The 116445-nt window shown below is 35.5% G+C and overlaps 10 protein-coding genes across 16 annotated transcripts; 5 read left to right on the plus strand and 5 right to left on the minus strand.

The window, feature by feature from the left end:
• The first annotated feature begins 3188 nt into the window (after positions 1 to 3188).
• LOC110789647 (signal peptide peptidase-like 4) lies at positions 3189 to 12294 on the plus strand. Its single transcript, XM_021994349.2, has 14 exons — positions 3189 to 3555; positions 4363 to 4521; positions 5159 to 5270; positions 6339 to 6455; positions 6576 to 6727; positions 6820 to 7002; positions 8354 to 8388; positions 8619 to 8781; positions 9290 to 9343; positions 10170 to 10262; positions 10356 to 10498; positions 10704 to 10774; positions 10984 to 11067; positions 11641 to 12294. The coding sequence occupies exons 1-14, from the start codon at positions 3421 to 3423 to the stop codon at positions 11745 to 11747; spliced, it is 1608 nt and encodes a 535-aa protein (XP_021850041.2). The 5' UTR covers positions 3189 to 3420; the 3' UTR covers positions 11748 to 12294.
• Positions 12295 to 15746: 3452 nt separating this feature from the next.
• LOC110789653 (SKP1-like protein 20) lies at positions 15747 to 26709 on the plus strand. Of its 2 annotated transcripts, none has more exons than XM_021994361.2 (10): positions 15747 to 16003; positions 17407 to 17627; positions 18772 to 19018; positions 19484 to 19675; positions 19760 to 19870; positions 19960 to 20038; positions 21726 to 21826; positions 21915 to 22066; positions 26104 to 26231; positions 26356 to 26709. In XM_021994361.2, exons 2-9 carry the CDS (start codon positions 17593 to 17595, stop codon positions 26204 to 26206), a joined length of 1020 nt encoding a protein of 339 aa, XP_021850053.2. In that variant the 5' UTR covers positions 15747 to 16003; positions 17407 to 17592; the 3' UTR covers positions 26207 to 26231; positions 26356 to 26709. The 2 variants fall into 2 exon arrangements, with proteins under 2 accessions (XP_021850053.2, XP_021850059.2); XM_021994367.2 differs by having other exon boundaries at positions 17410 to 17627.
• An 8542-nt stretch (positions 26710 to 35251) lies between these two features.
• LOC110789668 (aquaporin PIP1-3) lies at positions 35252 to 38433 on the plus strand. The gene is made up of 4 exons (XM_021994371.2): positions 35252 to 35806; positions 36172 to 36467; positions 37893 to 38033; positions 38139 to 38433. Exons 1-4 carry the CDS (start codon positions 35482 to 35484, stop codon positions 38232 to 38234), a joined length of 858 nt encoding a protein of 285 aa, XP_021850063.1. The 5' UTR covers positions 35252 to 35481; the 3' UTR covers positions 38235 to 38433.
• Positions 38434 to 39771: 1338 nt separating this feature from the next.
• Positions 39772 to 48612, minus strand: LOC110789674 (probable RNA exonuclease C9B6.11c). Of its 5 annotated transcripts, none has more exons than XM_056837598.1 (9): positions 48355 to 48612; positions 48164 to 48245; positions 46017 to 46189; positions 45837 to 45878; positions 43266 to 43348; positions 42979 to 43081; positions 42690 to 42903; positions 40362 to 40456; positions 39772 to 40265 (listed from the first exon to the last, which is right to left on the minus strand). In XM_056837598.1, exons 3-9 carry the CDS (start codon positions 46156 to 46158, stop codon positions 40012 to 40014), a joined length of 933 nt encoding a protein of 310 aa, XP_056693576.1. In that variant the 5' UTR covers positions 46159 to 46189; positions 48164 to 48245; positions 48355 to 48612; the 3' UTR covers positions 39772 to 40011. The 5 variants fall into 5 exon arrangements, with proteins under 5 accessions (XP_056693576.1, XP_056693575.1, XP_056693578.1 ...); XM_056837597.1 differs by lacking the exon at positions 48164 to 48245 and adding an exon at positions 46575 to 46650 and having other exon boundaries at positions 48355 to 48611; XM_056837600.1 differs by lacking the exon at positions 48164 to 48245 and having other exon boundaries at positions 46017 to 46159.
• A 9726-nt stretch (positions 48613 to 58338) lies between these two features.
• LOC110789697 (glycerol-3-phosphate 2-O-acyltransferase 4) lies at positions 58339 to 62581 on the plus strand. The gene is made up of 3 exons (XM_021994405.2): positions 58339 to 59173; positions 60692 to 61254; positions 62094 to 62581. The coding sequence occupies exons 1-3, from the start codon at positions 58565 to 58567 to the stop codon at positions 62413 to 62415; spliced, it is 1494 nt and encodes a 497-aa protein (XP_021850097.1). The 5' UTR covers positions 58339 to 58564; the 3' UTR covers positions 62416 to 62581.
• Positions 62582 to 65341: 2760 nt separating this feature from the next.
• On the minus strand, positions 65342 to 68932 carry LOC110789708 (uncharacterized). 2 transcript variants are annotated; one of them, XM_021994423.2, is made up of 5 exons: positions 68742 to 68932; positions 68501 to 68564; positions 67350 to 67421; positions 66812 to 67255; positions 65342 to 65664 (listed from the first exon to the last, which is right to left on the minus strand). In XM_021994423.2, the coding sequence occupies exons 3-4, from the start codon at positions 67381 to 67383 to the stop codon at positions 66819 to 66821; spliced, it is 471 nt and encodes a 156-aa protein (XP_021850115.1). In that variant the 5' UTR covers positions 67384 to 67421; positions 68501 to 68564; positions 68742 to 68932; the 3' UTR covers positions 65342 to 65664; positions 66812 to 66818. The 2 variants fall into 2 exon arrangements, with proteins under 2 accessions (XP_021850115.1, XP_021850108.1); XM_021994416.2 differs by having other exon boundaries at positions 66790 to 67255; positions 68742 to 68929.
• Positions 68933 to 73951: 5019 nt separating this feature from the next.
• Positions 73952 to 83122, plus strand: LOC110789722 (ascorbate transporter, chloroplastic). Its single transcript, XM_021994435.2, has 11 exons — positions 73952 to 74293; positions 75617 to 76176; positions 76301 to 76408; positions 77308 to 77463; positions 78230 to 78445; positions 79984 to 80193; positions 80658 to 80795; positions 81483 to 81584; positions 81858 to 81923; positions 82408 to 82492; positions 82585 to 83122. The coding sequence occupies exons 1-11, from the start codon at positions 74239 to 74241 to the stop codon at positions 82680 to 82682; spliced, it is 1794 nt and encodes a 597-aa protein (XP_021850127.1). The 5' UTR covers positions 73952 to 74238; the 3' UTR covers positions 82683 to 83122.
• Positions 83123 to 83651: 529 nt separating this feature from the next.
• LOC110789731 (cytochrome P450 86A8) lies at positions 83652 to 87065 on the minus strand. The gene is made up of 2 exons (XM_021994446.2): positions 86427 to 87065; positions 83652 to 85755 (listed from the first exon to the last, which is right to left on the minus strand). The coding sequence occupies exon 2, from the start codon at positions 85561 to 85563 to the stop codon at positions 83980 to 83982; it is 1584 nt and encodes a 527-aa protein (XP_021850138.1). The 5' UTR covers positions 85564 to 85755; positions 86427 to 87065; the 3' UTR covers positions 83652 to 83979.
• Positions 87066 to 90590: 3525 nt separating this feature from the next.
• Positions 90591 to 93606, minus strand: LOC110789742 (origin of replication complex subunit 5). Its single transcript, XM_021994450.2, has 5 exons — positions 93438 to 93606; positions 92373 to 93225; positions 91841 to 92269; positions 91249 to 91576; positions 90591 to 91154 (listed from the first exon to the last, which is right to left on the minus strand). The coding sequence occupies exons 2-5, from the start codon at positions 93212 to 93214 to the stop codon at positions 91104 to 91106; spliced, it is 1650 nt and encodes a 549-aa protein (XP_021850142.1). The 5' UTR covers positions 93215 to 93225; positions 93438 to 93606; the 3' UTR covers positions 90591 to 91103.
• Positions 93607 to 96061: 2455 nt separating this feature from the next.
• LOC110789748 (ATG8-interacting protein 1) lies at positions 96062 to 102070 on the minus strand. The gene is made up of 3 exons (XM_021994457.2): positions 101913 to 102070; positions 99970 to 100891; positions 96062 to 96515 (listed from the first exon to the last, which is right to left on the minus strand). Exons 2-3 carry the CDS (start codon positions 100876 to 100878, stop codon positions 96426 to 96428), a joined length of 999 nt encoding a protein of 332 aa, XP_021850149.1. The 5' UTR covers positions 100879 to 100891; positions 101913 to 102070; the 3' UTR covers positions 96062 to 96425.
• Positions 102071 to 116445: the final 14375 nt, after the last annotated feature.

Below are 116445 nucleotides of genomic sequence, written 5' to 3' on the forward strand. Positions count from 1 at the left end.
CGGAACCGGAACCTGTTGCAACAGGTTCCGATTCAGGGTACCCTGTAATTTTGAAAATTTAAGTAAAATATTTATATTTTATTGAAAAACTATCTACTTTATGGTTTGGGTTTTGATTGTTTTATAGTTTGGGCTTAAGTTGTAATTCTATATTTATTTTCCAAAAATTAGCTTGGATTGTTTTATATTTTGGGCATATGAAGCATTTTCATATGGTCCAGTTCCTTATTTTGGGTACTCCACGTTAAAATTAGTGTGTACAGGGTACCCAACAGGGTACCAGTTCTAAAAATTTGTTACCCGGAACCGGAACCTGTTGCAACAGGTTCCCAAATTTGTTACCCGGAACCGCAGGTTCCTAACAGGTTCCGGTTCCGATTCAGGGTACCCTGACTTTTTGCTCACCCCTAGATCATACTATGAAGAAGCAGATCGGGCTAGACCAGAACTAGAAAAATCTGACTAGATCGACTATACCAGAAACTAGAAAATCAGATTAGACTAGGTAAAGTTAGCAAAGCCTTAGAGCAACAATAAGGGGAGACTCTTATTTAGGGGGCTCTTAATCTATTTCTTATGACACTTAAACACCAACTCCAAATAAGAGTCTCCTCTTGAAAATTGTGAAAATGGACCAACGCTTAACACTATCTCTTATAATCTCTTGCTCTCTTTATTTTATTTTATTTTTATACCAAAACATTGATGTGGCACTAGCTCTTATTTATATGAGCTAGCTCTTATTTCAGAAATTTCTCTTACACTACAAGAATTTGTATCTTTAACGACAACCTAATTACGAAGGGTCAAAAATCCCGTCGCAAAAGCCTATTGCGACGGGGCAAACAACCAAATAATGACGGGAATAACCGTCGCAAATGTCTTTTACGACGGGTTTACGACGGGATTTCTATTAACGACGGCCCCCTTTTATGACGGGTTCGCGACAGGAAATCCCGTCGTTAATCAACGATTATTGGCCTTTCGCGACGGGATTTCCCGTCGTTAATAGTACAATTTCTTGTAGTGTTACAATCTCCAAATAAGAGACTCCCGTTACACACTTAAGAGCTAACTCTTATTTTTTCTCTCTCATTAAGAGTCACCTAAGAGACTCCCCTTATTCATGCTCTTATCAACCCAAATGATTAAAGTTAATGATCACCGTTACTTTGTAGAGTACTAATAATAGAAATTAAAGATAATAGAAGCAATATTGTCAAATATGCCCTTTATTTCTTAACTAATTAGTCCCTACTTAATTATACTCCGTACCCAATTGATATAAATTAATAGTGTGGTACTACATCACTATTGTACGAAACGTAGTTGGGACTTGGGAGTGATGGATTGGTAGGGGCGTAGATAAGACCATACACATGAATGAGATTGAAAACCCAACCCCCCATCATTAATTAGTACGGATGTTTCCTTTCATTAGAGTACTAGTTGAGTAGTTGTTATCTAAACTACTACTCCCTCCGTCCCGGAATACTTGACCTGTTTTCCTTATCGGGTCGTCCCTTAATACTTGACCTGTTTCTAAAAATGGAAATATTCTAACAATATTATATTATTTCTCACTCCACCCCTATTAACCCACCTACGGCCTACCCCCTACTTCATACAAAAAATAATTAAAAATTCAACCTCTACTCTTCCCCAACCCCACCTCTTAACCCACCTCCCACTAACTACATTAAAATAATACCCCACTATCAACTACTACCTATTAAATTAAATAAGTCAATTCAAGTCCCTTAAACTCTGTGCCGGTCAAACCGGGTCGAGTATTCCGGGACGGAGGGAGTATTATCAACTAATATTAGACGGAGTGTTATACAATTACAACCAACTCCGTTTCCTTTTATACATGTCGTACGCAATACTAAAAATAAGATAAGTGTAGCTAGTTTAGCAGTAAAAGTTATAACTTTTAATTTTAAGGCCGAATTTTAAATACTATTTCATTAACTTGTGTTAGGTTCCGACATAATAAAACTCTTCTTCTTATGTAAGGAGTATTTAAAATTGTCCTGAATGAACTATACTTGGTATTTGTCTATGGAAAGAATAGATCAAAGGAATAATATAATTACTATCTTGTGGATACGAGGAACAATCAGATACAGAAGTATTTCTTTTCCCTCACCATGTGCACAAATTTTGCCAATTCAATTTTTGTTTGGTAAAAAAGCCGATGTAAATGTAACTAATTTTACTTATTCATCACTAAGAAAACGATAAATTGTTAGAGATTACAACTAGCTAATATGTCCATTTTTTTTATATAAAAAAACAATATAATAAGTCCAATTTTATTTGGTAACACTACCAAGTTACATAATCAGTCCACATTTTTATTTCAGATTGGCGCAAAATTTATGGGAGAATTCAAAATGGGAGAAAGTTATGCTCGTTTAGGGAAAGTCGTAGCAATAGTTCCGGTGAAATAAAAATATGAAATTATTTATAACTTGATTCCAAAGCAAACTGAACTTATAAAAAAAGTTTTGTTAAAAGAAACTAGACAAATTAGATAGTTATTTACTAATGTTAAAACTTACTCAGTCTAAGATAATTTTCCGTACTAAAAGCATTAGATTTAAAAAATTCTCTCAACGAGTAGAAAAACAAAAACTAAAAAAAAAAAAAAAAAAACAAGTAGGAGTAGAAAGTAAGTCTAGTCAAAATGTTCTGATGAAACAAGTTGACTATTTATCTTAAAATTATCAAATATCCTAAACAAAAAAAAAACTAACATGAAACTCATTAATGTGAAAAATGTCAGTCACTTCCTTTTCTTTTTCTTCCACCTTTTTGACTTTTAATAATTTCCCAATAAATAAATAAAATAAATAACACCTGATAAATTATCACTCTTCTCGTTTCATTTTACTCCTCTCTCTCAATCCTTTTGCTGTCTTATCTGTACGGTTCAATACGGAAATATAATATCTCAGATAAAATTACCGATGCAAACGGTGACCGGTAAACATCACCCTCAACTAAATCACCGTCAAAAACAAATCATTCTGTACGGATGCCACGTGCCCTAAACTCCGGCGCTTTTATTGGCCCGTGAATTCCACTCGCTAGTTTAACACGTGGCGTGTAATCATCCTCAGTTGCAAAAATCAACGGCTATAAATAAAAATACATTTTTTTTTTAAAAAAAAGGAAGAAAAAAGCAATTGTTTCATGACTTACCTCCTTGACATTTTCTTCTTCTCTCTCTAACTCCGACCTTCTTTCTTGCTTCTGTTGTGTTTCACTCTTTTGCTTAAATTAATGTAAACTAAACCCCCTTTTTATACTTATTTGATGGTATTTGAAGAAACCAATAAATTTGAAGAAAAAAACCCTAGAAAAGACAGAGAAAGATTTTATTTTTGAGGGTGGAAAAGTTGAAGAAATTCTATGAAGTATTGGAGTATTTTGTTAATTTTTTGTTTTTTTGTGGGGTGGTTTTCAAGTGGGGTTTATGGCGGTGACATAGTTCATGAAGATGATAAAGCTCCCAAGAAGCCTGGCTGTGAAAACAGTTTTGTTTTGGTATTTTTTTTTGTTTAATTTGTGATTTTTATTTCATTTTTAATGATTCCGAGCTGTTTATTATTGTTGATTGGTTGGTTAGTTTGATTTGATTAGATTAGATTAATTTCTGAAATTAGAGCTGAAATTGGTACTGTTTTATTTTTGTGGGTGTTCTTCAGTTATGAGTTTGTTTGTTTTGGGAGCCTTTGACTTTTTTTTTTGTTTGTGGGATGTTTTCGTATAATATTCAGTTCAATCAATTTTGTTGGTTCTTGTGATTTTGATTTTTGATTCAGAGATTTGGGGTTGGGTATAGTAAAATAGCCGTACTCACTCCAAATCTAATGTGGTCAGCTTTACTTTGATCATTCGTTGGGAGTGTTCCTTTCTAATTGGGACTTGACTCGGCTCCAATCCGGATTGGTCGGAGTCTAATAATCATTACTGTTATATTCATTATAGTTGTTGTTTGTATAGGTGTTTGTCTTTATTTGGATTTATATATTAATAGTGATGGAATTATATGTTGTTCAAGCTAATAATCTTGTGCTTGTGAGATACAGATGGACAGAACATTTGATTTTTTTAAAACTGGTTTGATCAAATAGTGCTTGAAGCCTAGCGCTGAGCTGAAAATTGATTTCTGAGTATAGCGTGTCTTGACAATAATTTTGTGATTTGGCTGTGTATATATTTCGTATAATAGTTCATTTTATTTTGACTTTTGGGTACTAGTTGGCAGTAAATCTTGTACTCAAAAGACTGATTTTTATTCTTTGGACATATGTAATAATGTTTCTGAAACAATTCTTATAATTTTAATAGGTTAAAGTGCCAACATGGGTTGATGGATTTCAAGACAATGAGTATGTGGGAGTCGGTGCTCGTTTTGGTCCTACACTAGAGGCAAAGGAGCAACATGCCAATCGAACAAGAATCGCTCTGGCAGACCCTCCAGATTGCTGCACTCCTCCCAGAAATAAGGTTCATATCCTTGTTTTCACCTATGTCCTTCAGTGTGTTATACTAGATAAAGTTTACCCCTTGAATAAACTTAATCTTTTTAACATAGAGTGAGTATCTACGAAAGCGGCACTTCTCCTATGGTTATAGACTTATAGTATAGCAACTTTTTTTATTTGACCTGACATGGCCATTGAGGGTTACCTAATTCCTCAGTTTAATTTAAGCAATGCTAATATCTACACCTTGGAGGTGCACTGTTATCTACAAGTTCAAAGTCTAACCAAGAACCTGATAAAAAAAGTTCTGACCAAAGAATCCTACATCAAGTATCATACAAGTAAAGAAATCAGCTGAGAGAGGAAGGGCGGAAACATTGCCCCCCTCCTAATGTGTATTGTAAGCCTACAATAGTATTTTGAGTATTTCATATTCTCTACTGAAGTAATTCTTATCCCCCTTCCCAAATAACATGGAATGGATTTCTATGCCCGAGAAAGTGTGTTAATAATATTCAATTTCTAATTGAAAGATTCTCCACGAGGGTTTGCAACCTGAACATTTCATGAATTAGGTTACTGTGCCTTTTTCATACATCAAGCGTTTATCCATCTATTCCTCCTTTAACAGCTATGCCTTTTTTTCATTTTATGGGTAGCTTACTGGTGAAGCTATTCTGGTATACCGTGGCAATTGCAGTTTTACTACAAAGACAAATATTGCAGAAGATGCTGGTGCGTCAGCTATTCTTATTGTGAACAATAGCACCGGTATTTGCCCTATCTCTTCTCTGTTATGGATTCTGCTAGTTCATAGGTGATGCCTTGATGTGCCCCTTTAAGGTGGAGTGTGTTGCATTATTCCTAGTTCCACTTTGTATATGGTGGCACTTCTGTGGTATCCTTCTGTTTCATTAAAGTATTTTCTTTGCTAATGCTGCGTCCTAATTTTTGTGTAAGGATATCTTGCTGGCGATTGTTTCAAGTCCTCTATTTCTTTTATGGCATGCTAACATAAGTTCATAAATGATAATACACATCTTGGTGACGGCCTAGTCAGATCTTGTGTCATTGGTTTTTAGTCAACTCGGCCACATCAATTTTCTTCCCTGGAGAAGCTATGTAGTGGCTGTTCCACTATGGCCTCAGATGGACTGCTTTTCTAGGCTTTCGTACCTCACAGTTTGTTTTAGCTGGCTAATTTGATAAAGTGGTCTTGCATTCTAATGCCACCATCTTTTAAAAGCTTTCACATCATAAATTGTCTCAACTCTCAAGTGGTTGACAGCTTTTTGCTGGCTTAGAGATGGTCAATGTCTTGTTACTGAAGTCTGTAAAACCGCTGCAAGTCATCATCCCATATTGCGGCCTTATTGTGTTCGCAACTGTATGCTAGATTTACAACCCTTCTAGATATACAGGTTATGGGTGGCACAACATGATTTTTTTTGTAAGATCCTAAAAGTAGAACAGAGTACGTATTTTGGCACACATATATGAAGTTTGTGCAACCAGATCTGCTATTAATACCAAAACTGAAATCAGAGTATTTGTGGTGTATTTGTCCGGTCCTCTCTACTCTATAGACCCTATATTACAAGTCCATTGTGCACTCCTGTGTTTCTCTACCCTTGATATAATAGAAATCTTGGTTAAATAGCAACGAGATGATGGTTATATGTTCTCTTGGGAGAAATTTATTATTTTCCTCGTGGGATGGATTCTTTATAGCTTGTAGAGTGGGTCCTTGAACAAATGGAGAACTGCAACCTGATATTTGTCTTGTGAAATCTCTATTACAGCTAGAGAGCATAACTATTCATTGGGTCTTTCATACAGAACTCTTCAAAATGGTCTGCGAGGAGGACGCTGATACAAACATTCGCATTCCTGCTGTCATGTTACCAATATATGCTGGTGAAACTTTGGAAGATTTATTGTACAACAATTCTAGGGGTAAGATATACTTCCTTTAACTGAAAAGTATTGGTAACCATGTATGGCTTAATCAGCCTTTTTTTTTGTTGGCATGGGTTTTCATTTTCTATGACTATTTACAGGATTCCATTTCTTCAGTTTATGTGCAGCTGTACTCCCCTAGGCGTCCAGCCGTTGATGTCGCGGAAGTTTTTCTATGGCTCATGGCTGTTGGTACTATTTTATGCGCGTCTTATTGGTCTGCATGGAATGCAAGGGTGGCAGCTATTGAACATGAAAAGATGTTAAAGGTTCTGCCTTGCAATCTTTATATGGTTGCATATTTTCTTGTTGGAAGATGAATATGGGTTGTTAAGATGATTTATTTGATTTCGCTCTGCAGGATGGGTCAGACGAGGTTGAAATTTCTGAAGGAACTGGTTCATCTGGTTTTGTAGATATCAGTACCAGATCAGCATTTCTTTTCGTTGTGATTGCTTCGTGCTTTTTGGTTATGCTGTACAAACTTATGTCAGTCTGGTTTATCGATGTTCTGGTGGTTCTCTTTTGCATTGGTGGTGCGGAGGTGAGCTCAGTCCATAAGTTGAACAACTGCAGCTAAATTCAGTTTTAATCTCCCGAAACAATTCTCAATTATCCTGTTTTTTTACAGTTAATCAGAGAGGCATCTCAACCATAAGTACTCCGTAATAAATTATTGATATGTTCAACTATAATAGCTTTTAGAGCCATGGATTATCTGATTACTTATCCCAAACTGGTCATGAACACTTTTGAGGGATTTAAATAGAAATGTAAGAGAACAAAAAGGAACAATAAGGATAACATCTACTCCGTACTAAAATAGGAGGAAATAGTGATTATATCTTGCTGAATTTATGTGATGTTGCACATCTGATTCAATTGTATAGTTGCTCCATCAATAGTAGTTCCATTACGACTGGAGGTCATTGATGGTTTTGTGTAAATGGCTTCCCCACTCAGCAATTAATTTAGTACTAGATTAGATCCCGTGCATGCACGGTTATTTAAAAGTTATTAATTGATTATCTTTTTTAACTGAAATATTTATCCCTTAAATCTATTGCGTAATTAATAAATCTCGAACGTACTCATTTTATTATATAACAATATACAATTTTCGTTCTATTACGTATTATATATTTTATATATTTAATATGATGATTTGACCAAATTAAATATTTGATATGCTTAATATGAACAAAATATGGAGTAAGAATGTTTTCTATTATTGATATGGCGATCTGACTAAATATTACCAAAATTGTCTAATAATGTCATATCTAATAATCATATAATTTATTCTATTTATAAATATTTATACAAAAGGAAATAAAATAAAAATAGAATAAAGTAGATATATATTTTTTTAGAAAGGGGTTTTTGGCGGGAAAAAATTGCACCAGAAATTGACACGTGTCATTCCTGGTGTCTCTTTTAGTATATAGTAATAGATAATAGATGGAGGATATAATGAAATGTGAGTTTTTTCTCCCAACATGATTTATTGTGATTGGAAAGAACCGTGTGATTTTTGAGGCCGTGACAGTTTTCTCTTTTTTTTTTCTTTGGCATTGCTTCATAAATGGAATATGCTGAGAAGCATGAGGTAGAACATTGGAGAAACACACATATCTAGATTGTATAAGTAGAAGGTGATTAATTAGGATGTGTTTCATGAAATAATTTTGAGAGATCCAGGCAAAAGATGATGTTTTTCCTATTCTCCTACCCCTGTCCCATTGGGTCTTAATACTGAAGGCTGTTCATAGTTTCTTTCATATGTTTTCTAATATCCCTTGGTTTTGATGTTTGATTGAATACAGTATTAGCTAAAAATGTTTACTTGTTCTGTAAGAAATTGTTCTGATCTTGAGTTCTATGATCTTGTACAGGGTTTGCAAACTTGCTTGGTAGCGTTGCTATCAAGGTATGCTTACAAAACACATCATGTTCCCTTATGTCATATTGCTGGACTCGATATCTAAAAAAGAATTTGAAACTGCAATAGTTAGATGGTCTAAAAAAGTGCATGTTGTAACTTGTCTGTAACATGATATCCAGTAATAAAATGTGTTCGCCAATTCTATGTGATATCGTACGTGTATTTTTGTTTAGATTGCAGAGGCCAGAGGTAAACTGACATGCCAGCAAATGTAGTTTCAGGTGGTTTAAACATGCCGCTGAAACATTTGTTAAAGTGCCCATCTTTGGAGCAGTCTCGTATCTGGCAATGGCTGTTTCTCCATTCTGCATACTTTGTGCTGTTCTTTGGGGTGTTTACCGCCGTGATCCCTTTGCTTGGATTGGTCAAGACATCCTTGTATGTATAGATCTCTATCTATTTTCCTTACTCTATCCTTTTCCCCTCTTATTAATAAATATCTGTGTTGGTCTGCTTGGCTGGCATCTTTCCTGCTTCTGTTAGATGCATTTATGTTGTACTAGCTTTCGGTTAAATGTTGGAATGGGCTTAATGTGCAAAGGAAGACTTAGCTTAGGCCCAATTTCCGAAGGAGTAAACTTCGATTAACATACTTTAACTTAGAGGGGAAAAGGAATTGTTGTTCAGACCACTTTTTTATGGTTCACATTCTTTTTGTTGTGCAATACTGGGGAATGTTAGCATAAAATTTTCTTTGACCTAAGTTACTTTTAGTTGGGAGAGAGAAAAACGAGAAACATCAGAAATCTTAGTAAGTGAATGGCTAGTTTTCCAATTTTCAGGGGAAGTCATGCAGGGATGATCTTATATTATATCATTATATGCCTATTTTTGTTATAGCTGATTGTTGAAAAACTACAACTAACTAAATTTTTTATCTGGTCAGGGTATTGCATTAATTCTCACTGTACTTCAGATTGTACGTGTACCGAATCTCAAGGTAAGCTTCAAATTCACTCAATTTCTTTGCTGGGTTATCTGTTCGGTGCATGGGTCTGACATTGAATGTAATGTACTAAGCGATCGGATTAAATTCCCTTATGCACTCCCCCCTGATGTCACCACCTATCCAAGAACCAAAATCCCTGACATATGCTCTCCGAAAATATTCAGAAAACTTGATGTACTTCGCTCTTCAAGTCTTCATTCTCTACCAAATCCTTCTAGTCAATCCAAGACTACAGCCTTTCTATCGTTATACCACTTGAAGAAGAGAACTTATAAACGTTAGGGCTGTGAATATAATCTTACCAGTGATGAACATTGGCTTCATTATTTAGGGTCTCAATTAACAAAGAACGTGTATGTTATAAAATCCAGGAAGTTCTAACTCCAGGAATTCGTGAATAGTTGCTGAGATTTGACAAGAGATATTTTTTTGAGAAAAGTTTTCCCTAATAAAGTTTTCCTTTTTTTTTTTGAGAAAAGTTTTCCCTAGTATGTTGAGTATTATGGAAAGTAGAAGTTTGCAGCTTAGGAAAGTTCTATTCCTCTCGAAAGATAAGCAAGGCTGTAATTGGTGATTAGTCACTTGATTAGCATTAATACAGTCATCTCCTTACTTGTTCTCCACTAATCGTCCTTCTTCCTCCCTTAATTTCTCTTTTCTGCCATTAATCTACTTTTTTTGGTCTGTTATCTGTGCTAATTCACAGCAACTTGTTAATTCTGACAGGTTGGCACAGTTCTTCTCAGTTGTATACTTGTATCTACTTTTTTTGGTCTGTTATCTGTGCTAATTCACAGCAACTTGTTAATTCTGACAGGTTGGCACAATTCTTCTCAGTTGTGCGTTCTTTTATGATATATTTTGGGTCTTTGCTTCCAAATGGTTCTTCCATGAGAGTGTTATGATCGTGGTGAGTTGTGTTATTATCTGATCTTGTTTATAAGTGAAGGTGGTTGTTTTTCAATGTATGAGATGTATAAGTTGTTATCTGATCTGTACATAGGTTGCACGTGGTGATAATAGTGGGGAAGATGGGATTCCAATGCTGCTGAAGATACCAAGGATGTTTGACCCTTGGGGTGGTTACAGTGTCATTGGATTTGGGGATATCATCTTGCCAGGACTAGTAATAGCCTTCTCTTTAAGGTACCTGACCTATGTGGCTATGCTACTCAAATACTTCATTTCACGTTGGCTACTCCAACGCTTGAACTCTTAGTATGGAATGGATATCGCTTTCTATTTTGAACTTGTTCGTCTTTCTTAAATGGCAGTATGAATTTTATGTGTTTGCTCGTGTTAGGGATGATTCTGGTTGATGTTCTTTTAAGTTAACTGGTTGACTATGCAGATATGACTGGATGGGGAACAAGAAGATTGGAGCTGGATACTTTGTGTGGGGAATGACTGCTTATGGTTTAGGTATGAGATGTTGTTTGTTAAAAATTATTGTGTTAAATGGGACCGTTTTCACTTAGTTTGGTTTCATTTAGTAATGCAAATGGATTCTTCTACCACTGAACCCTCTATTGGTCTTCCATAGAAATGCAATGTCTCTATAATATCGATGCTGGCTAGTTTGTTTTGGAGTTTAGAGATTGACCTTTGATTCTTATAACCTTCTGCTGCAGGTCTCCTCATAACGTATGTGGCTTTGAACTTGATGGATGGACATGGCCAACCGGCTCTCCTCTACATCGTCCCTTCCACGCTTGGTAAGTAGTATATCCATGTATTTTATGTACGGATCAATTTCTATGAGGGCTATAACCAATGTTAATCCTGCAACCACCACTCCTTCCTTGACAAAGTCACTCGAAACCACGCCTTTTTATAGACACCAGTTGTGATTATACCTGGTTATTGGACAGGGTAGCCCGATGAGTATAAGGTTTAGGTCATGTTAATAGGGTTCTTATCGGGTAGCGCTCTTATTAGACAGAGCCTTTAGTCCTTCATTGGACAGTTTCAATATAGGGCCAAACTTATAACTCAATATGTTTTAAAACTAAAATAGTTATGATATAAAAGAAAATTATATGGATAGCTTTGTATTCGCATACAACTCTTTTTTTTATTCACTTTTCCTTGTTCGTTTATTGACCTGCGACCCGCTTTGACCCGCCCATTATGGACCTGCTAAAATTGACCATTTCATTACCCGATCCGGTTTTGACCCACCGACCCCGACCCGACCAATAACCAGGTCTAGCTCGTCTAGTCAGAACAAGCCCACTTCACTGATGCTTGCAAAATGAATTGAATTTATTGATCTATAATCTGTGCAGGCACATTCTTGACACTTGCAAGAAAAAGAGGTGATCTAAAGAATTTATGGACAAGGGGAGAACCCGATAGACCTTGTCCGCATGTGCGACTTCAGTCATCTCAATAACGTGTGTTATTTAGGGTGTAACATCAACTATCAGAGTATCGATCGATTCAGGACTGTTAGAGGGGTTTTAAATCCCTGTGTAAGTTGTAGGAGATGTAACATAATGTTTGGTATAGTTTTGATACTTTACCACTTTCCCAGGGTTATGTAGTTACCCAGTTATAGAAGAGAAAACATCCTTTTTTTTTTGGTTGGTTGGTTATGTTTTATTCATGGGCGATGCTATCTGCACGCCTCCGAAGCCTTCATGCACTCCAATACTGTGCGCGCGCAATGTACTAAACAACGCTCTTTACATAAATGGAGTAGAAGAAGACTTTTCTGGGGTGCAGATACAAGTTCCATCATTCATATGTTTGATTCTTTTCTCGGTACTTTTGTAATACCAGCAACTGAGTAGGGTTGATGTTTGAGAAGCGTTTCATGTATTGGCACATTCTTTTTCTTTATAGAAGAGTAGTGAATATTGCTTAAGCCCTCAAACGGTAATAATGTCAATTACAATGAAGTGAATATTACGAAGAAGTACTGTTTTTTGTGTTGATAATGCCATCTTGGTTGATTTAGCTGTGTGTTGAGCTTTACTCATACAGAACAAAGTATTCCAAGGTCATGTGGATGTCAATCAGATACTTCGTATGATTTAATCCGATATCTGAAAATCACCTGACTCGAGTTACCACTTTACCCTAAAAAGCCACTTGAGATAGAAGAAACATAGATGATTTGACCTAAATATTATTCAGTTTACTTGTTATTAATCTGACTCAAGTTAATCGAATTGGACTCCTAATTACGTACAAAACGTATTCGCATCTTCAAAAAGCAATGGTCCACCTCCTATAAACATTAATAAAGAAAAATATCTCACTACCAAGTAGTATCAACTACTCCTAACTCTGTCAAAGTTGACCCAATCCAAAATCGACCCAAAAAATGGGTCTTAAACAAGATATTTGTGACTTGTAATCCGATTTTATCCGAACCCGTATAATCCAAAAAGTAACGGGTCACAACCTGATCAGACACATTTTGACCCGACCGATTGAAAATTATTGTATTTATAGTAATAAATGAAAATATGAGGAATTTTAATCACAATAACATATGTTGTTGTTACTATGGTTGGGTGTAACATGATTTTGTTTTTTTTTTTTATTATAAGCCATTTTATTATTGAATTTGACTAAATATAAACTTGTGTATGAAGCTATGTTAATTTGTGCACATACTTTGTATACAAGTGATATTACCCGTATTAATGAAAATATAATACGCGTTTTAAAATCTCTCAACATGTTAGGTCAACCCGAATCCAAAAGTTATGGGTTTTGAACAAGCATTTGTAAACTCGAACCGAAAGTCACCGACCCGAATTAAAACCCATAAGTGATTTTTTTTATAACCCGACCTGTTACTCATAATAAATATAAAGTCAATTTATTTGCAAAATCAGTTTCGATCAAAGTGATGCGAGTATTTTTGGACGAAAGGAGTATGTGCTTAAAGATGACATTGAGTCAGGGGGCAGGCACGACAAAACACGGCCTAGACACGAAAAAAAGCACGGCTTGACACGGGCAAGTAAAAAACACGGCCTGCACCGAGCACAAAGTCATGGATTGGACTCGGGGCGTGTCTTTTGGGAAAAGCACGACAAGGCAGGCACGACCCCGTCCGACGCATGTTAAATTGAGTGAAACTATGCTTAGGCACGATTCCCGACCCGATCTGTAACGTTTGGGCTTTGTGTGGGCAACACTTTTGAAAGTGTCGGCGCGGTCCGTTACAAGCGGGCTTTGTGTAGGCGGTAGGCCGAACTTGTTCAGGTCCAAGACACGTGGTTCGCCTCAAAACATGGCCCAACCCACAACCAACTCTATATGAACGTATATTAAAATTTCAAGATTGAATGATATCGTGTATTCGTGTTCAATGATTATAAGGTTTAATGTTGTGGTAATTTATATCATAACTTATTATTAATATGTTTGCAACAAAAAGTATCTATACTAATATATTAAAAGGCATTGAGAATAAAGTTTATATGCCACGTAGGACTCTCATGTTTATGCCAGATCATCTACTCACCAAGGTTATGTGATGTTATTGACAACCAAAAATCAATACAATAATGTTCAAACACAAGGCCTCAAGTTTGGAGAATAACTCTCATTACCATCTTAACCAACCACTAATTGTTGTTTATCCATGCACATTAATTTATAAACACATGTTAACATGAAGTCTAAAACAATCAAATTTTTATGTTACCTTTTATTTCTTTTGGACTATATTGGAATAAAAATAACAACTACAGCAATACGAAAACCACGAACTAAACATGATATCATAATTCTCTTAAGCATCACCTACATGTATTTTGATCAAATATATAATAAGATGAAAAATAATCTCGAATTTTAATTATTCAAAATAGCAACAAGGCATCGCCCGAGCCACACACTAGTTATTAATTTGTAAAGCGTTTCTAAAGAATTTTACGTGACACGTGGCGTTTTGCTTACTAGTCATTCACTTTATGCGATTTTCACATACATGGAAAAAATGGGAAATATGGTTTGCATAAGGTTTGATCCCCAACCTTGTGTTTAAACAATAAATACTTTACCACTATGACATGACATGTTTCATGTTATCATTGCAAAAATAAAAATAAATAAATGCAAATGTTATTATGTAGTAACCCGGGACATCGCCCGGGCTCAAAAACTAGTTGATTGATTATAAGGATGTCAGATTGTCATTGAAGGGTTTTTTCTAGGGAGAAGCCCGACCCATCCCCAAGTGGGGATGGAGGAAAGCCTGGTACTGGCTGATGATGATAGAATGATAGATAATGTATCTGTGTGGGTGACGGGGGGAGGATGAATTTTAGGTTGGACCTGCCCACCTCACTACTTCATCTATTGATTATGAATATCAACATTTTTTTTTACTACTAACCTACATATTATAATTTTTTGTTTATTTTAATTTACTCAATTGTCCTAATCACACAACCGAATTGTCAAATATTCTAGAATAATAGAGTTTGAAATTCAAAACTCTCAAACAAAAAAATGTTGGGACTAGGGGTTGGTTTTAGGCATTGTTTCAATACCTGTATCGGTAATGGAGGGGGAAGACTATCATCCGCAAGTCCGCAACCGTTCCACCCCGCTTTGAAGTCATCTCTAGAAGAATAAATTATATGGTGGAGGTTAGGTGTTAAGTGATGCGGTAAATGGTTGGACAAGTATTAGGTGGGTATAACTATCGAATTAAAGTATGTTGATGGATGAAAATAACTTTAAGTTTGACGGGGGTAATGGACGGAGATGAAAATATTTTTATCTATGTGTACCTTTTTTTGTTTTAACTGTTAATAAAGAAGCCACTAAAAGGGCAACAACAGGTCTATCATATTAAATATAAATAGAAGAATATCTTAAGATATGATTACTCTTACGTGGACCTGATCCCAATAACATTAGTGTGGACCCAAAATCATTAATTTTTTCCAGCATCCTTTTTATGTATATAAAGACTTTTATTGTTAATATAATGACTATACACCAAATTTTCTTAGATATAGTATCCATTTTTTGAATCATAGTAACCTATGTTTGAAAAGTGAATTGTGACTTAAAATGAACATTATTCAAGCACATGTATCGACGACACCACTTTGCTATTTTTTTCTCATAATAATTCTAATAAACATGCCAAAATAAATTAGGAACAAGTGGTTGAACTTCTTTTAGGAATGGTCCAAAATAAATTTAGTGTGAACCAAGTCCATTTAAGAATATTGCCTTAAGATATACTTCGTACTTCGTAGTTAGATGATATTTATATATAACTAAAGTTTAAGTTTCATGCTCATTTACTCCGTAATATTTAAATTATAAACCGTATATCACACGAATATTTTACTAGTTGTAATAAAATAATGTAATTCCGACTAGAAAAAAGATTACAGAGTTGAAAAAAATAAAAATAAAAAATTAGGAAGAGCAGCCTGAGAGAGAAGAAGAGAGAGAAAGTTACCAAAAAAAAACCCTGACGACGAAAGATAAGCAGCCGATTATTGGTGGTTTTTTTGTATGTATCCTCACCTTACCTCACCTTTCTCTTCTCTTCATCCTCTCGCCGGCGTTCCGCCCTCCATTTTCTCTCTCCTCCATTTCCGCCGCCCTTTTCCTCTCTCTTCTTTGCTGCGCTGCCACCACCTCCTCTGTATTCTCCGGCAGGTATCAACCATTTCGCCCGTCTCTATATTTATCGTACTTTATGTTGTTTATTTCATTCTTTTTATTGATTTGGTTATTATGTTATTTGAATTTGATTTGTTGTATTTTGTGGTCGAATTGTTTTAATTTTGTGTAAATTGTAATGTCAGGTATTGTTTTAGTGCTTGATTGATTTTTAATTTATCAATTTTAGATTTTGATGTTCATTTCTTTTTAGGTTTGATGAAAAATGGCTTGTTTACATGTACATACTATAGTTTGCAATCCTTTAGGTTAATCTTTATTGATTGAAGTTGATCTTGTATTTTGAAACTTTGAAACTATTTAATTTATGTCAAATCTTTTACTATGAGTTATTTGTATCAGTTTATTGAATTAGATTCTATGTTATGATTGATTTCCCTCCCTGTATTATCATTGTTGTCATTAATATTTTATTATTTTTATTTTGAGTCCCCAAAATTAGTTCTTTAGGTTAATTTCTTTTCTTGTCAACACAGTTTTGCCATATAATGTGAAAACAAACGAAATTTATTGTGATTGTACCAATCATCCTAATTCTTGGAACCACAGATATGTCTACTCTGGCTGACCGAAATGGGTGTTTGTGATGCAACGAAACCAGTTTTAAAACTGAACTGGGACACATTCCTTATATAACTGGGCACGTGCATTCGACCAGTAAATAGTGTCGAGAGAAGTGATTGATGATTTGGTTTGTTATGTTCTCGAGAAGGGAATGCGATTTATCACATGTTTAGGGAGTAAACAGAATTGTTTCATTAGCTATGATTTAGAATTGTGAGACAGAGATAACTCTGAACTTATTTCTGAATCTATAGTCAAAATCATGAACCCAGACATTATTCTGGTTTTCGATTCTGAACAGAGAAATTAGTCTGAAATTATCAGCTGACCCACCACTTATCGTCTAGTTTGCTTGCGCACACAACCTGGCATGAATAAACATGACTTAAAAACCTTGCTTGAAGGCCTTGAACCTTCACAAAAATTAAGTTTTTGTTTTAACACAACATTGGGACCTGACGAGTCACGCTAAATATTTGAAAATGGATTGGTTTGAAGATCAACCCATGCAAACCGGAAGCTGTCCACCACAACTATCCATTTTTGACAGGTCTACTTGCATAGCTTGCTGTGCTGTTTGCATTTAATGCTGACGTTATGTGTTTTTTCTAACTTTTCATCTTGAAACTTAATTGCAGTTTGTTGTTGTTTAACTTTTAATGGTGTAGTGGATGGATATTGTGCACCCATATTGTTATGTAGGTTTTTGTGTATCCCTTCTAAAGCTGTAGTGATGTTTGTCATTTTTCCTTTCTTTTTATATAATAGGTTGTTTGATATTCTGACTCGGAACTGTGTCATTTAATATTTTACAGCAGTATCGTTCAGACTACCCCAGTTGAGCTGTCTGCATATTCCCTGTGATTGGGAACATTGGATTTTTTTTGCGGTTATTGTCTTTCAGAGGAAAGAAATTTATTTACCAATTTCAAAGTTAAGTTGGAAGTGATAAAGCGGTCAGGGTGCAGATCTTCATCTGTAGTCTTGAAGAGAAGATTCAAATGTCTGAACTGGATGTGGTGGAATCTAAACCGAGGTATGTTCTTTCCTACTTTTTCGAATCTGAAAGTTTACAAGCCATTGCAGAACAACTTATTTTGCCAAACCATGTACAAGATTTAGTCATCAACCCTGGACTTTAGCCTTGACGAAATTCTATTATTTTGAGTGATTTGACGAGTTATATGAGACGTTAAGGGCAAATTTCTCTTTTTTTAGCAAGCGTAAAATGGCCGTGAGCCAGTGGCCATGGTGAACTGGAACTCTGGAAGTTAAACTTTGTTATATCTTCATACAAAAGTTTTCTTTACTGTCTTAATTTTAAAATTGTTGGTGGTTAGAAGTTCGGGTGATTTTGTGAGTTCATTTATCCTGTTCTAGTTTTCTACATTCTAGCTGAATTTTGAATTATGAATGGTGTACTTAAGAGTTGGGTAAAAAGTACCCATGGCTGTGAAGAGGAAGAACAACCTTTCTATAGAGGTCTCCCCTCTCTCTAGAAACTCTATCCCCCCAAAAAGGAAAACACCCCAGATCTAAACAAAAAGCTCCTTCTCCTTGTGATAAGCAAGTTTCCTCCCGATATCCATCTTTATAGCCTATTCCTCAGATATCATTGCCATCATCTTCCCAATTTGAGATTTTGGTTCATAGCCTGTTTCCTTAGATACCATTGCCATCATCTTCCCAAATTAAGATTTTGGTTCTTAGCCTATTCTTTAAATATAAGGCAGATCTAGCATTCGCCTTTTTCTCTCAAGGGAAAAGTCTTCTTTTAATGGATTCTTTACCCCTGTTGTTCCACTTGACAATCTCTTTGTACTCTCCGATCTTATTCTTATAATTCATTTGGTGAGGATGATTCACGTAGCTTGCCTGGTTTTCTTTTCTCATCAAAAAAACATATATCTTCCTTTTATGGCAAATGAGTATTTCAAGAACAATGGTTGTGTGATGCTGTTTAAAGTTTTGATAAATGAAATGTGCTTGATATAATTTATTGCCCCAGTGATACATAGAAATGTTTCATATTTTCTGCGAGTCACCGACTTCTTATTTTTGAACATGAAATGTGCTTGATATAATTTATTCCCCCAGTGATAAATAGAAATGTTTCATATTTTCTGCGAGTCACTGACTTCTTGTTCTTGAACATGATGAATTTCATGGAATCTTGACAGCTTACCTTCTGAAACATATGCTCAGAGGATGAAGAGCTACATCTGGCTCCAGACAGCTGATGGTTCTATTCAACAAGTTGAACAAGATGTAGCAGTGTTTTGCCCAATCATATGTCATGAAATCCATGCAGGAAAGGGCATATCCAAAAACCATGCTATTTGTCTTCCACAAAGAGTCAATCCTGCCATGTTGAGTCTGATTCTTGATTATTGTCGCTTCCATCAAGTTCCAGGACATTCTAATAAGGTCTTCCCTACAACTTAAATTACTGTGGTCCTTTCCCCCTCCGAATAATACTTCGTCTTTTAAAGCTTGTAATAGTTTGGCTTTCACGTATGTCAACACATAACTTTGACCATATATATCAATAAGTATCTTTTAATACATACTATACTTATGGTTGATATTTTGAGAATATACATTGAGACTAATCACACAACATCTTTTTTATATCTTTGTAAAAAATGTGGTCAAAGTTAGTATATGAATGTGCAAAAGTCAAAGTGGTGCAAGCTTTAAAGAATTGACGAAATATTTGTTTTTAAGCTGCTTCTGGCATTATATTGGAAAACAAGGAGTGATGATTTATGATTGGTCCTTACAGCCAGAGAGTGACTTCTTCTTTATTGTATGAAGATTTCTCCTTTACCAGGCTAATTAATTTCACATTAAGCAAATCCAGAACCTCACATGTGGTTTTTATTTCCTTAGGAACGGAAATCCTTTGATGAGAAGTTCATTCGAATGGATACAAAAAGGCTCTGCGAGCTGGCATCTGCTGCTGATAGCCTGCAGTTGAAGCCCTTGGTTGAACTAACAAGCCGTGCACTTGCACGAATGATTGAAGGCAAAACTCCTGAGGAGATACGTGAGATATTCTGTTTGCCTGATGATCTTACAGAGGTTTCTGATGCTTACAGTGTTGTGTGTGCTTGACATGTCCTCTTTATCTTGTCTATTATGTTAATGCAGATTTGATTGTTTTAGGAGGAGAAGTTGGAGCCGTTGCGAAACATGACTGATGATCCTCGAATCAGACTTTTAAACCGTCTGTATGCAAAACGGAGGAAAGAGCTCAGAGAGAAAGAGAAACTGAAGGTATTATCATAGAGACTTTCTTATTCCTGTTATTCTTAACCCATAACTAATAAATTCTAGTTGATGGCATGTTGGCTTCCTTTCTTCAGACTGCTGAAGCTGAAGAAATGCATGTAGATAATCGCTCGGTTGATGATTTATTGTCATTTATAAATGGAGGTGATGAAGGTAAATTGATTTTTTTTCATCTTACCATTCAGTTTTGGGGTATGGCTAAAAGAGTTTTGCAATTATACTGGTAACTATTGAACACTGCATTGGTATTTGACAATTGACCCCCCTCCTTCTCTCCCCTAATTTTCCTTGCACTGGAATGCAGCCTCCTTAATAAGGGTCTATATGAGTTGCCGATATTTTAATAAGTAATGAAGGATATGTTCTGGTCTCATTATAGCTTGCTAATTACTATATAGGACTGTCAAGGGGAACTGATTGTGCTCTTTTTAGTCAAGTTAGTTTCTTGGACGATGAAGGTGATGATGGATATGATCTGGCCTGAGTGTAGCTTGCTAGTTGTTATATAGACTTGTAAAAGGGAACTGACGCCATTGAGTTCAGCTGTCCCCACTCAACAGTTCAGGAATACCCATAATTGAATTGAAGAAACCCTAAATTTTTAGTTTGGATGTTGAGCCGTACACTACAATCTGTTCAAATTCTGAATAGTCCTGTATTCGTAACTTTCTAGAGTTTTCTGTTTTCACTAGAGTTCGCGGAAGGGTGATCGGTTTATTGGTAAAGAAATTTGTGTCCACGCTGTGTCTTTCCTTTTCTATGTGGTAGGTTTCCACAAGTTTAAAATGTTTCTGAATGTGTTTCGGGGAGCTTCGAATTGTGAAACGTATTGGAAACTATTCAACCCACCCAAATTCATGTTTTCTTTGAGGTGGAATAACCTTCCAAGGTGATCTCTTTTGGTGGGTCATAATTTTGGAGATCCATCATATTCAGTCCTACCCTCTGCTGAAAATTTTGAGGAAAGAAAATTATTGTGTCATTTTAGCCTACATCTTGAGAAAATGAACGTAATTGAAGTCTATTTAAAATTCTCCTTGTCCCCCCAGTTATTTTGCTGGGGACATCTTGTCACTCCCACAGAGCCCCGTGTACTTGCTAATAAAGTTTATTACACTTTTTTTTCGTATCTTATTAGTACAAAGTCATGTAGGCATGTATAGATGGCTAGATGCCTACTTTTACCTTCGTCCTCTGTCCTTTTCCGTGTAGGGAGTTTAGACTTCCCCATCCCCTCACAGCATGTTTCATCGTAACTACGCTAGTTACATATAGTTAATATAAATTCTTCTTCTTTCACATGGCTACGAGGTTGTCTCTTGACTCTCTTCCCAGGCTGAAATATAGCACTCCCTCCATCCCCCAAAAAGGGAGTAACATTGTTTATACTATTGTCAGTCATGGTTTTCAGAAACTGGACTAACTTCTTCCATGGGGAAAGTAGTATATTTCATCCTTTTATTATGCTCTCTGGTAACTGTACTGTGAATTTGTCATGTGTATTTCTTTCCAATAAATTTGAGCCAGTGAAATATTCCAGGGTGAATTCTTTGAGGTTTCTACTTTCTAGTATTTGCTTTGTAGTGTATTATTAGCAGTAAATATAATTTTCCTTCAAAACAATGCAGTAAATATAACTCTTCTTGAATTTCAAGGGCACATATTACTTTTAATTTTTGTAATTTTGATCATGGTGTTAGTTTGTATGGAGTGTTTGGGTACGACAATTAAATTTGCATAAGCTTTCATTACTCATTTTATCCCCCCCCCCCCCTCCCAATATGATTCAACTCTATGTTTGAGATTAGTCAATCACTAACTAGTTTTTTTTGTTATTCAGATAATAAAGCTGTCAAAACATCTAAGAACAAAAAAAAACATCGAAGGAGGAAGGACCTGTCAAAAAGTTCTCCTTTTATTAATGGCATTGAGAACCACAAGGTTTGTCTGGCTGTGTATATCTTCGTTTCTCTGTTCTTTTTCTTGATATCAGAAATGAAATTCCATGGATGTTTTTCATATACTGTAGGCCAAGGACAATGGTTCTCAAGTTTCTACCATTGGGCCTAGCCCTAGTGAAAGAAAAGAGTTATCCAATTTAGATTATTGCTTTTCTGGTGAAGAAAACTTGGACGACGGGGATGATGACATCGATCCAGCAATAAAGGAACAAATTGATAGGTTTGTCTTTGAAACCCATCCTTAATGAATTATGAATGAAAACAAATGAAGTTGCTATCTTGTAACTTGCAAGGTTACCTAATAATTTTAGTTTTCTGTTTTATTGTGTTTCGAATGTGTGTCCTGACCATGGTGTAAAAACTAGCCCGAGTTAACTCGTATCGCCCGAGTTAACAAGGTTTTGGAGGCTGGCGATACGAGATATCCCGAGTTGTAAAGGTGTTTTTAAAAACGGCGAGATCTCGGCCGGTACAACCGATCCGAACGAATTTTGTCCGCATTAAACATTATAAACCTCACATCTACTCGGTTTTCAGCCGAATTCCCCATGTTTTCGACAAAAAGAAAGGGAAAAAGGAAAGAAATGGAGAAACTCCATTGAAATAGAGTAGAGAACTCCATTTTCAAATCTAAAACAAGAGAGGAGAGAGAAGGTAGACAAAGGAATTCATTTTAATTATGTCACGTGTATGGTTTAGGGGAAGGGAACTAGGGTAGGTAGTGAATGGGGCTGACATGGGGCTTCTTTCTAAATTTCAAATTCCTACGCGACAACCGCGACACGGTCCGCGACTAACGCATCATTTCCGTTACCGAGACTCCGCGACCGATCCCGCGACCGTGACCGATACCGCATTTTTTATCTATGGTCCTGACTCCTGAGTGTGGTAGGTTATGTTACGTTGGCCATCCCAAATACGTAGTCTATGTTATAATCTTGGATATGTGGGATGAGTTTTAACCTCGGGGGTTCTCATGAGATTCAAGACGGAATTTGAGCCCCTTAACGGAGGATTTTTTCATTTATTGCCTAAAATTTGTCTGTGATCTATTCTATCGTCGGCTGATTTATTGAGGGATTTAAGTCTCTAGCAAGTGCGTAAATCCAAATGGTCTGGATACTGATTATTTGCTCCCCAGGTTTGGCAAATTGTGATGGTTATCCTTTCTTCTTCTTGGTTTGGAGTATGTTAAATGAGATTTCACCACATTGAAATATTAGCTTTGCCAATGTGCTCCTTAATGATTCTACAAGCCCGAAACAATGGGAGACCAAGTACAGGCTTCCATCTATTTAACGCTGATTTGACTCAACTGGTGAATATACTAGTTGATAAAAGTTGTGTTTAGTCAAGCAGCTAAGGCTAGTGAATATACTTGTGGATTCGTCAAATGTAATTTTGATGCATAATGTTATTGGCAACGGGTAGGAAATAGGAATTTATGAGAATGATTACTCTAAAATTTGTGGAAAAGGTGGCAAGTGAAGGTATTTTGGCCGGGGATATGGATTTGGATATAGACTCATTATAGACAAGAATGGAGCACACCATAAAGGGAGTGGCGAAAGAGGTCCTAGGGGAATCTAAAGGAATCATGCCACCAAGTAAGGACACATCTTGGTGGAACGAAGTTGTGCAACAAGCTATAAAGAGCAAACGAGAATGCTATGAGTTGGGAAAATGTAGAAGTGATGAGAACTACGAGAAGTACAAGGAGGCTAAAAGGGAAGCAAAGAAGGCCGTAAGAGAGGCTAGAGCAAAGGTGAATCAGGATCTTTGCGCAAGATTGGATACAAAAGAAGGGGAAAAAGACATCTATAGACTTGCTCGAATGAGAGATAGAAAGACGCGAGACATCAGGAGGATTAAATGTGTGAAAGATGTTGATCAAAAGGTTTTGGTGGGAGATAAGGAAATCAAGGATAGATGTAGGTTTTACTTTGATAACTTGTTCAACGGGGATCAAGGGCGCGATATTGGGGATACAAATATCCCTCGGGATATGGTTAACCTAGACTTTATGCGAAGAATTTAAAAGAGAGAAGTCGAAATGGCACTGAAAAAGATGGGACGCAAGAGGGCAGTGGGGCCTGATGGTATACCTATCGAAGTCTGGAGATGTTTGGGAGAGAGAGGGGTTGTATGGTTAACAACTCTTTTCAACAAGATTTGGGGAAGTAATAGGATGCCAGTAGAGTGGAGGAAAAGTATTATCATACCATTGTACAAGAATAAGGGTGATGTCTGGATTGTGCCAACTATCGAGGAATCAAACTAATGAGTCATACTATGAAACTTTGTGAGCGGATTATTGAGCAAAGACTAAGGAGAACTGTGAAAATTTCGGAGAACCAGTTTGGATTTATGCCTGGGAGATCGACTATGGAGGCCATTCATCTTATAAGGCAACTAATGGAGAATTATCGGGATAAAAAGAAAGATTTACATATGGTTTTCATTGACTTGGAGAAGGCGTATGATAAGGTACCAAGGGAAATTCTTTGGTGGGCATTAAGTAATAAAGGAATTCCGAGGAAGTATATTGATATCATCAAGGACATGTATGAGGGAGTTAGCACTAGTGTTGGTAAGACCGAAGAATTCCCCATTACGATTGGAGTGCATCAAGGTTCTGCACTTAGCCCGTTTCTTTTTGCTATAGTCATGGATGAATTGACGAGGTCAATCCAAGATGGTATACCCTGGTGCATGATGTTTGCAGATGATATTGTGTTGATTGATGAAACAAAAGGAGTGGAAAGTAAGTTGGAGTTATGGAGACAAACTTTGGAATTTCTGGGTTTTAGGCTGAGTAGAAACAAGACGGAATATATGGAGTGTAAGTTTAGTGGAGTCCAAGATAGAGAGACAGGGGGGATTGCCTTAGATGGGAAAAATTGTCCAATGCTCTGAAATGTTCCGTTATTTAGGATCTATTATCCAAAAGGATGGAGAATTGGATGGCGATGTGGCCCATAGAATCAAAGCAGGTTGGTTGAAGCGGAGAGGTGCCACAGGGTTCTTATGTTATTCAGGCACGCCCCAAAGATTGAAGGGAAAATTTTACCGCACGACAATTCGACCGGCTTTGTTATACGGCACGGAATGCTGGGCAGTGAAACATTGTCACGTGCACAAGATGAATGTGGCGGAGATGCGCATGTTACGTTGGATGTGTGGGCATACAAGAAAGGATCGTTTGAGGAATGAGATTATTAGGAAGAAAGTATGGGTTGCACCGATTGAGTTTAAGATGATGGAAAATCGTTTAAGATGGTTTGGACATGTAAGTAGGAGATCAAGTGATGCCCCGGTTAGGAGGATAGAAGGGTGGCAAAATGATAGAATTGCAAGGGGTAGAGGAAAACCTAAGAGCACGATATATATTGATGACTTCATTTGACTTATACAACTTTCATGTTTCTGTTTTTTTCCTTCTATTTTTTAATTTATTTTTATCCCTATTTTTATTTTTTATTTTTTATTTTATTTTTAAAATTCTTTTGAATTTTTTTATTTTTACCTGCTGTTTTGAAATGTATTTATTTTACTTAGTCATTTATTTTAAACTTTACTTATTTTTTATTATCTCTTACAAAATTTCTTCTATAATATATATACATTTTTCTCTTATCTTACTTTCATTAATTTCACTTCTCTTCCTTGCTTTTTTCTTTTTACTTCCTGCTCCTTTCTGGTTTGATTGGTGACAATGGCGATCTTCTACCACGATTCATGTTAGCCGACCCCAAATCATTTTGGGACTAAGAGCTTTGTTGTTGTTGTATTATTTTAAGGGAATAACTTCATCTAACCTGGTAGAGCAACCTGTTGGTCACATTATTTTGTTTATGAAGTTCACAAAATGAAATTAGTAGGTGGCTTTTTAAAAAAAAAAGCTAGAGGCTGTTCATTCAGAATTTATGCATTTGGTGATTATTTGGGGAAGTAATTTTTTAATTTATTTATTGAATAATCCTGTCATTCTGACATCTGTGTGGGTGATGAGGAGGGTGAATCTGGCATCATTACGGTTTTTTGAATTTTTCTTCATGTAAATTGACAGCTACTCCACCATGTATATATTGACTTTTCCTGGGAATGAATTATATTGGGATAAACAGAGGGTGCTCTTTTTTTTGCTGTCTGCATAAGGGGATTTGAAATTCGTGCTTTACCTTATTCATGTTACTGAAGGATATATGGAAGTGCTATTCTGGTGTAATATTTAACGTATTTTTCTTATTTATTCAGGGAGGTAGAGGATTTTAGTCGGAGGCTGAATTTAAACTGGTCCGAGAGAATGCATGAGGTTCTGTATGGATCTAGAACAGAAGTCAGTAGCTTCATTCATTAATAACAATGATCCGACTGGCAGATATGTAAGTTGAAAATGTTGTTATATTCCCACTTATTTTAGGGTCTTATTTACTTTCTGAAGGAAAATTTCGATGATAAATGGAAAGAGATTATCAGTCAGATTCTCAGTTAATTTATATTGTACAGGAAGAAAACAAGGACGGTAAACTCCGTGGAAGCGGATGGGATACCTTTCTAATTATGGATGATGGTAGGATGAATTTGTCCTGTGTAAATTAAGCTGATGATTCTTGCTGCATAAATGAGGCGGGTAATAAGGTTGGATACCGATGATTCTTGCTGCATGAAAATAGAGCAATAAGTTGGCCGCAGGGCAACATCTATGAGTTTGTGTCCTTTTTCTACTCGGTTTTCTTTTAAAAATTCTCCCGTTTTTCCCATTCTTTAATAGTTGGTAGATTATAAATTTTGTCGAGGAAATTTTGTTGTAATTTTAGCTGAAATTCAATAAAAGAACAGGAATTTTTTGAGTTTTCTTTAGTTTCTTTTCCCTTGTGATTTGCTTGCTCGGAAAAACATCCCATTATTTTTTGTTTACAGGATGGAGGGAACTTAGACTAATTCACAGGATATGGATTTCCCATATCATTACAATTTTATCTTCAAAAGAAAATACAACATATGGGCCAACATAGGGCCCTTCGCAGGGCCATGTTTTCTTCTTCGTTATAATTATGCAGAGGTTGTCAAAAACTGATTCGATCCAACCGATTTCTGACTAAAATTAAGGTGACTCGATATTTTTTTAAAAATATTTAATCTACATAAGCACAATGATCTTGTACAATTACATTATCTGAGTATACCCGATCTGATTACATCCGACCCGTAACCAACTAATAATCCGATTTAACAGCCTATTTATGCTATGCGAATCAGAAACCATGCTTTTGAGTTTTGACGGGGAAATAGTTTTTCCCATGGTTTCTTGTTACCATGATTGGATAAGGATTAAGGGCCTTAAGTTTACATATTGTGTATGACTGTTAGTGCGGGTCCCTGTTGTCAACAGCCCAATAGGAAATGACATCCATTTAGCTGTTGCCCTCTTACCCAAATGGGTCTTTTTAAAATTTTGTCTATTTATTTTATTTACTATTATTTCAATTACGATATCTATTGTGGTCTAAATTTAAAATATTTCACGTGTTATGAAATATAATATGGATGCCCATTATACCCCCATTAGTATTTCCGGAATATTCTAGGGTTCAGTCAAACCCTAACTATTGTATCCTATATATACCCAGTATTATATGGAATAATGGACACAACCCTATTCTCTCTCTTATTCTCTCCTGTTTATTCACAACACGTTATCAGCACCAAACCCTAGCCGACTGAGCGAACGAGAAGGAAACAGAGAAAATAACCGTCATTGAGGTAAGTACAATTTATCAATCACATTAATTAAATTTGATCTTTATATAATAGATCGACACATGATTTATTGTTTGTGTATTTCAAGATTAAACTTGTTAAGTATTGTGACGTAGAGATTTATTATTCGATATTTTTGTTTCATATTTGATAATACAGTGCGTGTATCGGTACTGTTGTTTCATGCCGCAATTAATTTATCAATGAGTTGATTCAAGTGCGTATCGGTGAATTGTTAAGTTTCCATTCATTTATTTACAATTGCATATGGCGAGCTGTAAATTGCTGCACCTTACAAATCCTAAGCCTTTCTATTCATGATTACTTTTATTGTGATATGCATACTTTATTTATTAGGCTTCCGTGTCAAATCATGATTACCCAAGGATTAAGTAATTTTATTTTTCTTTTGTATTTGCCGAAATTATTAGTTTCGGTGGATTAGAATTTTTTGAGGCATTAATCATGATTCATGATTCATGATGGATTAATTGAGTTCATGCTTGAATTGCGTCAATTCATGAACAAGTATACTTCCCTATTACATGAATTGTAACGTGTGTACATTATTTGAACTACGACATTGAATTCCATTTTTTTTATGAATATGTTTATTATCTAATAAGCCCTAATTTGCAATATTCAATTGTAGTGTGAACTATGTCGAATCTTACAAAACTTGAATTTGGGGCCCTTGATATTACTGGAAAGAATTATTTGTCTTGGGTATTAGATACTGAAATTCATCTAGATGCAAAAGACCTTGGTGAAACAATCAAAGAAGGAAATAAAGCAACAAGTCAAAACAAGGCTAAGGCTATAATATTTCTTCGCCATCACCTCCATGAGGGTCTTAAGATTGAGTATTTGGCCGTAAAAGATACACAAATCTTTTGAGTAATCTAAAGGAAAGACATGACCACCAGAAAATTGTCATATTACCCAAAACTAGTTATGATTGATTATATTTAACACTACAAGACTTTAAGTTTGTATGTGAAGAATATAACCCAGCTATGTTCAGAACTAATTCACACTTGAAATTATGTGGAAAGAAAATCATTGGTGTAGAAATGTTGGAGAAAACACATTCTAACTTTCTCGCAAATAATGTTGTCCTGCAGACACAATACCGTGAAAAGAGATTTAAGAAATATTCTGAACTTATATCTTGTCCCCTTGTGGGAGCGAAATAACGAGGTATTGATGAAAAATCATGAATCACGCCCAACTGGTTCTACTCTATTCCCTGAAGCGAATGCGACATCCCATTATGGAAAAGAAAAATATCATGCCAACAGTAGTAGTCGAGGACGTAGGCGTTGATATGAATATGGTCAAGGTGGTCCTCTTAATAACTCATATTCCTACCAGAAGTGGGACAAAGATGATAACAAACAAAAGAAAGATAAAATGAGAATGTGGCCAATGTATGTTACCGCTGTGGAGGAAAAGGACATTGGTCTATGGAAACAAGGGAAAAATTAATAATAATTTACTATATAATGTTGAAAACATAAATTAGTGGGTCTTGCTCTTCTTTGAAGATAATTATAATCAAAGCTATTATAAATTGAGATGCAAATATATAGCCTTCTTTTTAGTTCACGGCTTAAGTCTGGACATTTGACTATTAGAAGCCTGTAAATCCTTTTGGAGATGTACAAGAAAATATGACCTAGAATACTATAATAGTTTCTGAATCTTGTTGTCAAGATACCCTTTATATCTTTCATGAAACTAGTGTGGTCCTGCAGACACGATAATTGTGAGAAATATTCAATAGAGTTTTTAATTAGTTCATATATTGTCTTTTGGGTGAATGAACAAAATAAAGAAATCCTGAATACTATGATCATGTTCAACTAGGTAAATCATTCCCAGAAGTGAATGAGAAATTGTATGACTAGAAATAATAAAGATAATGTCAATAGTCATGATCGAGAATGTGAAAGTAGAATAAATTATACTCATGGAGGAATAAATGAGTATGAATGTAATTTCGAAATACACATAATGGTGTATGAAGATAATCAAAACATATGTCTAGTAGACATTGTAGCGTGCTCTCCGAACCAAATTTATAAATAAATACATGCACGTATTAGGGGGAGATAGCTCTCAACATAACAAAATTAGTAGTATATGATCAAGATTATAATACAACGATAATGAATTTGGTACAAATATGTGTTCATATCTTATGGACTCGCTTTATAAGCATGAGTACAAGATTACATTATGTAGATGTATACTTTTGCGATATGTACCAAAGTTGTAATGGATACTCTTGAAGAGTACAAGCTATCTTCCAAAAGTTTTGTTTAGATTGTCTTGCCGTTATAATTGAGACACCAGTTTGTGTCGTTATATCACATCATAATATGTTCAAATTATAGTATTCTATAATTACAGTGATCACTTTGAGAAGATAACCAGCAGTTATCGAATGAAATATTTTATATGATATTATATAGGCATGATGTGATAATCCAGGCCATCCGGGTTTAAGAACACCCGTTATGAGAATTTGAAAATTCTTATCAAATAAAATTTTATGTGCTGACACTCCCTCATATGTTGTATATATTCAAAGGCATGACAAAATGATGAGGTTGAGTTGTATTTGAATCGAATTATAATGAATCGATTGAGAAAATAAATACAAGAGATATTAATGATTTTGAAAAATTGTATAATGATAGGTGATTTGAAGTTTACCGTGATAGTAAGTGGCCTGAAGTTCACCAGAATGGTAGTAGGTGACTTGAAGATCACTAATAAGTTTACAAGTATTTTGTGATTGATTTAAGTATCATAAACAAACATCATAAATCTCTTGATCGGGGCAATCATACGTCAGTACGAAAAGAGAAAATATGAAGAAAAAACAACTGCATATTATATCTACTCCCCATAATCAATGTTGATCTCCAGAAGAGAACAAAAGTATGTAATATTTATCAAAATACACGTTGAAAAGTGTATTATTTAGTTGGTGAAATTTTTTATGCCCCATAACATATTGAAAATATTTTCCCAACTTAGGGGGAGACGAGCAAGAATAAGTTGGCAAAATTGAAAGATAATAAATTGATCCCCATATGAGTAAGTGTACATGTCAGCTTTATGTTCTCGAAGTATGTTTGGACATAAATATCTATGACTTGATTGTGTTAAATTGTTACATGTTCAAAGGCATAAAGGTGTATGATAGTCATAGTGCTCGATGTTACATATAGTAAGTGTTGAGAAATATATATCTTGCCAATATTTATTTAAATCTCTACACCTGAAGTGTAGATTATATATATGGTTCCAACATAGTGATTATATGAAAATGATGGCAAGATAATGCAGTTGATGATGTTATTGAAAAGAAAGAAAACACTAATATATAGTGTATGAAATACCCTTGAAGTGGTATAGATATCTGAACTATAATAGATGGCCCATGAGAAAAGATGAATGGTACCTATTGAATAAGTATTCAGATATCATTGATGAATAGCATGCGAAGTATATGTTGAATAATTTTGATGATACCGGTAGATGATGGAACCGAATATAATGCATATGCGAGAAATAATGGGTTTTGAACAGGGGATCGTAAATCTATGTCTGTTTCGACGTAGTCATAACTATAATGATTAAATGAGCTCATGGACCTGAAGTCCAACAAGATATGGATTCGAATATCCACACTGTACAGTGTTTTGCATTTTGAGTCTTACATTCATATACATCTGTAGTTAATATGTAAATGCATCATTCATCATACATTTAGTTTGTTTTGTGTTTTATCATGATTGATTTCATTTATCAAGTTATATATGTTTCAAAATTATTATGATGTCATATATTAATATGCACCCAAAGAATGGTAAGACGGATTTGCAACTTTATGAATATTATAAGAGGAGTTTCTTACTCCAATGGGCGAATAGTTGCGAAAGAAGTATATATATAATATTGATTTAATAGCATGTTATGAATCATGCAATAAGAAGAGTTCCTGAAGAACTTATACATGATGTTCTTACACATCTAGCCCTTTAAGTTTTACATATGAATGTCATAACATTGATCAAATATTATCTAAACTCTTGAAGAGTGTTTTTGAACTGTCGTCTCAACCAGTAGTTTGAGTACTTGAGAATTATGAAATATACATATTTATTTACGGAAAAATTCTTGTACAAATATGAGTTGATTCAAAATTTTAAGATAAGAGTATGTAATGTCCTTACATTGAGTTTATTTTATGGTCCAGAAGAACCATAAATTACATTATACCCTTAGTTGGACAGTGATATAATTATTTATCATGTATAATCATGAAAGTATGACTAGAGAAATTTTGATCAACATTGATGATTACTACTACTTATAACCTCCAGAAGAAGGTTTATATATGTCCAATATTTAAGGATACATTTGTAATATTATGTACAAGAAAATATATTTATTTCAGGTATTATTGTCAAAAGTCTGGTGATATAAATACTCACCTAGTGCATACAAGTGAACGTTTCAAAATACAGGATATGTTTTTACATGTGGTGGTACTGCCATTTCTTGGCGTTCCATGAAGCAAACTATTGCAGATACTTCTTCTAATCATGCAGAAATTTTAGCTATCCACGAAACTAGTCGTGAATGTGTATGGTTAAGGTCTGTAATTCAACATATACGAGAAGATTGTGGCATATCCACAGGGAAAGAAGCTCAAACAGTTATGTATGAAGATAATGCAACATGCATTGCACAACTCAAGGATGGATACATCAAAGGTGATAGAACAAAGCACATTTTACCAAAATTCTTCTTCACCCATGATCTGCAGAAGAATGGTGATGTACAGGTTCTGCAGATTCGTTCAAGTGAAACTTTGGCAAACCTATTTACCAAGGCGCTTCCAACTGCTACTTTCAAGAAATTAGTTTGCCAGATTGGATTGTCTCGTATCAAAGATCTCAAGTTATGTAATCATGAGGGGGAGTAGATGCGCGCTGCACTCTTTTTCCCTTAACCATGGTTTTTTCCCACTGGGTTTTCCTGGTAAGGTTTTTAATGAGGCAGCATCGTTCGCGCATTAGGAAATATTTTATTTTAAGAGAGAAATTTTATTGTTGTATAATGGACATCCAAGGGGGAGTGTTATGAAATATAATATGGATGCCCATTATACCCCCCATTAGTATTTCCGGAATATTCTAGGGTTCAGTCAAACCCTAACTATTGTATCCTATATATACCCAGTATTATATGGAATAATGGACACAACCCTATTCTCTCTCTTATTCTCTCCTGTTTATTCACAACACGTTATCAGCACCAAACCCTAGCCGACTGAGCGAACGAGAAGGAAACAGAGAAAATAACCGTCATTGAGGTAAGTACAATTTATCAATCACATTAATTAAATTTGATCTTTATATAATAGATCGACACATGATTTATTGTTTGTGTATTTCAAGATTAAACTTGTTAAGTATTGTGACGTAGAGATTTATTATTCGATATTTTTGTTTCATATTTGATAATACAGTGCGTGTATCGGTACTGTTGTTTCATGCCGCAATTAATTTATCAATGAGTTGATTCAAGTGCGTATCGGTGAATTGTTAAGTTTCCATTCATTACCTGAGTATACCCGATCTGATTACATCCGACCCGTAACCAACTAATAATCCGATTTAACAGCCTATTTATGCTATGCGAATCAGAAACCATGCTTTTGAGTTTTGACGGGGAAATAGTTTTTCCCATGGTTTCTTGTTACCATGATTGGATAAGGATTAAGGGCCTTAAGTTTACATATTGTGTATGACTGTTAGTGCGGGTCCCTGTTGTCAACAGCCCAATAGGAAATGACATCCATTTAGCTGTTGCCCTCTTACCCAAATGGGTCTTTTTAAAATTTTGTCTATTTATTTTATTTACTATTATTTCAATTACGATATCTATTGTGGTCTAAATTTAAAATATTTCACGGATGTTATTAGGACTTTGGAATTTTTGGGACTTCATTCATATACTTCCTTATTTTATTTTATTTTTGAGGGAAATGTTCGTTATTTTTCACATCATCATCACGTGCATTAAAATTTGTTTAGTTATCTCATCCTAACTTATCTACTTAGTTCAGATTTTATTACTCCCTCTGTATTTATTTAAGGGATACACTTGCCTTTTTCGGCCGTATTTATTTAAGAGATACACTTGTCATTTTTAGTAACTTATCAACTCAACCATCAAATTAAATAATCTATCTACATCCCATCTCCACCTCCCACCCCCTAAAATGATATGGTCCCCACTTATTTTACTTACTAAAATATCTACCCAATCCCACTTGTTTTATTACTTTATTTCATTCAATTCTTTTTCTTAATACTCGTGCCCGGCCAAGTGTATCTCTTAAATAAATACGGAGGGAGTACAACACATTATAATTGTGAATTGATTGAAGTTTGAGTACTTTTTATTAATCCTCGGATTAAATGATTTATTTTCTAAAATAGTCATACGAAACATTATGTGTTGAAAAAATGAATAGCTGAATTGGAGATTGGTACCAACATAGAGTTGGCTCATGTGGTAAGCAACTTGATGCCCCTTAAGGGAGGTCTCGGGTTCGAGCCTCGCCATATGCAGAAATTCTTGTTGGAAGACTTACTCACCATAAGCAAGGTGTGCGACCCGAGTCAGATTCAGATATAGTCGGAGCTTAGCTCCGGACTGGGGGTGTGCTATGTGTAAGAATTGGAGATTGGTTGTGGACTTGTGGCTAATTGGGTTGTTGCTTGACCCACCATCCTAACGGTACTCTAAACTTTATTCTAGACCATCCCACTTTTTTTTGACAGTATCTTTTTTCATACTTGCCCTTGCTACTTTGCCACTACCTTTTTTTTCCTCTACCAAACTCTAATTTTTTACAGTGGCAGTAACAGGACGGGGTAAAATTCAATCAAACTAGAAGTACAAAAACAAAAGAGGGGAGAGAGAAAGTGGGTGGGGCCATGGAGAAAGAAAGAGATGCAGCAGCGTCTTGAGTGGCTATTGGAAAACAATGGTGACAGAGACATTTTGCCATTTTCTGGAAACATCCTTCTCTAATCCCTTTTTTAATACCCTCTTAATATTCTTCTATATTCCTAATCTTGGTAAATTATTCTTTCGTTTAGCTAATTTTGCTAATGTTAGTGTTATGTGCTTGGCAATTGCTATCCACATTCTTCATCAACTCACTATAAATATCAATCATTTCACTATGAATCATTTCACTACTCCGTAATAGCTTCTCGAGAATAGAATTTGACCGTGTTAGAATTTGTATCACCGTAGCCAATTCATATTTTAGACGTGTGTCAAAACCTTCCTCGACTTTAATTAAATTAAGAACTTTTCTAAAATAGTTTTCCTGTTTTCCTATTTTCCTAATTTCCTATTTTCCTAGAATGAAGTACATCATAGAACAATTTTAACCCTTCAATTCACTTTCTATCAAATTCAAGTTCCTACAATCCCACTTTAAAATACTACCGATGAATAGAATAACATGACATTTGTATGAGATACTTCGTAGTTCTTCTGTATGATAAAAGTAACACCTTTCAATAATTAAACATAATTAACATTTAAGTAAACAAAAAAAAGTTCCTTTTTTTTTGTCAAAAACACACAAACTAGCCGGTACTCAGTACTCAGTACTCATACACTCCCTCCCATAAAGCTTTCATCTTTCCCTACAAAACCCACTCCCCTCATTCCTTCTCTCTCAAAAACACCTCACTCACGCTCAATCATTTCACCATTTTCTAGACCAATTCAGAGTTTTCTAGAGAGAGAAACTAGGGAGAGAAAATGGAGGGGAAAGAAGAGGATGTAAGACTAGGAGCAAACAAGTACTCAGAAAGGCAACCATTGGGAACATCAGCACAGTCAAAAGACTACAAAGAGGCACCACCAGCACCATTGTTTGAGCCAGGAGAGCTGCAATCATGGTCTTTTTGGAGGGCTGGAATTGCTGAGTTTATGGCAACTTTCTTGTTCCTTTACATAACTATTTTAACTGTCATGGGTGTTAAAAGAGCTCCCAATATGTGTGCTTCTGTTGGTATTCAAGGCATTGCTTGGGCTTTTGGTGGTATGATCTTTGCTCTTGTTTACTGCACTGCTGGTATTTCAGGTCACTTCTCTTTCTCTTCTGTTTTTTTTTCTATTTTTTGCTGCTTTTTTTTTTTTTTTGTTTTCTGCTTTTTTTGGAGTTGTTTTTGTTCTTATATCTTGCAGTTACTTCTGGGTTTTTCTGAATTTAGGTTTTAAGAATGTCGTTCTAAGAAAAATTCAATCTTTTTAAAGAATGAAGACCTGTTTTGTCCTATTCCTTTTGGGTTTATTTCTTGGCTTCTTGCATTTGAGCTTCTAGCTTTAGAACATTTTCTGGGCTTAATTTTCTGTATTTAGGGTTTGTTTTCCTGTTAACTGTAAGTAATCAAGTAAATGTTCAAATCTTGGTTACTATAATACTAATGTTTAGCTGAATCTGAACAGGTGGTCACATAAATCCAGCAGTAACATTTGGACTGTTATTAGCAAGGAAACTGTCCTTAACAAGGGCAATGTTTTACATGATAATGCAATGTTTAGGAGCCATATGTGGTGCTGGTGTGGTAAAAGGTTTCCAACCAAACATATATGAAATGCAAGGTGGTGGTGCCAATGTGGTTAACCATGGTTACACCAAAGGTGATGGTCTTGGTGCTGAGATTATTGGTACCTTTGTCCTTGTCTACACTGTTTTCTCTGCTACTGATGCTAAGAGGAGTGCTAGAGACTCCCATGTTCCTGTAAGCTACTCTTTCTCTCTCTTCCATATCATTCCCATTATTTTCTAGTTACTCCCTTAGTTTATGCATACATTTGATGTGTTTTTAGTGATTTTGTCTAGATTTGGTTATTAACCATGGTTAACCAACTAATTTGATGTGTTTTAGTGTTTACCTTATTCCTTGAAGAGTTACTTATAATTAAAAGCATGATTAAATGTGATAGTTATCTTATTAAGTATGTGTACATGATTGAAGTGTTGTCGATCTGCTTAATCCCTAAATGATGCACTTTGTAATGTGCATTGTGCAATGAAGATTCTTGGGAACGATGATTTTTTTAGGATAAAAATATAGTCAAGTGAGATCTTGTTAGATTCATCCCAACGCGTGTTTTTAACATATCAACTTTTTATATTTTTTGCTTAAATAGAATTGAAGATACAAAATGATCAAAGTTGTGTATCGGCATGCATGAAAGTGACCAATGTTGCGAGTAAAAATAAACGAAAAGAGTATTTCTCATATTTTGATGGGCTTGTAATACGGTAGCACATCTAGTGCCAAGGTGGTAGACTAGTGTCAAGTGATAATGTATACTCCCTCTGTCCCTTAATACTCGACCTGTTTTGACCAGACACGTTTGCCAATGCACAACTTTGACCACCAATTTCTTTAACTACATATTATAAAAACTTATAAAAATATTAATATTTTGAAGATATATACTCCCTCCGTCCCGGAATACTCGCAACGATTTGGCTTGACACGCTTGTCGATGTACAACTTTGACCATCAATATCTTCAATTATATATTATAAAAACTCATAAAATATTAATATTTTGAAAATATATATTAAGATGAAGCCAACAATATAAATAAAATAGGGTCAAAGTGGATTATATGAATAGTGCAAAAAGTCAAACCGTTGCGAGTATTCCGGGACGGAGGGAGTATTAAGATGAAGCCAACAATATATTATATACTAACATTTGTTTTCACATACTAGAAATAAAATAGGGTCAAAGTAAATTATGTGAATAGTGCAAAAAGTCCAAACGGATCGAGTATTAAGGGACGGAGGGAGTAACATATACTTCTTATGATATATGCCTTGGTTTTTTCCCGCAAAGCTTAATCACTTTGGCAGGAATTGATTTCCATTAAAAAAAAAAATCCCACTCTATAGAAAAAAAAAAAAAAAATTGCAGATTCCAGTGGTATACATTGGATTTCTAGGGTAAATCGAGTTGTTACTTGTTAGTTGAGATGAGATTGCAGTGATATAAATTGGATATGATCATGTTTGCTGTACAACCTGAATTTATATCAGGGGTAGAAAATTAAATGTGAACATCAGGGTCCTGAATTGTTCTGACTAATTCTTTTTCCTACAACAAAATAATGGTAACTTATAGTACTCTTGTTGACTGTTATAAATGCAGATATTGGCGCCACTGCCTATCGGATTTGCGGTGTTCCTGGTTCACTTGGCCACCATCCCCATCACAGGTACCGGAATCAACCCAGCCAGGAGTCTGGGTGCTGCTATTATCTTCAACAAGGACCATGCTTGGGATCATCATGTATGTCTTATACAGTTATACTCTTATAGTCTTATGTCTTGATCATTCTATTGCATGCATTACTCTAAACGACCTTGTTGTTTGTTTGTTTGTTTGTTTGTGCAGTGGATTTTCTGGGTTGGACCTTTCATTGGAGCTGCTTTAGCTGCATTATACCACCAGACTGTGATCAGGGCTATTCCATTCAAGTCTCGATCTTAAAAGACCCATGTTTCCAGACTGTCTGATGCTGTTTATGCTTGTGTTTTAAGTCTGAAGTATTATTTAAGTTTTAAGTTCTGATGTTTTGTAGTGAAGTTTGTATGAGGATTGAGGATGTGCATATGTTAACTTGATTTATTATGCTTAGCTTCTAAATATGGAATTCGACATAACCTTCGGGCGTGCTTTCGTCCATGTATGATCTATCTTTAGACAAAGTTCTGATCCTATTCACATCATGAGTTAAATTAGTGATCCTTATTTTAAGAACCATAATTAGCATATGCAAATCCCAGAATTTACATCACCCATTAAACATCAACAACCAACACCTAGTTACAACAAACCAGCAAACAACTCTCTGTGCTTATAGCTTACTTTCTTTCCTATATTCTTTTTTATTCTATTTTTTACACAAATTTGAATATTTTGTACAATTTTTTGAATGGTGGGAACCGTCAATGGCCAAATATCTTTTTAGTGGTTAACAACTTCATCAAATGTATGCCCACGGTGATTTTCTTTAGGGTGATCTTGGGGAGGAAGTATACATGAAACTTCCTCTCGGCTTTGAGTGCTTATCCAAACGTGGTATGTAAGGGACTAGTTTTTTCAAATTCAGACATTTCTAGCTGTTGCATCATACGGGTATTTGGTGCGAAAGGTTTCAACAACTTAACAACCTAACAAGGACTTAACTTCCGTTAACCTTGAGGGTATTTTTTAATATTTCCTTCGTCCCAGGTTAGTTGTTACACTTACCTTTGCACAAAGTTTTAGGTGATAAATGGTTGTTTGGTTATCAATTGTTATTTTATTGAAAAACTAGATGTGATAGGGGTTAGTGGGTATTTTTTTAATTGAATGAGAGAGGGTATAAAGACAAAAAAAAAAAAAAAAATTAGTGGAAAGAGAGAGACAATATAATAATTGTGAGGTCATTCCTAATTTAAAAGTGTAACAACTAATCTGGAACGGACGAAAAAGGAAATTGTAACAAATAATCTGGGACAGAGGAAATATTATTTTAAACCTCTGGGGTATTTGGTGCATTCGAAAAAAACATGAAGGCATTTTGTGCATTTTGTTAAACCTCATGGGCATTTCGTGAAAAAATCATATAAATAGCTCATGATGTAGTAATTTTTTTTTTTTTTTTTTTTTTTTGACATAGGCTTTATTTTACATACATAAAACGGTTTTACAAACTAAATACAAAGCATTAAGATCCTTATAATGAAATAATGAAACATTGTTTACACCCCAAACAAAGTGTTGTAGTGCCAAGATCAATCGTGGCTGTGATTTTTGAAGTTGATTTTTAGGGTGCTTTGTCTCTGTGGTTATCTCTAGAGGTTCTCTAAATATCTGTACAACATGAGAATTGAAACAACGAAAGTAGCGGAGGAGAAACTTGCCTGCAACGCAGAACATCAGAGGAAACAATATGACAGAAGGGTGAACAAAAAAAAAAGATTTGGAATATTAGATTTATTTGACTGCTATGCAGAACAAAATGCATTTCACGAAAAAGCCGTTAATAAAATGCCTACTCATCTTTCCCCAAAAATGCTCTCTCAAACCAATAATATCAATGCCTGAACGGCGTAAATAGTGATTGCATATTATTGTCTGTGCGTTTTTATGTTACAAGCACGCACAACATGCATAGAAAACTAGAACACTATATCTTAAGTCTTCGTGGTAATCGTGTGTTCAATAAAAAAATAAATTGAAAAAAAAGAGAGAATGATAGAGTTCAAACAATACTGCTTGCTCAGCTCTCATTGCGGGATGGAGTTTCAGTCAATCTAACAGAACGAGGGAGCATAAATTCAGCAAACATTGGATAGTGGGAGGACGGGTAACACCCATCAATATTATCATTCACAACTTCACATAGTACTGGTATCAAAGATCTTCCTCTGAACAAAATCCAATCCACATGGAGATCCTGAGTTTGACGATCCCAACAGAGACAAAGCGCCCTAAAAATCAACTTCAAAAATTCCACAGCTCCTTGTTTATTACCTAGCACAACGCGCAAAAGCATGTTATAGGTTATATGTAAGTTTCCATCATATTCACCAGAAAAGAAAGAAAGAAAAAACTACAGAGGCTTCAAACCTTTGAATCCATGATAAGTGCGGATTAAGGATCCATTTTTTCTCACCCGTGCATTTGGCCACGTGTCTCTCATATCACCTACTACACCGTGCTCTCTGTAAACATTACAAAAGGGTCCAAGTCCATTACTCAATCCTCAACATGGTATCTCCCATTAATCTAAAGTCCCTATCCAATAAACAGCAACCACTAGCCAATACATGTCACATGAAGCAAACAAAAGATGCTATGGCAACGACGTTAAATAAGCATCTTGATATGAAAATATGCAATCCCACTTTTTCTTTTGCATACCACCCCCGTCTCCCTTGCACAATCACTTCAACTAATCAACTATGTTTTATTAAGAGGGAAACCTTATCCAACTACTTTCCAATTTTTCTGCTATTTAGGGGTGAAATAATTTTCTTGAGTTGAAAGTAGTTTTCCAATAGGTGCAAAAGATTTTCTTTATTTTAGGAAGGAATGTTACATTATCCTTCCCACCCCTTTCCTTTCTCTTTCTCTCCCCCCTCCATCATTTATTCCTCTTCATTCTAGTTAGGAACCAACAATTTAGAAGCTGATTTCCATTGAAATAAAAGTCTCCTAAAAATAACTTTCAATTCAAAATGTTTACCTCCAAATTGAACGAGTGAACGCAGTCTGCATAAAGTGGGTTGGCAAGTTTAAAAGGTTAGCAGTAACAGTTGTTTGATATGATGTGAAACTCTTACATACTAGATTCTGTTAAGGGAGTACTTGAATTTAGGACATTTAGCAGTAATGTTGTCTAAAATATTTCCCAAAAGATTCTGTCATAGGAAAGGGATACATAGACGGACAACAACATGACACGATCACAAAAGAAAATCATAAAAATAATCCACATACCCCTCATCTAGATGAGGGCCATTCACAAGGACTCAAATGCTAGATTTTGGGGGCTGCCAAAAGTTCTCTTCAAAATGGAAACTACTTCGAAGTTTTTCAAATGTGTAAAAATAGGATTCTTCTGTGTGAGAGTAAATTGAGTGTAATCCGTGCTGTTAAAAATAAAAAATAAATAAAGAAAAAGGAAAATTTGATGACAACAGTCCCAACCATGGGTGATCTTCTTTAAATGGCCCCAACTTTAGATTAATTACGCACTGGCCTAACAAATGAATGTATCCTCCCAAAAAAGGTCCTCAACCTGAATCAACCTGCTAAGTGGGGTAAATAGGCCATGGGGCTGATTATCATTGGTCTCTATTTAAAAAAAAAGTTCAATCTTTCTCTTTCCTATCTCTCTCCACTGATTTAGTGATCTAAACTTAGCTTCCTACTTCTACCCCATCAATCCCAGCCAAGCACCACCCAAGCGAGCAACACCGACAAAGAAGACGGTGCCGCCATTGTTTCCCGACAACTCTGCTCCAACAAAAACCCAATGTCACTCTGTCAGCCAACATCCATACCTCCCCTTCCGATACTATTGCCGCTATCCTTGGGCAGCCAACCATCAGCCCGAGCCCAACCAAACTCATTTCCGCTCCCGTAAGCCATCTCCATCACTCTCACAACATTCAACTAGGGCCTACGCCCAATACTTCGCCACACTTGAACCCACCCATGTCTATTTGCATTTTGACATACCAATGACACCACCAATTAAAAGTAAAACAAAGCCCTGAATCTTTGCTAATTATACTACTGCAAATGCGATGTTGCACTTTGGTTCCCAATTAAACCAAAGATTGTAATCTAAACAATATCAAATTAAATAATCACCAGAAGTTAGTAAGTAGCTTTGCTTGAAAAAAAGAAAAAAAGAAAAAAAGAACTTGACCAACATTAACTGCAAACAAACAAATGACATGATAGATTTTCACACCTCACTACGACTGTAAACATGAACTTCCTAGTTAACATAATATTCCTTAACATATTACCTTTTAATTGTGAATATTATAGATATATGGATTAAAAAAAAGAAAAAGAAAAAGAAAAAAAAAAAGGGAAGTAGGGAAGCAAGTTCCAAAATGTGTAGAGTGGTCGGAGAAGGCGGTGGTCGGATTGAAGGGGAAAGTGGCAAGGCGATGGTTGAGAAGGGGCAATAGGAGAAGGGTGGTTATGGGCAGAACCGCAGAAGGGAGGGGGAGAAAAGAGAAATAAAATATTTATAAAAAAAACACCTGTTCAAAAGGTTATAAGCCGTAGGGGACTGATTTGGTAAAACATACCTCAACGTTGGGACTATTCTCAGCTAATCAATACTACGTAGTTGGGACCATTTAAAGAAGATGTCACATAGTTGGGACTTTTATTGTCAATTTTTCCAAAAAAGGAATCTAGTTGATACTCTACCTTGATCTCCCAAGAAGGAAACGTCCTGTAGTTGATTCCTTTTTTGTATTAAACCCTCCACAGTAAAGTACTGGCAAGCTGGGAGGTAATGATGCAATATGCTGCCATGTGAGTAAAGCACCTCTTCGGCGCGCACGAGGACTGAACTCATCCATGTTTGTGTTTACAATCTGGAAGGAAAAACCAGGAGGCTCAACCCCCTTAAGCTGAAATGTGTGGGTGTCACGTCAAAGAAACACATTGCTAAACAATGACTGAGAGGACAAGGAAAAAGGCAATATTAAGGATATCACCCAAGTCGCAATGCAGGGAGCTACTGCTTTCCATGATATACTTCCCGGGATAGAAGGTGAATCTGATAACCAAAAGGTTCCGCCTTCTACCAGCTCTACCTTCAAAAATGAATGAATATATGAACAAAGCAACCAAAACAGAACATTAATTAACCCAGAGCAAGGTATGTAAGCCCTTGCATACATAGAGAAGCTTTTCCATAGAGGATAGAATGAAAAAGTTAAAGAAAAAAAAAAAATCAGCAGCTGCAGAAAATATGAAATGAACCAAGTCATTGCGTACCTTCTCCTTGTCGAAAAAGACAGCACAATGCTCATCTGAAGTGTCTTCAACTCCCTTTCTAGATATGCCAAAATGACCGTAACCTGGGTGTTTCAAACAATGGAAAGAAAGGCTTTCAACTTTAGGACTAAAAACAATAAAGACTTAAAAACGCACAAAGGTGGTAACAGAAATGAACAATTGGCCACTACAGTTGTGAATCGAAAATCATACACATAAACATCTATTTACCATGTGAACAACAAGGAATTAGTGAAAACTTTAATGTACATTAACAAGTTGATATTCCTAATCATGAATACACTCATGTAGAGAGTGCAATTAAAAGGTATAATAAGCTTCATGTCATGCAGAATGAGTAGGGGAGTAGTTGCATCAGTCTTGTAATGCAGATTTTAAAAGTACTACATATTTACTGGAGAGGCAAGTGATCCTTCAGTACAGTAATCGTAAATAGTCAATAAAACAACTTTATCATTTTGTTACTGGCAACTGGGTACCCTATTTCAATATCATCACATGAAAACCTTGGAAGTCTTTATACGGCGTTCCCGGTAGCTTAAGTTTGACAATATCATCTTTTGATGACCTGCCTAGTTGCAGAAATTTTCTCTGAAGGATATTCTTGCACAATGTTAATCACAGGATAGCAAGTCTTGGTAATTGACATGAAAAGAAACTGTAAAAGCTAGTCCTGGCCACCAAACAATGGATCCTCCATAGAACTTGAAGAAAGTTTCGCAACCTTGTCATGTAGCTCAGAAAGCCACTTGCATAGCAAGAAAAGAAGACAGATCATAACTAATGGACACAAAGTAAAAAAAAAAAGCCCTTACGCTAGGGTTAAGAGCTGAGATGCTCGGACTCGCCCCCACACCCCGCCGTACCGGTGTCGACACGACACGACACGAAGCGGGTGGTTTCCGGTGTGGAAAATGTTATTTCAGGTAGTGTTGTTGGGTCTGGGTGGTGGATCGACGGTGGGGTGTTCGGGGTGGTGGATCGACGGCGAGGTGATTTTGGGGTGGTGGTCGACAGTGGCTAGGGTGGTGAGTTCTGCAGTGAAGGTGGTTCAAATTGTCGCCTGATGTTACAAGTTGGTCAATGGTGATCAACATATTTTTTGGTTGTTAGAAAGAAAGAGAATGGAAAACCGGGAGGGGAGGGGGTTGTCAATCTAGAAGACTTCAGGGAGGAGTGAAAAGGAAAAGAGGGTAAAGAGAATGACAAATAATGCCCAACAAACAACAACATATTTGGATTGAATGGGAGAGTGTGGGAACCTAACTTTTTGTACTGGAAAAGAGAGGTAATAAAATATTATTAAATCTGCAGCTACTTCAAAAAAAACTTCCTATTATGGCTAAAATGTTAGGACCTGAAGATCTCTGCTTGGGTTCTACTACTGATTCGTGGAAAGGGTTGTTAGCTGGTCCAGTTCAATATGAGATTGAACCCAAACAAATGTGCATTTGGCGCGCTGCAGATCTGATCTATAAAGAATTACCCTCATTCTATCTCAGATAGGATGAATACAAAGGAAGTCTTTTTCATTTTTACGATGCATACCCCTTCGAGATAATTATAAGTTATTAAAGAAAGTGTGAAACTAAAATTGCGATCAACAGTGTTTGGTTGAAATTCAATATAATTATAAGTTATTAAAGAAAGTGTGACACTTAAATTGCGATAGAGGGAGTAATACAAAAACAACAATACCGAAGTCATCCCAAAAAGATAGGGTCAGCTACATAAACCAAGAATTTATATTGTGTGGTCATTCGGCAACAATTAAATTCTATTATAAACTCTTGAAACCCATTTTCTTCCGCTAATTCTTAACTCCTTTCATCCAAGTCATATTTGCCTCCTCGACTTCTAAAATTTCCATAATCCCAATTCTCCAATTGCCTAACCAATGCATACTCTAGGTCGAAGTTGCACATGCTTCGACCTAGAAAGTGCTTCCTTATCTTATCCTCTACAATCTTCCTCCAAATATCTTCATATCCAATAGAAAGAGCCGAATACTCAATTTCACAATTAAATAACTTAGCCTTGGACACTTGCCACGCTGCCAACTAAACTCAGAACACTTATTAAAAGCAAAAAAAAAACTAGCCAAAACATATATCAAGAAATGGAGTCACATCAAGATTTCAAGTTCCCTTATTGGAAGTTATTCTACAAATGGAATCTAAGGTTTTGTTCTACGTGACACTTGAGTTTACTTTATTTGGTAGGTAAATTGTTACATGATAACTTGAAGATTCTCTTAGCCCTCCTTTTACATAAGGAGTGACATTGTTGGTATTTGTTTTCATCTTCTATCTTTGTCTTTTTCCAGTCTGCCTTGATTAAAAGGATCCAAAAATAGGATTATGAGCAATAAATAAAGTTTATCATCCAATATGGGGAGATTAAAGCCCCATTTACACAATGACTTATGTGGTTCCAAAAATGATAACATCATGCAATCCAAGACAAAATGGTATCCTCTCACAAGCCTAGTGTAGAAGGAAAGGCAACATCAAACAGTACAAAAACAACGAAAACAGAAAAAAGTAGTACCAGGTAATCCCTGCTGAAGATAGTCCAACTGCAACTTCAAGCCTGAGTAAATCAAAGTCTAGAATTCCGTAAAGGATTCAAATTTCAGAAGACCAAATAAATCATTTATCTTGGGAAGGAAGAGATCCATTAACCTTTACTCTAAGAAGTGAAAGAAAATGGTGGGGAGAAAAGGAATACCTTGTTGAGTACATAAGATGGTTGGTGAATAACTGGTTATCACGCTGATGCACAAATCTTTCCTCTTTTCCCATGAATTCAAACTATCAACAGGTTGTTCGTCGTGGAGGTTAAAGGTCATCACCGTGAGTGAGAAACTCATCCTTGACAATCAGAATCTGTCAGCATTTGTCCTTCAGAGAGCAGGAATCTCAATCTTAGTTTCTGACGAAAGTCTAAGCAGCTTCAACAAAATACTAAACTTCAAACTTGAGCATCTAATTCATACAACATACAAGTATATTTTGATCCATAATGCCTTTGAAATATACTGACAAGGACTAATAAGATTGAGTAGCACACATTGTGTCATTGTGTATTGCAAATAAGAGATTACAATTTTGGATACATTGCTTGTAATATTATCACCGGTCAACAACAGGTTACGTTGGGTTGGGACTTGGGATAATATCAACCCACTTCATACATGACAGGCGGATATTCACAAGGCTAAAGAATACTACTACAGGTCTACAGTTAATCGACACTTTCAGTTCTAAACCAAAGTAGATAACTTACTTTCTAAAATATGTGGTTGTTAAGTTGACATAGAGTATCATATCCTAAGATGTTGTCTTTTCCATGTAGTAGTTTCCTACGATATGCAAAATATGTTTGGTTAAAATTGGGAAGTCCAGTTGCGGATCAAATGATAAAATTCAATAATTAATTGAAACAACAAATAATTCAAGGAGGCAGGATAACAAAGACTTCAAATGAAATTTTACAATTGCCTCCGACGAGATTTCATAACTTGGAAGCAATTTATTACATCCTCGATCCCTAACTTGAAGAAAGGCCCCTCCACCTTCCGTCCAAAATAATTCTAAGCTTTTATGTTTCATCTTCTAATTCATAGGGATGTAATATTATTAAGAAAATTGCATAGTGTTTTGTATTATTAAAAGCAAATAGGAATAAAGCCAAAGAAGAAGGACTCCTATAACACTACTCAGTATTTTCTTGCTAACTTGTCCAATGCGAAATACTAATATACAAATACAAATAAAATTCCCAATAATAGATGAATAATCTAACGAGAATTCTGAGTTTGGTGTTAAAAATCTTCAATCGACTAACACACTAATACGTCTAAAATCTAATACTAACTTCGCTCCTTAACTATCACACCATTTGATTTTTTTATACTACTCACACTTAGGGCATGCTTGGATTGAGGGTAATGTATTAAAGGGGTAATAAAAGTCAAACTAAGGTAATTGAAGGTGATGATGAGGGGATGAAGTGGTGGAAAAGGGAACAAGCTAGTGTTGGCAAGAAGAAAATAAAAGGGAAGGGGAAACAAATACCCTCATCATGGGGGGAATAGTTACCCACCATCCCACTAGGGTGATTATTACCCTCATTTGGGGTAATTACTTCCCCCCCTTCCTCCCTTCTCCTCACAACACCACCACTACCACAACTTCTCATCACAATACCACTACACCACCCTCCTTACAACCACCTCAATTCACCTTCATTTCCCTTTTATTATGGTAGTTTGACTTTTATTGCCCTCATAATCTATTACACCCAATCCAAGCGTGCCCTTAGGCCTGGTTATTCGGCGGGTCAGGGTGGGACAGTTACGGGTCATAGTAAAATACAAGCGGGTCAGGGTCATAAGGGTCAATGTCAGTTCAGGGTCATAACCAAAAGATAATAGGGTCAATAGCGGGTCGACCAACCTTCATTACTCTATCAAGCATTATGGATTTGCAGCGTTTTTCAGAGCAATGGATCAAATAGAACTCTTTATCTCTTGCTAAACTAAAATAATGACAAATCCAGCTGTTTTGGTATTAAAGGCTTGACCGATCCTTTGTCAATTTTGCCAAATATATGTAATAATAGACAACAAAAGATTAGTAGTGCATCTGATATTCTTAACATTTTTTAGCTCTTTCGTTACATGAAAATGGAGTTCTGAAGTACAATTCACTTCTATCATTCTGTGTTAACTGAATAACATGCACAGTTTTTTTAGCAAAATTATCAGGACATGATACTTCTAGGCCACGTTTCTAGTTGCAGCAAACAAGTGGAAGAAATTGCACTTGTTTAAAAAGTAGAAGGGTGAGAGTTCCAAAAACCCATGATCAGACCTCTCTTAGATTTTCCAAACCAATTCCCCACAACAGCAAATACAGAAGGCCACCCAGTACACTGAGAAATACCACAAAGAATCTGAACAATAACAAAATACAAGAAAGAATGAATACTAAGCCAATACCCAAATCAAAAAGCCACAGTAAAAACACCACTTAGCAAAGAGATAGACAGAGGGGAGATTTACCTTAAAAGTGAGTGATTCTGAATTCGAATATTGGGAGATGCGACGAGCTTTCGATCGATTTCGTCGGAAAAGTGTAATTCGATTATCGGTTGAACGCCTCTTGTTGAGTAATTCCTGCCATAGAGGCCGATGGATCGGCGAGAAAGAGGAGAGACAACGCTGAGATTTAGGTATGGGGGAGGAGAGAGAAAGCAAAAAAAAAGCTGGGGCAATCAGAGAACATGGCATCATGTTAAATTGTTAATCCATTAGTGTTGCTGACTAATGAAAAATAATTTTTCTCTGTATTTCGAAAATGACAAAAACTTAACCCTTAAAAAAAAAAAGCAAGAACTTGAAATTAATAATTAGAGCACTCCCAGTAGTGGGGATAAAATTTGCTCACGAGTAAAAATTGGTGAGGAAAAAAAAGAACACGGACCACATCAATGGGAAAGCAAATAATTCCTCACGAGGAAAAGAAAATTACCATGCGAGGCATTCTTTTTCTATGAATTGCTCGCCAGAAATTATGGGCCCCACAACTTACTTTTTTCTGTAAAAAATGATGAATGCACGTGAAGAGGACTCAATAATACGGTAAAATTTGAAGACCAACAGATATATTCACTAAATTCCAAAAAAATCGAAACTGTGAACTCATGAGCATCTAAGAGCATCAATACTAACTAACTCTTAGCCCCCTCTTAACTTTTCTCTTTCCTTAAGAGTTAACTCTTAGATAAAATGTGGTAACTCTTAGCCCCCTCTTATTTAGAGGTTGATTGAGACATCCTCTAAATAAGAGGTAACTCTTAGAAATAAGAGTGGGGTTGAGGTGGAGGTTTGTGTTTGATTTGTGATTTTTATTTTATTTTTAAAAAGGAAAAATATGTTAAAAGGTAGTTAAGAGATAGTAAATAAGAGATAGTCTATTTCTTGGGTTTTTTGATGGGTAACTCTTATTAAGAGATGGTGGTGATGTGGATGAGAGAAGGGACTAAGAGGGGGTAAATAAGAGTTATCTTACAATTGATGCTCTAACATAGGGGAAGGTTGGCCCAATCACGGCTTGCCACATGTCAGCTCCTTTTATTAACCAATCAGAAATTATTTGTTTTTTAAAACGCCTATATTTTTATTAAAGTCTAATTTAGCCGAAAATAATTAATAAAATAAAATAAAAATAATACCGACGGTCATAAAATTTCAAGATCTATAAATAGAGACCAATTTTGCTATATTTTGACACACTTTCAAAATCATTTATCTCTTTCTAAATCATCAAAATCATTTTTCATACTAAGTATTACTATAATTCGTGTTATTTGTGAAAATTACTGAATGTAAATTAAATAATTTATCTTAACTAATTGTTAAAATTCATTTAAGTTATTAATATAATTGAATAAATACAAAATGGATAGAGTATGTGGGAAATAGAGAATGTGGTGGGGTTTAGTGAATAGTAAAAGTAAAAATTGTGAGGAGTTTTTTTTTTTGCTCATTGGTGGGATGAGTTTGTTGTAACAAAATTTGTATGTGAGGAAAGTGATGTGGAGGAGTAAGAAAATGATAGAGAGATAGTGGTGAGGAGTTTTTTTTCCCACTAGTGAGAGTGGTCTTAACACCATAATACTTCTACAATTCTTCCCACAAAAAAAAAAAAAAAAAAAAAAAAGCTTGTGTTTTACCGCCGATAAAAAAATTCGAATTTGTGTTTTACAAACTAAAATTCTTAAACTTTTATTATACGGATTTTTCATGAAATACCCCCGAATTTTGGCGTAATTCACCAAATGCCCCTCGACTTTCCGAAATTCACCAAATGCCCCTCACAAATGACTTAATACCCAAAATACCCTTACTAATGATGCGCCGTTAGTCCTCCGTTAACCTAATTTTCAAATTCACCAAATACCCCTATTTTAATACTTATTTCACCAAATACCCTTATTCAGAAACTTAATTCACCAAATACCAATAACTTAAAATTACTCATTTTGATGCTCAACGGCTAGTTTTTGTGTTTGAAAATTAGCCGTTGCTTATTGTTTGCTTATAAATACTCTTTTTCTGACGGTTTATTGTAGTTTTCCTATTATTTTGTTAATTTCATATCATTTTTGTCATGAGTTTTCTTTCAAAATCATCATCCACACCCAATGAGTCCACATATGTAAGAGTCCCAAATAAATTTTGTTATCATGGGAGAAAATTTGACATCCGAATATCTGATACAACACTCAATCTGAAGCTCCGGTACAACACTAAAACAGAAAACACTCCTAAAAACACCTCAAAACGTCGCAACTCTTCAAGAAAATAGCTACTTCTTTTGTACCTTATTCTTTATGTGACCAATTAATTATATTTACCACGCAATCGGAAGGTATTCCTTTTTCAATATGGGAAATATCTTTAACATATGCAAACAGATTAAAAATAAAGCTCTTATTAATTTTATTCTAACGCATATGTTCCAGCTACCTCGGCTTCTATTGCTTCCATGCCACATATTTAACGTTAACTCCCTTTTGTCTCCTGTCTCTACTGCCTCCAAACATCTTTCTTCAATCTCCTAACTTTCTCTCAACCTTACAGTCGAGGTATAAAGGTTTTCCCACTTTTCTTTTGAGCTAGGTCCTATTGACATGGTCAGATTTGTGGACAAATGTCTATTTTTGGATTTGAGGGAACAAGAAAAAAAAAATGAAACTAAGGTATGTTCCAAAGCTCATGAACCAGTGAAAAAACATGAATCTTGGCACAAAGATTTGCCTCCAAACTCAAGATTTTCACATCATGAATCCAAGTTGAAATCGAGGTTGTGATAAAAATGTATGTGTTATTGAACTTGATTTCTTAGTTTCTTTACCATTCGGACAATAAGAAAATTAAGGTGTTAGCTTTAGATTGAATTACTTCAGCTTCACTTACATAAGATCCCTTTGAAAATGGGGTTTTTTGGCCTTTTGCTCAGCTAAAGTGCATTGTCTTTACTGGATGAGGCCTAAACTTATTGGATCATAATTGAAACTTACTGAGTGTTGTATCGGAGCCTCAGATGGAAATTTCCTCCCATAATATTAGAAATTGTTTGGGACTCTTACATATGTGGATTCATGGGTGTGGATGATGATTTTGAAAGAAAACTCATGACAAAAATGATATGAAATTAACAAAACAATAGAAAAACTACAATAAATAGTCAGAAAAGGGTTTTTATAAGCAAACAATAAGCAACGGCTAATTTTCAAACATAAAAACTAGCCGCTGAGCATCAAAATGGGTAATTTTAAGTTATGTGTATTTGGTGAATTAAGTTTCAGAATAGGGGTATTATATGAAATAAGTAATAAAATAGGGGTATTTGGTGAATTTAAAAATTAGGCTAACGGAGGACTAACGGCGCGTCATTAGTAAGGGTATTTTGGGTATTAAGTCATTTGTGAGGGGCATTTGGTGAATTTCTGAAAATCGAGGGGCATTTGGTGAATTACGCCATAATTCGGGGGTATTTCATGAAAAATCCGTTTATTATACCACCTAAACATATAAATAAAAATTTATTTTAGCACCTTTTAACGGCAAAATTAACGACCACAAATTAAGCTTCTCTTTACCCAAATTGTGTGATTATCTTTTTTACTCCTTCTTATTTACTATTCTTAAATTCTCACCACCCATTTTTACACTTCAAATCTCCAAATTAATCAAATTACAAACTTATAGTATTATACAACATGCTTAAAACATTATGGAATTTTATAAGGGATATGCTATACTAACCGTTGAAGTGGGTTCAATAACGCTTCCGTTAACTTTACTATTAAAAGGTGGTAAAACGAATATTTTTGACTTTTTTTGTGGTAAAATAAGAGATTTTTAGGTGGCATATACAAATTTGGAATTTTTAATTTTTTTTATTTTTTTTTTGTAGGTGATAAATCATACAAAAATATCAGTTTTCTTTTAACAAAATAGTGCCTTAACTAGATTACCCTTATAGAAAGGGATGGCAGTGGGTAATGGACCCGACCCTGATCTGTGGATCCAGATCCGTTTTCAGCGGATCTGGATCCTAAAATTTTGGACCCGACGGATCCGGGTAGGATCTGGATCCTTGGTTTTAAAAACGGATCTGACTTACTAGGAAAAATGTCCAAAAGTGTCATCTTTGGGGAGGTTTTCACTCTTGAACATCTTCCTAAATGATTTTCTAAGCACATTTTCAATATCAATATGCAAGATTCAAGCTTTATTTTCGAAAATGATTAGGAAAGTGATGAGCTTTTATACTTGAAAAGTTTCTCCTTTACAACAATAACCATACAATTTTACAAAATACAAATCTTTTCAAAGTTCAAGGATGTTTGCAAAAGTGCAAACCATTTTCCAAACTAGAACACATGAACATGCAACTCTTTATGTTCAAATACAAGTTCTATTTTCAATATTCAATGATATTTAAGTGAGAGCAATTCCTCCTTAAACTAGAATCAACTTCAAGATTATGGAGCATATGAAAGGTGAGGCCTTTTTAACATTAAAAGGTCTAATATTTAAGAACCAAGTCTCCTTATTTCAATATTCAATATTCAAGTTCAATATTCAAGTTTTATTTCAATAATCAAAATCAAGGATGCTTTATGATGAGCAACTTTTCTAAAGTTGAGATTTTTAGAGAATTGAATCCGTGTCGGGCACACTTATTATTAAGTAGTTGTTTGGCGTTCGGGTCTCAAGAACAATAATATAATTTCAATATCGTCATTTCAATAATGTCATTTCAATATCGTCATTTCAATATCGCACTTTCAATACCGCAATTTCAATACCGCAATTTCAATATCGCACTTTCAATAACGCACTTTCAATATCGCACCTTTATTATTGCAATTTCAATTTCGCACTCTTTACTCACCTTTTTTAAGGCGATGTGGTTTTGAAAGCATTTCAATAACTCCTTCATTTCTTGTGATGATGATTTACATGTTTATTGCTTTCATCAGCTCACGTGCTAAATTCAACAACATACAAAAGGTTACATCACGCTTAACAAAGATAATTTTTGGACAAACCGCCTTAGGTTCCTTCAATTAACTTTAAAGCAAAGTGATCACATACAAATAGCAATTTTGATATTCTAAAATGCATGATCCAACCGACTTAGTGTCATGATTATGATTTCTCGAAAACAATCCTTGTCTTGTATTCGAATGTACTTTTAAAGCTTGCCAAATAAGCGGTTTGTTCTCGTGCCCGAATCTCACCCAATCGGTTTCTAAGATTCAATGCCTTATCCACAAGAGTCAGTTTTGGTCTTTCCAAACCGGACCCTTAAATATTGTTTGGTGGCGACTCCTTCGAAATTAAAAATCTCAAAACCCGTAGGGGAAAAAAACCACGTGCGGGAAAATTAACACCCCCTACAGGCATGCTTGAAACTTCACCATCAATCTCAAAACCACTAGAAATATCAATAGTACGCTCACGAATAACTGGGTTTGGGTTCTCAATCTCAATCACGTACATCATCATCATCTTCAATCTCATATGTACATTATCTTCTTCTAGCTCATCATCTCATACTATCTCATCATCACTTTCCACTTGATCCTCTAAAGTTACATCAAAATCTTGACCTACTGCAATCATACCCTCGTCGTAGCACTTTTCTGCCACATCAAGGATAGAAGTCATTACTTTAGCATCATATCTCCATCTACCATCCCTAGTACCATATTTAACCAAGTTTGGTGTACCATCCTTATAATGCTTATCTCTGAATTGAACTTAACCTTTAGCTAGCTATATGTATGGTTCCCTAAGAGGTAAGCAATGAAAAATAAATGCTATGACATCTTCTCTCATCAAGTGAGGTTCATTCTTAATCTTAGCAAAATGTTCACACCCCAAACTCAATTTTCTTCACATACAAGTGCGGAGTTTCTTCATCAAGTTTCTCAAGATATCCTAAGTTGAAAAATCTCAAAGGCAACATCTTAAATCCTGAAATAAACAACTTAAAAGTCTTACTAACGTTTTTCCAAGAAACCAACCACCAAGAAAAGAGAACTCAACTTGAAAAGTTCAAACAACTCCAATGCACAAGTACATGTATATGCTAGCTTCACATAAAATATGGTGCACTTAGTCACATAAAGCATAATAATTCATGGAAAAGAATTCAATTAATTCAAATAATCACTTATCACATATTTGAAGTAAAAGACACTTAAATGCATACTTAATTAGCTAAATATGCCCTATCTACCCTTTTTCACTTAGAATAAATAATATTTTTCGAAAATAATTATGAAATAACTCCTAAATACGGAGTAATCGAAACTAGTATGGGCTAGTGATGATGCATGTGATTTCTGTAAAACTAGGAAGTAAATGAAATAGTGCATTAGATTTAAAACACTTACTCTGTAGATTATAATGGTAATAACACAAATAGGGAGTATGAAATTAATAAATCAATGATATATCTACGTCTATATGAGACTTTTTTTTAATGATGTTAGACAATTGAAATGTAGTTAGTAGATGACTAAGATAAAATGCTACTCCCTCCGTCCCAGATTAGTTGTTACACTTTTGTTTTTCGTCCGTCCCAGATTAGTTGTTACACTTCTAAATTAGGAATGACCCCACAATTATTATATTGTCTCTCTCTTCCCACTATATTCTTTTTTGTCCCCACACCCTCTCTCATTCAATTAAAAAAAATACCCCACTAACTCCTATTACATCTACTTTTTTAATGAAATAACAATTGATAACCAAACAACCACTTATCACCTAAAACTTTGTGCAAAGGTAAGTGTAACAACTAATCTGGGACGGAGGGAGTATATTCTAATAATGTTGCATAAGTACGTAATATGGTTTAACCATTTGACTGAAGTACCTAATTTTTTATTATTAAATTGATTAAATATACATCAAATGCAGAATTTAAAAATGACGTTTCTATATTTGTTAGAATGATTTGAATTATTTTTAAATTTATTTCATAATTTTTGAAGATTTGTTTCGAAATAGTCAGTCATTATATTTATGTTATTCTAAATTTCATTTTATAACTAATAACAAAAGGAATTAGAACAAGTTTATCTGTAACAATGTCGTCGTAGTGTGACAAAAATGTTGTCCTACGGTCGAATTTGACGGGAATAAAATCTGCAAAGCAATCCATTAGCCGTGTACGCACATTACGCACTGACTATCGACCCAAAAATATGATGGGTAGTAAAACAAGGTCCCACCCAAGCCCAGCCCAACGCGCATGTGTTTTAGCTAGATCCACCACTCTTGTCGTCTAAGTCCTAACAAATCATTATAGCATAATGGCCTATATGGAGGAGGTAGGGAAGACTTATTTTATCAATGTGGGACTTCTTTCGAAGCATTCTAACATTAGAGGAAACAACTCCAACAACGTAGACCCTTGTATTTACCGCCACTAAACCAAGACATCGTTGGTGTAATGCTATATGTGACGAATATTATACATTAAGTCCATGAGTGTAGTTTATGAGTTTATCCCTTAAGTCCTAACCTACCTACACTCAATTAATACTTACCAATATATTACAGCATTTTTCGTCCTTTTTCCTTCGGTTTCTTCACATGGCAGTACTTAATTAATGAGCAGGCATATTAATTAGTACACTAGATGTTAAATGGAGCATTCCATGCCTTAATGATTTTCAAATTTCTCCATCCAAATTTTCGGTGTTTAAAATAATTGAGCAATATATCTTCTTAGTTTCATCCAAAATTCTACAATTCAAGTGTTCGATTTATAAACCGACTGGTCGGCATGGACTTACCATTCATATTCAAATTGAATGCACCACATTTTCATGATTTTGGACCATCCATAACTTACATCACGGTCACACACATAAATTATACGGATCGACTACGAGTGCTCTTGAATAAATTGATACAGTTTTTATAGTACGAAGTAAACACTGTGCTCTTTTATTTTTTTAATACCATATTTAAGGAATAATCAATAGTGAGGTGACTTGTTAGAAACTAGAATGTTATATTGTTATGTGGAGTAACCGTTTTATAGAAATCTTTTGAAAATTCAACTATGTAAGGTTTTACTCTCGTTTAAATTGGACCCACACGGGGCCCCACTGTGTTGCACTAAACATACATTTGTGAAAACGAAGTGTTGAGGACTTGGTTGAGGTAGCAATTCTAGCAAAAGGACCAAAAACGGGGGCGGGGAAGATAACATTGAATATAGTTTGGGAATGTATAGTAGTAGTTGTGTTAGTTGGAAACTTGAAGATCATTTTATTTGTTCTTCCTTTAAATTTGTTGGTCCATACTAACTACTTTCACTAGCTTTATTATCTTATACCAATTCACTAATTTAGTAATCTCGTGATTTAATCTATCAATATTCTAGTCCTATTAAAGTTTGATCTATTTTTTCAAACTAATAAATACTTTATTTGTCTATTTATTTATTTTTATAATAAAAGTAAGCTATACTCCGTATATTTTAGCTCGTCTGCTATTAGATCGACGGATACTTGTTGACTATATACGTTAAGTAGTTTTGCGGTTGGATAAGTAATAATTAAGTAACGTGATATGTATTTGGTGCGAATTTACTAACTGTATAATTCAAAGTTAAATATTACTCCGTATTATCACACGGAAGATATATAAATATAGTAATGAAAGTCAATATAGATGGAAGGAATAAGTGATTACTTTTTCATATTTATAATTGTCATTACAGCTATACATAGTAATTGTACCTTTCATGTGTATAATGAAGTCATACTAGCTACCAAGCGAAGTAATGAAACAGAGTATATGTGCTCCACTTTTTTTTTTTTTTTAAAAAAATTCAATAAACACCTTTGAGAAACTTTAAATCCCCTTTGATCTAAAATAAATCTTTCTAATTGTTATTTTTCAAAATATATTTTAACATGGAAAAATGCTTGTTACGTACGATTATATTCATTTCATGAACTTTCCATATAACCACAATACTTTAATATAAACATGCATGTACATTATGTACAATTGTTCATAAAATTTCTAATAACTTTTCTACTCATGATCGAAGTACGCAGTAAGTTGTATGTTTAAAAACTATAGCAAATACAAACACCAACTTAAACACACAATTTGTATTTCTCATTTGGTGGCAATGATTGTTTTATTTTTCTTTGCTGGTATTCATTTTATAATGATTTTAAATATTTCATATTTGTTGGTTTATGTTGGATTTGGATATAATATTCGTAAGCTTTTGTAGTTTTAGACTTCTATAAATCGATGATAATATAGTAGAGTGAGAGAGGAGAGAAAAATAAATTACTCCGTATGCGTTATTTTTAGTTTATAAAAAATAAATTATTTTATTTTATATAGAAAATTAAATCATTTTGAAAGTCAAGTTAACAAAAAAATAAATGGTGTAAATTTAACACATTTAAATAAAAGGTCAAGATTAAAAGCTTAATTATAACGGCTACAAAATTAATGCAGCCATTGAAAAATCATCGAATTACTATATAGTGATAAAAATCTGCCCCGGCCCTGGTAACAAAAGTTCCAAGATCCGCCATTATTTACCACGCCCAAATTATATTTTTGTTCTTTTACGTGTGTTAGTACCCGATTCACCCTTAAGAATAATCCGAATTCGGGGCGAGTTTTAGGCGGATGAGTTTCAATCCCCTCCGAATTGTTGTTGCGGGGGATCGAACACGGGATCCTCCATACCAAATTCAGTTTCAATCACCACTGAACCAACAGACAATTAAAATTTGACGAGGTAATTAAAGTAAGTGAGATTCAAAGTGTGAAACTTAACCCCCAAATGGCAAATGGCCAAATAGCATAGCTTCTTATACATTTACCCAAACCTCCCTTGACACGCTAAGACAACAAATAGTTATAAGGTGTAACAATAAATACACCTTCAACTTCCAAGTTCCAACCCACCCTATCTTTCCTTCCTTCAATTCCTCCTTTTTATTCATCTTTATTCACACCTCTCTCAACTCTCACTTCTTCTTCACAAATATTCCACTTTAAAGTTCCATCCATCTTCTCTTCTCCTCCCCAACCGTTGGCCAACCCCCACCCTCCTCCTCCATATATACACCCCCAAAACAACAACAACAACAACAACAACAATATCGAAGCCTTAATTTGGTCGTAAATTTCAAAAATGGGGAAGTATTTTCCTCCAATTTCAGAATGCAAAAAGTCTTACAACAGTGTAGCAGCAGATTTAGATGGAACCCTCTTAATCTCCTCTTCATCATTTCCTTACTTCATGTTAATAGCCGTTGAGGCAGGGAGTCTATTTAGAGGATTAATCCTTCTATTATCCCTTCCTTTTATCATTATTTCCTACTTGTTTATATCCGAATCACTCGCTATCAAAACCATGATCTTCATCTCCTTTGCCGGCCTTAAAGTTCGCGATATCGAGCTCGCTGCACGCGCCGTGCTCCCTAGATTCTACGCCGCCGACGTGCGTAAGGAGAGTTGGGAGGTGTTTGATAAGTGTCAAGGGAGGAAGGTGGTGGTGACGGCCAACCCCACCATCATGGTGGAGACTTTTGTGAAGGAGTATTTGGGTGGTGATAAGGTGTTGGGGACGGAGATTGAGGTTAATCCTAAGACTAAGAAGGCTACTGGGTTTGTTAAAGGGAGAGGGGTTTTGGTTTGGGAGAAGAAAAAAGAGGTTGTTTTGGAGGAATTTGGGACTGATTTGCCTGATCTTGGACTTGGTGATCGTACTTCTGATCATCAGTTTATGTCTCTTTGTAAGGTATGCACCGCTATTACTCCCCCCGTTTCATACTACTTAAAATAAGATAATACTCGTTTATTTAAGTGCATTATTATGTATACTAAATTAAATAGTAGGGAGTAGTAAGAAAGGGTAAAAGGGATAAAATGGAGTAATTTTTTTTAGAAATGATAAAGACCAAATGACCAATACATAAATATGATCTACGAATAAGAGTCAAACAAGTCAATGCTCAACAATATATAATGAGTTTAGGGTTGAATACTCGTAACAGTTTGACTTTTGCGCTATTTATATATTAATTTTGACAATTTTTTTTTATTAATATATAAAAATCAAATAATATTGTGTAATATGTTTTGGATTCGTTTTAATTTACAATTTTCAAATATCAAATATTTTAAGTTTTTAATAACAGTTAATTGCGTATAATTACTGTCAAACTAGTGTTTGGCCAAGTGTGTCAGTCAAATTGTTGCAAGTATTCGGAACAAAGGGAGTATTTATATTGTTTGTTACGTAAGGTTACGCGCGTGCATTGCATGCTCTTCGAAGTTTGAGTTGTGTGGTTGTAAATTCGAGTTTTATGTAACAATGGACCATACATGTGAGCTGTATTATTATTATGATGGCATTAATAAACCACTAGTGTTTGTTTTTGTTGGTGAAAAGAATTAAGAATTTTAAGAGTTGGTTCTATTTGTAGATCGGGTGTGAATGACTTGAGCAGGGAAATAAATGAGGCATGAACCAACTCAACTACTTTCTATCACTTGACAATCATGACATAATAACAATCTTATCTTAACTATGAAAAAAATGGAATGAAGTTAAAATAAAATTAAAAAATCAGAAAGGGTGGAAATGTGGAATCATCTATAAAACCTCTATCGAGAGTGTTGGACGCTCTTTACCTATTCGTAATAAACTTTTAGTCAAGGAAGTAAGACTGTAAGAACCCACATTTCATATTAATTTTATCGTTTTACACTTCCGTGTCGATCATATTGTAGTATTGGAATATCATTTCCTCGTTTTAAAAAACCAATGATATGCATAGGTAGAAATTCACGAGAGTAAAGCAAGAGAAACTTAATTAAACCTTGATTTTAGTCATGTTTAGATTTTGCTTGTGCTTCGCTAATAAGTTTCTTAGTAGGTGACCTAATCGGAGTTTGATCATCAAATTAAGACCTTTCAATCTTTCATGATGTGGACACAATTTGTTTTCTTAAATCTTTGTTGGATTTCTTGTCTTGCTAATTAATAAGAGTTTGTTTGACTAATCTATTAGCTAAACCCACCACCTAATTCTCAAAGTCAAGAGATTCATACATTACATCTACGAAGTTGAATATAGTACAATTTAGGTCAATTAAAATATCACACATTGATCAGCACACAATATATTGCATTCACGGCGTTATAACATTAAAAGTAGTACGAAGTACGATACATGATTGATTAAAAAATTATACATTGATCAACACATATTATATTCCTAACACGTTTTTGTTGTAAATTTATCCTCGACAGGAAGGGTACATGGTGCACAAAGACAAATCAGCAAAGGCATTACCACAAGAGCGATTAAAATCACGGATCATCTTCCATGATGGACGGCTAGTACAACGTCCGGACCCACTAAACGCATTGATGACATACATATGGCTGCCATTTGGCTTCATCCTATCCATCTGTAGAGTTTACTTCAATCTCCCACTACCGGAGCGCATCGTAAGATATACATACGCCCTCATGGGAATAAAACTCGTGATACGTGGAAACCCGCCACCTCCCCCTTCACCTGGGACTCCTGGAAACTTGTACGTGTGTAATCACCGAACTGCCCTTGACCCAATTGAGATTGCAATTGCACTTAAAAGGAAGCCTTATTGTGTCACTTATAGTGTGTCCAAACTCTCTCGTTTTATCTCTCCAATCCCAGCCATTGCTTTGACTAGAGATCGTGTGGCTGATGCTAATATGATCAAGGCTTTGCTTGAGAAGGGTGATTTGGTTATTTGCCCCGAGGGGACTACGTGTCGTGAGCCTTACTTGCTTCGCTTTAGTGCTCTCTTTGCTGAATTGAGTGACAGGTATGTATTCCCTCCATCCCTTAATATATTAGGACGTTTAGGATTAGCTATCGCGAAAAATAAAAGCATGCTATTTTTAACCTGAAATAATAGGGTTTGGGTAGAAATGATCAGCCCAAAATTTGTCCTAACCCGACCTATTGGGCTAAATATTTTGGCCTTGCTGGCCTGCCGGATTCGCATTTGATCGGGTCTAGAAGTAGCTAGTGTTTCGCTGTTACTAATAGTGGTGTTCATCGGTCTAAACCCGGACCGGACCGGACCGGACCAAAGACCGGAATTTTGATAATTCGAGACCCAAAGAGATAAAGACCGGACTGATTATGCTCGGACCGGATCGGAAAAATCGTTCCAAAACCCGGACCGGGTCGGTTTGGACCGGTTGTAGACCTATTTCTATATATATATTTTTTTTTCTAAAAATTATGGTAAATATATATATATATATATATATATATATATATATAAAAAAAAAAACCAATTGTTTAAGAAATTTTTTGGAAGCTAAAATAAAATGTACCAAAATATAGTAATATATACTCCGTACAACATAATAATAAATGAGAGAATTAACTTTTTAAGTAGTTTATATTATATTTTATTAACGAAAAATCGGTCCGGTCTAAAACCCACGGACCGAAGACCGGAAATTGATATTTCTCGACCCGGCGATCGGACCGATTGCCTTCGGTCCGATCCGGTCCGGTCCGTTTTTACGATCCGGACCAATTTTTGCACACCCCTAGTTACTAATAAAGTAATAAGTATGTAAGATGTTAAAATGAATTTCTTGATATAGACTAACTTTTTTTTTTTTTTAATAATTGGGGTTGGAACAGAATTGTACCAGTGGCAATAAACTGCAGGCAAAACATGTTCTATGGGACAACAGTAAGAGGAGTTAAATTTTGGGACCCGTATTTCTTCTTCATGAACCCAAGACCAACGTACGAAATGACCTTCCTAGACAAGCTGCCACCGGAGATGACGTGTCAGGGAGGGGGAAAGACACCATTCGAGGTGGCGAACCACGTGCAGAAGATGTTGGCAGGGGTGTTAGGGTTCGAGTGCACTCAGTTCACTAGGAAGGATAAGTACATGCTACTTGGTGGCAATGATGGCAAGGTCGAGTCTATTCATGCTGCTAAGAAATCTACTTAGATTTTAGTTTATGTATTAGTCATGCTTTTTGGGTTCACTGTTGAAATTTGGAAATTGGAATTACAGTTTGATGATATTGTTAGATGTCGTCTATAAAATATTGTGGACAAATTGATTTTAGAAAAAGTTGTTGAATGAAAATTTGAATTAATTGTTCTAAATTAAATACTCCGTATAGCGATACACTATATTTGTTGGGTGTATTTTGGTAGTTGAAAGTGTTAGACGTACTTTTTGCGATCGTAACTTAGGTTGGTATTTTCGGATGTCAGTAGTTGATTGTCAAATACTCCTCGCCTGCTTTAATAACAGTAGATATATCAAACCGTGGACTATAAACTATGGTGTACTGTGAGCAGGTAAAACATATATTCATGTTTTTTTCACGTAACTAGGTGTTCTTTTAATTATGTATTAATGTTCTTAAGGTGCATATATTATGCTCATTGTGCACCATAGTTCACCTTCTAAATTGCGGTAAATATATGACATGCCAAAATGCCAATAGGCTCTATCAGTATATATCTAGCCAACACCCAAGATAGTTTTTGGTTCACAAGTTATTTTCATGATTAAGATAAAAAGTACGGAATACATCAAAATTCTAAGATTGTTGCATGCTTTTTAGAACGGACTTAAACAGAACAAAAAGGTTTCAAATTATACGTATATATATACATTCACATATTGTAAGTTGAAGGGTGCAAATTTAAATATGCTTGATTTCCAGTAAGCCGTTGTACAAGACCCTTAAATTCCTCCGGCCTGACCTTAATAATCTTTGGTGACGTCATGTACATGACCACCGGACCGGGATTTTCTCCTGGAACTTTCTTCCTCATCTTTGATGAATCCTTGCATGCAAAGCTCTCTTCAGCCCTTCCTCTTGTTGCTTGAACATCAATGTTATTATTGTTGTTCATATTATTAAATTTTGCGATTTTGAATTTCTGATCACTTGTAATTCAATTATCTCTCGTATAATTTCAGCAAAACGTGCCTATTTACTTTAACTATACAATTCTTTTAGCTAAGAAATTAAGGTACTTATATGAGTGTGCATCAGAGAACTGGGCCAATAGACCGGATTTCTTGAGTCAATATCTTGACATGGTCAGATTATGTATGAATATTTATGTTCATTTTCTACTTTATTAAGACCAATTGATTTTTTTGACTTTTTAGAAAACATGGGTCACCGTGACTTGCTGAATCTCTATTAAGCCAACTCTCCACAAGTTACGTGCTCACATAAAACAACAAAATTGCTTTCCTAGATTAATTTATTTTTATCATATTTGATATGTATGATTATGTAACTTGGGAGTATATCAATTAATAATGCCCGAAATAAAGAAAAAAGTTAACAAAATGTAATTGGAAACAAAAAGTATTATAAAAGGATTACGCGCGTGCACATAAGATTGTTTTTAATTACTACTCCCTCCGTTTTTAGTTGTTTGCCCCGTTGTATATTTGAGGTCAAACTTTAAAAAGTTTGACTACTAAATTTCACTATCCTATGAGAAATAATACAGTCATATGGAATTTGTTAGACTCGGTTTAATGTATAATTTTAAAATATTAACTTTTTTTTAATATTTTTTACCGTATAAGATATTTACGTTTCAAAACGCATCTTAAAGACCACGAAAAGTCAAACAGGTCAACTATTCAGGCATAAGTACAACCAACACTTCAATCACAAAAGAGCTTAAAAAAGTCAAAAACAAGAACTAATCAGAATTGAGGCACATTTGTCAAACACATCTTGGCCTTTGGGCTTTGGGGGATTAATTAAGTAGAATTTCAATATAGACTGGCATTACATTCCAAAAGGACGTACTAGAAGTTCCCGAATAAACAAGGACGCAGCCAGTCAAAGTCGTTAGTAACCAAATTATTTAGATGTCTCATAATTGGTCGCCTAGCGGTTTATTTTTACAAAAGGTCTTGCGCGCACAAGGTGCACAATAAACTTATTGTACACCAAAATAACTTTAACCTGTTTATTTGTAACTTTAACCTAGTTTTGATTAGCTTTTATATTAGTAAAAAAAATTGATAGATAAACATTTTAAAGAGTTAAATGATTAATTTTATACATTATTAGTTATTTTGAAGTAATAAGTTTTACTAAAATGAAAAAATTTATCACTGAAAAATAGTTAACTTTTACATATATATGCTTAACTTTTAAGCATTTTGAGTTAACTTTTACTCCGGTGTACAATATTTATTGTAAACCCATTATAAATAAGATTTTGTGTTATTTTTCGGCTTAATTGCAGTTTCTAACTGCAAGTTCAATTCATGAGTGTTCAGTTCAATTTGGTTCAATTAATAATAATAATAAATAATAAATAAATAATAAATACTCCAATAAATAGTTCATGTCATTTTAGAAGCATTCGATTCACTTCAATTCAGTTACTTCCGGTTCAGTTTAACTCTAAAGAACATTTTTTTTTAATAGGTAAGAAGAAGGGACCCTAACTGAACCAGCACCTAGCACAGGTTAACCAGCCCAGCTCCGCAGGTCATCGCTTGAGCCACTCCCAAGCATTCCGCAGTTGATGGGGCTCGAACTTGTGACCTCCAAGTCACAAGGTGAGTTCCCCACCAACTCCACCAACTTATGTTGGTTAACTCTAAAGAACATGCCTTAATGGAACAATGAGTACATATCCACGATGTATACTCATACTAATGTAGGATGGAATCTTGTCTACAGACTCTACACGTGTCTAAGAGTGCACCAAAGTCATAGGTATGTTGTGTTTAGAACGTGTATGTAATTTGGTTCCAAAACCTGATATTAGTTATAATTAGCAAAGTTGTGGCTATGGAACACAAATTCTGATTAGGAAGACTAGTTGTTTAGACTTCAGTGGTTTGGTGGCTCTAGTATTGCTGAAATGTGCGCTCGGAAAACATCCCGGTAAATGAATTATTTTCTTTAAAGTGTTCTTAAAGTATGACTCGAAATTATCTGAATTTATAGAAAGCTATAGGACCTTATAACTTATAAGATCTTGTAGAACATTATTAGATTATTACTGGAGTACTAAACTTTTAGCCATTGGAATATTCCTTTCCAATAAGCCAAACCTAACTTTTCTTATACTCCGTATCAAATAATCAAGCACCTACTAGAGTTCTAGGACTGAACCTTCCGTATCTTCATGCTTTACTGGGTGGGTTATACCGTAATACCATTCCAACTTGCGCTTGTTGCCTACGAAAACCCTACAACATTAAAAAAAAAAAAAAAAAAAAAATTATTGTTAATTCAAAGCTCCAAACTGAACTTAGGTGATACAGGGAGAATTGGAGAAACCCTCAGTTTTTCTCCTCCTTGTATAGTGAAAATAAACTGTTCCACTGGACGAGAAATCAGCCATGATTTATTGAACTAAACCCAAAAATTGGCATCACAGTTCACAAATGAGTCCTTGTACTTAACAATGACTTAAATCAGTTTATTCCTGCATTAAAAGGTGGTTGTTGCTAGCATTGCATCTTTGCTAAACAATACTGGATTACTAGGGGAAAAAATGTTAACAAGGAGAAAGAGAAAGAAGATTTTACAACATCTAGCACGTACTTTGGGCCATTTGAGGTCTAACATGCATGTTGTAATAATGTATCTACAAACTTTCTTATGCCAACAAGTGTACCACATTCGACTGAAGTCCTATAGAAGTACTACTTTGTATATAACTACCATATCTAAGTTTGCTAACCATGGGAAGAATAGGGGACTTGTTTGCTGACGTTCTAATCTCAAGAGGGGAAGCGAGAACTAGAGGGGGAAATAACAGAGGATCCTCTTCCGGAAACTAGCTAAGAACTTTGAACTTGGTAAATTAAGACGCTAAACAACAATGTTGGAAAGCTTCTTTATTGTCTGGTTAACACACTTATCGGTGTCTAAAACGGGGGAAAAAACCAACTTAATTTAGCTAACATAATAATATCATCTGGGGTTGGGGATACAGTCTTGTCCCAGTAGAACATTAAGCTTCTCAGGCAATCTCTCTTTCACTGTCTGTAACAACGCTTCCTACAACCTTAAGAAAAGACTACAAAATTTCACTTTCAAGCTGGGAACAGAAACTGACAGATTGTTTGTTGTTAACAATGTCTCACAATCTCTCAATTGAGGCACTTAAACTAAATGCACAAGCTTCGGAGTACTAAGTTCCAATATCATCTGATTTTGGGCCAAAACTTTCACTTGCGCTAATATTCATTTTCGGTTGTTAATCTTTCAGGTAAACAAACATATAAACCAAGGGTTAATTAACATATGGCTAAAGCTATAAAAAAAAAAAAAAAAAAAAACTTCAAAACGAAGACTTGAATGCTTACTTATTGCCAATGCATCCCTTGCCTTGGTTTCACTCAACATCAAACCCTTTTTCTTGAAGATCAGCAATAACTTCATTCCTCATCCTAAACCACAACTTGTTAGCCTCCTGCTCAAACTTCTTATCCTGCAGCTCCTGCTGATAGTTGAATGAGTCCTTATCAGTATCGACTGTCCCTTTCGGGCCAATGGTAGTACCAATCATCCCTCCCTTAACAACAAACTCTTCCATGGCTTCTTTATCACCCGGGTACGGAAACTTTCGTCTTTCGTAGAGATGAGCCAGTTCTTTCTCCTCCTTCGGCCGCGGCTTCAATGTCCACCACCCAAGTGGGGATGTCTCATTGTAAATCCAAGCTGCCCCAAACAGTGCATAGGTACATAGCAATGCCTTACCCGTTTGCTTCCAAAAGTACCAATCATTCTTCCCTAAACCCACTTTTCTCAAGACTTTATGCCATTGAATGCCTGTCAAATTCGCATTGTGAGAAAAGATTAGTGAAATCATAAAACATTTTATTTACACATTTTATCGAACAGGTGGTGTGTCTTGTTGCCAAACCTGTTGGAGCTTCTGGAAAACGCTTGCGGACCATTGAATCGTCCTCTACTAGAAAGAGAAATGAGTGTGCATCTGTAAATGAAGTAAAAAAATCAGATGATCCCCTCAAATAATCAAGATGACATGATCAGTTTTCGGTGAACAATTTTCTCAAAAATAACCTTGAGAAAATAATACATGAGAAGAGAACGAGCGAGTGATTCAAGAGAAATCCTAGTGATTTAAGTGCGTAAGGGGCTAAATATGAACACACTTTAGAACTAAGATCAGTACAGTTCAATGTCAATGATGCTAAGAATTTGAATTGGGATAAAGTAGCGAAAAAGCCAGGAAACAAATAGAATATTTGATTAAATTTCCCTGAACAGCTTCAAATGGTACTCAATACTCATGTATGATGTTATAAATATACTACTCCAAAACCTGGCAGCCATTATAACACAAGCTCAAAAATCTGGAGCACTTTATTTTACACGAAAAGACAGCCTGCGTTACAAAGATAGCGGCTTGACATCAATTTTTCAATTAATCAACTGCCCCCGAACATATAGCTACAGTCCTACATTCCTACACAGCTGTAATGATCCAGATATCAATACATCATGTACAAAAGAAAACAGCAGTTTCCTAGAAGTTCTGATATGAATACCAGATACTGAACTTCAAACCCCCTCCCAACTCAGAAAAGAGCAAACTTGTGTTGGATGATACAAGAAGGTTTAAAAGCTATGAGTCAAGACAAGATCACTTGGCACGACTCTAACTGACCTTCCCCATTTTACTTTCTAAAATCACATACCTTGAAAGAAGAAAAGCAGGGGTACATTCAGCCAACATTCAGATTTTTCTACCCCAACCAAGCAATCATACAAGGTCTATTTGGAGCTACACCTTGTCTTTGAAATGCCAAAATCCTCCTGCCCTCTTCCTCTCAACTCCTACAGTCCTACTCTTAGTATGCAACCCCGTAATTTTTATTTATAATCTGCAGCTCTGTACAACTTAACCATATGCAAGCAGTTCCCCATGAATCAAAAGCCTCCACTAACACTACCCGAAATCAATCTGTATTTCGCTTCGATAGCAAACTACCCGAAATCATAAAATTGCAGATTTAGAAAGCTTTAACAAGGGTTATCTAGAAATCTTACCCAAAATGCTGAAGGAGAAAGCCAAGTTTGAACCAGATGAACAATTGAACGGCTGGAATCGTGGCTAGGGATAAACAAACATGTTGCAATTTAAAATTAGGGTTTGTAAATAAAATCGGCAAATAAATTGAGCAAATATATCCATAACCCCCCACCCAAATTTCACAATTGGGAAATGTAGGAAGGAGGAGTATGAAGGAAAAGGAGAGAAATCAAAGAAAAATTGATTGTTCACCCTAACCTGGGAAGAGGCGCGGGTGGCGACACCGACGACGAGAGCAACGGCGAAATGGAGGAGACGCGTGACTGATGACGAGACTCAAAGGCGAGATGGAAGAGACGCGCACCTGACCGACGAGATGGTGGTGGAAGCCAGTCCCCCTTTTCGTAGGGCTCCGTTTGGTAGGGCGTAAAACGTTTTCATGGAAAACGATTTTCCCTTTTTTAATCATTTTACGTTGTTTGGTTGGGTAAGAGATGTAAAACAATTTTCCATTACTCTCTCAAAGATGGAAAACTCTTTTCCATTTGAAAGGGAGGGAAACCACTTTTCCTTCTTTCCTCCTTACCTCCCTCTCCTTTCTTCCCCTCAATCTTCACCATTTTCTCTAATTTTCCTTTAAGTTACCAAACAAAGGAAAACTAGTTTGTAATTGCGTTTTCCTTTAAAAACTATTTTCCATAGAAAATCGTTTTACAATGAAAATGTTTTACGCCTTACTAAACGGAGCCTAGATCCGTACCTGTACGGATATTTGAAAATTATACTACCTCCGTCCCTTAATACTCGCACCGGCCAAACCGGTGCGGAGTTTAAGACATTTAAATTGACTTATTAATTTAATGGGTGTTAGTTGATAGTGGGGTATTTTTTTAATATAGTTAGTGGAAAGTGGTGAGTGGGGGTGTGAATTTTTAAATGATTTTTTTGTAGGGAATAGGGGTGTAGGTGGGGTTAGTAAGTAAGTGTGAGAAATAATATAATATTGGTATAAATTTCCATTTATAGAAGCGGTACAAGTATTAAGGGACGTACGGTTTGAAAAGGAAAGCGGTGCGAGTATTAAGGGACGGAGGGAGTAATTTGATCTTTTTTTATAAAACTAGTAATATATATATATATATATATATATATATATATATATATATATATATATATATATATATATATATATATATATATATATATATAGAAATTAAATAATTATGTTGATATAAAAGTTGAAGGGGCAATAAACTAAGTAATCAAGCATTAATTAACTGAGAGTTTTAAGAATGTTCAAAAAATTTCAAATTAAATATTTAGGGAGAATTGTACAAAATAAGTTACTCCCTCCGTATTTTTTTAAGAGATACACTTGGCCAGCCACGGGTATTAAGAAGAATAATTGAATGAAATAAAATAATAAAGCAAGTAGGGTTGGATAGATATTTTAATAATTAAACATGTGGGGACCATGTCATTTTGGTGGGTGGAGGGTGGGGTGGGTTTATGAAATTATTTGTTTAATAGGATGGTGGGTGATAGTGTAAATTAGATGTATTATTTAATTAGATGGTGGGGTTGATAAGTTACTAAAAATGGCAAGTGTATCTCTTAAATAAATACGGCCGGAAAAGGCAAGTGTATCCCTTAAATAAATACGGAGGGAGTAAAATGTATAAAAAATAAAGGAGATTTTGAGGCGGTGACAAGTGGCATGCAAATCCTCCTGTTTTAAAATATTAAGATAGATATTAATCCTTAAATTATAATTAAAAAATCTTGAGCTTACCCATGCTGGGTGCGTTTTATTAACCTTATTTTCACTTATTTTCTAAACTTATCTTATTTGAACTTCTCTTATCTGAACTTATCTTGAGCTGATGATAGGTTTCCTAGTCTCAACAATTATATATCACATATTATAAAGCATGTCATAATAATAATAATTTCTAAACTCACCTTAAACATCTTCTAAAATATATATCTCGTAACAATTCTTTAAAATATTCCCCTCAAAAAATGATTATTTAAAATATGGTGAAATATTTTTAGCGAAATAAATAAGGAAAAAAGAAAAAATATATTAAGGACTCACCAGGACGTGACACATGTCATTCCTGATGTGTGTTTTAGTATATAGTATAATAGATAAATAATTATTATTGGCCAATACTTACTTCAAATGGTTACATTCAGAAATTATATTTACTAATTAAGTTCACTTTAAGACATATGATACAAACTTATAAAGTATGAATGCATACAATATTATAATATTGACATTTCAAGAGGTTTATTGATGGTATATTTATGTGATGACAAGCATATGGAATAATATAATTCAATATGTTCTTTTAAAGTGACAACCACATAACCATGGTAATAGTACAAAAATACTTGGTATACATAGTATTGCCCTCGTCATTTCCCAAAAAATACGGTAAAATAAAATGTATTTAGGAGTCAAGTAGACAAGCAGTGAAGTAGCCAACCATGAAAATGTAACGAGTTAATCGTTTGATTTGCACCTACAAATAAACTCGTCTACTCACTAAGCTACGTATTATCGTTCGTTTATTGTCGTGTTTTTCGTTAATTTAGCAACGCTCGCATTTACTTAAATACGTCAACATGTAATGCTTGAAAGTACGATTTTACCCCTATATACTCCTCAATCTCCCCCTCAACCATCTCTCACACCCATTTTTGGCAACCCCCCCCCCCCCACCTTCTTCATAATTTCCCCCAAACCTCAACTCCTCCCATCACCTATTCTTCATAATTTTCGGCAACCCTCAACCACTCTCACCTTCTTCACACTCCATCGTCAACTAAACCACGCACACCGCCACAATCACCACTGCTGCAAGACCACCACCGCCCTTGAAAATGCAACACCACCACCTCTGATTTCGAGAACAAAATAATAAAATTTAGAATATGTTAATATGCATTGATCCTTTTCAGTAACATCCACAACGGTATCGAAAAATCAACGCGGTATCAGGTGCTTGAAGGGTATCGCACGATACCTACAAAAAATTTCAAGCTCACTTTCACATCTACAATGGAGGCAACGACTAGACTCAATAATTCTCCATTTGGAGTTATGGGGTCTTTCGCTTACAAGATCTAGATAGATACTACGAGCATTCCGTCCCAGATTCTATTGGCACTTTGCATGGCAAGTGGGATATCATAACAAACCTAAGGAGTTGAAGCACCCGATCGAAGTGCAGGATATATACTACATGTACTTTTATGGTGCCGACGTAGTTTTTTCCTCTCTCTTTTCCCAAAAAAGGAAAAAAAAGGAGAGATGCCTCTTCCTGTTTGGAGTCATGGAGGGACACTACAAGAAAATCATGTTTTAGCGACTGAACAGGTAGTCGCAAAATCAATGAAATCTGTCGCGAAAATGAAATTTCGACTGAAGCTACGAAATTTTTGACCGTCGCAAAAACCCTTGTTGCAATTCCATTTTTGCAACCCTTTTTTGTGACTCTTGACAAAGCGTCTCGTTAAATGACATTTTAGAAGTAGACCGATAACAACCTTGGACGTCGGGAAAATGGAGACAAAAGGAAGTGAGGAGGGTGGGAGTCGTAGGGTAAAGGGTGAGGGGAGGGGGACTACTGGTGAAAATGTAGAGAAAAGGAAGTGAGGAGTTTGCCAGAAAAAATGGAGAGATAAGGAAGTGAGGAGCCTGGGAGACTGGGAGTCGTAGGATAAAGGGTGAGGAGACATGTGAGGGGTAAAAATTAAGTATTTACTTTATTTATGTTGGGTGCTTTGAAGTAAATGTAGGTTTCGTTAATCGATATAATTTTTTTCCCCTTTTTTGATTGACCTTCTTCTTCCTATATTAAAAATTGAATTATCATTTATTTACGCAATCCATGCGTGACATTATATATGATTATATGAATAATGTGATTTTATATTTTTTGTTTGAAATGATTTTTTTCTAGAAATATATGTTTATTTTTTAATATATTAGTAAGAGTATGATAGATATTTCAGAGAAGGACACCAAAATGTCTAAGAGCTCAAGACCCCTTATAGACTAGAGATCGTAAAACATGACAAAATGCAACCCACAAAACCAACTCTGGTGAAAATAGATCGGGCCAGTATGATGTAGAACACTTGAGCCCGAACACTTGAGCCCAACACAAAACTAGCCCGTACTAATTATGGCACCAGTGGTATGTCTATGGGCTCATACACAAATATCAAATTTATAATATGTCACAAGCACGATGGGTTGACCCGTATTTTGTCCCGCTTATTTAATAAAATTTGAATATTAATAAGGGCCCCATTGACATAAGATATGGTGGAAGTGTGCATTGACCTTGTTTATAAAAAAAGACACAGGTCTAGCATACCACAAATTTTCCTTGTCGTTCCATGTACAACCCTTGGAGCATTATATGCCTGATGATCAACCAAACAGACTTGACTCGTTCCACGTACAAATTAACTCTAGAACCACCTTAGTAATTATAATTCTGATTAATTGATAATTTGTCTAATCATATACAAAGTATTTAAAGTGAAAGTTTTTAATAATAAGTGATAGCCTTATGTTAAACTAGATCAGGTCCCGTGCACGCATGGATATTCGAAAATTATTATTGACCATCTTTTTATAAAATATTTAACTGAAATATATTATCACTAAAAGCTAGTGCGTAACTAATAAATCTTAAACGCACTCATTTAATCATCTAATACTCCTATGAATTCCTCCCCCCCCCCCTACTACATATTACTTAATTGATATTTTACATGTTGAATATGATAATTTGACCACAATATTTGATATGCTTAATATGTTAATTTGACCAAAATATTGAGTAAATTGAGTGAATACTAATTGATATGCGGATCTGACAAAAAAATTACTAAAATCGTTTATACAATCTATAATCTTATATTATTTTATTTTTCATACAACATGTTTATACAAAAGGATAGAAAATAAAATAATAAATAAAGTAGAAATATTTTTTAGGAAATGGTTTTTTGGCTGGAACATTTTGCACCAGGAAATGACATGTGTCATTCCCGGTGTCTGTTTTAGTATAATGTAATAGATAGATAGATAGATGGCCGAATGGAGGAAAGATGATTCAAACCCGTGATCTATCGTATATAAAACTCTCCGTCTTTATCATCGGGTCAAGACCTCATTAGTATGCAGAATTAATGTGTTTTTTTGGTATTAGCACTCGATTCACCCTTAGAGATAATTCGGATTCGGGGCGAGCTCTGAGTGGATAGGCTTCAGTCCCTTCCCAATTGTTATTGCGGGGGAATGGGGGATCGAACACGAGTGTTCACTACCAAGTTTCAGCCCCAATTACCACTGAACCAACATGCAATTGGTACGCATAATTAATATGTGATTAGCAATATATGTGTTGATTAAAGTAGGTGATCAAGGGGAAATGGGGGCATTGATGAGATTAGGAGGTGTATAGGTAAGGTAAAGAGCCACGTGTCAAAACGTGAACCCAGACACCATCGTCCACATGGTACCTGAAATAGTTAACGGAAGCGGGAAAATTCCATGAGATATTCCCCCTGAAATACTCACCCAAGCTTATCATCTCCCAAGTGTTCGTCGAGCTCACATATACAGCTCAATTGCGCACATTCAAATATCAACCAAAAACAAACAAAATTTTGAAATGAATTGAAATCCTTAAATTGTGTCGAATTCCGCTAATTCGTACCGGTAACAATGGCAATTGGCGGTGTTATCTCTCATCGAAGCTTTGGTTCTTTTCTTTCAACTGGTAATTTTGAGAATTTCATCTTCTGTTTTTGCTGGTTTTTCGTAATTTTTTTATTTGTTAATTTAATTTTCGTTCTTTTGTTCTTTTGTTCTTTGTTGACTTAATTTGGAATTTTGATACCTGTGTTACTAATTTGGGTTTTCTGGAAATGGAATTGCTTAATTTTTTCATTTGACGGCGCCACCAGTGAATGTGGATTGCGATGCTTATAGCTTCTATTTTTTGGCCGTAAACTGATTTTTACTGATTAAAACTGAATTTACAAATTAAAATAAGTCGAATTAGATCATAGAAGTTCATTTTTAGTAAGAAAAATAGCCATGCAATTAGTAGCAACAATGGCGGGTTTTACGAGGTTAGGAATTAGGATAATGTGGTTGTATGCAGATGCAGTCTTATGATTTATGGCATATTTACATGCATTGCTATTGGAACATTGAGGATTTGAGGTTGTTTGGGAGTTGACCTTCAAACTTTGTTTTAAGATTAAGATTTGTTATTTAAAAAAAAAAGAAAAAGATTTGTTTCCCTTTAAATCTCCGAAAATTACGGATGACGATGCTTATGACTTGTAGGTGGGAGTGTGGGATGCATGTTGGCTTTTAGTCTAGAATTGCTGATTCCACCTAATCCTTAAGGTCATAGACTCATAACTCATAAACCGAGGAACCGTATTGTCGATTAACAGCTGGTTAGGAGTAAGGTTGTGTACATTTGAGCTTCCATAAACCTTGTCTTGGCAAGTTTCTTTCAGGGTTGAAGAAAAGATATTATTTTTATCTGTCTTCTGTCTACTTCCTCGATTGGGTTGACTCGTGCTTTGATTTGTTCAACTGGTAACATTATTGTTACGGTGGTGAAGCTCACAAAATGTTGGTCAAAAGTCTAAGTTTAGCCGTAATCAGTTCGGTTTCTAATATAGTATGCTTGTTTATTGTCTAAGAGTAGACACACAAGGAGTAGCATACCGTATCTTTCTACGGTGCGAGATTATGTAGTTTGTTTGATAGCCAATTTGTGTATAAAGACGTGGTTCTATGAAATGATGATTCTAGTTTGACTAGAGAATGAGACTTTTGAAGCTGCAATATTCTTTATGATGGCTAAGGATCCCTAGGTTTAACTTACCAAATTCTTAGTGCGGTACATCATTGTTAGATTGGATTTGTGTTGGAGCTTTGTGTTTGATTTGTGATACTGTAGTAACTAGTAATGCATCTGTCAGCGAGAGTGGTTTAACTTGGTATGAAATTGGGTTAGTGACAAGATTTTTGGTAGTGAGTGTTTTACAAATCCTTTATAGCCACTTCTTATATTTTGTAGGTAAAGTATGTCAGAAAAGAAATGATGTAGCACATCTCAAGAAAGAGGATTTTGGTCTCTCCATTGGGCTCTGTGGACAGGGGAAACTGCTGAACAGAACATCTCACCGTGTGACTAAAAATTGTCTTACTTCTAAATGTTCGTATTGCTCACTTGTATGCATTATAAATGCCTCAGACACCAGAAATTCCAAGCATCCACGTGAACGTTTCTGTACAAGTTCTGTCAACAGGGTTAGAGGAGCATCTAGATTCCCCGTCTCTCCTAAATCCTGTTGTAGAAGCGGAACATTGGTGCCATCAGGACCGCTAAATAAGTTTCTTGTGGATAACAGTAAGCAGCCAACATCCAATCATGTCAGGGGTAATGGAGTCCGTGCTTATTACAAGTCTGAGGAATTTGACATAACTGAACCGGCCTTTGAATCACTGGGGCCACCTGAGGGAGCAGGTGAAGTTGTGTTACCTGACCAAAGTGCACCTAAGGCAGCTCAAGTACCAAAGCGCTGGGTTATTGTGTTACTTTGTTTTGCAGCATTTCTGTTATGCAACATGGATCGTGTGAGTTGTTATTCATCCTGATGTCGTTGACTGTCCTGATATTTATTGCCTAAGAAACCCATAGTATCCAGTTATTGATGTGATAATAAAGTAAGCACTAGCCTAACTGAAAAATCTTCTGCAGGTTAATATGAGTATTGCAATTCTTCCGATGTCCAAGGAGTTCAACTGGAATAGCACAACTGTTGGTTTGATTCAGTCGTCCTTCTTTTGGGGATATCTTCTTACGCAGGTTTTACTTCTACTGCAAAAGTCAAACTTCTGGGCTACTTTCTTGTTTATCACTTAATAGCAAGTTTAGATATGCTTATGAAGAATCTAACACTAGGATCATAAGAGAGAGATATTCCTGTTTAATGTGTGTGAATTTATAAAGCATACAAAAATCAGTAGTAGACATATATTAGCAATCTGATAATAAACAAATGGTATTCCTTGTCTACTGCATTAATTAGCTGTTTGTATTGACGTAGTGATGTTGTGTTTCCAGTAGTCATCCACCTTGCTTGCCATCAAATAAATTACAATGTTGATCCCCCTCACCATATTTTCAGGGTGAGGTACAAAGTTGTAAATGCTATCTGTGTCCACTACTTATGCTCCCATTTAGGAAACACACAATTTTTAAGGAACTTGTCTCATCAGATTAATTAGCCATTCTGGTGGAGAATACAAAATTCACTGCACTCTAAGTCACATGTCTTATTTATTAATTTAAGCACAGAATGTACCGAGGAAGTGAGCTAGAAAAATAATTTTGTGGACTATGCTTGCCTGAACATTATCTAAAGGGAAATGTGATCTAAGAAAATTCTTTTGACCAAACTGCAATAGATATGAAGTTGCTTAGGGCCATTGGCACATTTTTATTCTCCATAATTTGACTACTATTCCCACTTGTTTGACTTTGTATGTCTAAAGAGTATTCATTTCTGTGTAATTATGTTCACTGTATAATATGCTTGGGAAACTTGGTGAAAAATGTTTGTGTATAGAGCTGCATCATGTCCATAGAGTTGCAGGTCATGTCCGTAATTGCCCATATGTGAAAAAGTTCAATCAACATCATCAGGTTACTTCCCGCTTATGTTATCCCCTTCGTAACATGTTATTTGAATTTTCTGATTTCAGATTGCTGGAGGTATATGGGCAGATAAGGTTGGTGGGAAGCTTGTCTTGGGTTTTGGAGTGATTTGGTGGTCGATCGCCACAATTTTGACTCCTATTGCTGCAAGAATAAACCTGCCTTGCTTACTCATCACGCGTGCATTTATGGGGATTGGCGAGGTTGGCCTGTAGCACCTACAAAACTTTGTGCAATAAAGATTCTAAGTGCATCTATTTTTTATTTAAGTTGTGCTAGTAAGTAGTATTTGTTCATCTGTTGTACTAAGCATCTAAGTTGCAGAAGATTAGCTTAGGCCTTGGACAACATCATACTATCACAGGTTATGCAGGGAATACCATTATTCTTTCTTAGGTTATGCAGGGAATACCATTAGTCTTTCTTAAAAGTGGATAATGATGTTCTAGTACTGGGTTGAAATGGATCATAGGCATAACTAGAATCTGAGAAATACCTTGCTGTATTATTTAGTTGCTATTATTCCGAAGTAGACATTTGTGTGCTAATGAAATTATGAATGCTGCTTGGCCAATGGCCGTATGGTTGTTGCTTAGCTAATATAAATTGGTGATTTACTAATATATATAAGTTTGTCAAAGTTAATGCAACACACTGTGATGATTCAGAGTAATACAGGTTTTGAGCAAGTGACCTATGAACTCCCATGCCTCCTAGTCCTTGCTAGGTGTAAAATGTACCTATAAATATTGTTTTCATCAAAGTTGATGCAGATAGAAATATAGAATCACTGAGTCCTTTGAACACTTCCATGATATTTTGACTTTAGACACCATTAACAAAGCCCATTTTATTCATTATGCTAAAAACATACCACTTTTACATCTTCTTTTTGTTATCTTCATTTCAATAACTCCCTGCCTCCATACTTTGTATCTTTGTCGCTCAAGATATTATTCCATGTTCCAGGGTGTTGCTATGCCTGCTATGAATAATATGATCTCAAAGTGGATTCCTGTGTCTGAGCGAAGCCGAGCGCTATCCTTGGTATACAGTGGCATGTATCTAGGATCTGTGACAGGATTGGCATTTTCACCATTTTTGATCCACAAGTTTGGCTGGCCTTCAGTGTTCTATTCCTTTGGCTCTCTTGGAAGCATCTGGTTTGCATTGTGGCTTGCTAAAGTAAGTCCACTCTTCTGTTAATTTCATTTATTGCCTTTATATTGGACTCTTTAACTTTTAGTTGCATGGATTATCTGTAAAATTGCAAAAGACAAAATGCTTTCCATCCTATAACCCACTACTACCATAGTCTTCAGTGTAATATGCACTAGATGTCCCAGGCTTACAAAGCTCACAGTACTGTCACTTTGGACCAGATTAGATGATAATTTAACTATTCTGATTTTCTAATCTTCTGCGGCTCTAAATCTCTTTGTTTCAGTCTTTTGGAAGAGTTTTTTTTTTCCTCTTTTCCTAAGTAATCATTATTCTCTCCTCATTCCTACTGTGATCTTTGTTTATGGGTCAGATGAAATGTTCTTCAGCATTCAGTTGAATATCTTTCCGAAGCACCATTATTTCCCTTTTTCCTTCTGTAGTTATGTTTGTTTTTGTGTCGCTAAGATTGTAGTTATCGAACAATTGAGATGAACAGTTTTGCTAGATTTAATTGAAAATTTTCACACATGCATTTGGGTTGTCTGAGGCATGCAACTCGGCAGTATATGTACTTAGAGCTTAAGAGGGTAAAAAGGGGGGGGGGGGGGGGGGGTTTCTTGTGCAGTAAACGATCTTTACACGCTGAGGACAGTGGACCAATATCGCATCTGGCAAAGTGCATATAAGATGCTCAACTCATATTCATGACCATTACCCCAAGCCTTAAATGAGGCCCTGCCTACATGGGGCAAGTGGGGTCCAATATAAGAAGCCCAAGAGTTGTTTCCATGAAACCCTTATTCTTGAAATGGGCTAATTTCTTGCAAGTCTATGGAAAATTATATGCAGAGAATTATTTTTGGTTTAGTTTGTTATTAATGTAAGTATTGTCGGTAAATGACTTTGCTAGCTCTATTTTCTATGGACAATTTCATAGCATAGAGCTCATCGTCATCAAACCCCTGAGGAGGCTCATGGAATTCTTAACCACAAAAAAGAGGGGAGTTCATATGATTGCTTTGAGTCCCTTAGTGGCCACAAGGATTATAAATGAGATCACACCCAAAGTCCACCTATTGAATCCTATTAACGGTGTTTTGTGTAAGCTGTAACTCATACATATGATACTATTCGTGGAGGCTGATGTAATTTTTTGACACATTGGAGTCAGAGCCATCCAACTTACTGCAGTTCTCAAATGGCCATGAATGACACCACAAAGGAAATTCCCTTGTGGAGAAATCTCATTTAATGGGTATGGCAGAGTTTTGGAGGGATTGTTCATGGTGTCCCCAGGTATCGTCCAATGACACCAGGACCGCATATGACATTGCATGTTGTAGACAATAACATTTTGGACCATGTTAAGTTGCAATTTTCTCATTCTGGTTGTCTGAAATTCTGACTGTATTCTTCTGATAAGCAGATCTCATTGGGTTCGTCTTTCCTTTCTATATTCATTTGTTTGTTTCACGTGTCTATATGAATGAAATTACCAAGCAAGTGTGGCGTATTGCACTTCCAGTTCAAAAATTTATATTTGTCTTGGCATTTCACAGGCACGTAGCACACCATCAGAAGATCCAGAACTCAGTCCCCAGGAGAAAAGGTTTATCATGGAAGGCAGCGTATCCAAGGAGCCTGTTACTGTCATTCCCTGGAAACTGATTTTATCAAAACCTCCAGTCTGGGCCCTCATAGTCTCCCACTTTTGCCACAATTGGGGTACATTTATTCTTCTGACATGGATGCCAACGTATTATAATCAGGTATTGCAGAGAATAATCTTTTCAATGATACACATATGACAGTTTGTGTTCGTAGTTTCATATCTATGTACATATGCATTTCTCTCGTCAGAGGAAATTAGTCTTTTTATTTAAGATCTCAGTATGGTGTCTATTGTGTGGTAATCTACAATTTCATTACTTGCTACAAAATGTAAATTTCTCAGATTTCTGTTCCCTGTAGGCTATGTATATTGGAGAATGTAATTTTGGGTTCCTGTTTCTTGATTATCAGGGAAATGATTCTGCTTTTTTAATTGTTTGACCTTGAGTTTTAGTCCTTATGATTTTATGATCCATTCATATGAGTATATGACTGTTCTTAGGAGTTATGACTCAGAAATTTTTTACCATATAACTTCTGCATTTTCTCTCAAAATGCTAGCGTAGTTACATCACTTACATGGTCAAGGGCTTTCATGATCTGACTCAGCTGCTTATGTCAGGTGTTGAAGTTCAACCTTATGGAATCTGGGCTGTTCTGTGTGCTTCCATGGTTGACTATGGCTGTGTTTGCAAATATAGGAGGCTGGATTGCTGATACACTCATCACCAGAGGCCTCTCTGTTACTTCAGTTCGTAAGGTCAGCATGCCATATTCACGTATGCTTTCTGTCTCCATTATAGTTGGACTGTTAGAGGTGTTGAACCTGAAAGTGGAGTATGATCAATACCTGTGTACCAAGGGTGTACTTATTTATCATTAATACCTTAGTAACCTTACCGTGGCCGTGTTATGCGTCGACAACTTGGACTGACTGTTAAATTTTCATAGCCTCTATTACTAGGATGATTGGAACTTCCATTTACTTGTTTGAAGTCTCCGATATGGGTATGGAAAAATCTCTAGTATCACAAGCAAGTACGTTTGAGAGGACAGTTAAGATGGCGAACTTGTAAATTATCATTGAACTTGATAATATGTCCACCGGTGATCCTTTCAACTATTACTTGGAAAATAGACAAGCAAGATCATGACATACATTTTATTGCTTGTAGTTTGATGTTCATGTCCCCTCATCTTTGTCTCTTTAGCTTGGTAAAAGGATCCATCAAGTTTTGAGGACCAGAGCTGCCTTTTTCATATTGTATGTGAATGTAATCAATATTTCACGTTATAGGAGTCTTCTGTAACATATATGCCTTTATGCAAAATTGGCGTATTTTTCTGTGGAGTGATTTGGAGCACAGTTGGCATTCTTGCTGGAACAATTTGTTAATGATACTATGATAAATGTTTAGACATAAAACTTGCTGAGCTCTCTTTGCAGATCATGCAAACAGTTGGATTTATTGGCCCAGCTATCTCTCTTTCAGTACTAAGTCAAGTTAGAACCCCTGCTTTAGCAGTACTCTGCATGGCATGCAGTCAGGTATACTTTCTATTCTCATTTTGTTACGCTGTGGAGTTCAAAATTTTGTGTGATTGTATATCTAGATAGTTACCTCCCCCCCCCCCCCCCCCCCCCCTCCAAAAAAAAGTGAGACAAAAGACCTGAATATTTGTAGATTCTCTCTCTAAAGGATTTACAAGTACTGATTTACTCAATTATATGGTAGCATTGCCTTTTTCTTCTATCTATAGTGTCTTTTTGTCAGCTTTGCTAGAAATTGAAAATGAAAATAACATTTTACTCTGATGACAGGGAACAGACGCATTCTCGCAATCTGGATTGTATTCCAACCACCAAGACATTGGGCCTCGATATTCTGTAAGTTATTTTCATCATTCTTTACCCCTCAGTCATCTATTGTTGTCCAATAAAGTCAGCTGCTGATTTTTATTTCTTTTCTTTCTGTGGTGCGAATGAGCCACGGGGGTAATAGAATCAACTGCTGAAAAATTAACTTTTTATTATATTGATTTCTAGATATTATTGCCAAGTGATTTTTTTTTTCACCATTACATACCCTATCTGAAGGATTAATGTTTCTAAGGCTCCCGAAAATACCTGTTAGGCTCATGGATCTGTCCTTGTTGAGATGTAAGGTGTTTGATCCAGTACTACCAGCCTACCAATAACCCACCAAACCTTGAGGTGTATCACATGTATACTAGGTCTCACAGTTTATCTGGACCCGCAACGTGTAGTAGATGTTATTTTTCAGTCCTGCACTTGGCTTATTCTCTTATCTCCCTCGGTCATTTTGCCAACTCTATAATTTTTGTTTAAAAATCTGAAATCAAATTTGCAGGGCGTATTGCTGGGATTGTCCAACACAGCAGGTGTTCTTGCTGGAGTCCTAGGTACAGCTGCCACTGGATACATTCTTCAACGAGGTATATATATACATTCTTCCGTACGCTATTTTGTTTTCTCAACTCCTGCGATTCCTTGAACTGACCATCGATCGAAAAAATCTAATTGATAGGCTCCTGGGATGACGTGTTTAAAGTGTCAATAGCATTATACATTGTTGGCACTATAGTATGGAACTTATTTGCAACTGGAGAAAAAATTCTGGACTGAAAGGGCGGTAAAAGGATATAAGAAGGATATGCCTTTGCTGAACCTACAATCATCCACCATAACTGTATCTCTTCAAGTAAGTGATGAAATGGTCGATCATTCAACGATATTGTGATAGCAGGAAGGAAGCCAGCATTGATTTGGCGACATTAGGTACCCTTTGACCCCTTCTTAAGACTGGAACAAGAGTTAGCATGGATTACCATGATCTCTGTTTGTTATATTTACAACCTTTGTGGTCTCAGAAATGTTTTTGAGGAAGATGATGCCTCATGGAACTTTGATAAATATGAATTTATTGAAGTCCTTTTTTCTGTACTGGCATAAGGTCCCTAAGTTAGGTAAGAATGAGATAAATGTTAGAAGAACAACATGTAATTTCTTAGAGAAACAACCTGGTATAAACGTTTACATCAAAATGCAATTTTTTTCTTCTTCTTCTTCTTCTTCTTCTGTTGAGTTCCTTTCCATGTTCTACGTGTCCTGATTGTTATTCAGTCGTATTATATATGTTATCTCCTGGTTCGAAAACTATGAGACTAAAGTTCGACTAAGTTAACCATGTACATACGAAGGGAATCGTGGAACAACGCACCTAGAGAAAGCGCAGGTTGATGCACATTCTCTTATTTGTCTGTGTCTCGAGTTTGAGTAACAACAGTAGGTCTTCGGTCAGACTGGTCTGATCGGAGATATCTGACCCAAGAATTTATTTGTACCTGAAAATGCCTTTCATTTTTCCTGCCACATCTTTCCATGGTTTTTGTACAAGTATGATTTTAGGATTGAATGAAAACTCACACATGACTGAATATTCCCTTGGGAAGTAAGAATCCAACATTCACCATTATAATAGAAAAACATGGTCTAAAAGAGGACATTAAACAGTTTCAAATTTGTATTGAAGAAATTAATATTGGACTTTATTGCTTCAAATATACTGTAATTACAGAATGTCAATGAACAATGTAAACCAAAAATGAAAAAAATATATAAAAAAAATATTGCCTGAACAAATATTTGTAAGGTTGCCCTACAGTTCAAGGGTGGCCCAAAATACACAGGGCTATAAATGCCCTCTGAAGTCAGAATACAAAATTACGGATTTCTCATGAATTCCAATACCAAACAGCTGTAACAAAGTAATTATTCATACCCATGAAGTGTGTGATTAATCCTCTGCTCACAATATTAATTGAAACTTACCTTTCCGCATGAATTTTGCATCTCCCCGTAAAAACCAACCCAAAGTTTTAACTTACTGCAGTAAAACCCCACAATTTACCATCACCTTGTGTTACTCTGACAGTAAAAGTTGTTTTTCCTGCTTCAAAGTTGCAACTACTTGGGTTAGGTCTCTTTGGTGCACATCCACCTTAAGCCCATACTTCATGAACAATGTCATTGACATCTTTTGCTCCACCTTATGCCCCGGCGCCACCGCCAGCCGGTGGCGGAGCAACACCGAGGCTGCCACAGACTTCATCTGTAGGTAAGCCAAATCTTTCCCTAGACAAATTCTGGGACCCGCATTGAAAGCCACAAACTTGTAATGATCATGCATGATAAACTTTGTACCATCAGGGGATAACCACCTTTCTGGTTTAAACTCTAAGCAGTCTTCTCCCCACGTGCTCTGCATCCTCCCTGCTGAGTATATTGAGTATGTTATCGATGAGCCAGCTGGCACAAATGTACCGTCCGGCAACACATCGTCGGCCACCACGTGCTTCGAGTCTTCCGGCACCGATGGGTATAGCCGTAGTGTCTCTGACAATGCTGCCTTAATGTAAACAAGACGGTCCACCTCTTCGAAATCCAACGGTTCGCCCGTCCATTTGGCCACGTCATCGCCACGTGTATCCATCAACACGGTGCATATTTCAAGCAGGATTTTTTCTTCAACTCTGGGGTTCTGAATTACCAGCCAGAAGAACCAGCTCATTGCCACGGAGGATGTATCGCGTCCAGCTAGGATGAAATTTAATGCCACGTGTTGGAGGAACTTGTCCGAGTAGGATGAGTATTCTTTTCTTTTCATGAACCTAGAGAGCAAATCATCGAAGTCTTTTTGCTTGTTCATCAATTCTTCCTTGCGTTTCTCAATGACTTGAGACAAATAATCGTCTATTTTGACAAGGCTTCGGCTCAAGCTGACTTCTAAACCAAGCCTGAGCCATTTCTTGAGCCGCCATATTACCTCAGGGAAGATGAACCGTTGGAGGCACGCTTCCGTGGACCGGTCAAATGCATTAGCAAACTCATTTTCCGGTAGGCCCGGTACAAGAGTGTGTGGGTCCCCACCAAATGCCAAACCACAAATGTTGTCGAAAGTAAGCCGGAGCATAAGGTCTTGCATATCAACTGGTTTTGCTTCACTCTGAGCCGTCTTAAGGATCGGGCAGAGCCGCCCATGGATGGCCCGATTGACCCACTTAGCCATGGCTTGGCGGAGGGTCCTGGTGGTGAACTCAAGGGCAGCCGTCTTCCTCTGAAAAAGCCAGGTATCACCATCCGAATTAAAGATCCCAAACCCAAGTAGATCATGAAACACAGCTTGCCAAGTTGGACCCTTTGGGTAATTGTCAAACCGGGTCTTGAGTATATGCTCCAAATTCTTTGGATCACAAGTAACAGTAACAAGACCTTGCTTCCGAGCCAAGAAAGGGATGGCACAGATGCAAGTTTGATACGTGCCACCACACGCGCTGAGATTATCAGTCATCCAATCATGCATCCTCTCAAAATTCTCGATCAAGCCCGGGAGACTCCCCAATAAGGGCCATACTCGTGGGCCCCGTAATGACCGTGATATGAAGGTGAACCATAGCAAGTAAGATGTAATGGCAGTAAACAATAGCAAACCCACATAAATATCCATTATTTTAGTAGCCTAGGAGGTGAACCAAATGTAGAAGAAAGCAGAAAAATGTAGGTTTACTTGAACAGATTGATTATCTTCCCCTTTAACCAAAAATGGTGATCAAAATGTTCATCTTCTTCTCTTGATTTAATCTTCAAATTAAATCACCAATGTTGGCATGCAATACTCTCTTCTTTGCTTGCTAGAATCCTGAAACAAAATTCAGGTGAAAAAAATACAAGAAAATGAGGGAAAATAAAGAGAAAAAGACACAAAAGAAGGTCTTGTGAAAAACAAACAGAGGAAGAACAGAGAGCTAGAAAGAGAAAGATGAAGGGAGAGAATAAGAGAGGAGAAAATATATAAAGAAAATGGTGGATAATAAATAATGAAGACAGGTGCAATAACTATGGCCAGTTGTAGTTCTTAAATTCACCCACTTTCTTCCCTATCACACTAGAGAAGTTGATGTGTTGTTCTAACTAGTAACTAGTAACCATTTTTCTGCACCCCTATTAATGGAAAAGTGTATAAGGAAGGTGGTGGTGTTTGAAATTATGGACTCACAAAGTAGTTACTACTATAGGTTTGTTACGTGAGTACTTAGAGAGAGCGGGGGCGAGTGGAAATGTCCGACTTTTTGACCAACCGTTAGCTAATTAGACCTGATTGTAAGCGACTTATAGAACCTGATTGGAACTTATTGACCTTACTTATAAGACCTGATTGTAAGCGACTTATAGAACCTGATTGGAACTTATTGACCTTAATTATAAGACCTGATTGCAACTTATCTGGACTGTACCCTTATTGGCTAACTGTTAGCTACCTACCTAACGAGGTTAAGAATAATATGAATGAAAATGTACTTTTAAACATACCTCAAAGTCTAAAAACATAACATGAAACCCTTCTTTCGGTTGTTTATGAATGTCTTCTTTCCACCTAACTTGAGCAGGGCTTTTAAGTTGGATGCATTCAATGGAGAGAGGGCTATTTATTGTGATTAGTTGAGAAACTAGCCCACACCCTCACCCTATTATGTTTGATTGCAAATATTGAAGAAACTAGTAAGAAAGAGAAACAAAGGAGTGAAATCTCCCAACACACACACAATAATTAAGTAAGATTTGACTTTGATTAGTTGTTTAATAACAACAATTAACAAGCTAAGATTACGTTTTCAACATTGTTTCCGAAAGAAGAAGAAACAACATGTATCATGTACGTATAACCGAGAACTCGAGTTTAAATTTGTAATTGTTGTTTTAGAGGGAGATTAAGTTTGTAATTTGTAGTAATTATGAAAATGGTGGAAGATTGGTTTAAGAAGAGAGGACTGAGAAGATAAGTCAAAGGTTGGGTGAGCAACCCAACCCACAATTTATTTTATAGTATCGTGAAACAATTTTATGGTACAAAGATTCCAAACTATAATTTGCAGTTAATTTTGTCAAAACAAACTCAACAGATATTGATTGTATGAATTTATGATGATGAACTGAGGGTGGGACAGTCCAGATGCATGGTAACAAATATAATTCTAAGTTTTATATTCATGTAAACAAACGAGTTGGGTTTACAGATATACCAGCTTTTGCCTTTTGGTGGGAAAACATACATTTATAGGTCGCCTGTTTAATGAAACTAAAAAAACTAACAATTAGAAAAGTATGTTTAGTGTCAAAGGACCAACTCAACCAAAATTTTAAGCTGATTGTTGAAGCCCAAGATTAGTTTTATACTCTATCACGCCCCTCACATGAAAGCCCTTTGGGCTTGAAATGTGGATGCAGCATAGGCTTCCTCATACCCAGCGCGAAATATTCCACTTTGAAAGGAGGGGTGGATGAGATTCGAACCCGTGACCTTTGCGTCACGTTGGCTCTGATACCATGTCAAAGGACCAACTCAACCAAAAGTTTAAGCTGATTGTTGAAGCCCCAAGATTAGTTTTACACTCTATCATTTAGTTTGACAAGTATTTTATTGTTGTTGCTGACCATTTTTTTTAGTGCTGATGTGTTACAAGGACAATATATGGGGTAGTGGAGATTCAAACATGTCTTGTTGTACACAAAATAGGGTAATATCGACATTCAATATATTTTTAGTTTGACAAGTTTTTGAATGCTGGTGATTAGTTGATTACATTTATAATAATATCACAAAAATTGATTGGACAAAGACATTTAACTTGCATTGTGCAAGGAATTAGGGGTTCTAGAACAAGGTTTTTTAATGGAAAATTAAAGAGATTTGCGTAAAAGTACTTCAAAATGGACTTCTCTTGTAAATCGTCCTAAAACAATTCAAATCAGAGTATCATATGGAGTGCTTCATACTAGTACAAGTAAAGGAAATCGACTTGACATATTTGCTAGATTTAATTAGTGATACTTTTTTCCTAACTACTCCTCAACCCTAAAGGGCGAAAATTAAATCATTGATTGATAATTAAGAGATTATACAACAAGTAATACCTTCTATTTAAGTAATGTTTTTTTTTTTTTTTTTTTGAGTAGATATGACAATGTTTTTTTTTTTTTTTGGATAAATTAGATATGACATTTGATAAATGAATTAATTTGATTATTATATAAAAAAATGAAAAATAAAATAAAAAATCTCATGCTTCAATTCGTACGATTTTTTGGCCTTTTTTTTTTGGTGCAAATGAGCCACAAGGGCGGGGATGAGAATCGATCCCAGGATCACCTGAAACCGGGATGGAAGCTCTAACCAACTGAGTTATCCGTCACCACAAATTCTTATTTACAAGGGTTGTACAATAAATATTGTACACCGGAGTAAAAGTTAACTCAAAATGCTTAAAAGTTAAGCTTATATATGTAAAAGTTAACTATTTTTTAATGATAATTTTTTTCATTTTAATAAAACTTATTTCTTCAAAATCACTAACAATGTATAAAATTAATCATTTAACCCTTTAAAATGTTTATCTATCGACTTTTTTTTTACTAATATAAAAGTCAATCAAAACTAGGTTAAAGTTACAAAAAAAAATGTGTAAAAGTTATCTTGGTGTACAATAAATTTATTGTACACCTTGTGCGCACAAGACCTTTTGATCCATCACTCTCAACGATTTTTTGGTTTTGGCTTTGGCGAAAGACTGATTGATTTCAAATTTTCAATGTAACAGAAATTCAACTGCAGCCCTATCCCAGAATATTGGACAATTTACCTAACTCTTCTTGTTTAAACTTTGTAGTTTGTACATAGTACTTAGATTTAAGTTCGTGTAGTGCATGAGTCTTTATTTTTCGCACTATTTAAAGTAATTGTAATTGTTACATTATACTTGTACATTTCATTTGCATCAAAAAAAATTTACAAATTCTTATTTACAATGGCTGTACAATAAATATTGTATAATGGAGTAAATGTTAACTCAAAATGCTTAAAAGTTAAGCTTATATAGGTAAAAGTTATCTATTTTTTAGTGATAAATTTTTTCATTTTAATAAAACTTATTTCTTCAAAATCACTAATAAGGTATAAAATTAATCATTTAACCTTTTAAAATGTTTATCTATCAACGTTTATAAAAGTTAATCAAAACTAGGTTAAAGTTACAAAAAAATTGGTAAAAGTTATCTTGGTGTACAATAAATTTATTGTACACCTTGTGCGCGCAAGACCTTCACAAGGTGTACAATAAATTTATTGTACACCAAGATAACTTTTATGCAGTTTTTCGTAACTTTAACCTATTTTTCTGTAACTTTTATATTATAAAATTAAAAAGTGAATAGATAAACATTTTAAAGGGTTAAATGATTAATTTATACATTATTAGTGATTTTGAAGAAATAATTTTTATTCAAATGAAAAAAATTGTCATTAAAAAATAGATAACTTTTACATATATAAATGTAACTTTTAAGCATTTTGAGCCAACTTTTACTCCGGTGTACAATATTTATTGTACACCCATTGTAAATAAGAATTTGTGATAACTATAATTGAATATTGAAGCTTTTCCTTCAAAATAAAAATAAAAATATTGAAGCTTTAATTGATAACTGAGTATCATACCGTGATAGAAGTACCAAACATTGAAGAAATCCCTAATCGTGACATGATCATAATTTATCCAATTTTAATTTACGAACGTGAGAAAAACTTTGATGTTGATAATTAGAAGTTGAAAATCACAAGCTAGGTTGGTAAATGGATTGTTAAATGAATTGGAAATCAAATGATTGTTAAAATGGATTTATAGCATTAATCAAATTTGAATTTGAGATGATAAGATAACAGAGCATCACTCAAATTTATCACATAACAGACTGCAAAACACGTTTTTATCACTTCACAACCAAATCACAAACCTTCATAAAAAACAAACTTTTTCTTTTTTTGTTTTCTTTTTATTTTCTGTTTAAACAGTTTTTAAAAGTAGAAAACAATACTCCATATGATTTATGCTTTTATTTTGGGTTAAACAGGAGTACCTGCTTACCTTAGATAATTTATGTTTTCGCCATCCTACGTTTACCACACGCCCTAGGTTTACAAAAAAAATATTGTACACCGACAGACTTGTCAAAAATCAACCCGAACCGTAGACCCAACCCAAATTTTTGGGTTCCGAGCACATTTTCCAACCCGAAACCCAAATACCCGAACCATACAACCCATAAACTTGCAGGTCTTAGCAGGTCAGGTTCAATAGTACCAGAAAAGAAAAGAAAAAATAACAGCAACCCATCCCCCATAATATTGGACAATTTACCTAATTTTTCGTATTTTATACAAAGTATTATCATTCACATAAACCATGAATGCAACATTACTTGCCAAATTAGAATAGAAAGACGATCTATGAGTTCACATGATACCAATCAATAACTAATTACTCCTTAATTACGCGCAGTATATTAGAAGTACTCATAAGATGGAGCAAAGGGAATAACACTTTTGGGACGTAGGGTAATGATGCCACTTGCTTGCTTATATTGGGCTTTTGTTTCTGTTCCCACAACAAAACTTCCAAGAATTCAGAACCAAAAATAATGTAAAGAAGAATACAATGCAATAATAGTACATTAAGCAATCAACTGAAATTAGTCACACTGCATAATCTGATCTCACTTCAAAAATTACATTTTCCACACATATCGCCATATACGTTTCATTTGATGATCACATTCTCTCAACAAATTTGTGGGTTAGTATATAAGATTACAGTATAAGGTTACAAACAGAGAACAAATTGTAACAGATGGCTTCAGAATGCAAACCCAATCAATCTACACATGATTCTAATAGCAGCAGGAAACATATACCTGTAAATCAGCTGTGAAACTTGCATTCTAAACTGTGCAGGACTTCCTCCCGAAATACAGCCAAGAGTTGAGGCCAAACAACCTTCCAAATTAGTGAAAAGGAGGGTGAATCAACCAAGTATCATCATATGTCAATTATTTCAGTGACCATCAACATGCAACATTTTGCAGATCAATAGAAGAAAACACAATCATCTTCGATCTGTACTCCAAAAGTTAGAACTGACTTTCTGCATTCCAATATCATCGTCTATACAAGTATCGGGAAATGGGAAACTTCAGGCTCCTTGCTATCTGTGAGCGGTTTTAAAAGGTAAGAAACATACTTCATATATAGAATTGTTAGAAAGAAAATCTTGTAAATTACCAACCATATCAGGAAGTTTACCTTCACAGCCAATTCTTCTGAAACAGTAGACTTGTAACGAGTTGAGCCCTCCAACGGACAACTGCTTCCCTTACTTATGAAGTTAGCATTACAGAGACTAGACACTTGCAGGAGAACATTAGAAGTGAGGTCATTCTGAGCTCCTTGGTTTTCCAGGGTGTCATCATCATCATCATGCACCTCTTCTTCTTCATCAATAGATATGTCTGCTCCGTATGTGATGCACTGGAAGATAGCTAATAACCTTTCCAAGGGAAAAGTCCCAGGCCCCTTCAAAAGTAATTCCTGCTCCGCCATTTCCTTTTGCTCCGTTGACTTCTCAGAACACCTGCAGAACCATTTTATAAGAAAAAAAAAAACTGAACAAATCACAATTGAATTGGAAAGTAGTTATACTTCCACGAGTAACACACGCAAAAATTAAGAACTCTCTTAAAGAAGATGTACTTTTTTAGAACCGATGTTATGTATGACATATGTGAAGAGCAAATGACTAGTTGTGTAGCCACAACAAGCCAACCCTCATCATAAAATGATTGGCTATGACAAAACTAATCATGCACTGCTTATTAAAATCCTCGAAGAAACTTACTTTCTCTTCTTTTTGCCGTTTGATGGACCTCCAGTTGAATCAAAAAATGAAGCATCAAGAGTAGCAGGATTTCTTGAAGCAAGAAATGCTGAAATAAGAAGATACTTTGCTGAAACTGACAAATGGAAATCCAACTCGTCATCTTGTGTTCCCAATTTCTTTACACTTGTCCTTCCCTTCACTACATCAGATGTAGCTTTAACATCATGTGATGAAATGTTGAATACTTGATTAAGAGAAGGGGAAATATGCGGTACAAGATGACTAAAAAGTCTTCTCTTTGCATCTCCTCTTTTTTGTTTGGTTTCCCAGCTAAAGTTGGATCCAGGAACTTTCAATGGCTCACAGTATTTCTCATATAGTGGACAGAATGCGACAGACAATTCATCAACTTGTCTGGTGACTCTTGAGAAAGGCTTCAGTACAAAACTGTAAGGAATAACAGATCCAACAAAAACTCAAACCCTATTCACCAACCATAAAGTTCAAACATTTAAAAACAAGTTAACTTGAATTTGACGAAGATACTTACTCAAGGAAACAGGAATTAAGGTCTGATTTTTCTTTTTTCAGCATGAAAATTTGACGAAGATTATCCTCTGTATATCCAGGAAAAAATAGAGGGATAGGCTCAATATGACCAGAATTTGAATAGAAACCATCAGGAGACACTTTACTTATGAAGATAATACCAACTTCAGGCAAACCCAGCATACGATAGAGACCAAACAGAAAAGGCAAAACAGTAGAGCTTTTATCCCACTCTCTAACAAGCTCAAAATCGTCGATAATTAAGTAAATCATGTTCCCCAAATCATCTGCAGACCTTCCCTTTGCACTCATTTTCGCAGATTTCCCCTTTAAAATATCCAAAACACTAACCAATGCTTCTTTAACAAAGTTGGCAAAATCAGAGGGCTTATCACACTTTTTAACACTAGAGTAACCATATTCCTCAACTCTTCTATGAAATGCCAACTGATTCAAGATGGACTCAAACAAAATCCTAGGACTGTAGCATGAAACACAGCTTGAATACACAAATGGCCGCCTAAGATATCGAAAGATCTCGAGAACAATGCTGGTTTTCCCGGATGAAGCGCCACCATACATAAATAGCGGAAACATAGGGGAATTCAAGGGACCCAAATGACCTAAAACCTCAGTAATCTGACTACTTCTACCAGGAAAACTAGAAATAAGATTCTCCAAACTTGAAATTTTATCACCTCTATTCCTATATATAAGATCATAAATTGTTGGTTTGTAAGAAATACTCTTTCTTGGTGCTTCTGAAGTATTATCTGACGGAATTGCAGAAGCCAAAGATCGTGTTGTTCTTCTGCTGGATTGTGGGGTTTCTTCATTACCCATTTGATTTTAACCTATAAATAAACAAATGCAATACGTTAATCAAATACCCAAAACCTCAATTGTTAGTTAATCCAATTATTTACTAGTCAATATTTCAGTTCCAAATTCACCCAAAAAAAAACCCTAATTCAAAGCTGCAACGCCGCATGAAGACAGAGAAAGTATGTGTGTGCGGATGTGAGTGAGGAATTAAGCAGTGAAACAAAGTAAGACGAGCATTTACCAGAGAGTGAGTAGGAAGTCGGTTTCTCGTCGGAAAAGTTGGAAATCGGCCGGAATCTTTTGCTCTCAATCTGCTTATTTGTTCCTCAAATTAGAGCTTTTATTTATTTAAGAAGAAAACCCCTCGAAAATTGAAATGAATGAAGAGCGGGATAAACCTTTATTTTCTTAACTTTATTTTTTATTATTATTATTTTCTCTCTTTTTTTTTCTTTTTTTTTTTTTCCTTTGACATCGGACAAATTTATATTAATAAAAAGAGTTACTCCATATAGCGTACAACCCATCCCTACTAGTACATTAAAAGAAAAAGAACTTATACGTCTTGGTGGAGATCATCATACGATATTGGGGGTGCAACCTGCATAAACCAAAATTTACATGTATCCTCCAATTAGCATCTCACAACGATGGGTAGTGGAGTTGAGAGATAAGGTAGTGTAGACATCTTGGTGACAACTTTGGAAGGAACTACTTGCACAATATTGGAACTGGACTATCACGAAAGTGGTGGAAAGACAGAGAATTCTTGGCCAACAAACGAACTACCAGGTGAGGGAGAATTTGAGTAAAACATCACTATTTCTTCTTTTAATAGTGTCGTCATGTCGTGTTCTGTTCACCTTATTCTCACTTATTTCATGGAAAATAAGTTTAGATAAGATAAGTTTAAGAAAAATAAGAGTATCCAAATACAATTCAATATTAAAACAAGTTTGAAAAAAAATAAGAGAATTTGGTGGATATAACACACCTTAGGTGCTACTCCGTAGATCACAATAACAAAGTTGGGTAGACTTGTAATATTTTTTAAAAAAGAAAAGTAGTGAAGTGTAATTTTCATCGTATAATGAACTTTTGCATTACCATAGTTCGTCTTGATATAATTTGTTTTCTTTTTACTAGGTAAAAAAAGGAGGCCCTAAACCTACAAGTCACAACTCACAAGGTGATTCTCCACTAACTTATGTTTATTGTCTTAATGTAATATTATTGATATAAGTCATAATAACTACTTCTTCCGTTTCTCAATAGATGCATCATTTCTTTTTTCACGTATCCCAACATGCTTCTTTGAACATGAATATTTCTAATTGTGTGTTAGTAAAAATTATAAATTAATTGATATTTGGAATCCTCGCATTGATACGAATTTAACAAGATCTCACTTGATCATGTTTCTTTTTACACAATGGGAAAGAATAATTGTCAAAGTTAGTTAATGAATAGTGTCCAAAAGAGAAACGATGCATCTATTACGGAACGGAGGAAGTATAACTCTAGGGTAAGAATATGGCATTACCAAGTAGTATTTGCCCCCTCTGAAAAAACCAATTGTATTTCGTATTTCTCTTGGTGGTATAACCTTGAGGTTGTGTATCAATTGGTGGTATAACTTATGTTTGTTGGGGACAGCCACAGGGGCGGACCCATAAATTTATAAATGGGGGTCCAAAAAAAATTATGATTTGCTTTCTAATTTTTCATAATTGCTTTTTATAGAGGGTTAAAGGTGAGAGGTAAGTACTCGAAATATTAAAAACGCCATAATAAAATATGTGGAGGATTTATAAACTTTAATTTTGGATTTTCATATCAATAAAACTCAACACCTAGTCCAAATTGCAAACAATAACTTGGCGCGATTTCAATTTAAAATGAAAAAAATGAGTTTTTCATACTTAAAATGAGATTTACTTTATTACAATAAGTACCACTAGAAGTATATCTTAAGAAAAATACAAAATATCTTTGAAGAAAAAATAACATTACTATTTTCTTGTGTTTTTGTAAAAGAAAAATCATGAACCATTCCAGAAAAAAAAAAAAAAAAAGCAATGAAGAAAAAAAATAAACATAAAGAGTTTAGATGATCAACAAAAGGGACAAAGTAAAAGACAAAAAAATAAGTGTGAAAAAATCCATAATTAACTTCACTTACGAGGATTACTGAAACAACGAGGGTACCTGGTGAATAAACTTAAACCTCGGGGGTATCTCATGAAATATCCGATAAAATAATTATACAATTTCGAAGAATTGCATATTCCTGGACCAATAGTCCCCATGAGGCACGACTGATTACTACTCCGTAATTACTATACAACTTGCTTTATTCTAGTTTTGGCATATGACTCATCATATTTAATGAATTCACACTACTCATTTTTCCACTTTACTTACAACTTTTCACCCAATCTACTTTTATATTCTCTTTTTACTAATAATTTCCCATCCAACCTATTTTTTTTAATCTTCTTTTCTTTCACCACTCCACCCAACCTAATTTTTTATTATTCTTTTCTTACAACATTCTACTTTTCCCGTACTTATTTCTTACATTCCAATAATTTATCTTGGTTGTTGTGAAATGCGTAAGTGTCCCCATTATTTCGAAACGGAGGTAGTACATTGCAAGGGGAGAAGACAATGATCCACGATCATGCAATGATTACACACAACTCATTTTATTTAGTATCAATAAAATTGTCCAGATCTCCTGTGCCATCAATCTCCAAATTAGTGAAAAATTTAAGGATTATCCACAAGCAAACCTGTTCAAATTAGTCTACTGCGTTTGCATTCGCAAATTTTAACCTCAGGAGCAGAAAACGGCACGCATAATTCACAATGATAACAAATGCAAACACAAAATAACTGTACAGCTTACACCGTTGTGAGCAGAATTTTCACTATGTAATTAGACTTTTGCAATTAAGCTAAGTTTCAGACCACTCCCAAGTCCCATCTCCATTACAAGGCCAAGCAAAGTCATTTTTGGAACTATAAAGCTATGATCCCGCTACGAATATTAACAATACAGCAACGTAAATCAAGCAAAAGTATTAAAGCTATTTTTAGCTCCGTGAGAATGTCATTTGAATCATCACACTCCAACAACAATCTATACCATGGCTCTGTTGTATGACTTGCACCTCACGTTTCTTTCACAATCATCAATTTTCGTCATCATCTCAACGGTCGGATTTTACTCAGACGAGGCAGCAGTGATATATGTACTACGGCGACTTCCTCCAACAATCACATCTTTCAGGCGTGATAAGATCCTTCCTGATTTCTGTCAACAGAATTTCACACATGTCATCAGAACCAAGACCAAGATAGATATACTATTATACTCTCTCCATTCCTATACAAGTGTTTTTTTTTCCTCATGCAACTAAATTCAGATCGAAGGTGATAATCTTCTTATTGTCAACACTACACAAGGCATAGGGCCAACTCCTTAGAAACTTCAAAATTTCATCACCGACATTCGGAATCTACTACAAGACTTTGAAGAGTGGGACATCAAATACATTTATAGAGAGGCAAATATAGTTGCGGATTGGATTGCCAATGTTAGCCACCTAGGTATTTCTTTTGTGTGCATAGATCATTGTAATAGCCCTCGGTTAGTTTCTATTCTCCAAGGTGACTACTTAGGAGAACCCCTCGTGCGGAGGGGCTCCTAAAGTAATTCTCCTTATCTTTCATAAAAACAAAAAACTAAGCAGTAGTTGATCATTGCACTGGTATTCGAAATTAAAAAGTAATACTGCACTGCTACTTTTAAAAGACAAATAATAGTGCCTAAAGAATCAAACAACGGATTACGGATGAAAATCATAACAATGAAATAAAAACAGTAGTTCAGGATCAAATAATATGGTGTGGATAGTGAACAAGTTATTTGTGCACTAAGTGTGATGAATCCAGAGAACGCTTTTCACCTTAACAAGTTGCAAGATTTTCAAGCTTTTATAGCTAAAGGATGCATGGTTGTTCGAACTACCCTTATATAACCCTCATGGATGTTCCATGCGTGCTGTTTGTTTGCAATTTCAGCACAACCTCTCCTTTTAGCATGAATAATGCACCATTTCCCCCCCACACCCCTCTCTGCCGCCTACCAGGGTCATGAAAAATGCTTCCAGCATCTAAGTTGGAAATTTGGACTTAGCAACAGATAAAAGGGCAACAAGTGTTTCTTTTCATCAGCTCAAATCAAAGAAAATACAGGGGAGTTTCTGGGGTCATCTAAAAGGAGTAGATACCTACCCTCTACCCCCTCACCCCCAACACCCGAGAAATAAGTATAAGGCGAAAGGAGAGTGGTAGACTTGGACTTCAAATAAAGGATGTGAAAAGAAAAATACCTCTTAAAAACCTTACGAGACATAGTAATGAGAGTAACAGTTCCAATCCCTTGACAGCCATATTCATAGGTAATCCACAAACAACTACTTCCTCTGTTCTTATTTACATGACATAATTATTTAGTCACATTTGCCAATGTACAATTTCAAACATTAATATCTTCAATTATGGATAAGAAAAAGTTATAAAAAGTTGATATTTAAAAAATACTTATTGAGACAAATCTAACAAGACTCCACATGACTATGTTTTTTCTTAAGTATAAAACACAAAAGGAAGTCAAAGGAGCTTGTGTGTCCAAAACACAATTGTGTTATGTAAATAAGAATGGAGGAAGTATAAAAGGTCATTTTTCCTTCAGTAGAGCAGATTATTCATGCAAAGAAAAAGCTCCCAGCTTGGTAGACAATGGGAGTAGTTTGGTAACTTCAGTATAAATCTATTACTGACTACTGCGGCACAAAAATAAGTAAATACATTGCTTTCCAAAAATTAAATTAACAAAACTTTCGTCTAGATTAATTCACTCTTGCTGCCTGAAAGCTTCATCAGCCAAAACTCCCCAAGAGCCCCCAACCAGGAAAAAAAAAAACCTTCACCACCAGCCATAAGGCATACAGAGCATAAGTATTAAAAGAAGGCAGAAGAGGAGAAACACAAACAGAATAAGAATTCAGCCTAGGTAAACTACTTCTGCTACCAATCACACATGCTAGCTATCTTGTATGTGGATTAAATAAATTCATGTGAATCTTGACTTTACTTTCTTATACAAAGGATTACGATCATCTTTTCAATGAGATTATTGTCAAAATAAGAGGAAATGCAGATACTTAATGACAATGAATGATGCAGATACTTGCTGCTTGCTGCAGAAGCTGAGTTTCATACTTCATTAATTTTATCATATTTCAGGTTTTTTCCCGTGGGTTGAGAGGAGGATGCAATTACACACTTGAGGACTAATTAGTTTAACCTCACCGAATTCAGAGAAAAATAAAATAACTCTTCTTTAGATTCTTTAGGTGGTTTATGGGAATAAGGCTAACTAGTTCAGTTCACCCAAACGGATAAATGTGTGAGATCCCAAAATTCTATTAGGTGTTCATCCTTTGCCAGTTGCAGTATTCAGCATTTCAGCATCTAAATTTAACTTATCTCACATTCCCTTTGAATCCTTGGAAGAGTGCTTATTGGTAGCTTGATGCAGAGAGTCACTAAGAGGTTGGAAGAGGAAGAGTGCAATTTAGCACAGGAAACTATGGCCATTGCTTTCTGCTCTTAAATTCCCCTAAGGGTCTGCTTTCACTTATATAGTATTGGCTTTTAACATTGCTTTGCATTTCTTATGCCTTTACAAGCTCCCAGTTGCTGTGGCTGGAATATTTCAGGAAGGATGAGAAATTTCCTGGAAGCAGAAAAGAAGCTACCTTTTGCATCGTGCCTGTAAGCTAAAAACTGGTAGCTTAAATTTTGAACTCTCACATTAGCAAGTGTCTGGTGTATCGACTCCCTATCATACAGTTACTATTAGAAAGCACGGTCTTCCATGGCATGAGTAGAAAAGGTTAGCAAGAGCTCATGCTTCCTAAATAAGCCTTAGACAGTTGTTTATCAGGTATCAGCCCTCAATTTTTCTCCATTGTAAGATATGAGGTTAGCAACTCTTCTTACTTTTTGAGTACCTCATTCAATTTACACCTATAAAAAGTACGATATTCAGTTTAAATTGCTAACTCCCACAACAAGACAAAACTTCCATAGAAAAGGCAGGATAAGACTCAATTTATGACAAGCTGCCAGTGCAAAAAAAATCTTTTGCCACTAAATGTACTGATTGTACTTGCAGGGAGATGTCATCACTTGTTTTTCTACTGCAATCTAGCTTCTTCACAGCGAACCCATCACTCTAACAATTGCAATTTGTAGAATGACTCATAAGTATGTTGGAGCACCTGCAAACTTGCTATTGACCACTGGAAAGACTAATAGAAAAAAAGTTATATGACTGGAACAGACTAATAGGATATACCGTAAATCTGCAAGGCATATCTTCTAAGTTCTAACAAAAAATTTAAGCATTGGGCACGTAATTATCTTTTGGATTTACAATCTAAGATTGATGTTCTGTACCTGTATGATTTCAAAAGTTGTTGATCCCTAACCTAGAAACTGTTTCTTCTTTCAGGAGTCAAAGTTCTCTTATCTATCAGCACTTTTGGAGAATGACATAAATACATGCTAAAACTGAGTGGGACTCTAAAATGTTATTTCAGGACAACTACAATTGAGTAGTTTCATTTCTGCGGAAGAGATAAAAAAAAATGTACCATCTATCATATCTTAACTAGAAAGAAAAATAACAAACATACCTCATCACCAACACTGAGCTGCCACCTTTGCTGCAAAACCTCCCACCTTTCTTGCTGCCATCGTTGCCCAAGAATAACAAGACCCATCACGGCGGCCGCAACGAAAACAGACCAAAATGTATTTGTATCTTTAACTTGAGCACATAAAGAGACCATTCTTCGTTTCCACCAAGCTCCACAAGGGAGCTTAGAGTCATCAGATTCATCTTCTTCACCGGATTTGGGAGTCCTGGATATGAAAGATGAAGGATCTAAGATATGATCAGACGGTTCAACAAAATCACTCACAACACTTTCACCATAAATCGCTGATCCACCAATCTCTGTTTCACTGTGAAATGAACCAAATTTAGCAGTCCCGTACACATTTTGTTCTTTGTCATCAACAGCCAGATGATGTAGAGTTGTTGATTCATCTAATTCTGGACCTTGAATTGATGTTCTAGTGCCCTTCTCTTCAAGAAATGGAATACCAGGAAACTTCTCAGGCACATTGAATCCTTCTATACTCCAGTTCTCCTCTTCCTTCTTCTCAGTTTTACTCTCTTTATCCACATTCAGTTCCCCAGCGTCATCCTCTTTTACTCCTTTGGAGCTTTCAAGGTTTTCAGATTCTATGGGCAAGTTCTCATGCTGACTTGGTGGGAAAACAAAGTGACCAGACATAAAAAGAGCTCTAGAAGTTTCTGCTCCGCAATCTTCACCTAATGTAGGATCCTTCTCCTCGTGAATTGATTCATCCCCCCTTGGACCAGGAGCTGCAGCGTAAGTAGAAGCTGTTAGTGACACAACTTCCCATTCATTTCCACGTGGCATGGTTTCCTCTCCCTCCTCATTATCAGTCTTATTAAAAACTTCCTGTTCATTTCCTCGAGAGGTGGTCTCCTCCCCATCCTCATTATTAACCATCTTTTGTATCAGACTATCAAATTATTCCAGGATCAGCCCGGCCAAAAGAAAAAAAGGTTATCATTAAAATTAGAAAGTAGAAACAAAGCTTAAGAATTTCAACCATATTCAGCGTAATTGCAAGCATCATTAATCCCATCTACAAGACTACAACAACAATAATTAGACAATAAAAGGCCGAACTTTTAACCAGTGAGTTAACCATCTTCTAGGCGTCTATCTGCCACAATGATATGGAGCAGAATTGACAGAATTTTTTTTCACAATTATAGGTCCATACTAAGTTGTTAATTTCATCAAAATGACAACTCACCACCCACGTACCTAACTACCTATTATCTCATGGTATCAGACCTAAAAACTCCGGCTCATAAGTGAGAGCCGCAAGAGCCATATTGTACAAAATTTCTCCCTTTACCAAGCAACAATCATTACCACAAGGGCACAAGATCACTAAAAATCATGTGAAGGAAAACAAAGGTGCAACATCAAGTATTGCTCAACTAGTCATTCAGGATACGGGTGCACTAAATTGCCAATTCATATGCATTCAAGTGATAGATTTCTTAATAATCAATTACCATCAAATTTGTTTAAGGCACCTATCAAGCAAAAGCTGATAAATCATCAAAAGTCAATCAAAAAGCTACTTTTATTCATTTGATCATAGCAGATATCAATCAAAAGCGACAATAGAAATTCGACTTTCCAACTGAGCATGACATGAACATCAATATCCATTCTCTCAAAGAATCACAAATTAAACATAAAATCTTATTCAATATGTCAAAGAATAACAAATTCAATATAACATCCTAAGATCAACAGAACTTGGTAAAAGAGAAATCAAATTAATCCGAAAAACAAAACCCTAAGAAATTAGAAAACAAAAAATCCTAATCAAATCAAATCAAAACTAATCCAAACAACAGATTGATACCAATAAAAGGATAATATTCAATCGCACAAAAATCATGTCAAAAATAATCCGATCGTTGAAGAAGTTACAGAGGAGAGCGAAAATGAAAACTCACATAGAAAACGAAGGTGATCGTCGGAGAAGGGGGGAGGATGATGAGTAGCAGATAGAAGCTGATTTCGGGAAATGCGAAAAAAAATTAATGAGTTTTAAATCAAAAATAAATAATGAGATTAAAAAAACCGGGAGAACCGGTGATAAGTGAGATTGGAGTTTTGGTACCGGCTGTCGTCTGTGAGTGTTTGTCACGTAACGAGAGGGGGATACAAGGGTGACCTTGTATGATACTTCCTCTTAATGTTTTTCCCATTTTCTTTTAAGGTGTCTCAAAGTGATCTTCGCGTTTATTTTCTATTTTTTTAATCTTTTTTTGTAATTTTAACCTTGTAAATTTATTGATTTATCAATAAAAGAACTTGTAATCTCATTGATTAATGAGTTGATATTTTTATTTCTTAAACTAGAATGTGCCCGTGCATAAGCATGGGATATATAGAGTGTTGCAAATAAAAAAAAAATCTTAATACTACATGTTCCCAAGTTAAAGAGTGATGGTATCGTAGTTGCATCGATTATGCAAGTGAGTTGGGAAGAAAAATTCTACCATTTGAGAAAATTGAACGACGAAAATGTTGAATTATTTAAATAGGAGTATATGGTTTTATGAGGGTTTATTTGTAATTATTATTAATTCAAAATTCACTATATGCCTTTACTTTTATTTACAACACTCTATATATCGCGTGTTTATGCACGGGTACATTCTAGTACGTACAAATTCAAAAGAGATAAAGTGATAAACTTAAGTAGTACTAAGCAAAATCGATTTATATGTTAATTTAGAGTTAGGTGTTTATAATTGTAATTCGTATTTTAGAGAATCGCTTCCATGTATTTTGATCTTAAGATCGAACATTTGGACACTTTTTGATTGTAAATGCTTAAGTCTTTTTTGGAACCGGATTCAAAATCCGCTCAAGAATCGCCTAAGAACGAAAGTTCTTATCGGAACCGGATTTTAATATCCGCTTATTTTTGGGTTATGGTTCGTTTCCTAATAAGAACTTTGGTGTCAATCTACTAATGATTACTAGAAATTATTTGCCCCGGGGGTATTACTTGTACAATTTCTAACTCAAATCAGTTTTAAATGAGAATTTGCTCTTGGAATATTCAAGGGGGTAAACGCGATCAGGCAATAGCCGAACTCCTCCTTATCAAACATAGATTCAGACCCGATATTCTTTTCGTATTAGAAACAATGACTAATAACCAAAATAGTAGAAATATTATCAAAACCTTAAAATTTCAACATAAACTCATTATTGACCCCGTAAATCACTCTGGTGGTATTTGGGTTTTATGGAACGATGATAACATTAAGATTACAAACTCTATCCTCACTGATAGATGTGCACATCTAACAGTCTACCACAGACCAACCAATCTTACATCTCTTGTGTCTGGGATTTATTGTCCAGCCCAGGAGAACGAAAAGAATGATTTCAGGGAATCTTTAAAAACATTTTATGAGAATATAACAATGCCATGGCTTCTTATTGGAGATTTTAACAAACTCCTTTCTCCAGATGATAAAATTGGAGGCAACCCAGTCTCCCAACGACAATGTCAACGTTTCCCTGATCTAATGTTGCACCTTAATGCAATAGATATAAGTTGTATAGAGAAATCTTTCTCTTGGAAGTCAAACAAAGATGAATTTCTACTGCAACGTCTAGATAGAGCTATTGTTGACCAGCAGTTTGTGAACTTGTACCCCCAAGCTATCATCTCATATGGAAATTTTTCCATCTTCGACCATGCCCCAATATTCTTCAAAACCAAATCTCCACCAAAACAAACTCTTTAGATTTCAAAATCTTTGGACTTTGGATGAGGATTCGCAACTTTATTGTAAACAAGCTCTGGAAAACTAGAAAACAAGGATCCCGTTGCTTCAGAATTAAAGAAAAATTAGCGGCAATTAAAACCTCGCTCCGAGAATGGTCAAGGAAAAAATATGGTAATAATAATTTCAAACTCCAAGTGAATAATGACAAAATTAAAGATCTAGAAATGAAACTAATTCAACAGCCTTACAACCCAATTTAAAAAAATCATATTCAACGAATGATTAAGCAACGGGAAAAACTTTTACTTTTTGGGCAAAGTAGTTGGAAAAAATTCTTCATAAAACAGTGGCTCACTCAAGGTGATAGAAACTCTAGATTCTTTCACCTTAAAACAAAATCAATCATAGCAAGAAATACAATATTCCGTCTACAAAATGATGTTGGTATGTGGGAATCTGACCCAAACATTATCTCAAACATGCTTGTTACTTCGTTTAAACAACGGTTTACATCAACATATCCCCCCATAGATCAATAGACCTCTATCTCCTTCCTTCCGTCTTTTGTTTCCGCTCAAGAACAACAAAATCTTGTTCTTCCCTTTTCAGAAGAGGAAATTAAGGATGCATTCTTTGACATGAATCCTGATAAATCTCCATGCTCTTATGGTTTTGGACCAAAATTCTTTCAAGCTTACTGGCCTATTGTTGGAAAAGAAGTTACCGCAGCAGTACAAGGTTTCTTCTATCATGAAAAATCACGAGATTTCTCAATCATACTGTTATAACCAAACGCGTGCCACGAACGATTGAGAACAAACCCACAAATATAATATAGGATAAATAGCAAAGACAATAATAATAGACACAAGTGTTTATGAGGAAATTTAGATTTCCTCCCCTCAAATATTATCGTATTATTAAGTTCCTACAAAATATCACAATAACCCCTCAATTGATGATTCCTCTCACCAATGTATTTTCCCTCTTATTTTCTAGCTAGGCCTAAACCCCCTTTTATAGGCTAAACTAGAAACTCACGTCTACTAGAATTATACTTTCTCCCCAAGTCTAAATAATTCTAGAGATTGTTACATACCAAAATATATCTACTTTCCTAATTACAATTCTAATTAAACTAGGAAACAAGATATTAAATCAAACAAGTCCGTTTCGTATTTTTGTCAACTTAACTAAGTTGTGTTTATTTCCTAACAAACCTTCCCTTAAAATCAACTTAGTCTCTTCGCGAACTAACGAACAACTTTCGGAGCTTGTCTTCCCTGGAGCCAAACCTTGTCCCTCATTACTCCTTCAAGTATGAAGAGATTTTGTCTGTTACGTCGTCCCTTCAAGATCACACTCCTAGCCTTGGTGACCTCCAAACTACCTCCCTCAATATGAATAGCATAACCCAAGCCATCCAAACGACCCAAAGATATAAGATTGCGAGTACACTCGAAATGTACCTCACCTCTCGTAATTTTCGAGTCTTCCCATCATGTGTCTTGATCTCAACCTCACCTATACCCTCAACCTTAGCCTCTTCCCCGTTAGGCAAGGTAACACACAATCCATCACTTTGTTTATAAGAAGTAAACCACTCTTTCCTACAACAAATATGTTGTGAGCATCCCGAATCTAAAATCCAACCCTCTTTTGGATCTTTACTCTCCTCCACCATTAGAGCCATATCCTCATCAATAACAATAGTAGCAGCACCTCTAACCCTTCCGTTCCTCAACTCCATCAAGTCTTCCTTGTTCCTAGGACACTTTGATTGTATATGTCCTACCTCGTCACAGTACCAACACTTGATATTAGGGTTTGTATTTCTCGCCTTCTTCTTGCCTTTCCAGTTATTGCTACTACCCTCCGCTACCAATCCTCCTCCTCCATGGATTGATGATGATCCCCCTTGCTTCATGAACCTCTCTGCCTCGAATAACGCCACCACAGTATCGTCCAAAGCAATTGTTGTCTTCCCTACAAGTAAACTAGTTATCACAGAGTTATACCTTTTAGGAAGAGATGTCAACAATAAAATTGCTTTGTCCTCCTCCTCGATTTTCACATCTAAACTCGCCAATTGGGTGATCAATCCATTAAACTTATTCAGATGATCTTGTAGTGCGCTGTCTTCCTCCATCTCGAGTGAATAAAGGTCTTTTTTCAAGAACAACTTGTTGGACAATGATTTAGATGCGTACATCTTAATCAATTTGTCCCACCACTCTTTTGGATTATTATCCTCTAAGACGTTGTACTTGATCTCCGGTGCAAGATCCAATCTGATCCTACTAGTAGCCCGTAGTTGCATATCCTCCCACTTGTCCTTGTCCACCGAATCGGGTTTCTTATCCTCCAAAGTCTTGTGAAGACCTTGATGTATAAGAATATCCTTAAATGTACTTTGCCATAATGAGAAATTCGTCTTTCCATTAAAAAGTTCTACCTTGTACTTGTTCCCGAAATCATCCATGACTAAACCCAGCTCTTGATACCAGTTTGTTATAACCAAACGCGTGCCACGAACGATTGAGAACAAACCCACAAACACTACAAGAATTTGTATCTTTAACGACAACCTAATTACGACGGGTTAAAAATTCCGTCGCAAAAGCCTTTTGCGACGGGGCTAACAACCAAACAATGACGGGAATAACCGTCGCAAATGTCTTTTACGACGGGTTTACGACGGATTTACGACGGGATTTCTATTAACGACGGCCCCCTTTTATGACGGGTTCGCGATAGGAAATCCCGTCGTTAATCAACGATTATTGGCCTTTCGCGACGGGATTTCCCGTCGTTAATAGTACAATTTCTTGTAGTGAAATATAATATAGGACAAATAGCAAAGACAATAATAATAGACACACGTGTTTATGAGGAAATTTAGATTTCCTCCCCTCAAATATTATCGTATTATTAAGTTCCTACAAAATAACACAATAACCCCTCAATTGATGATTCCTCTCACCAATGTATTTTCCCTCTTATTTTCTAGCTAGGCCTAAACCCCCTTTTATAGGCTAAACTAGAAACCCACGTCTACTAGAATTATACTTGCTCCCCAAGTCTAAATAATTCTAGAAATTGTTATATACCAAAATATATCTACTTTCCTAATTACAATTCTAATTAAACTAGGAAACAAGATATTAAATCAAACAAGTCTGTTTCGTACTTTTGTCAACTTAACTAAGTTGTGTTTATTTCCTAACACATACAATCATTTCCCTGATTCCCAAGAAATGAAAATCCTAATCATTTCAGACCTATTATGTAACGCCCCAACCTCTAATTCAATTATTAAAGCATAATTAGCAGCGGAATTAACCTAATTTGGTCGGGACATTACCTGCCGTAACTCCCTATTGGGAATTACAAGGCAACCATCAATCATAAGCTATTAAATCCCAAAAGTTATTATAATAATTCTTTATATTACCAAAATAAAAGTACATAACTTACTAAGAGTCTTTAATTAAACTATTAAAACATTAAGCATAAACTAAGTGAATGTTATTCAAGTGAAATTCCTCGCCACTACTCGTCTCCATTGATCCCCGCAGTACCTAAAACAGAAAACAAAACGGTGAGCCGAAGACTCAGTAACGAACTATTCTAGCAACGTAAATTCATTTCAATTCATTTTATTTAATAACACAGGGAGAATAGAATAATTTAAAACATTTTATAAAGTCCTTTATTTAATTCATTCATAACTTTTGGGTGCACATGCTAGCCGTGACAAGTATGACATGGTGGAACGTCTTCCACGATGGACCGCTGTCCATAAAACATGGGGCCTTGGCCCGATAACATGAGAGCCTTGGCTCAATGGGCGGATGCCCCATGGGTACATGCATGACCGAGAATAGTAACCTGTGAACATATACTGCCAAACGGACTAGGTCTTTCACTTTCCTTTATCATGTTTCGTTTAATTTTACATTTTAGCCTTTTTACTTCAGTTGAAGTAACATCATTCCTTTAGATCATGTGATCAAAATAAAACATCATTTAGATCCTGGGATCAATAAAATATCAATTCTTTCATGGCATTGCATAAACATCATTTCTTCCATGGTTTCTTATAAACATAATTTTATAAGAATTTCAATCAAATCATATTTCATTTCCCGCAATTCATAAAACATGTTAAAACATTCAGTTCATAAATCAATCATAACATTATAATTTCGTAATCGCATTTATAAGGGAATTGCGGGTACTAGCAATAGCCGTTACCTTAATTCCGCGTTACGTTAAGCTTTGTCCTTGGTTCGTTCTTTCTGAGCTCCGAGTCCGAATTATTTCAAAAGATTAAATTATTGAATTAATATATAAAATGATAAATATTTTAGAATTAATATTGAAACGATTAATATTTTCCAAATAATTTATTAGTTTATAATTTATAAATTAATTAAGTATTTAAATAAATCGTATAATTAAATTCAATTGGAAAAGTTTTAAATCTAGAATAATCATCAAATTTATTTGTATAACAATATTAGAATAAATAAGTATAATAATTTTACATACTAAGTAAAACATAATAGTGAAATATATTAACAATATTAGAGTAAAGAAATTTGGGCCAAGATGGTAGTTGGGCTTACTTGGATTGTGGAATAAAAACCAAGCCCCAAAATAGGAACTTGGTTCCTAAAACCTTACGTACAAACGCACAACAGAGAAAGCAGGGGGGAGGGTGAAGGCAGCAACAGGGGCACGACAGAGGGAGGAGAGAAACGGTAGGGCTGAGAGGTGGACGGTAACGGAGAAGGCGTCGTGGCTAGGTGCGCAAGAAAGGGGCGGCTGAGTGGTGGTGGTTGTGGCGGCTGCGCGGTTTGCGCGGAGGGAGGAGGCAGGGGCTGGGCGCGAAGGTGAAGGACGACGAAGGGAGATGTGGTGGTTCTGGGCTGTTTGCGGTCGCCGGAGAAATAAGGCGGTGGTGGTGGCGTTAAGTGGTGGTGGCAGTAGGTGGCAAGAGTGGTGGTGGTGGTTCAATTTAAAAATTACAGTAAAGGTGAAGATTTTTATGGATTTCAATGGTGAAAATTGAAATTGATTGTTAATCTGATTTGTGTTGCATTTGGGCTGATTGAGCAGCTATTTATAGTTGTAATGGGGCTCCATGGATGCAACAACTCAGCTTGATTGCATTGACAAGTGGAAGAGATTGAATCAAGGAAATTGATGAGTAAGATGAGCTATTCTAGTTCTAGATTTCCAGATATTGAAGTAGGTTTGATGAGTAAGGTTTGAATTGCAATGTGGTGGTGACAAGTAGATTGAGTTGCCTTGAGGTGGTGACAAGTAGAAAGTAGTTTGACTCCATGGCCAAAATGGCGTGAGGAAGAAGAAGAGAAAAGAGAAACTGACTTGTTTCATTTAGGTGTTAATAAGGGTAATTTCGTAATTTTGAGCTAATTTTCAGAATTTAATTACTATTAACTAAAATTAAAATAATGATTTGGCTAAATTAATTTCCGAAAATAATTTTATAAAGTGCAAGTAATTGAATTTTATTTTCCGAATAAGTCGTTAACGAAAACGTACAAAATATTTAAAACGTAATTATTCTTGAAAATACGAGATTAATATAATCTGAAAAATAAATCGTGAAATAAAACTTTTGTAAAATAGGTTTAGTTTTCGAATAAAGATAAGAACGTTTCGAAATTATTTAAAATCCGAAAATATTAAGATTTAAGCTTGTAAATATGAAATTAAATTATAAAAATTAAAAATTCAAGCGAAATAAAACTTCGTTAATTAAAATAAAGTTCGAATTTAGGATTTAAAACGATTTTAAACTAAATAAAAATACTTAAGCATAATTAATCGAGTTTTAAAAATTCGGGGTATTACATATTAGCTTGTGTAACACCATGTATAATGCTATTGCTAAACTGATTCTAACTAAGTTAAGCCCAATTCTTCAAAACCATATAAGCCCTTTTCAAAATGCGTTCACCCCCGAAAGGTCCATTCATGATAACTTACTTATTGTACTAGAAATTCTTAATACGTTCCAAAAATCTAAGTTCAAAATTGGTTGTTGTGCACTCAAACTCGATATGGAAAAAGCCTATGATAGGGTTGAATGGGACTTTCTCTGGGCGCTTTAGAAGCTTTTGGCTTCCCTCTCCAATGGATTCAATGGGTTAAAGCATGTGTCACTACAGTATCCTATTCCTTGAAAATCAATGGTGTTACTACAGAATATTTCTCCTCGTCACGGAGTATACGTCAGGGGGACCCTCTCTCACCCTATCTCTTCATTCTATGTATGGAGGTTTTCATCATTATGATTAACTTAAAAACCACCAATCCGACAAATAGGGGTGGGAATCAAAGTTGCCCCTGGCACACCAAAAATTCCTTGCCTCTTTTTTGCAGATGATAACCTTCTTTTCTGCAAAGCCACGAACTCTTCTTGCCAAACCCTAAGGAATACTATTAATGAGTTTTGCGAACTTTCAGGCCAGCTTTTTAATTTTCATAAATCAACGATTGTTTGTTCTAAACTGGTTCCTAATCACAGAAAAGACAATTTGGCAAATATCTTTTCTATGACAAAGTCCATGTCTCTAGGAAGATATCTTGCAGTCTATTTCTCTGCTTACAAACCTATATACTACTACACAATATTTTGTTAATATCCTCCAAAAAAATGAAAGCAGGATTAACTCTTGGCATGCAAATTTTCTCTCCAAAGCAGGGAGAGCTATTCTGGCCCCGAGTAATTTAGAAGCTCTCCCAACCTATGTTTGCTCCTCTTTCCTGTTACCTCAAAAGACCTGTCAACAACTAGACTCAATCCATAGAAACTTTTTTTAATTGGAAACAAACTTCCCAGACTAATTCTACTCCTCTTATTTCTTGGGCCATTGTTTGCAAACCCAAATCTCTAGGTAGTTTAGGTTTGCGTCGTACAATGCCCCTAAACAAGGCCTTTCTAGCTAAATTAGGTTGGAGAATTCTGCAAAATAACAACAGCCTTTAGATTTCAATTATTAGAAAGAAATATCTATCTAGCACTTCCTTTTTTTTATTGCAAACCATATCAACAACACTCTCATATTTGGCGAGATATTTTAAAGCAACGAGAGATCCTAAGAAAAGGAATCCGATGGAAAATTGGAAATGGTAATTCTATCAATTTCTGGCTCGATAACTGGGCTATGCAAACTGATCTCATGTCTTTTCTTAACAAAAATATTGATCACGTTGACTGAAATCTTGTTGTCTCTGATTTTATTCTTCTTTCAAAAGAATGGGACATACCCAAGCTCCTCACTGTCATTCCCCACACTTTGGTGCAAAAAATCCAGTGAATTCTTATCCCTAATCTCAACATAAGGGATACCCCAATCTGGGGACCCACGACATCAGGGGATTTCTCGGTTAAATCAGCAACCTGGTTAGCCCATGATATCCGGGACAATCATCCCCAATGGGAGTATCGCTGGATCTGGAAACTTGATCTCCCACCAAAAATTCAGATTTTTCTCTGGCAGATTTGTCCAAATAGTATTCCTAATAGAGATACTCTTTTTAAAAGAAACATTCTTCCTTTCAATGTATGTCCACTCTGTGACACTTACGTTGAAAACATTAATCACCTTTTTATTCAGTGTCCAAAGGAAAAACAGGTCTTGACATTTGACCACACTAAAAGGTGGTTAGATTTCTCTAACCCTAACCACGACTTTTTTGATACAATCCGCTATCTAAAAAGCTACCCGATAACTCTTTGTAAATTTCTTTTCACCATCTGAGCACTATGGAAAGAAAGAAATGATTGCATTTTTAGCAATAGTATTTTTAATGACTTCCGAGTCTTCAAATAAAATAATGATCTTGAATAAATGAATTTCCGTAAATAATTTTTATAAAGTGCTAGTAAGTAAATTTAGTTTTCAAATTAAATATGTCGTTAATAAAAACATTTTAAAATCTTTTATCATTTACGAAATACTCCGTAGGATTTAAAATGTAATTATGCTCGTAAATACGAAATTAAATTCTATAATCTGAAAATAAATCGTGTAGTAATATTAAAATTCATAAATAAAACTTTTGTTAGTAAAGTACGAGATTATAAATTTTAAAACGAATTTTAAGTTAACAAAAATGAATAAAGTTAATTAATCACGTTTTGAAATTCCGGGTATTACAGTATGAAATAAATTGTGGAAACTTGTAGTGGTGGTGGCTCCGTAATTGGAAGATTGGCACCTATTGATTACGGGGTTTGGGTCGAAGGAATCATATCACAGACACCCAAGAGACCTGGTAGACATGCATAAATATCCTGAAGTGACATTATCGTCCCAAATCTAATTGGCTGACATTCTGAAGGGTTTACTAATTAGAACCCCAATGTTGAAAACGCCAGCTAGTTTCCAGGTTACGGTAGATGCAAGTTGTACAGTAAGGCGCAAAATTGATGCCTTACCATGCTCGATCACAGACAGACATGATGACCCTGGTTAAGGACAATGATTACAAGGTTGCAAATGATAGAAGATTTACTTTTTGAAAAGGATTTTATCCCGGATAAAATTAACGGCCTGTAACTTATCCTAGGTGAAGTGGATGAGTAGAATGATTGTATTTACGAAGATTGTGAGAATGAAAATCATCCCACTCATCCACTGCACCTAGGATAAAATAATTCTCACAATCTAAATGATTTTATCCCATATGAAGTGGATGCTTGAGATTGTGAGAATTAGATAAAGTGGATGTGTGAGATGGTGAGAATAATTTTATCCCAGGTGAAGTGGATGCGTGGGATGTTGAGAATGATTTTATCCCAGGTGAAGTTGGTTGTGAATGATTTTATCCAGCGTAGGCCTGCTAGTCGAGAATTCATCTCGTATGGGCTTCTCATGGAGAATTAGTCCTGCGTTTTGATAGGCCTCCTAGTCAATAATTCATCCCGCATGGGACTAATGAAGAAGTCTTCAGTACCCCGGGTGAAGTGAATCTGTGGAAGGCGTGGTCGTGGCGTGGACCGTGGTATAGAGAAAAGGATTTTATCCAACGTATTTCTAGCCCTGGTGATGAAGAATTCATCCGCTGGTTATTCCCGAAAGCTGAAAACGGGACATTGGAAAAGAATTGAAAAAAAAGTTGCACAAATGCTTTAGACGCAAGTTAAATTTAATAATTGAAGGATTTTGATTCATTTTTCTTATTTCAATTGACTCGCCTGCGGGTTGTAGTTGGTTAATTAGGGTGTATTGCCATGACTTTATTCATAAATTGATTTTGGTAAATAGATGGTGGTCATTATATTCTCAATGTAAGAGACAATGAATTGAAAGATGTAAACTTTGTAGGGTAAGCAAAACACAATATGTAAAGAACATTATGAAACATAACAAACCTTAAAGTGTAAAACCATTTTGAAATGGAGGTAGTATAGTTAAATGAGGTGTTATAAGTTCCAAATTTCCAATATGGTCCTATGAGTTCTAATTAGGTTCTACAAGTTCGAATAAAGTCCAACTAATAAAATATGCAATATTATGATTATTAGTACCATTATTATATTTTGACTATTATTTATTTATTTACGTTGTTATATTAAATAAATCACATGTTTATTGCTACATAAAAATTGGTTACTATTTACGGTTAATAATTATCGATGATATGTTAGTATTAATAACTATGATTAGAGATAATCACAAATATTTTACAAACGGGTCGAATTGGGTCAGATTACTTTATTAATTTATTACTAAAGTTTAAAAATAATCTAATCACAAATAATAATTACTTTATTAATTTGTAGTTATTAATATTTGCAATCCACTATTATAAATAATCTAATTGCTAAAAGTTTAAAAATAATATAATAAGCTTTAAATAAGGTTTTATAAGGTCTTTATAAGATCCTATAAGGTCCGATAAGGCCATATAATGTCTTTGATTGAGTTTTCATACAACAATAGTTATCATGCCAATATAGTAATGACATCATCCGAAGCTTTGTATGGAAGAAAGTGTAGAATTTCACTAGCTGGGATGACATTAGTGAGACTGTTGTTCTAGGATCTCAAATGATAGAGGATACCATGAACCAAATGAGAGCTATTCAAGCAAATATTCAAGTAACTCAAGATAGACAGAAAATCTACGCGGACTTGGAGCAAAGAGATCGGAAATTTCAAGTAGGGGAGAAAGTGTTACTTAAAGTTTCACCCGTGAAAGGAGTCATGAGATTTGGGGAAAAAGGGAAGCTTAGTAAAAAAAATATACAGGACCCTGTGAGATTCTAAAGCGAGTGGGGAAGTTAGCCTATAAATTAGCATTACCAATGGACCTCCATAGAGTTCATAATGTGTTCCATATCTCGCAATTGAGAAAATACATCTTAGATAATTCTCATGTTTTGCAACCAGAAACCGTTGAGTTAGACCCCAACTTGATATATGAGGAAATACCTGTCAATATTCTAGATGTGGAAATAGTGAAAGTTTTATGGTCTAACAAAGAATCTGAGGAATTAACTTGGGAAGATGAAAAGGAAATGCGCTGAGTTATTTTCTTAGGTTAATTAAGTTACGGTATCGTAACTCGTATCTTTTGAGCAGGGTAGAGTGCTGTAGAATTTTGGGTATTTTACCTTACTAGTTGTTGGACCGCACACGTTAGATATTAAAACATAACGTTCGCGGTCCAATAAGATATTGAAATAAATCATCAGAACGAAATAAGAAAATAAGCACAACGATTAGGGGAAATACAACATGATTCATTAATACATACATGAACATTTTAGGGTTGTCTCCATCTACGTAAATAACAATTTCTCTGCAGCATTCCATCCATCTATTTTGTTGCATTCTCTTTATTTGTTACCTCGTCTAACAATTTACGTAAATAACAATTACACGTCCAATGTTGGTCAGTTTCTAAGGGTAAAAGTTCTGAAGTTAGGGCCAACTTGTTTGATCTCAATCATGAATTCTCCAGCAACTAACATAGAAGACAAGTCAATACAAAATATTGCGCCAATCTTAGTGCCCTGTTCAAGAAAATGTTCACTATGTTGGATTGATCAAGACATGTCTTAAAGTTTGATAAAGAGATGTACCAAACATTGAATTAAATCAAATACAAGAAATAAATCATAAATTGAAGAGGTATTGCACCCCTAATGAAGGGCATGCCAATAAGTTGATTGTCAATGCTCCTAATCATGAAACAACCCGAAAATAATGCATTATAGCTAAAGTATTTAGTTTAACAGCCATCAGCCGGTCTATGTTATCAGAATGTAACGTGCTCCACCTAACTTACATTTTCTCAGGAACCCCTTGAACCATTAACTTGATAACACTTTTGAAAGAAGTGTAGCACTCTCGGACAACACATGACATATATGGATCAACTTTTATTCACTTTATCAATTCCCGATGCTTCCCATTGATTGTTGTCCTTCTCCATAGCGCAATAGGAATCTTCAAGGCACTAGTATGATCAATTAGAAAATAAGGTATGAAATATATGCCATCAAAGTGTAAAAGAAAAATGGAAAACCTCATTCACAAGTAAAAATGGAGGCCATTTTTTGAGATCTAAGTCTCGATCAGCCCAAAATGGAATAAGTAAACGGATTTTTCATGAAATGCCCCTGAGGTTTATCTTAATGCACCAAATACCCCTAAATTTTCCAGAATGCACCAAATGCCCCTGAGGTTTAAAACAATAACACAAAATACGCTTAATGAGCATTTTCCGTCCATTCTGTTAAGTCTCCGTTAACTTTTTTTTTTTTTTTTTTTTTAAATACTCTTTTTTTTCCTTTATCTTTCTCTGTCTCTTTCTCTTTCCTTCTTCAATCTTCATGAACTTCACTCACAGCCACCACCAAGCCACCACCAAACCCCATTATTACGTGAACTCAAGGAGAAGCTTTCTACTACCTCCCTTTTCAAAGATTCAACTCAAACTCAAACAAACACATTCGATTTTCCTCTCTCCTCAAAATTAAGATCTAAAACACAAACCCTAACAAAAAAATTGATCCCCAAATCAGCAATGGGGGATTTCAATCTAGCATTGATGCTTGTCGCAATAATCGTAACGGTGGGGGAAGTGCGGGGGAGGGAAACAACGCTGATGAGGAAGGGGGAGTGGGGTTTGGTGGCGGCGGCAGTGGGGAGGGGGAGTGGGGTTTGGTGGTGGCGGCATTGAAGTTCAGTGCGGGGGAGGGAAACACCAGGGGGTGGGTTTTGGTGGTACCTGCATTGAAGTTCGTCGCCTGGGCTGCTTTGGTCAATTTGTTTTTGGCGATGGTGGCGATGAAGAAGCAAGCAAAGCAGCTTCTTAGGAGCTTAATTTGTTGGGTGACAACGATAAAGAAACAAGCAAGCAAGCAATTTTTGGTCAATTTGTATTTTTAATAGTTAATTAGATTTTTAGGGGCTTAATTTTTTTTAAGATAATAGTTAATTAATTGTTTAGGGGTTTAATTAATTTAATTAAGTGTTAATATTAGAATTAGTAGAGAAAATAGTTGAGTAAGGGCAAAAAAGTAAATTCACGCTAACGGAGACTTAACGGAATGGACGGAAAATGCTCATTAGGGACATTTTGTGTTATTGTTTTAAACCTCGGGGGTATTTGGTGCATTCTGGAAAGTTTAGGGGTATTTGGTGCATTAAGACAAACCTCAAGGACATTTCATGAAAAATCC

This window comes from Spinacia oleracea, chromosome 2 (assembly GCF_020520425.1).
Source record: "Spinacia oleracea cultivar Varoflay chromosome 2, BTI_SOV_V1, whole genome shotgun sequence".
NCBI lineage: Eukaryota > Viridiplantae > Streptophyta > Magnoliopsida > Caryophyllales > Amaranthaceae > Spinacia > Spinacia oleracea.

Coding starts and splice junctions, on each gene's coding strand:
- LOC110789731 (XM_021994446.2), bottom strand. CDS start 85,563: ATGGATATTTATGTGGGTTTGCTATTGTTTACTGCCATTACATCTTAC.
- LOC110789748 (XM_021994457.2), bottom strand. CDS start 100,878: ATGGTTAATAATGAGGATGGGGAGGAGACCACCTCTCGAGGAAATGAA. Junction 96,516..99,969: donor AGCTCAGTGTTGGTGATGAG/GTATGTTTGTTA, acceptor TTCTGTTGACAG/AAATCAGGAAGGATCTTATC.
- LOC110789668 (XM_021994371.2), top strand. CDS start 35,482: ATGGAGGGGAAAGAAGAGGATGTAAGACTAGGAGCAAACAAGTACTCA. Junction 35,807..36,171: donor CTGCACTGCTGGTATTTCAG/GTCACTTCTCTT, acceptor GAATCTGAACAG/GTGGTCACATAAATCCAGCA. Junction 38,034..38,138: donor ACCATGCTTGGGATCATCAT/GTATGTCTTATA, acceptor TTGTTTGTGCAG/TGGATTTTCTGGGTTGGACC.
- LOC110789647 (XM_021994349.2), top strand. CDS start 3,421: ATGAAGTATTGGAGTATTTTGTTAATTTTTTGTTTTTTTGTGGGGTGG. Junction 8,782..9,289: donor GGATTGGTCAAGACATCCTT/GTATGTATAGAT, acceptor TTATCTGGTCAG/GGTATTGCATTAATTCTCAC. Junction 9,344..10,169: donor TACGTGTACCGAATCTCAAG/GTAAGCTTCAAA, acceptor TAATTCTGACAG/GTTGGCACAATTCTTCTCAG.
- LOC110789697 (XM_021994405.2), top strand. CDS start 58,565: ATGGGGAAGTATTTTCCTCCAATTTCAGAATGCAAAAAGTCTTACAAC. Junction 59,174..60,691: donor AGTTTATGTCTCTTTGTAAG/GTATGCACCGCT, acceptor TATCCTCGACAG/GAAGGGTACATGGTGCACAA. Junction 61,255..62,093: donor TTTGCTGAATTGAGTGACAG/GTATGTATTCCC, acceptor GGGTTGGAACAG/AATTGTACCAGTGGCAATAA.
- LOC110789742 (XM_021994450.2), bottom strand. CDS start 93,214: ATGGGTAATGAAGAAACCCCACAATCCAGCAGAAGAACAACACGATCT. Junction 92,270..92,372: donor CTTAATTCCTGTTTCCTTGA/GTAAGTATCTTC, acceptor TATTCCTTACAG/TTTTGTACTGAAGCCTTTCT. Junction 91,155..91,248: donor CAGAAGAATTGGCTGTGAAG/GTAAACTTCCTG, acceptor AACCGCTCACAG/ATAGCAAGGAGCCTGAAGTT.
- LOC110789722 (XM_021994435.2), top strand. CDS start 74,239: ATGGCAATTGGCGGTGTTATCTCTCATCGAAGCTTTGGTTCTTTTCTT. Junction 74,294..75,616: donor TGGTTCTTTTCTTTCAACTG/GTAATTTTGAGA, acceptor TATATTTTGTAG/GTAAAGTATGTCAGAAAAGA. Junction 78,446..79,983: donor TTGCATTGTGGCTTGCTAAA/GTAAGTCCACTC, acceptor GGCATTTCACAG/GCACGTAGCACACCATCAGA.
- LOC110789653 (XM_021994361.2), top strand. CDS start 17,593: ATGTCTGAACTGGATGTGGTGGAATCTAAACCGAG. Junction 19,871..19,959: donor GAGAGAAAGAGAAACTGAAG/GTATTATCATAG, acceptor TCCTTTCTTCAG/ACTGCTGAAGCTGAAGAAAT. Junction 21,827..21,914: donor ATGGCATTGAGAACCACAAG/GTTTGTCTGGCT, acceptor CATATACTGTAG/GCCAAGGACAATGGTTCTCA.
- LOC110789708 (XM_021994423.2), bottom strand. CDS start 67,383: ATGGTCCGCAAGCGTTTTCCAGAAGCTCCAACAG. Junction 67,256..67,349: donor TTTTCCAGAAGCTCCAACAG/GTTTGGCAACAA, acceptor CGAATTTGACAG/GCATTCAATGGCATAAAGTC.
- LOC110789674 (XM_056837600.1), bottom strand. CDS start 46,158: ATGAGTTTCTCACTCACGGTGATGACCTTTAACCTCCACGACGAACAA. Junction 43,349..45,836: donor TCTTCAGCAGGGATTACCTG/GTACTACTTTTT, acceptor TGAAACACCCAG/GTTACGGTCATTTTGGCATA. Junction 40,457..42,689: donor TTCCTTCTTGGGAGATCAAG/GTAGAGTATCAA, acceptor TAATGTTTACAG/AGAGCACGGTGTAGTAGGTG.